General features: G+C 39.6%; 3 protein-coding genes across 4 annotated transcripts; 1 reads left to right on the top strand and 2 right to left on the bottom strand.

Annotated features, from left to right (window-relative positions):
* Positions 1-13104: 13104 nt before the first annotated feature.
* Positions 13105-24586, bottom strand: ajm1 (apical junction component 1 homolog). The gene is made up of 2 exons (XM_026297799.1): positions 24565-24586; positions 13105-16457 (listed from the first exon to the last, which is right to left on the bottom strand). The coding sequence occupies exon 2, from the start codon at positions 16406-16408 to the stop codon at positions 13148-13150; it is 3261 nt and encodes a 1086-aa protein (XP_026153584.1). The 5' UTR covers positions 16409-16457; positions 24565-24586; the 3' UTR covers positions 13105-13147.
* Positions 24587-30503: 5917 nt separating this feature from the next.
* minar2 (membrane integral NOTCH2 associated receptor 2) lies at positions 30504-40373 on the top strand. The gene is made up of 3 exons (XM_026298256.1): positions 30504-30650; positions 34996-35244; positions 40176-40373. The coding sequence occupies exons 1-3, from the start codon at positions 30504-30506 to the stop codon at positions 40371-40373; spliced, it is 594 nt and encodes a 197-aa protein (XP_026154041.1).
* A 3236-nt stretch (positions 40374-43609) lies between these two features.
* slc12a2 (solute carrier family 12 member 2) lies at positions 43610-114742 on the bottom strand. Of its 2 annotated transcripts, none has more exons than XM_026296683.1 (27): positions 113787-114742; positions 98163-98282; positions 94276-94351; positions 92836-92931; positions 82498-82637; positions 81358-81468; positions 81053-81161; positions 80792-80916; positions 78663-78747; positions 78411-78571; positions 78202-78309; positions 77897-78020; positions 77520-77621; positions 74523-74678; positions 72528-72627; positions 71807-71918; positions 69881-70021; positions 65092-65198; positions 62878-62957; positions 61570-61713; positions 58360-58407; positions 55854-55979; positions 54612-54723; positions 48328-48414; positions 45985-46120; positions 45724-45791; positions 43610-45480 (listed from the first exon to the last, which is right to left on the bottom strand). In XM_026296683.1, exons 1-27 carry the CDS (start codon positions 114366-114368, stop codon positions 45345-45347), a joined length of 3492 nt encoding a protein of 1163 aa, XP_026152468.1. In that variant the 5' UTR covers positions 114369-114742; the 3' UTR covers positions 43610-45344. The 2 variants fall into 2 exon arrangements, with proteins under 2 accessions (XP_026152468.1, XP_026152469.1); XM_026296684.1 differs by having other exon boundaries at positions 55854-55976.
* Between the last annotated feature and the right edge of the window lie 15251 nt (positions 114743-129993).

Genomic DNA, 129993 nt, shown 5'->3' with positions numbered 1-129993 from the left:
ACATCATGGTCCACAGAGATTCCTGTCTAACCTCATCTGTCAGCCTGTCCATCACCACAGCAAACAAGAAGGGGCTCAAAGCCGATCCTTGGTGCAGTCCCACCTCCACCTTGAACTCCTCTGTCACCCTTACAGCACACCTCACCACTGTCTTACAGCTCTCATACATGTCCTGCACCACTCGAACATACTTCTCTGCCACTCCAGACTTCCTCATACAAAACCACAGCTCCTCTCTTGGCACCCTGTCATACGCTTTTTCCAAATCTACAAGGACACAATGCAGCTCCTTCTGGCCTTCTCTGTACTTCTCCATCAGCATTCTCAAAGCAAATATCGCATCTGTGGTTCTCATTCTTGGCATGAAACCATACTGCTGCTCACAAATGCTCACTTCTGACCTCAGCCTAGCCTCCACCCTAACATGCTGCACATCCTTCCCATCTCTGTCTCTCTGCCTCACCAACCTGTACAAATCCACCTCTCCCTCCCTAGTGTCCAATCTATCATACAAATCCTCATACGCCCTTTGTTTGGCCTTTGCCACCTCTACCTTCACCTTACGCTGCATCTCCCTGTACTCCTGTCTGTTCTCTTCTGTCCTCACAGTGTCCGTTGTGCCGAAAAAAGCACCCTGCCGTGAAACGCACCCTCGTAGCGGGAACGTGCATTTCAAGATAGTCGCCTTATAACTAAACCAAACTAACTATAGCCATCTCTGTCATTAGCGTTATCATTCTACATCACATTTTGTTCTCATTAAAGTTCATATAAAACTATAATGTGTACTGTAATATATTGTTTAGTAGAAGAGTGCTGTCCTCAGCATGTTTTGATTACTTCAGCCTACAAAAGAAGTTTTTAAAGTGGCATGTTGATATACTGTCACAATGTAACAGCATTAATAATATAAAACATTAGTATTTTGTATTTGTCCTAGACAGGCATTGAACCACCCATGGAAAATGTTGAGAGTATGTGTTGTGTCCAGCTGTAGGGGCCACCAGAGCATGAGCATTTATTCTGCCTGAAATTTAGAGACCAAGCAGAAACACAAATGCCTTTCATATGCGCTGAAAGGTTGGTTTAAGACTGTCTCCTGCTCATAGGTGATGTTTGTAGAATTTTTTTTGTAACTGACACATTGTACCTTGCCTTTAATACAGAGCCTTCTATAGCAACATATTTTACAGTACATGGGACTTAAATGAGCATTTTATTGATTTAGAATATGTGTTAAGAATAAGACCACTATCTGTTCTGAGGATATTTCTTGGATTGTATATTTGTATCAGTTAACATCTTATCTGATATTTCATCAGGGCATTTCCCCAAGGACTGTCCTAAGTGCAGGCCAGATCAATAATCTCCCAGCCCACCCCCATAGTGGGCCAAAGCCATCCAAATATTCTGTGTAAACTAAAACTTGTCCATCTGTGCCATGGTTACTGGTTTTGTCCAGGAGCTGTGTAAAAAAAAAGTAGATTACAGATTCAGGACCTCATTATAACATATGCAAACCTGCAAAATCTTATGTCACTGTTCAAAATGTTTATTTAATTTGTTTCTTAAAATATCCACTTGAAAGACTAGAGAAAGATTCATATTTTTATGGTTGTGTTTAACAGCAACCACTTGTTATAGGTCCGGGAAATAGTCTTGTTTTCAGATATAAAGTCAACACTGAAGCCCCTGACAGAACTTGTTTGCCCACCGTTTTCTTAACCCTCACCTTGGTTATGTAGCACAGACCTAACCTCATATGAGACACAACTGGTGTCACAGTCTGTACTTTGTATGCTAACCATTTTTGAATTTACTATTCATCAACCAGCCCTCCTCTTCAAAGACGAAGGAGGTTGTGCGTAAAATGATAGTAAGTTAGGGAAAGAATAGAAATATTTAATTCATTATTGTACTGTTGATTTTTATTGATTTTTAATACTTTTACTGATTTAAACACATTTATTGTTTAGCTTTTGCTTCTGCTAAACTAAGTACAACATCTGCAGTTAAAGTAAAAGCTTCCTTGCTTTAATTGTAATTTTAATTTTCTTTAGCCTCTAGTCCATAGCCTCTCCTCGTTGATGTTAAAGAAATAGATTGCATGTGACTGGGTCAGGCCAGCAATAGACACTGTTTGGAACATTTGGGATAAGCCTTGACCAGGGTCAACACTGATTATCCTGGACCAGTGGAAGTTTATTCAAAACAACTTTTCATGCACACTTTTGTGTGTTCACTATTTTAAGGCATAAACCACAGATCACATATATGTGGCGACACCCTTCTGTGCTGTGGGCACAAGACACACACTGCTTTCTGGAAGGCCCTGGCTGTGGCTCCTCCTTCTCCTTGTCCTCCTCCTGACCATGGACCTGGCTGCAGTCGGTCTTCTGGGCAAATGATGAGAGCTCTGCCAATCTAAGATAAATAAATAGGCACTGTTCCAGCTGGGGTCCACAGAGGTGAACCGGACATAGGCATGATATGTCTATCATGTGATAGGGAAGGTACATGGGCCACCTGTGTGTCTGCTGACGGCAGGAGTAGGTGCCACAAACCTGTAAAAGGAAAAGGAATGATCAGATGACATGAACACATTTATACACATCCATCCATCCATCTTCTATTCCCGCTTTTCCTGGTTCAGGGTCACGGGGATCTGCTGGAGCCTATCCCAGCTCTCTCTCGGGTGGAAGGCAGGGGTACACCCTGGACAGGTCACCAGTCTGTCGCAGGGCCACATATAGACACACAAAGACAGACAACCTCACACACTCACACTCACTCCTACGGGCACATTTTTTTAGAGTCACCAATCAACCTAACATGCATGTTTTTTGGACTGTGGGAGGAAACCGGAGTACCCGGAGTAAACCCACGCAAGCACAGGGAGAACATGCAAACTCCATACAGAAAGGCCGGGATGCGAACCCACGCCCTTCTTGCTGTGAGGCAACAGTGCTAACCACTCAGCCACCATGCTGCCCATTTATACACATCCTTCTTATTAAATTGTAAGTTTATCAGACAATCATAAATAATGTGCAACAGTAAAAAAATTGGCAAATAATTGATGTGTAATTTTGATTATCTGGCCTACAGGCCACAGCCCCTTTGCAAGAACTTCCTCTGGTTTCAGGCTTCTCTTCATGGCTGTCCACTGGAGAAATGACCAGATAACTCTTTTGACTTTGACTTTAACACCCTCTAGCACAATATCGATGTTTCAGTCTTAGTATTGTACAGCACTGTACAGCAAGGTCCTGTGACACACTGTCATCAACAGCAACCTGAAACAACAGATATTGAGGGATCTTGACTTTAATTATTGTCTCCTACTGGGTAAGGCTTTTCCGGGTTTTTTTTTACACTTTTTGCAGACTTCTGCTCAGCAGATCTCTTGTTTCAGTGCACTGCACATCACCTCTGGTACACCAAAGCCTTTGAGTTTGGTGCAATAATTTGCCATCTTGTATTTGATGCTTTGTTGCCAGCCATAATAACCAGAGAAGGAACCAGGTTCTTTGAGACAAGGATATTTATTAAGTGTCTCAGCAACATCACTTATTTGTGCACTCGATGCAGAAGCTGTATATGCATATACTGTGCATATATGCATATAATGTGCATATATGCATATACAGCTTCTGCCAACTTCTCAAGTATATCTGCCTCTACCTTTGAGGTAGTTGGAAGCATTAGATACAGATTCAATGGTAATTAACAACTGGCCAGAGGAACTGCTAAAGCTTTCATCAGCTGGGAACAGGTTCAGAATGATTGGGCCAGTGTGAACAACTTTGATGGTGTGTTTGTAATTAATTTGTTCAGTTACGTCAAGAATAAAGTAGAGTCCATATACTGAAGACCAAAGTCAAACATTATTCCAAATATTTTCTTTACAACAGTTTGCAGCTCCTCCACATGGAAGGGATACCTGATAGAAGTATCAACCTCTCAATTCGGTCACATCAGTAACTACTCAAAGTTTTTCCTCCATCTCTGCCTGCAAGAACATGAAAAATGGAAATCAAAACATAAAAGTTTATTAGCATCACAAGCAGAACGCTTTAAGAGGAGATGCAGAAATGCAATGAACAATCTGAAGAACCTGCAAAGTGCCATCAGAACAATTAGACTACAGTGTAATAATTTTAAAGAGATTTGAGTAAGATGTAAATTTTACTATAATTTACCTCAATCACATCACTGAGTTTCTGCTGCTCCACAAGAGTCATTTTGCCAGTGTCCACTAGTTGAAAAGATCTTAGATGCTCTTCATACCATGCAGCCAGTAACTTCTCAATGAAATGTACACAGTTATCCAAAATTGGCTAAATTGGCAAAATTGTCCAAAACTGCATAATCTCAGCAAAGTCTGGCAGGCCACCTGTTGAGCCATAACATAAAGATAATCCCAACAGTATACTTTGTTCCATTGTAACAGTGTTGGCTAGATGCACACTAGACAGAAAAGCAAACATTTCTCTTAAAACCTTCTGTATGTTTGAATGCAACAATCTATAGGCATTACCACATCTTCATGTGTCTGGTGCAGGATAATGTTCCAAAAAATGGTGCTTGGGTGATAGTGTCTCTTCTGGAAAACCTTTCACGATGTTCAGATTAATGTTCGTTAACTGTGTTAACAGGGGCAAAGTCAAAGGAACCTGCCAGGCACAATGCCCCTCAGACACTCAGAGTGGCAACAACCTTATTAGGGCCCAATTTTCATGAGCATTTCCACCTATAGTTTTGCGACCAGTGTTCTGTGGGATTGCTAGAGGACTGTTGGCTTTGTCTGAACCCTTAAATGTGTGAACAAATCTGAAAACACAATACAAGTTCCCTTGGGACTATGCCCTCAAAGAGGTCATGTAGTACATCAGGTGGATAACCAGAGACAAAGTATGTTTTCCTTGAATGTCCTAATAGGTTACACACCTCAAAATCATTTGGACAAGCTTCTCTCCGTATTTTGATTTGGCGCTATACAAATAAAATTAGTAAATAAAATTGAAATCTGTATGTATATGTCATAATAAAGAAGGAGGTCAGTAAAATCACTTATAGATCACTTCATCACTGTTGACCAAGTTATAAATGTGGAAGAAGCCACCAACAAAACAGCTAGGATTAAGAATTTTTGTGCAAAGATGTTTTGCCCAGGGCTCAATTCATGAGATCAGGGCACAACTGAAGAGTAGATTCTTTGGTCATGTCCCAGATAACAGGCACTCTCACATTTGAGTGAAATCAAGTGTGAAGAGTTTCGCCCCTATCACCACAGGGACATTAAAAGACCTCATTAAGAACATGTAGAAAGACCTCTGCAAAAATTTTGGCTGCACAGGGAGTGCTCTCTGTTCTTTTTTTGGCTGGCTCAGCAGTTGCTTTATGAACAAACCAAAAAAAAAGCCAGGTTCTTCTCCAGTGTGGTAGGGTCATCCCCCCTGGAGATTCTGGCAGGCTAGGTTCGTTGCTTGGCAGTCTCCATGGTCTGTGGGGTGGGTTATATTAGCATAAACGAGGCCTGCATAAAGATTTCACAGCGCCTCTTTTTGGATTTCAAAAACAAGATTGTTCAAAAACGCCTCTCTCTGCAAAGACTATTAAAATTAAAATGAAAAAGACTATTAAATGATAGTAAATCAGTAAAGCAAACTGAGCTCCATCATTTCAGCTCCAGCATAGAGATGATGAAAATGATATGCAGAGAACATGGACGCTAAAGGAAGAAATGACTTGGCTGACATGTGATACCACATGCCAGACACAGGAAGGATATTTATGTGGCTTTTGAGAACTGTTTGAAAGCCAGAGAAATAAACAAAAGCCACATGATGCCAGTGGGTACCCATGGAGTATGAAGCACAACAGGAATTTTTGACATCACCGCTGGCTCAAAAGCTGCTGAAGTTCCAATTGCGTTTCCAGTCAGTCAGTATCTTTCATAGGAATTCTTAAAAAGATTTGCACATCTTCCAAACAGTGATTTGACATTCGGACACTCAAACCTCAGAGAGAATCAATGAAAACAACTCGGATAACGCCAATTGAATAGATGAAAAGTGTAGGACTGCAGCAATAGAGTGTGAAAGGCGAGCAGAGAGACTCTCCCAACAGAGAGACCAGGTACCAGCAATGTGAACCATCACAATGTGAATCGGGTAAATTGAACCAATTGAAACTAAACATCGAAAAATTTAGATAGAGGAGGGGGGGAGAAAAGATAGATGGGACAGGAGAGATACAATCACTCATATTGAGGGGTGAGTTGGTAGATGGACAGGAGACGCGGTGAAATGAACCTTTAACATGCAGAGTGGATACAAGGGCCAGGGAAGCCAGAGATGATAGTGGTAGAGGGAGATGAAGACTGAAAGACAAAAAGAAAACATGCATTAGAAATTTGCTACATATAAAGTTTTTTATACTATTATGTTTTTAGGCCCTGTTGTCCTGTTGTTGAACCCCAGATTTTTTCAATGGGAAAATTTTCCAGGCCCAATGAAAGTATATTAAAAAAACTTACAGAAACCTGCAAAAGGAAAAGAAATAATGCGATGAATAAATCTATACACATCCTTATTTTGATAAATACAAAATTAGAGAAGTAAATAGTATATGGCTAATCATACATAATGAGTAAAAGTAAATAAATTGGCAAATAATTGATGTCTAATTGGGCTTACCTGGTCTAGGTGGTTCACAGCATGTGTTTATTATCCAGGATGATCTAGAGTTTTTGTTTTCCAGATTCCAGATTTTCAAGATGTCCTCAGAGAAAAAAAGGTCAAATGGAGTCAAATGCTGCTGATCCTGGAAAGTTCGAAGTAAGTCGCTCAAGAAAAGAGGGGATTGAACCGCAGGGTCTCTTCATGTGTGGGAGACCACAGGATTTACCCATTTCTTGATCTCCACGGAGAAGTGTCATACTCCACTTTTCCTCTGTCTCCTCCTCCAAGCCGCAGGGCCTCTTTGTGCCTGGCAGAAATTCCTCCTAATATTCTCCTCAGTAACACACTGCTGACTTTCCTCAGGGGCACTGCAGGGGGATTTGAGGAGGCGTGTATGTGCATTTGGAAATTTGATGACAAAAATAAAAGCTTATAAACTCAAAATGTGAAAATCAAAATGTGCATCAGATACTGTGCCTGCTTAAAGTGCTGAGTTACTGTCACTGCCCTACAATAAAAGTCTACAGTTATTTGTGGGAAGTTAATGTACCTTTCTATCTAAACTTTAATAAATATTCAGAATTAAAGTTCAGATTTTAATTCAAGGTCATGTGACGCTCCTGCAAGATGCCCCTCTTTCAGAATTATTATTAATTATTAATTATAATTAATTATTACATTTCTTTCAAAATAAAAGCCAAGATACATGAATATGAGCAAATTTGTCTATTGAGACAGTTGGTTTATACACCAATTGAGGCCATTTAAATGTCAGCCCTGTTGTCTTTGCTGGACATGTCTGTATTTTCAGAACAGTGAAAAAAAAAGTTTCTCTGAAAATGTTCCCTCTAATTTGCCATCACGACAATAATTTTGCCTCTTGATACATAATTTTCTCAAAAGGAGGAGATAAATTTGTCTGGATTCAGAAAATATGACCACCAGACACCCTACAAATTTTTTGTCCTGATCCTTAATTGGACAGGAGTACCATCCAATTGTGCCCTTCACTCCCATGTTAAATGAGAGCAGTATTTTGAGCTGGAAAGCTGAGATGGGGATTTATAAATCGCTCAAGAGGCCACATTTCTGATTCCACAGAAACATTTTTCACACCATCGCGATCAGTAGAGTCTTGTCTCTCATTAAATCACAACATTTTTAAATAGGAATTACGGTCTAGTCGTGATCAGCCACAGTTCAAGGGGGTTATTTCAGTAAACAGGTTACATCTCCATGGTTGTAAACACAGCTGCAGATCTGAGGCCTGTTTCAGAAAGCAGGTTTAGTGAAAACCAAGCGTTTGTTAATCCTGAGATGAGGGATACTCAGGGTTTTCAGTTTCACAAAACAGGTTCAGACTGACTCTATAGTCAGTTACCACGTTAACTTACTACGAGAAACAAATCTGCTCGCTGAGTTGTTTCTGAGCCTTGGCATTCAGACTGAAGAAGAGGCAGGAGACATAGCATCCACGTTTGCTTCGCAGAATTATGCGTCTAGACATCTTTTCCTTTCCTGAAAACTGTCTTAATGAGCAGTACCGTTTTTCTGCCAGTTCGCTTCATCATAAAGATGATGTCCTCAGCCCTTATGATATGATTTCCCATATGATTTCTTGTCCATATCATTGGCACATTCAATTTGTATATTTTTGGGTTTCCAGGTGTGATTGGCTGCAAAGACTCATATCTCTGTCGTGGCTCCCTCTGTAAATTAAGGCGATTATGTCAATAGGAAATCCTTCCACAGCATTAAATAGTGGTCATTAGCATTCAGCATTCCACTTTGCTTCCCCTTCGTTATTACATGTGATGCATCACAAACTAAATTTTGATTGCTTCCCTCTTTACATTAACTGATTTTAGTTTATTTGATTTTATTGTACATAATGCGTTTGTATATAGATTAAAATAACTGTGATAATTGACAACAATATTTCGCCCCTATTTTTTAATGTGTTATCTAATAAGAATTATATCAGGGACAACAACAGACAGACAGCAGAACCTAGAGTTCCCATTCAATTTATTAGATATGATTTATAAATAGACACATTAAGACACATATGTTGAAAGTATAAAAAATACAAGATAGAGGAGTTTCTAGATATTTTAGTGAGGTCTTTTCTTCATTGCTTGTGACACATTATTTTAACTTTAATGACTTTTTTTTTTTTACACAACATAGGTTTCACTCATTCATAGGTTTCATTCATTGAACAAGTTACCAATCATCAGCAGCATGTTAATTGAGATCACAGCATAGAAAACAGTCATGCAACCAGCAACTTGACACTGAATCTGTACAGCATATCCTGTTAGCAAAACACACACACACACACAGCCACACACCTGATCCCGTCACATGTAGGAAGCTAAGCAGGCCTGGTTAGTACTTTGATGGAAGACCAGGTGCTGCTAGACTCTGAGACACTGAGGTTGCACATGCCAGGGTCGGTCCCAAGCCTAAGTAAATGGGTTGCACCAGGAAGGGCATCCAGAATAAAACTTGTGCCATGGGGATTAACTGATTCGCTGTGGTGACCCCTAACAAAAGCAGCCAAAAGAAAAAAAATGTGTGTGTGGCTGTGTGCTTCAACTTCATTATACTTTGTCTTACAAACTCTAGGGAAATCTGATATCACAAGAGAACTAGTTTAAATGGGGAAGAATGATTAATGACTGACAGCATACTTAGGCCTAAATGTTAACCGGGAACTAAAAACTACATCTTTCAGATATGCATCATTTGTCAGATGGGGCCAGTCAAACCAATGGCTATAGAAGGAGTGGACATAACAAGCCTGCTTCTAAGGTTGAATCCATATTGGAAGGAGCTGTTGGCTCCATCAAACCCTGGCTCCCAATGACTTCCATTGAAAAATCTGCGCCAGTGACTAGGTCACTATTGTTGCCACAATAATTGTGGCTTTGTCATTTTTATTTTAACAGGTTCTTATAGTCCTTTTTTTTTATGTCGATATCGGTTCCATATCACAGATATTAAGGTTAATAACAAATCCTTTCATCCATGTTGCTATGGGAACGTTGACACTGCCTCATTGTCCAAATATGGTACTTCTGGCACCACAAACACAACATGCCGACGTCCCTAATGCACAAAAATTGCGACTGATTTGGCATCATTCTCATGGTGCGTAACATTATGGGTGACGGCCACCGCCTGTACACCATCAATGTGTTTTCAATTATCATCATCAGTGTTTTGGCAGAAACAAAATCAAGAAACGTACTGTTCTTAACAAGTGATTGAGGCAACATTCCTAAATTGTACTGATAAATGTTGGTAAAATTAGCAAGCTAAAAATAACATAAATAACATAACAAACCTAATGCAACACAGATACACAACTAATATACTCCACAAGCATTTATGTACCACAAAGCTACTGTGCCTCAAATGTGGCTCACCTTCTTATAAGGACAACTCTTGTTGCTAATTCATATATTTTTATTTGTAAATATATCTAATAATACAACTCATCAACTTCGGTGTTACGCGAAATTGCATGATTTCGTGGTATTATACCAACTTCTGTTTTGTAGTAGCTAACTCACCCTATTCACAGTGTTTAAAACTCAACAGTATAGGCCAACAGCTACTGCGTGGCTGGTAACTGGCACCATTTCAGTGTCCAGTGTTGAGGTTGCATTCAAGTACAGCACTACTCCAGTTCTGCAGTGCAGAATCACACAACCACTGTATTTAGCTTTTCCCCCTAACTACGCCATTAGATTTAGTAAAGTGTAAAACATCAACTTTCTATATTGTAGTCTTATCCTAGAAAATGTGCAGATTTTGTAGATGTTTCACGTAGCACAACTGATTCTTTTTCAGTTTTCATTACTATTATTTATGTTGCCACCAAAAGATTAAACATTTTATCTCGAGTTTAACAAAAACATTATTTACAGATGTGTATGTAACAGAATATGATCTAATATAATATTGTACAACTCCAGCAACCCCTTGTACAGGAATATACTTCACTCATGAAGCAACTTTGCATAGAAAGTATTTATGTAGCTAGTAAAATAATATTTTCTGCATGATATACCATAAGGCCACATATGAAAAATAGTTATGTTGGGTTCACCTAAAAAAAAAAAAAAAAAATCAAACGACCAGTCATCTTATGTATCCCTACCACAGGGAATGTGCTGTAAAATGACCAAGATACAGCTCATATATGACCAAGATACAGACTGACTTGTAGTCAATAAAAAGTATGTACTTGTTAAAAAGATTAAAATAAATAATGTACTGTACTTATTCTGCAGGAAATATTCTGGTAAAGAATAATACTGACCAAGCAGACACGAATATATATAATTTTGTACCAAAATACTTATCTACAAATGTTTGTGATTACATATAAATAAATAGGTGTAACAATATATTTTTCTATACATACAGATACAACATAAGTGAGTACACCGCAATATCACTATAATGATTCAAATAAGTACAACTTCAGTATAACAAAAGTGAGTCCATCTGTGACCACCGCAGTAAAAGTCAGTTTACCTGTGACCACTGCAACAAATACCACAAAACATTATTTGGATTTAGGGCTAACTTATAAAAAAACCTGTGAACACAGCTTTCTCAGTTTTGACAAACCATATTTTAAACATTTTTCTGTGTAAGAAGGTAAGAAGAACAAGTAAGAAACCATACTGTGAGACTTGGCCAAGCTGCCAGTACAAAAGCATCAATAAGCTGTGCGAAGTTAAACTTTGCCAAAGAACATGAAAAATATCTGATTAATATTGGCAACTTATTTGTTAATCAAATTAAATTAAAACACATTTATTTGGATCAGATGGGTCCCAAGCATTTTTGGTGTGTGCCTGACCAGGATGACGACTGCGAAGTGCCAACCATGTAACATGGTAAGAGAAGTTTGCTGATATGGGGCTGCATGAGTGTATTGGACAGTAAATAATTTTTTACCCATTCGTATGATATGACATTCACAGACATTACTATAAGGGCAAGTTTGTATACCCCAGTAAAATGAAGGCTGTACTGACTTTTGTTGCGGTTGATAAAAATGGAGCTTTCTAGTTAAACTATTCAAACATTTTTGTTAGCTTTGGCTAAAAACAACTTTTATTATATAGACAGAAACTGTAATTGTATTCATTTTTATTACTATTGACATTAAGTTTGGCACTGAAAATATTTGGCATTGAAAAGAGAAACTTGAATTGAAAAAGTAAACACACTGAAATGTGTATTGAAAAAAAATGTATTTTTACTGAATAAAGTACTAATACTGAATCTCTTTATTTCATTTGTTTTGAATTCTGCGTATTTTAGTTACAGAATATTTTTTTCCATTTACACTGAGTTTTTTAAGTCAATGTCAGTGGTATTGAATTTTAGTTTTAGTTAATTTTTGTCACTGTTTTGGTGTGAAGAGGTGTGCTCTCAGGTGAGGCACTAGGGATATGGTTACTACATGTTTTGCATATAATTTAAACATATTAAGGGAGAGAGCAGCATGATTCATTATGTTTGGGAACTCCAGCTGAATTCATGCTGCTCTCTGGTCATGCTAAACAGCAAGAGTTGTCTATGGCAAGCTATTCTAACATTTAATGCAACCACTCTACTGTCTGTAATTATATTTTGGATATAAACAATGGCATTTCTCCTAGTGAAAATTGTATTCTCACAAGTCAGAATGGTAATTAAAGATGTTGAAAATATGAACATTATTCTTAGTTATATCTAGTATCTAGAATAAAGTAGTCAGAGTGATCAGCTAATCATAAACCATGCTTAGCCCGTCCCCTCAGAGCTTTCCCCTCCACACCAAAACCGACGAAATCTCAATTATTTACACTTATTTTATCGTGCCTTCCTCCTCAGCCTTGGTTGGCCTGGAAATCATTCCAGTCCACCATGATGAAGGATGCCCCAAATGTTTTATTTCTTCTGAGGAGCGAAGAGGTTTCCTGAAGGAGCTATAATCGAGCATACATAAGTGCATTCTTCACAGACGTCTGTTACAGATTGACTTGCCTCTTTATTGGACATCAGTTCGTTATTGGATGCTGCACATTAAAGAGCAGAGGAAAGGATGTCTTATCCTTGCATTTTTTTCTCTTGCATCCTATGCAAGTGGGATTTAACCATTGACAGAAACCACTGACATCTAGTTAAAAAAAATGTCAGCATAAGTAAAAAAAAAAGTCCCTGAAAACATCTAAAATGAATGAGTTTTTAGATCAGCTTTTTTCAGTATTATTTTTCTTCAGTACCAATGCAGTTTTTTTTTCCAATATAAGTGTTTCAATGTCAATGTTTTTTGTTATCATACCAAATACCAAATATTATTTTCAGTGACAAAACTTTAAGTCTTTGTTCTTACTCTGCTGTACTATGGCTTTGTTGTATGCTGTATATATTTACAACAAAAGATGTACTTAAATAATGTCATCAAGAAGATGTGGAGTGCCTAGCCAGTCCAGTGTCCTGGGTTCAGAGGCAGCCATAATCATGCACATAAACTGTTTACCAGTCCTCTTATCAATAGGATAAATAGTTGTGGGTGTGAACCTTCTGTTAGTTTCCACAAACTCACAGAGCTGCTGATACACCTCTGGGTATTCGTGGCGTAGGAAAACCCCTCGAATCCTTAACTCCCGTTGTATATTGATAAAACAGATTTCCCTAGCCTTTCTGCCTTCCTCTCCCTCTTTGTCAATATCTGCTGTTCCTGGGGGTGGAGTGAGGATCAGTGTTTCCATGTCACTCTCTTTCTTGTGAACCTTTCTTTCAGGGCTGAAGGAGGCCAGTGCTACCTTTGCATATTTTCTGACAGTTGGAACCTGGTTCCTTGGCGATGGCCCATCAGGTAATTGATCACCAACAGCAATGGACACATTCAAAATGAAACATTCATTTGGGTCATACTCTTTGCCAGCTTCCTGCAGTTCCTTACAGTACTCCCCTAGGTTGTCCTTGAAGCTTTCCAGCTCTCGAAGGGATAGGTATGTAGGTGACATAAGTAGACTATCCAAACCATACTGCAAGAAATTACTGGATGACACAGGGTTTGGAAAACCAAGGAAGAGAACCCCTCTACCTCGAGAAAGGTAGCCAACTTTGGCAATACGGGAGAAGGCTTTATGCACTTCAACAGTTTCTCTGCAGTGTTTGATGATGTGACGGCATGTGCTGCCAATTCTTCCATAGAGGCAGCTTTCTTTATGAATGTCCCAGTCCTCCCTGCGACAATTACGGGAGCAGTAGTAGGTGTAGCAGCTGTGGCAGGATTTAAAATATAGACAAGCATTGAACAAGGTCTCTGTTCTCCGGCATTTGTTGTTAGAGCACATCATTGTATCATCCTCATCTGGGCTCTGATCTGGGGAGCATTCATCTGCATTCTTCATTGCATCACTGGCTCCATCCATTCCTCGAAAAGCATCAGGATTCATTCTTATTGAGGTTGGCTGTTTGTCAAGAGGAGCTGGTTCCTCCATACCTGCCTTTGAACTCTTTCTGGACAGAGATACTGCTTCCTCCTCATCAATTAACTTCTTTAGTTGATCCAGAATGTCTTCACTTGCTCTTCTACTGGGTGGTTTGTAGTCAGTCACAAGATCTGCCAGAAGCTCATCAAGTTGTTCAAGGCTTTGTTGAAGTGAGGTGTTGTCATGTGTCTTCTCTTTGGTTGAGCTTTCAAAGTCACATTGAGAAAGTTCTGGATCTTCAGCGCTCCTGGAGTCAAGAATGTCCCAACTGGCGTACCGTCCTTCAGCCTTATTTAGGCTCCCTGGTCGAATGTCATTATCAGTGATTGTTATCTCAGGAGTAACAAACCAGAGTTTACTGGTATTGCTCTTTGATGTCTCTGTTGGGCTTTTATCAATTAGTGAGTTATCAGACACTGATAAAGCTGCATAACGTCTTGGTGAACTGGAGAGATTGACTACCACTGGTTGCGGTTTGTCTCCTGCTATAGGCTTCCTGGAGTCAAGAAGATCATCATAGCTCTGACCGCGCTGTACCGGTTGTTCCCTTTCTACACGAGAATTGAGAATATTGTCCCAAGATCTTGAGTAAGATTTGGAATCTGAGCCAATTTTTTGAGGTTCTACACATGGATTGGCATACCAAGGTGTTAACACAGGCTCTTGTTGTACTCTGGTTGGAGTGACTTGAGATACATAAGAGACAGGTTTGGTGGAACAACCAGATGCATCTGAGCCATACCAGTCATCTGTTTGTGCCTGAATGATTCTAGCATGTCTTCGACCCTCTGTGTAATATGCCCTTGCTGGGATAACATGTTCTGGTGGCACTGCATACATATCACTGGAATAATAAAACCTTGATGGAGCAGTCTGAATTTGATAAGACCTTGGATCATCCCCATAAAATATTCTAGTTGGTGGCGTTTGTATGATGTATGGCCTTGGTTCATTTGCTGCATATGGTTTGGGATATCCTGCCTGCACAGAGTATGGATAGTGCTCCATCTCAGGATAATAGGGTCTTGAAGCTACAGCATGCACCATATGAGTCCTTGGATCTTGCACATATTGCACTTCTGGACTGTAGGATTGTCCTGGTGTGTAACGTTCATCATGAAAGTAAGCACTTGGTTGAGGAGGAGCTGTAGTAACATATCTCCCTGTGTCATCTGCATAAAAAAACTTGGTTGGCACATTAGGACTGGAATGAGCTCTATGGTCCCTACCATAATAATCACCTGTAGAGGGCAGTCTTTGCAACGGAATTTCTGTGGATTGTATGTAACTATTTGGCATGCTGTGGGAATAAGCTTGTCTATTCTCTGTACCTAATGAGTCACTAGGAGTTGGTGTTCTTGAATAGGAGAAATGCCGTGGCATAGTCAGACTCCTACTCCCCCGACTGTGGTTCTTCTGCCAGGGTATGTCCAGTTGAGGTGCTTCCTGTTTCTGTCCTGAATTATGTAATGCTGCATTATCGGGTTTAATATCAACCCGGCACCTGACATGAGGGCTAGTTGCTGGTTTATTTAGTGCCCTGTCCTCAGAATTATCACCAGTATAAAGTGGTGAATATCTGCTGCCATCACTCATTTGAGGTTGTAACTTAATGGGATGTACTTCAGGCATATGAGCCCTAGATGCTGTATAGGATGACTCCCTATGCGGTGATACTACTGGTCTCCAGCGAGTGTCTTTTGGAGCCCTTTGGGACTCCCTGCCCTTCCTCCCCGAAGATGAGGACCCTTCAAAAGATACAGGAGTGAGATTGGTCTGGACCCGAGGGGCGCTTTTTGACCTAGTCCTTCTTTTTTGTTCTGGGACAACTACATCACCGGCCATATCTGCAGCCTTCATTTGAGGAGTTAATCGATGACTAAAAATGTCTGGAGCAGAAAAACGGTATCTCTGTTGGCGACCCAAGGTATTCCAAGCTGCTTCTGGGTTGGCGGCATGCTGATCAACCTTTCTATATGGAGATTCCATTGAGTATTTTTGTGATTTCGGGTACTTAAATAACTTAGAGTCAAAGGTACAGCAGTGCCTCTTGTTGACTTCGCTCTTACTGTCTGTCAGTGTGTTGTCATTTATTGAATCACATTGTTTGGAGGGTTGCAAGGACTTGTAGAGTGAAGAAATGGGGATCACTTTTATGTCTTGATTCACAGTTGATACCAGTATGTCAGGTGGGTCTGTACGTGTCATCTTAAAGGGACTTCTCTAGTTTTTTCCATCAAGTTGCTTTTATTGTTTCCTGTAGAGATAAAGAATTTCAGTCAGTGACATTTATGTGGGCAATAAAAAAGTTTTCAACCAGCTATGCATGGAGAAGAAATATAATTCAGTATGAGTTACTTGTTAGTAAGTCTCTAGACTAAAAATTGCAAGAAATATAAAACAAATGTTAGAATATGATTAGAATTTGAACACTTGCAATCTGGCAGGGTTGTTGGGCAAACAAAGGGCTATATCTTACCAAATACAGAGAGCCCAGGGGGCACTATAGTCAGATCAGAAATCCTTAAGGGCTACATTTTCCTTGAGTGAGATCTACAGATGTTGGTGTTTAATTATCAGTTTTAATATTTAACTGCATTATCAGGATTATGCAGAAATATTAATAATATTAATTTCCACATCCACATTAATTTCCACATCTTGTCTGTAGTGATTTTTCTGTGGCACAACCATGGGTCAGTTATGAAATATGAACAAACAAGAGGTCCACAAATATCTCACCTTTAATACTAATACTTCAATACTAAAGCCCAATCTCTTTCAAGGGGACATATTTTACTTACCAGAATATGTTTTTTTTTTTTTTTTTAATTTTTCAGGCATTTCTGCCTTTATTGGTAGAACAGTGGAAAGACAGAGGGAAGACATGCAGGTTGTTTGACAGCCAGCTACCGCTACGCCACCAGCAGCCCCCAGAACATATGTTTTTAGTTTTCTGGCTTGTGTTAATTTATGTGTTAATATGTGTTAATTTACTGCTATTTTGTCAAATAGTCTCCAGTGTTGGATAGAACTCTTAGTGCTCTGGACTCGATTAAAAGTAATACTGTACCATCAAAAAAGTAAAAACACTCATGTTCAGCTTAACTTTAACCCCTAGTGAACTACAGGTGAAAATGCCACCCAAAAGAAAAAGCAACACTGCAGACTTAAAACTGAACTTAATAAAGAATACAGCTAAATACTGAGGGTTTTAAAAAGAATGAAGTAAAAAAAATTAAATACTTTGATGTGACTTCTTAGATTATGATGGTTTCAGTGACCAAACACATATGTATAAAATCTACATTAATGAGTCCAGCACTAGATATTCTAATACAGTATCTGTATTATCAAGGAGGTTTTTGTGCACCATTTTGTCTGTCAATACTGGAATAATCATATAACCTTGCTAAACTAAAAATCATTGAGTGCAAACTTGAATGCAACCTATTTTTTTTTTTCACCACTATTAGCACTATGGGGTATCATGAGCAAGCAGAGCCATTGCGGAGGGAGTGCAAGTGATGTGGAGAGTTGTGTGTTGAGTGTTTGAAAATTCTAATGTTAGATTCTGACAGTGTGAAAGTGTATTTATTTTGTTTTATTCAATAAGAAGTTGCAGATTTGTATGAATTACAATTTTTAAAATAAATTCCACTGCAGTTTTGAAGCAAAAGACATGTACATCTGGGTCAGTGGGGGGCCATGAATATTCTCATTTCAAAAGGGCAGAAAAAGTTCATGAACAGTGACTCTGTACAGGCATCGCCACATAATATCAAACCTGAATTTGATATGTATTCACTTTCATTAATAAAAACACATTGAGATGCAAACTAAAGAGTCAGAATTCAAACCTTGTGGAGAAGATGAATTATACTTACCTCAACACACAAATGAAAATATTCAACCATATACTATAGATAGGATGAATATATGTGTGGAACCTTATATCCAAAGACAAACTTCCTGAGTGACGCCAATTACTGCAGCTGATGATGATGGGTTATTCCTTTGTGTGGGATGTCATGATTATTCTGTATCCATCTGATTAAATATTGTATTTGGTTTGCCAAGTTGTAATATACAAAGTTTGGAGCTTCAAGGCCACCTTGTTATTTTTTCATTTGAATTCCAAGCATCTTCAGATAATGGTAATATGGTTGATTCATTCCAATTTATTGGAAATCTTGAAATTATGGAGAATTTGTTAGTAATGTTGAATGTTTCTTTTAGCAAATTGTAGGAGTCCTGTAAATATAATAAAATGTTTGCATAAAAAATGTTTTTAATTGAGAGTGTTTTGTATTCCTTTTGATTTTATCATGTATCAGTATTGCTACTGATAGTGGTTCAATATTACTGGCAAAGAGAATGTGAGAGTGGGCATCTTTTTCTTTTTCCACTGAGTGACATTTTTTTGTTAACCAGGGGTGGGTTGGATCTTTATTGGGTTTCAGCAGGAGTGTCATGAAGGCTGTAATCATGTCTGTCGGAACTACGGAAGTGAATTTAATTTTTGTGGTTACGCTTGATAATGGTCTGCAAAAATGTTTCAAAAATTAATCTGGGAAGCCATCCGGTTGTTGTGGTGTCTTTTTGTGTATGATGCTTTTGAGGTGACTGAGTTTGTTTTGTTCTTGTTCAGTTGGGTTGTTAGTGTATAAATCTATCAGTTATTTTATTTTCTGTTTTCTAAATGAGTGCCATTTAAAATCCATATTTTGCATATATGGCATGATGTGGTGTTTGTTCTTTCAGTCATTCAAAGTCTTTCAGTCATGTTTATCTAATTACTCTTTGGATTTCTATTGGCCATGAGATGTGTCATGTTTCTCTTCTGATTTGAATATTTACAAATAATTTCTTATCTGAACTCTTAGTGCCATCAAGAAAAGGCATGTGGTATGCCTACACTGTTTGTGAGATATGTTTTGCTTTATTTAAGACATTAATGATTTCTGTAGGAAATATTTTTACTACAGTTGCTCCACTGTGCTTGCTAATTTCTTATCGATTCTTACTATAAAATGCTCATATGACATTTGCAGTAACTGAGCCCTGCACTCACTCACACCACACACGCAAACACTCCTCATGGCAGTTCATGGAGATTGCTTTATCCTATTCAGGCAAAAAAAGTCTGGAAGCTGTCCTAGAACCTGTCCTAGAACAGAGGAGAACAGGAAGGACCTGCAGTGGGTGGCGAAGGTGACAGAGCATGTCATCTGCACTGCATTACCCCCCCTCTCAAAGACATTTACACTGGCTGGTTCCAAAAACGAGCCAGTTGTATCATAAAGGACCCCACTCACCCTGGTCATCACTTGTTCTCCACCCTGCCCTCTGGGAAAAGGTACAGACAAATAAAAACAAAAATTACAAAACAGCTTTTTCCCACAAGCAGTCAAATACATAAACCCTTCGAAAGGTTGCAAAGGGGATGGTCAGTGAATTACAGGATGCCCTCTAACCTTTTCTATTCGCATCTCTCCACAGGGCTCGCAAAATTTCAAAATCCCTGGTAGCCCTTCGGGCAGACACTCTTCAGTTTTTGGTAGCCCAAAATAAATTTAAGTAGCCCGACTAAAAGAGAGATTATTTTTAATGTATAATAATGTAAAAGAAACAAAACATCACTCAAAAATGTGTTAAAACACAAATTACAACAACTGTATAAATTAGTAAAATTACAATAATCAACTTAAATATTTGTTTCTAAGTGAAAGTCCATGAAACCAAAATGCTGCGCTTTCTTTTTGCCTCATAGTCTGATTTTTCAGAAGTTTTCCTCTTTGTGGTAGTCAGCTTTTCTTTGGCTGTCACTTCTTCACCCTGACCTGTCTTATTTGGCTCAGCAGAACTAAAATACTTGCGCAAATCCATGTGCCGCTTATTTTTACACACGCACACACATAACGGTCAGCGATTTTTGAAATTCTCTCCACCTCTATCACATGTTTAAGCTTGCGGAGGAAGTTTTCACTTGTCACTTGAGGATACAGGCTAATAACTGACAGGACGATGTCAGAGGAATTGGTGCGCAACTATTCCGTCACTGACCAATCAGTACTGCAGTTTGCGCGATCGCAAAGTAAAAGTAAAAACAAAAAACAAGCACGAATTCAAACGTAATTTCAATACTTCACATATTGACAGTGGCTCCGCGATGCCCGAATATTATATAATTACCAAACTATATTTAAGAAAGAATGCAGAAGCATTGAAATATATTTTTCCTCCCCACATGATAGCCCGACAGGCAGGGCTGAGAAAGATTTTGGTAGCCCGACTGTAAGACACAATAGCCCCGGGACGTCGGGCTAGCGATTTTGTGAGCCCTGCTCCATCACAGCCTCCAGTGAGTCCTGCCTCATTCAAGTAGCATGTTCAAGTAGGATTTTTTTGTGAGGCTTTTATCAGGTCCCTGTATTCCTTTTCTTGTCCATTCCTTATCAGTGGAACAATAGCACAATTCACATCATTGGGCAGCACAGGCCTTAAGCATACATCACCTGGGCCTGCTGCTTCCATATCCTGCACAGATTGGGGCAGAATGTATATTTGCTAGTGTCAAATCTGTTGAACTGTTGAGTTCATTGGCTCTTTCCAGGTTCCCAGCTGTTCTTTTTTTGTAACCAGTGAATTTGTTTATACCCCTCCACAACTCTTTGATATTGTTGTATTGTAGTAATGCAGGGTTTGTTATTAACAAGTGAAACTGCACAGACTTTATAGGTACAACAGTGTCTATACAGAATGTCATGTAATCTGTGAAACAGTCAGCCTGTCTGTCAGTGTCCATGCTGTTCCCTTCTGCTCCTAACAATACGTTACATTCTGTGCAGTCAAAGCAGCCACTTAGAGACTCAATTGCCTCAGGTGTCCATTTCCTGACCGTTATGGTGGTTGCAGGTTGCGTCAGTACACAGGGTTTATAACAGGTGTGCAGTAGGACAAGGTTGTGTTCTGACCTGCTGGGTGGTGGTAAGCAGTAGAGGTATAGGCCTCCTTGACATTTGCATACAGCAGATCAAGTGTTTTACCTTTTCTGTTAGGACAGTTGACAAACAGAGGAAATCCAGTCAGGTGTGAGGTGAGAGTCACATGGTTAAAATCTCCAGTTATTATAATGAGGCCTCAGAAAGTTGAGTTTGTATCCTGGCAACAGTCTCATGGATGACTGAACTCCCTGGGAACATAATAAGGTCTGAGACCAACTGCCAAAACCTCAATGTCCTGACACCATATCTTTCCTTGACAATATGACCAGGGTTACACCATCTCTTGTTTACAAATAAAGCCAGTCCTCCACCTTTTGTCTGGCCACTTAGCATAGCATCTCTGTCTGTATCAGCTTGACGTCAGGCAGATCTACACTGGAGTTTTTAATGCTTTGATTAAACACATACATCAAGAATTCACTCACAATATGATCTCTGGTACTTAGCCAGTGCCTCCAGCTCATCACTTTTGTTTGGTAGAGAGTTTACATTCCCCATGATGACGGATGGTAGGGCAGGCTTGTATCACCATCTCCTAGCCTTAGTTTAGCACCGGCCCAGCATCCATAAAGAGACTTCTTTGGCAACTGCACTTGGGGATACATTCAAACCATCAAACGCTATGATGAAACTGGGTCTCATGAGGGCCATCCCAGGAAAGGAAGACCAAGACCTACTTCTGTGGCAGAGAATAACTTTACTAGAATTACCAGCCTCAGAAACTGTCAATTTACAGCATATCAGATTAGTACAAAGAGTCTACGAAGCTGTCATCAAAGCAAAAGGTGGCCACTTAGTACCTTTGTAGAAAACAGTGGTGTGGAAAAGTATTTTTCCCCCTTCTTGATTTTTTTTTTTTGGATATGTGTCACACTTAAATGATTCAGATCAGATCAACAAATTTAATGACCAAAGCGACTGCAGAACACACACTTAGCTACCACTTCCTTTGGCCATTATTTCAATTATCAAAGACATAGCTTCATACTACCACAGGCAGTATGAAGGTCTGTTTTCTGAATTTATGGTTTCATTCCAACAAAATTAGCCGTATGCGGAAAAAAACTGGGTCTGAAAACTGAAAAATGAGAACTGAAAGAAATGAAACTCAAAATTTTAAATTGCAACTGAATAATGGGAAATTTAAAATTAAAAATTAAATACTGAAACTGAAAAATTCAAAATCGAAACTGAAAAAATGAGACTTGAAACTGAAAAAACAATTATTTAATTTTAATGTCCTTGTTTCTGTTCATTGATTATTGGGTCAAACTGCAATTCATAAAATGACCACCAAATGATCCTTTGGCTTTGCTTTAGGATCCCAAATTGTTCTTGGATTGACAGTCTGAAAGATTTCCCATTTTCTGTTTTGGTACATCACTGAGTTCATCCACTCTCTGCCCATACTGTCTGCAATTCTTTCAGCCAAACATAATCCTCCCAAATCAGTTCCAACAGTAGTCGGAGTACCTTCAAATTCAAGACAAGCGTCAACATGTACGGTAGCTGTGCATCATGTAAATCAAACACTGACAGTTCCCCAAAGAACTTCAAGCACACTGTAACTTATCCAGTGAGATAAAGCTTACAAATAGAGCTGTGCCAAATATCAAATTTAATGTTGCATCGTGATAAGAGTAAGGTTGATCTCAATGAAAAGAGTCGGCCATTTTTTATTCAATATGGACAGGTCTTCCAGCCAGTTACACAGCAGTATAAGATTGAGCATCGAGGTTTAGCATGTCTTTACCGTTACCACCCACTTTTGATACAAATTTGCTTTAACAACTCATTCCGTCTATGTTTTGACAGAAAGCACGAACAGCCACTGATAAAGAAAATACTGCTGCGTTGAACATGTGGCTGGAGAGTTAGAGGTTGACGGGAAGTCCCAGTTGTTGGGGAGTATAGGTGTCCATAGCTTTTATAGAGATTTAGATTATGGAGCACGTCCATATTGAATTCAGCATAGCGAGTGGTTGTTGGTGGTCAGAACACATACTATACACAAATAGCCTACTATAATACCCTGAATTAATATGAATTGTGAAATAAATTTGGATTGTTGATAAATAACCCGCAGCATGGTGGATGAGTGGTTAGCACTGTTGCCTCACAGCAAAGAAGGTCGTGGGTTTGCAACCCGGCCTTTCTGTGTGGAGTCTGCATGTTCTCCCTGTGCTTGTGTGGGTTTTCTCCAGGTACTCTGGTTTCCTCCCACAGTCCAAAAACATGTATGTCAGGTTGATTGGTGACTCTAAATTGCCCATAGGAGTGAGTGTGAGTGTGTGAGGTTGTTTGTCTCTATGTGGCCCTGTGATGGACTGGGGACCTGTCCAGGATGGACCCCAAATCTAAGAAAATGAACTGACAAAGGTAAAATGTATCACTTGATTAAAGTAATTTACAAATTAATATGACTCTCAGGTTTGTGCTGGGTTTGGCTTTTTCTGCAGTTTCCTCACTCTGTCACCATCTGTTCAGAGACAAGTCCATATTTGCCCACCTGATTACTGCAGGCACTTAACTGAAATTTAACTGATGACTAATATTATAACCCCAGGATTAAAATCCCATGATACATCTTTTGTAATAACAATACCAAACATGAGGTTCCAATTCTTTGTTCACTGGTTTTGTTATAATATGTTGTTTATAGCTAAATAATTTTAGTCAATCATTAGACATTTATTGGAAAATCGTTAATAATTTAAACACAGGTATCTCCATTATCTCTTAAATGGCCTGCTTTGGCCTGGGCACAGCTTTGCGACATCTGGCTAGGCTATACTGCCGGTCATCTCACGACAAAACCAGAACAACCACGCAGCCTGTGTCACACTGCATCGGCTGAAGTCTTGTCTTAATGTGACATTAAATGTACTTGGGTCGCAAAGCAATGTATGAAGACGAAACGAACGTCGCACTGACGCGCTGAGCTAGCAAAGGCTGCGTAGTATATCCTGACTGCAGCTGCTGCATGAAGAGCTGCACACTAGAGCCAGAATCCTGATGACGATGATGTCAGTATTCGAGGATGGGACCACATTTGTTCAACAGCAGCCAACGAAGAAAACGACCGCAATGCACAGTGATTAGCAGGTTACATGACCAGCTGCATACTTGCGTTATCATAAACATAACGATGTGTTTTGCAAGACACATGGTTAAATTGAATTTGATAAGTGCATAAATCCAAAATATGCACAATCCCTGTCGAGCTATATGACCGTCGCAGTGACGTCAAAGTCAAACAGAAATGAAAAGGGAAGACAACAGAGGTAAAATGCATCAAATGCTCTGTGTCTGGGCATAGTAGCCGTGAACACAGCAAATCAAAGCTCCGTGTCTTACCGCATTAGCCCGGACTCCCAGCCTGTGCTTATCCATTCTTTTGCCCGGGATCCAATACGGTAGCAGTACACGATAGTGGTTTCCTAATGACAACATGTGCAAGAGGTAAAACTGCAATTTCCACTTTAGTGGTCAGAGTCCATGTTTTTTCTTACCTCCTCCCTAACATTACATCGTTGGTGGAAGGCTGCGCAACATGGTTCCACTAGCCACATCTCTGTGGCCGCAACAACCCACCCTCCCCCTCCCTCTCGCTCTCTCTCCCCTCTCTCTCGCTCTGTTTCACCATGGCTGTCTGATTTCTCTCTCTTTCTCTCTCCCTCGCTCGCCTGAATGCTTTAAACCTCCACCAAGGAGGCTGTAGCTGCCTCCGTCTTCCATCTGTTTCCCTGTGACGAGCATATTTCACAGAAGGAAAATCTGTCGTGCATATTCATGCTGCTATCAGGAGGGCTAAGTGTTACACTCCAGCATTCTGATGTAGGTAGTCAGTGCAGATTGGGGGCCAAATTAAGCTTCATAAACCACCTAATAAAATCAATATAACTGGAGCCTACAGATTGTCCCTCTACGATTACATTTTTATTCATTTAATTTTTTTGTCTCATAAAAAATATTTAAAACACACACACACACACACACATACACGCACACACGCACACAAAAAGACAAACATGAATCAAATGTGCCTGGAGAGGCCAAAAGACCATAGACCTCCCAAAATTAAATACAAAAAAATAAAAGAAAAAGCAAACTGTGTATTCAGAAAGAATTCTTTTTTTCTCATTATGACAAAGTGAAAATAGAATTTTAGGAATATTTGTAAATGTATTAAAAGAAAAACTGAAATATCACATTTACAAAAGTATTTATACCCTTTGCAACAACACATGAAAATGAGCTCAGACGCCTCCCATATAAAAACCCCAATTAAAACCTGTTCCCCAGAGCTCAGGACCTCAGACTGGGCTGAAGGTTCAGTTTTCAACATGACAATGACCCTAAGCACACAGCTAGACCACACAGAATTAGCTTAGGGACAACTCTGTCAGGATTCCAGGATTATGGACTTCCTCCGGAGGCTTTTACTTTTTGGACACTACTTCCTGCCGACTCAGTAGATTGACCTAATTGCTTGATTCGTTGCACCTGTCCACTGCATCATTTTTAGAAGGACACCTGCATATCTGGAGTTACACCCTCCCAGGGGCAGTCATCAACAGTTACCAGTTGAAAATTACTTTATCTGCCAAAGAACTTTGACTCCATTCTCGGGTAATCAGTAAATTAATATGTAGCTTTTCAGTGGCATTATCCCAGGTCCATTCTAATCTTTATTTGTTTCATTATAGATCCAGTTGGCTTGCAATCCGGACCTTCCACCAGATCCATCCTCGGTATCAATAAACATTGTTAAAATCTCCTTACCTCTCATCAGTTTTTGAGCTCTTGGGAAATTCTTGAACACTAACAAACTCTGTGAATGTCCTAGATTGGCCCAGCCAAAGCCCTGAATTGAACCCTGTCGAACATCTCTGGAGAGACCTGAAAATGGCTGTCCGCCAAAGGCCTCAGCTTTGGCCATCCCATGAATTAGTTACTTACCGTTCTGTGGATCCTGGAGTGTCAGCCATCTGGAGTAAAAGATTGGACTAAGCTATAGGGAAATTGAAATACATTGTCTCAATTGGACTATTCCAATGGCTGCCCCAGGAGGAGGACTAAAAGGGAGATGCTTAATTTGATTTATATACACTGACCAAAATTATAAACACAACACTTTTGTTTTTGCCCCCATTTTTCATGAGCTGATCTCAAAGATCTAAGACTTTCTATGTACACAAAAGGCCTATTTCTCACAAATCTGTGTTAATGAGCACTTCTCCTTTTCCAAGATAATCCATCCACCTCACAGGTGTGGCATATCAAAATGCCAGGTGTGCCAGACAGGACAGCTGCTGCAGCTCCAGCGCTGAGGTGACTCCAGACCATCTGCTGAGATGTATCGGGGAAGCGGAGACAAGGAAGTGTTTCCACACCCGTCCTGCTGGAGAGGGACCGGTCGCAGCCACCTGTGGCATGCTGTGCTGTTCTGACGAGAGACGCGGGCAAGCCAAGCCGCTCGTCTGATCATAGCTTGGACGCCAGCCCCGGAGCCTCTTTTCCTCGCCCTCTTTGGAATACCTGGAGCTCATAGTAGCAACAGGTGTTCTGGTGAAGTAGGTGAGCATATGAACAGGGAAAGTTTCTTTGTAGTTATCCCAGTCATTGCAAAGTCATTCCATGGACTCTTTTATGTAGAAAAGAGAGCCACGGTCATAGGTCCGAACAGCACAAGCATAATCACTGGGCAGGCTGATATGACAGCATAAATTGCCATGATAAATACAGACAGTCGGCAGAAAAGCAGTCGAGCTATGGCTAGGCCATTCACAGGTGCCGTTTTTCAGTGTGAACAGCTGATATACCTAACCAGTGGACAGAATTCAAAATGCTCCCTGTACTGCGATCCCCAGGAGTTTACCTGTGTAATGACACCAGATGTGAAGAAACCATGCCTGCTTTCATGCTGTGGAAATGCAACTACAGCTCAGCAATGAAAAAGACCCTTTCAGTAGAGGTGTTGTATGAGTTTTCTTATGAACAATGCCAATGCAGATTTTTAGAAATCAGGGTAGCAGATTTTTCCATCCCTCCATCCATTATCTATACCAGCTTATTTGTATTTTTAGGGTCACAAGGATCTACTGGAGCCTAACCCAGGTCTCTCCAATACACCCAGACAGGTGTACAGACATGCTATGGTTTGGAATCTTTTGTCTTCTTCCTCTGGATTGTCTAGCCTGATCCAGAACCATAGGTTAATTTTCCACTTCGTTATTGGGTTGAACTGTTACATTGCTTGGGAAGTGAAAAGTCCTTACTCTGGTGATTCTGGTAGTTCGGAACTGGATTGAATCTCTCTGAGCATCTTCTTTGCAGGCAGTTGTCAATTTTGATGGCGATTTCAATCAGAGTCAAAAGTCTTAGGCAGTTCATAGTGGGCTAATTCATTTTTCATGGTTTCTTTTAAATTTTTCAAAAATATAGCTCAGAGATTGCTATTGGGTTTGTCTGTGTCAACCGCCAGAATTCTAAAGTTGAACTTGAACTCCGACACAGATTGTCTGTATTGCAGGAGTTTCTGTTCAATTGAAGTGGTCAAAAACTCTCGAGGTGTCATAGCTTTTGAGATTTTGCAGCGAGCTACGAGCTTTATGAAGATGGACCTCAGGAACATTACCTGACCTTATTACCAGGTTTGCAATTTCTACTGCCATTTCATCAGTACAACTTAAAACTAGGTTCACTTCGGCCACAGCCCTGATCCATCATGATCCTATGAATCTGTTTGTGGTGGAGGTGGACACCTCTGATACTGGGGAAAGGGCTGTGTTGTTCCAGAGATCCAGTGACATGATTAAATTGCATCTTTGTGCCTTCTTTACTTGCAGATTTTCCTTGGCTGAACAGAATTATCATGTCGGCAACCGCAAACTCTTGACTGTAAAAATGGCCTTGGGAGAGTGGAGGCTAGGGGGAGGTGAACACCCATTCCTAGTGTTTATAGACCACAAGCACAGGAGGGGTTTCTTTTTTTCTAAAATTCTAAATTACTAAAATAAAAATAAAACATAAAACAAACATCTAAAAATTAAAACGCTACTAAATACTTGAAGTTGTTACAACTTCACTATTCTAAAAACCTTGGAAAGCTGTTGCTAAGCAGCTGACCTCTTAAAACAAGATAGAGTGAAAAACTTTGGAGTTATTTTTGACCAGGACATGTCCTTTAACTCACACATAAAACAAATCTCTAGAACTACTTTCTTTCACCTGCGCAACATTTCCAAAATTAGGAACATCCTGTCTCAAAATGATGCTGAAAAACTAGTCCATGCATTTGTTACCTCAAGGCTAGATTACTGTAACTTATTACTATCTGGATGTCCCAATATCTCCATAAAAAGCCTCCAGTGAATCTAGAATGCCGCAGCCAGAGTCCTGACAGGAACTAGCAAGAGAGATCATATTTCTCCTATATTGGCTTCTCTTCATTGGCTCCCTGTAAAATACAGAGTAGAATACCTTAAAGACCTCATAGTACCATATTATCCCAATAGAGCACTTCACTCTCAGAGTGCAGGTCTACTTGTGATTCCTAGAGCTTCCAGAAATTGAATGGAACGCAGAGACTTCAGCTGTCAAGCTCCTCTCCTGTGGAACCAACTCCCAATTTGGGTTCACGAGGCAGACACTTTGTACACTTTTAAGGTTAGACTTAAAACTTTCCTTAATGACAAAGCTTATAGTTAGGGCTGGCTCAGGTGACCCTGAACTATCTCTTGGCTGCTATGGGCCTAGACTGCCTGCGGACTCCTAATCGGTGCACTGACCTCCCCTCTCCTCATTCCACCCTCTCCGCTCCTGGAGCTGTATATTGCTGATGTGCAGTTACTGGTCCCATGAACCTGCACCTTATTTAAGTGTTGTTTATTGTTTTTTTGGTTTTTTTTTTTTTGCTCTTCTCTCTTCACGCACCCTAAATGGTTGAGACAGATGGCTGCCCAAAGTGAGCCAGTTTCTGCTGGAAGTTCTTCTCTTCTTCTTTCTCTGAAGGGAATTGTTCACTATACACTGTCAGGATTTGTTGGGTTTTGTTTTTGTTTTTTGTAAAGTGCCTTAAGACGATTGTATTGTGATTTCAAACAAAGTAAACTGAAATTAACTAAATTGAATTGAATTATGACTACATGCAACTTTCCTCCTTTCTCTCATTCACTCTCTCTTTCCCTTTATTATGTACTGAGTGCACTGCACATCGTTGTCTTGAGAATCCGGAGTGAGTAAAATTTGATAAAGTTATGTTATTTACCCTCATTAGTCCCACAATGGGGAAATTGCATTACCCACTCAAAGTGCACACACAGAACACACCATTGCTGTGGGGTTCGGTGCCTTGCTCAAGAGTCTCACCTCAGCCGTGGTGTTGAAGTTGGAGAGAGTGCTGGCTATTCACTCCACCCCACCGACAATTCCTGTAGGTCCTGAGACTCGTTACAAGTCTGACTCTCTATCCATTAGGCCACGACCACCCCACAACTTAAAACTGAGTAGATCGAAGTCTCAGAAACTTTGCTGAACCCAAAGACAGATTTAACCAAGTTTAAATTCGACATCAGAGATCCATTAACCACCTGAATTCAGGCTACTAGACTAATTCTCTTGCTCTCTCTTTATGTTTCTAAACACAAACACAAACATGATGCCTATCTAAGGCTGAATTTCCATATCCTAGTGCCATTTTTTGTCCTCCTTTACAGGTAACCACCCTTCATCATTCATTTAACCAGTGTTTTAGGTTTTACAAACATTAACCCTTCTGGGTGAGCACTTTATTGAGACTGCATTTTTAGTACAGTTTTAACAAAAGTTGTTAATGATTTTATTATCATTAATACAAGTTAGTGATTGTCAGTCAGTCAGTCAGTCACTGAGGTATTGTTTAGCTGCTGTCAGAGCTATCTTTAGCAGCTGCTGAAGTGTCTTGTCAACAACAGAAGCGCTAATAAAGTGACATCACCATAGTCAGTCTCCACCACAGCAGAAATTACATTTGACATCAGAGTTCATAGGCGTACCAGGCATCACACAGAAACAGGGAATTCTTAAGCGAGCAGCAGCACCAGGCCTTCACCTTTCTGTCACTGACTCTTTTGACTGTTAGCATCAGGCTCTTAATGGTCAGATTGGGTTACACACACCTGCAAGTGATACAGGCTCATAAATATCTTGCTCTTCATAAATTATTACAGAGTTTGGAAGATGTAGTAAGCATTTGTGTCCAGACAGGCAGCTGACAGATGACAGAGTGAGTGGAATGGTGCTATAGAACCAGGATGGACATTTCTGTTTTACCCAACAGCAACCACCCAGAGAAGTTTCTCCAGCTGGATGTTCGGATGCTTCCCACCACACGCGGCATGTTCCAGGTCGGGGCAGTCATGTGCAGTCAGAAACATTGGCAGAACAGGGTCTACTTCCAGGTATGGACCGTGTCACAGCCATGACAACTGTTGTATATAGTTCAGTATGTTCATCTCTTGTGTCTTGTTTCTGTCCTTTTCTGTTTATATATATTTGGTTCCTTAAATGCTGTTCCATATTAAGGTAAAACCATGAACATAATGTGTATGTATCTTCTAGCGGGAACTCACCGTCAAAGTTTGGAGCTGTGAGGAGATAGTAACTTGAAACAGAAGAGCAGGACACTACTGCATCCACTATTTATTAGTCATCATATCCAAGGAGCAACAACACAGACAGATAAAATGATGTGACGCCAATTAGAGCCGGGAGAGAGTTCAGCTTCCTGACAGCCTGGTGGATAAAGCTGTCCCTCAGTCTGCTGGTCCTGGCCCGGAGACCCCTAAGTCTCCTCCCTGATGGCAGCAGACTAAAGCCTGATACATACTCCACTAGAAGCGAGACATCTGTTCGATTTCTCAGGACATTTCATACCTCATGAGAAACTCAACTCCTGAACTCCTGGGAGGTTCCTCCTACTGCAGCTTACGTCAGTGCACTAAGTATTGTGGGAATCTGACAGAAACCATAATACAACGGATAAGATATCGGATATCGTTTTACAACAGACGCGCTCCACCGTACACAACGTATCCTCGATCCACAAATTATTAGCCATTTCTGTGTCTTCATATGCCTTACAAGATGTGTTATAAAGATTGTCATACTTCCTCACCACCCCTGGCAGCTGTTCCTCAAAACTATCCATTGCTATGGCAACCCCCAGCTGAAAAAGTGGGAAGACATTTCCGCTTCTCGTGGAGCATGCATCAGGCTTAAAGACGCTGAGTGACGGGTGGGTGGGATCACCTGCAATGCTGAGGGCTTTGCGGTGAGACGGGTGCTGTAGATGTTCTGGAGGGAGGGGAGAGAGACATCGACGATCTTCTCAACTGCTCTCACTATGCGTTGGAGGGTCATGCGGCAGGATGCTGTGCATGCGCCGTACCACACAGTGATCTAGTTGGTCAAGAGGCTCTCGATGGCCCGGACAGTGATGGTCTTGGTGTCTCATCAATGCAATTGATGTAGGCAGTGCACAAGGTCCAGTGTGTTGTTTCCTCATGTTGGAAAATCTATGTATTGATGTATTTTGGGAAACACACTCTTTAGGTCTGTGTGGTTGAAATCCCCAATCAAGATGAGAAAAACATATGGGTGGGCTGTCTGCTGCTCACTGATCTGCTGGTACAGTTTATTCACTGTGTCACTCCTGTTGTTGCTGGGGGGGCTGATGCCTTATGCTTTAGGGGTATACAACATACTGAGGGGGTGTAGACACCAACAAGCAATGTGGCTGTGTATTCCCATGGTAGATAGAACGGCACTTGATAACCATAAACTCCACCTGGGGTGAAGAGTGGTTGCAGACCACATCAGTGTGACAGCACCAGGCATCACTGATGAAAATACAGAGCCTGCCACCATGGATCTTACCTTACTTGATGAGAGCTCTGTTTGCTCAGTAGCATGTTAGCTGGTCGAGCTGAATGGCACAGTGTGTACATATGATGGGATAGCCGGCTTATGTGGGTTAGCTGCTAGCCCAGCCCAAGCATCTCTGCGCTTACCTCTCTTCTGCTTCCTCTCACGCCGCTTGAGGCGTCTCCACTGTGGTGGAGATGCAGGAGTGGGGGGTCGGTGATGGCGTGGACTTCCGGAGCAGATGTAGCTCTTTAATGAGCGCAGAGTTTAACTCTGTGAATGTGGTTCTGCCGACATCAAGCAGAAACTCAGGACAGTATGTGTGGTTCGAGATATCTAGACACGGTGAAGACGTACAAAAAGACTGTGGCTCACAAGACAAAAAACATGAAAACACCATTCTGTCAGGAGAGAGAAGATGCAATGTGTGTACGTGCCGACATCTTGAATTTCAATCAGTACAACATACCATCTATCGAGAAATGGTAACCAGTGGGAAATTTGATAATGGCAACAGCAGAGTAGAAATACTATAACATTTGGCATTTTCACCATGTTCTAGAGTAGTGTGAATATTTATTTTTTCTGATAAACTTAAAAAGTTAAAAAGATGTCACAGTATTCCTGCTGCCAAAATAGAAATGACAGAAACAAAAAGAAGTAGAATTCATTGCGTTGCTGTAAAGACTTTTCTTAAAGCAACACTATGTAGGTTTCCGACCACTCATTCTACCACTGCTGCAGCCTGAGTGGGCTTACAGCCCTCAGCCAGTGGAAGAGTGTGACCTGCTTTAGGGCATACACATGTGACATGTTTTACTCATAGCCTGGGTGGAGTTAGCCAACAGCTACAGTGGGTATGGAAAGTATTCAGACCCCTTTAAATTTTTCAGTCTTTGTGTCATTGCAGCCATTTGCCAAAATCAAAAAAGTTCATTTTATTTCTCATTAATGTACACTCAGCACCCCATCTTGACAGAAAAAAACAGAAATGTAGAAATTTTTGCAAATTTATTAAAAAAGAAAAACTGAAATATCACATGGTCATAAGTATTCAGACCCTGTGCTCAGTATTGAGTAGAAGCACCCTTTTGAGCTAGTACAGCCATGAGTCTTCTTGGGAATGATGCAACAAGTGTTTCACACCTGGATTTGGGGATCCTCTGCCATTCTTCCTTGCAGATCCTCTCCAGTTCTGTCAGGTTGGATGGTGAACGTTGGTGGACAGCCATTTTCAGGTCTCTCCAGAGATGCTCAATTGGGTTTAGGTCAGGGCTCTGGCTGGGCCAGTCAAGAACAGTCACAGAGTTGTTCCGAAGCCACTCCTTTGTTATTTTAGCTGTGTGCTTAGGGTCATTGTCCTGTTGAAAGGTGAACCTTCGGCCCAGTTGGAGGTCCTGAGCACTCTGGAAGAGGTTTTCTTCCAGGATATCTCTGTACTTGGTCGCATTCATCTTTCCTTCAATTGCAACCAGTCGTCCTGTCCCTGCAGCTGAAAAACACCCCCACAACACGATGCTCCCACCACCATGTTTCACTGTAGGGATTGTATTGGACAGGTGATGAGCAGTGCCTGGTTTTCCCCACACATACCGCTTAGAATTAACGCCAAAAAGTTCAATCTTGGTCTCATCAGACCAGAGAATCTTATTTCTCATGGTCTGGGAGTCCTTCATGTGTTTTTTGGCAAACTCTATGCAGGCTTTCATGTGTCTTGCACTGAGGAGAGGCTTCCGTCGGGCCACTCTGCCATAAAGCCCCGACTGGTGGAGGGCTGCAGTGATAGTTGACTTTGTGGAACTTTCTCCCATCTCCCTCCTGCATCTCTGGAGCTCAGCCACAGTGATCTTTGGGTTCTTCTTTACCTCTCTCACCAAGGCTCTTCTCCCACGATTGCTCAGTTTGGCTGGACGGCCAGGTCTAGGAAGAGTTCTGGTCGTCCCAAACTTTTTCCATTTGAGGATTATGGAGGCCACTGTGCTCTTAGGAACCTTGAGTGCTGCAGAAATTCTTTTGTAACCTTGGCCAGATCTGTGCCTTGCCACAATTCTGTCTCTTAGCTCCTTGGGCAGTTCCTTCGACCTCATGATTCTCATTTGCTCTGACATGCACTGTGAGCTGTAAGGTCTTATATAGACAGGTGTGTGCCTTTCCTAATCAAGTCCAATCAGTTTAATTAAACACAGCTGGACTCCAATGAAGGAGCAGAAGAAATGGACAGCATGTGAGTTAAATATGAGTGTCACTGCAAAGGGTCTGAATACTTATGACCATGTGATATTTCAGTTTTTCTTTTTTAATAAATTTGCAAAAATTTCTACATTTCTGTTTTTTTCTGTCAAGATGGGGTGCTGAGTGGACATTAATGAGAAATAACATGAACTTTTTGGATTTAGGCAAATGGCTGCAATGACACAAAGAGTGAAACATTTAAAGGGGTCTGAATACTTTCCGTACCCACTGTAACTGTAAGATGAAACAATCCAATATGGAATTCTCAAAGCAAAGGCCATGGCAGAGCCAGCGAAGAAACCAGAGGGTTTTGTCGGAGGAAGCGAAGAAAAGCAAGAGAGCGTGATCGGACAAGAGCCGAAACACGGATCAATATTGGACGGGTTACACTCTGGGTTCACCGGTTCTGTCTGCTTACTCAAATTCACATGTATTGCACCGCCACTGGAAACCTTATACAGTGAAAGTACTTACAACATTGGTAACAGACAATTGTGCTTCAAAACCAGATGGGGGAATCCATGAGCAAAAGTTACATAGTGTTGCTTTAAAACTAGGTAAAAATGCGCAATAATTTATTAATTTATGTAGAAAGGTGTTGAAAAGTCTATAGGTGTATGTGGTAACAAATCCCCATTGTCTCCACAGAGGGAACAGAGGGTAAAGACCGACAACAGGTCTCTTCCATCTCCAGCGGGCACTCCTGTGATGTTTGTGGACAGATACCTAGAGAAACACATTACTCCATTCACTCTGAAGTCCAACATTAAAAGGAACCCTCTATATGTTGACATAACACCAGTGGATTCAGTGGGAGATGAGAAGTCCAAGCCTTCCTGGACTGTCAAGGAGTATGATACACAACCAATCAATGACATCTTTGCAAACTATTTAAAGGTAATTCAGGGAGAGAAAGAGATTCTGTGGTTGATTGACAAGATGAGTGGATGTTTGGCAGACCTTCATCTAGCCATCATATGCAGCTGGATAGATGAAGAGATAACATGCAATCTCTGCAACTGTTCATAAAGCTAAAGGGAACATATTGTGCAAAACTGATTTTTTAAAATCATATTTAGACATGAATATGGGTCTCCAGGGTTTGTAGACACACACTAAGTGAGGAAAAGATGGCCCCTCCCTTATGCATTTTGAACAGGAGTGAAACAGTGATTTTTAGGCATGCCAGAAAGCATGATCTGAGTAGTATTATAACTGGAAAGTTACCAGAAGTTTTTGGGGGAAAGCTTTAACAGCTATGTTAAACATGATAAAATGGTGTATGATAGCTTTTAAGAAATATAAACACCCCAGATTTATTTCATTATACCCTGTAAATCAATCAATATAATGGTGCATTAATTGGCTTATTAAATTTCAGGAATTTGAGGCATGAGCAGAGCAGATGTGAGAATTAATAGTCTTCTATTATAACACGTGGAGGAAACTATGCATTGGACCTAGTGTACGCATACACAGAGCCTGCCATTCTCAGGTTGCACAGTGCTCTCTTCAGTTAGACTGATGTTTGGCACAAAGGTGTCCCTTGTCATTTAGGTAGAGCTAAAGCATTTAGCCAGACCTAAATGACCAAAAAAAGAAAAATGCCTAAAACAAGCATGGCAAAAGTTGTCAGAAATAGACAGCAGGTATGATGATTACATGGTATTTTCTCTTCTGGTGGGTGGGGTTTTGAGAGTATGACATGTCACCCTCTATCTCAGTATGCAAATGTACATAACTCTCCTATGAGCTTATCCACGGCTTCCCTACACAACACACAAAAAACAACAGTGTTACAGCAGTTGTGATTTACAAAAACTGTCAGAGATGAACACAGTATATCTTTTAATTTGTAATCTAACTACAGTTAAATATATGGACGCAATGAGTGCTATGCTACTGATTATTTTTACTGTTTCCATTCATATTCACTAGATAGGCTGTAGCAGCAGAAGCCCACAGCAAGTGCCACTCACAGCTAGGAAGAGGAAAATCAGGCTAAAATTCACACAGGCTCACTAAAACTGGGCAATAAACACCACCTGGTCTAATCAATTTGGAGACTGGATTGGGATAAACCACATGAAAGCATAAATCCATCCTACCTTGTAAGTGGTTCAGGCTACTGCTGAGAGATGCTTTTTCTTAGCACAATTTTTGACCATGTCCATTCCTTTATGAGCACAGTGAAACATCGTCTGATAGCAACTTTAGCTATTAGCATAGAGATTTAGACACTGACTTAGGGTGTTTTTAATGTCAGCCATGGCGTATTCTCCCAGGAGGCCATATCTGACCTTTCACAACAAAAGTCTACAGTTATTTGTAGGAGGTTATTACACCTTTGTAAAGTATAATGAATATTGAATATAAAGTTAAGATTGTAATCTAAGATTTATAGCATTCTTTCAAAATAAAAGCCCTGAAACAGCAACATAACCTTAAAATGGACTTTTGTAATTGGCATATAGCTTCAGGCACCAACTGAGGCCATTTTAAATGTCAGGCATGGTGTCTTCATAGGGAGGACATGGTAAGACTTTCGCAATAAAAGTCTACAGTAACTTGCAGGAAGTTAATGCATCTTTCTAAACTATGATAAACATTCATAATTAACATTAAGATTTTAATTCAAGGTCATATGACTGTCCTGCAACATGCCTTTCTTTCAAAATAAATGCATTTTTATTATATGATTTCAAAATAAAAGCCAAGAAAGACAAATCTGAGCTTAAAATCAACTTTGTGTATTGAGATACAGCTTTAGCCACCAACTGAAGCCATTTTAAAGTCAGCACTGTTGTCTTCTCACAGCCGGACATATTTGTCTTTTCAGAATAAAAGTCTACAGTTATTTACTATTATTGCAACAGTCCAAAGTATAATGAATATTCAAAATTAAAGTTCAGATTATAACACAAGATCATATGAGTCTCCTGCAGCATGCTGCCTATTCATAATAAAAGCCTTTTAATTACATGGTCTCAAAATAAAAGCAAAGAAATGCTGATATATGCTCTTTTCCAGCACATATTTTTCACTTCCAGGCTTTTGAGCTATGCACAACACTTTATTGTTCATTCATACTGCTTTCATTCTTCCATTTTTTCCCTTTTTTCAGTTATTCATTCTTTCTACTCTTCTTTCTCTAAGAAAACCTTTCAAATATTCCTGCTTTGGTTACACATCATTTACCTTCTGTATTTTTCAGCAATGTTCATCTGTTTTTAAACTACACTATAGTCGTTCTACAATTTTGCATTTTTGTTGTTTCATTCTTCCGTTTTTCTTTCTATAACTCATTTAATTCCTTCAGTTCTTCCTTCCTTTTCCTCTATCCTACTACGCTCCTTCACTACACTCTTCTTTTATATTAGTTTAATGATTCTTTCTTTAGCAACTGAAAGCCAATTTATTTTTACTTCATCATATCATTCTCTTTTCACCCTTTTCAGCAATGTGTAATAGTTTTTTAGCTAAACAAGTTAAGCTTCCAACTCCAGTTTTACATTTCAGCTTCCACGATTATTTGGCATTGAATTTCAGGCTTCAGCTTATTCAGCAATGCATTTCAGCAGTTTTCAGCAACTCTTTTCAGCTTTCAGCATTTCCTCATTTCATTTTGTCCCATTGAAATGAATGGAGAGAATATTTGTCCTATTTCAGCTTTAACTGTGTCAGCATACTTTCAGCTAGAAATGCCATTCGACTTTTAAACGGGTCTGAAGGCATTAAGTTATTAGTCCTGTATTCAGCTTTTTGATATCTGTTCCGGTTTTTCTTTAATCGCAGTTTACTTTTTATGGTGTTTTTAGGCCTTTTTTGAATTTCACATGGGTTTCTATGGAATCAGGATTGTTCAGAGCTAGAGTGGTGACATCATCACCTAGAGTGGGAGAAGCTGTTTCTCTCTAACTCGCTGTCACGGCTGCAATTTTACCTCTTGATAGACCATTTTCTCAAAAGTAATAGAAATTTTTGTCTTCTTTCAGGTAATGCTGTTCTCATTTTGATAGGACCTACGGTTTTTCCACCAGGTGGCCAAACCCACAGAGAGTGACTGTTCAATCTTAATTATAAAAGAGCTCCAGGAGTTCTGGTGAAAAACACAAATGAAGGCTGTTTCTAACTCGCCAGCAATCCTTCATTTTTTGGAATATCTTCACAAAAAATTGATTGGTCTATTTATTGAAGCCTCCTGGCACTCTTGGTGAAAGAATTATTTTGATAGGTCTTATAGTTTTTCTGTAGTCCTCCATTTTGTGAGGTGAAGTTTTCTCAGCCTCTCTATTCTGTGTGTGTAAAGTGCTGTGTTACTGTCACCCCCCCTCCCACTCTGGGCATAGGTCACCATAGCAACAGCTCACAAAGCAATAGCAGAGATCACAGCTGTCAGTGCTTGGTAATTATACTGACTAGCTGCCTAATGTCCACTGCTGTTACACATGGGGACCATTCTCAGTGTGGGCCATGTTGTCTTATCCAAGCAGGACGTGACAACACTTTCACAATAAGTCTGCAGTTATTTAGAGGAAGTGACTGCACCTTTCTGAAGTATAGTGAGTATTCAAAATTAAACTTCAGCTTTTAATTGAAGGTCATGTGAGTGCACCACAGCATGCTGCACTTTCAAAATAAAAGCCTTTGTTCTGGATTCTTTTAAAATAAAAGCCAAGAAACAATAAAATGAGCTTAAAATGGACTTTGGCTATTAGCATACAGCTTTAGACACTGACTTAGGAGGTTTTCAACGTCATGGTGTCTTCTCCCAGGAGGCCATGTCTGGCCTTTCACAATAAAAGTCTACAGTTATTTGTAAGAAGTTATTACACTTTTGTAAAGTATAATGAATATTGAAAATAAAGTTAAGATTGTAATCTACGATCATGTGAGTCTCCTGTAGCACTTTGTCCTTTCAAAATAAAAGCCAATAAACACTAATATGAGCTTAAAATGGACTTTTGCTATTAGCATACAGGTTTAGACACTGACTTAGGTTTATAAAACCTGCCAGTGAACAGGTTTGGTTCACGGTATAAGTTACTGCGGTAACTGACTCAGAGTCAATCTAAACCTGCTTTGTGAAACCAAAAACCCTGAGTATCCCTCATCTCAGGGTTAACAAACTCTGGGTTTTCACTAAACCTGCTTTCTGAAATAGGCCGCAGACCTACTTGCTTAATATTTCTCCTGTTGAATGAGCTGTCCAAGTTAGCAGCAATCTCTAAGTTAGGCTTGAGCCCTACTATAGGCTAGTTTGTCTGGTGATGTTGGGGAGTGGATGCAGCCAAAGAGAGGGCATGGTTCTAGGATGCTGGAACACATTGTTGAGCCTTCTCTGTGTCCCAACTCAACAAAATACCATTATTGAGAATGTCCCCACCTGATAACCCTGTAGATTTGCCTGCACTCTCACACCCACACTGAAACTCCATAAGGCTTGTGTATTTAGTCGGAGGGAATTCCTGTGAGTATTCCTCTGAAGATTAATATTTTTTAAAGCATTAGTAGGATAGTGAGGAGATAACAGAAAGCAACAGTATATAATATGCATCCAAGATTATGATAGGTAAGTGTTGTAGAGTGGGCTTGTAATGGGGCCCTGAAAATTTATGATGGCCAGATAATGCATATTCCATTGTGTATTCTGATAACTGCAACTGTGCTTTTTTGCCTGGCCTAATGTACTTTTGTGAACAACTGAGAGTGTTCTTTGACCACATTTTTGTCATGGGTTCATGCATATCAGTATGCATAACTATTAAGACAGAACGTTCTGCACATGGTGATATTCCTAATTAAGCATATTTTCATTTTCCTTTCAGAAGGAAGAGAGGACGGCTAAAGATCTGGACTTTTGGCTTGAGGATCTCTACACACCAGGTTTTGACTCTTTACTAAAGAAGAAAGAAGCAGAACATAAAAGAAAACAAAATTGTAAAATTCTTTTTGCAATTAGTTTGTCTGTTTTTGCGATACTTATTATCATAGTGCCAGTTGTGGTTCTACAGCAGAAAAACTGAGAAGGTTCTCATTATATTGTACAAGTCTTACAAGAGAGCTACAACTGGAAAAATGGATGGAGTAATAAGGGCTAATGTTGTGGCTATACACACTTTCACTTTCTGAGGACGATGAATATCCACAATAAATTGTAAATCTTAGCTTTACTGCCTGCTCAGTAAGGCAAACTGAATTTGGACACAGAGAAATAAGCATTGCTAGAAGCAGAAACCATTGCTGGGACTGACAATGAAGCAGACATTCCTGAAATGCTTTGAAAGATGATATAATCACACACATTCTAGGCTTTGTGCTACACCAATTGAAAAGCATTTTTTGCTGACTTCCAGTGGTTTGAGACAGTATAAATAGTCAGTGCACTACGACCACTGTGCACCAAAGCACACATCTGCCTATACACAACCACAACCAGTAGGGCCCAATGAAACTGATTTCAATCATTTAAACAATGAGGACACAGATCCTCTGCGTTCTGTGTTAAAAAAGCTTTACGCCAACTTTCTCAGTCTAAGAAAATGACATATATTTTAAGTGATCCTGGAAGAAAAATATTACTCAACACAGCTACTTTGAGCACCACAGCCACACAAAGTAGCTGTGTTGAGTAATATTTGAGTAATAGTCAAATGAAAAGCTAAACAAAATCTGTTATTTTCAACATCGAATAAGCTTCTTTTTGCTGTTTCTTTTTGGTATATTGATCATTGCACTTTCCATTAGGTAAATATTTAGAAAATATACCATGTTACCATTTTTTAAATAATCTCAACTGTAGCAGATTGTTGTGCACATTTGAACACTGTGAAATGTTACTCTTTTACTTAGCATTAAACATATAACCATTATCTCTCCTGCCTATTCAGTACCATTTTAAATATATTTTAAGAATAATACAGAGCACACTTTAAAAGTAACTTTAATTTTATTGATTTATTGCAACAAAGATATACAAAGTATTGGTATAATAATAATAAATGTTAAAATGTTAGAAAAAAGCATATCTGTGAGAGAACAGTGTATCAAAATAGTACTGCGTCAAACCGGCTCAATTGATTCAATCCATGTTTGTGTGAATGCAGGAAAAAAACAGGTTTGATCTGCTTTCGTCATTAGGCCTTTTCTTTAAAATATACTCAATAGATACAGACTCAAACTGAGAAAAAGAAACAATTTGTTGAAATCAAAATGTAACAAAAAAAACAACAACAAAAAAAAAAACAAGCAAATTAACATACAACTAAAATCAAAATAAAGATGAGACCAAAAAATCTGAACTAAAATAAAGCTCTCGATACTAAAATTGAACACAATTATTCCACTGCCAGATTTTATGCCATTAGACTATGAAATGTATTTACAGATTAGTTTATAGTTGCAGTGGGACAAGACGTCCACTACTTTGAGATATTACAAGTCATGAGTTATTTGTTTTACACTCTTATCCATCATCATGACTAAACACGTGACAGATTGTGACTGATGAAGAAGGGGGGCTTTGGCAAAAACACATATATGATTAAACGATGCCAAATTATGTGGTGGATGACATAGGAGTACAGATGACATTTGGTTTCTTCAGTAAAACACATTGGGCTTTAAAATCTAACAGGACATACGTGAAAAAAACAGCACACAAACACTATTATTTGGTTATAAAATGTTAATAGGAGGTCATTAGTTTTATCATGATACAGATCCCCTCCAGGTTGGACTGATACATTCAGTGTATGTGTATATATATTTTTCTTTTATAATGCAAATATAGAGTAACCCGTTTTGTTGTGTCTTGGTACTCTGTAACAGTAAGAGCAAAGAATGAAGTGCACAGAAACATCCCTTGATAGTATACAATAGTGCTTGTCTGTTCCAAATGCATATCAAGAACCTCTGATAAAAATACATGTGCTTTGGTGAATGGGTTTAGCAATTGGTATACAATTTCAAAGTATTTGATTATTTTGTAATATTTAAATGGCTAAAATAAAAGCAGGAATAGAGAAATCCGACTTTTCATACCTTGTTTGGGTCAAGAATTTAGCCACTGTTGAAGTTTTCCCAAAACACAGTACATTTACATGTCCACTTGATTCCTGGAAACCGAGTGTACGTCAATCCCATTTTGCTTTTGCCTTCAAAGTTTTGAAAATGTTTACACCTTTACCTGAAACACGCTTTTCACATAGTTGAAAAGTACTCAGGGTAATTTAATACACTGGTGAGAATGAGTGTGTATATAGTTAATATGTGTGTATTGAACATACATAACAGCCTTTCATCACATCATACATGTACGTATGTAGCTTGCACACTTTGCAGATGAAGAATGAGTGATGGGCTGCAGCCGTATAAATGTTAACTGCACTGTCTTAACTACAGCCTATAGAAGAAACCATTCATATACAAGAGAATGAAAAACAAAGGGTGACTACTGTATGTATACTAACTCCTAGCAGTAGTGTTGATTATTTTACAGTACATTCAACTAACCTAACAATCACATCACATTGGTTTTTTGAAACTGCATACAGTAAAACACAGAATAAATGGAAGTAACAGCCTTGTTTTTCAAACTGTGGGTTTCTGGTGGAAAGGTAGAAAATATATATTACAAATAAAGAGAACCCTGTTATATTTCATTAGTTTTGTGGCAGTTTGTGATCTATAACCGTAATCCCTAGTAACCATATACTTTTAGTTCTAAATTGTGTTACAGTTCAAGATAACTTTCTAGTTAAATGTGGACACTTAACAGTGAAAATGCAGAATAACCCACACTGATAAGCTTCACAGGTAGCAAAACATTATCCTGCTTACACAATGACCATTTATGTTACCCACTACTGAAATAGTGTCATTCTTTTTTAGGGAAATAAACATTTTGGAGGGAGCACTTACATGGACTTTAAGGTGTACTGGGACTGAAAACAACATATTTTTCAACACATATTTGCCCTTTGTGATTGTACAGATGTTCCCCATACAGTAACTTCCAGTCCATTCTCAATGTTGTAAAAAAAAAAAAAAAAAAAAAAAAAAACCATCTGGGTTTAAACCTACTGCTGTGCATTTATTGTCTTCCTATGTTCATGTTGGAACATAACAAATGCAGCTGCACTTTTGCCTCAATTTTTGCAGGATGGATTCGTATCCACTTGTGTCTGTTTGCACCAACTCACTTTGGAATCCGACGGACTACACCTGTAATTTTACCGCTCTAAATAACTAAAAAGGTAAATAACAGCAGAAACCAGGTTTAATTTAGGGCAGTTACAGCAGAGCAAAATAATCTGAAAAATAATAAATATGCTGTAGCCAAGTCAATATTTTCAATAACCATGATGGAACAGGAAATACATTTGACCTTTTTAGAACATTAGTGTTTTATAAATACTATATGGCTTTTATTTGAGCCATGGTCCCCACAAAGGGCTACATGCCAGTGTTCTTGAAAGGGTTAATTGGAGTAAAAGAAATAAACTTGCCTAATGTGCTCCTTGAACAAAATGGTGCAAGTCGGTAATCGCATAAAGGATACAAGTACTCACACAAACCAAGCCCATTTGCATAGAGGTAACTTTGTCTTTACACATTCTAATGTCACATTCTTCTTGTTAGCAAACCTTCCAAGTTAAACCTTGGATGTCATTATGTCATTCGCTTCACCCAAAAAGATTTGTGGGAATGGGATACCAATCAAGTAGCCAGGAAGGCATGCATGGGTGCAAAACTCACATTTGCTGTGGCTCTACCGATGAAAAAATGGAATATGTTACACCTCACCAGCAACTCGCAAGCCTACAGCAAGTAATGTAACAGAGTAAAGCAGGTGGACTGTGGAAATAATATTACAATGCATATGAAATACAGAAGAAAACTCTGCTGAAACACGTTTCCTGACATGTTACTTATCTCCATTTCCTCACAAACTATCCAGCCAGTATGGCTTATAAGACAAAAGGAATTCATGACAATTGTTAGTTCTAGGATTAAGGCAATGTTTTAACAAGCTTCATGGGTAGAGTTTTTTAAGGAAAAATAAAAACATACATGAAGACAACGAAACAGAAAAACAAACAGTTTAAGTCAGCTACATGGAAGAGATGGTATTTCCATCTGACGAGGCTAAAAAAAAAATAGCCTCATATCTTTTCTGACGATATCCTAAATGTAAGAGCCATACACAATTTTTTTTATGCACTGTGCTTAAAAGAATAAATGTGTTTTGTGTCAAGTAACTGAGGGTATTGTAACTATTCAACAGCTTTTAAAAGGAAGACTCAAAAGTGAATATAAAATGAAACTGGTACAATTCAAAATAAATACGATGAATAAGGTAAAATAGAAAGAAAAAATAATGACAAAGTTTCCATGCAATCAAGGACACCCTTCATTAAAGTCACGCAATTCGCTCACATAAATGCAATGCTCCAGCTTTCAGGGAATTACATGAAAAATAAAATGTAACCGTTATCCACCATAATTTGACAATCTGGGTAGAGATCTGATTCAACTGGAAGGCACATCCATAAGGCTTTAGAAGATGCTGCAAAGCATTCTGCATGGTTCTCTCCCAGGAATTAATGAAAACAACAGGGTGATTATTGCTGCATTGCTAACACAACAATTGGTATATTCCATATCATGAGACCAATGCGAACGTTGTGCATGACTGCTTCAGAGCCTGAGATAAATCATTAACAAAAATGAAACGTTCATAAAGAAATTAGAATAAACTAGAGCTACAGGAGGAAAATCCCAGACATCTTTACTTGTACAGCATTTGCACACCTTGACCACTATCACTTCCTTCACCTCTATTCATTTGCCAGAACTGTTTCTATCTGTGGATGTGTTTTCAGCTGTCTCTGGAGTATAATGTGGTGCACCTTTAGGTTTGAAGTACTGTGTATGTGTGTCTGCTCCCAGTCTTAAGAGAGGATGTCGGACTTCAACGTTTCTTCTTTATGTGTTTAAGAGTAGAAGGTAAGGACGCTCTGGTGGTTGCCGCGCACAAGGAGAATGGGTGGTAGGTCCTTGGACAATGCCTCCAGCCAGGCCATATACAGAGCGCTGGACACTGCACCCTTCCTGGCCAATGGCAGACTCCTACGAAGAAGAACAGGAAACAAACAAAAAAAAGTGCTGTTTCTATAAAACTCCACGATCATCTAGGAGAGACTCTCTCAGATGCTACATAAGAACACATACACCCCTAAAGGTCAGCAGAGCACAACTACTGTTACTGAAACTGTTACACTGTTAAGCCCACTTCTATTATGTAAGAACACACACACACACACACGCACACGCGCACACACACACACACACACACACGCAGCAGCAGCTTACATGACAATGAGGTTAGCTGTGCCTGAGTGCTCTTTCAGTAGCTCGTTGAGTCTGATCTGACGATTAGTCTGAAGAGCAAAACAGAAAGAAACATGGGTTCAAACATTCAGTATCAGATTACTAGACATTGGTCACAACAACACTGCTGCAACACTGACTGACATAGAACATTGTTAAAAACTGATTTCTGGTTTCTAAAATTAAAATACAAAACAAACAGTACATTATAGAGAGAACTATAGTGAGCAACAGTGTGCTAACCTTGGTGCGGTACAGCTCCAGCTCGTTGTCAGTGATCCTCCAGGGTTCACTATTCTTCAGCCTCTCAGCTGTCTCTTGTTCCATATCATCTTCTTTCAACCGATATGGCTCGATCATCTCCTCAAAGGCTGTCACGCTACACAACAATAGCTTTAATGTTAATAGTGAGTGTGACACGCAGAAAAATTTTTCCTTAATGCTTCAAAGCATAAAATCCTACAACAGTGCCTTTTTATCTAAAGGGGTATTCAGACATCTAAGACTTAAGAGACTGGTCCTGAAGAAGCTTCAATTTGGGGTTTTGAGGTCATTGTTGCACTGAAAGGTGAACTGACACCACAGTCTTAAGCTGCGTGCACTCTGGACCTGGCTTTCTTCACTTTGATTGTATTTATCCTTCACTGAGTCTTTGCCAATCTTTCTTTCCCTGCTGCTGGAAGCCCCCCCATAGCATGATGCTGCCTCCACCATGCTCATGTAGTAATGACATGGTGATAAGCACAGCTTGGTATTCACCATTGCCTAGTTTTTGGACATAGTGCGTAGAGATAGCAGCTGGAGTTAATTCTTTGTCTCATTGTACAGAGAATCTTTTTTCTCCATGAGTGGCTCCCAGAACTCCATGTTGTGCTTCTTTATCTTGTGAAATGATCAGCTTTATCCCAAAAATAAATAAATGAGTAATAATTGCACACTGTAGTTTCACTGTGGCAATTTCAGTTCTGCTTACATCAATTTGCACCTGCCCCACACCATGCACCAGATGTTGCAGGTTGCCAGAGTGAGACATATAGTATAGACATATAGTATCTCCCATCATTTCCATGGTCAAATTAAGCAGTTAAGCATAACTAGAGTTCAACTTCCATTTTGACAACTGCCCCTATCAATCACAGCACTACTGATAAAAGTAGACACCTATTAAGTCAAGGGACACCAGCAGTCACCTAATCAGACAGGTTGAAAAGAAAACAGCAGTTTATCCAGATTATCTTAAAAACTTCATTTGGAAGTTGTGATATTAAATGAATGAGTCAAATTCTGAACTGTAATGATGTGAGCTGCAATGATGAACACGTTGTTTGTTTAAGTGTCAGGTTCTGCTGCCAATAGTCAATTGATGTCATGTCTTTACAAAAACAGGCCACATGATGGTGGCAGTGATTTATTCTTCCACTGGCTCTCTGGCAATTGACTCATTTTTCACTTATGCAGGATCATGACTAAGGTGAAACACTGCACTTTAGATGCTCAAATCTTAAATTCAAATTTAAAAAGGAAATCAACAGTTTTATTTAGCAATTATCTTTAAACACAAACATCCTATTTAAAAGAACTCTGTACATATTGGTGATGGTGAATTTTCCATTGTTTTTACAGTTGCTGCAGAGTGTTCTATTGACTAATCGCACATACACTTTGGTCATTTATTAGGTAAACATAGCCAAAACAAATGCAATATGTTCAGAGGTGTTGACTCAAATGCATGATGATTTTTGAGTAGCTAGTTTGTAGTACTGTTGAGCTGCACCACCTTGTGCAGAGTTTTTTTTTTTTTTTCCCTTCAGAACTGAATACAAAAAACTGTTATGGATAGATCTCCACCATATATTACAGAGCCATTTCTGGATTCAGCTTTGACCTATCATACCTAACAGATTTACATACACGATGCTGTTACTTCACTCTTTGCAATTTCCCCATAATTTTAGACACTGCCTTATTGTCATAAAGACAAACTCCTGGATGACCAGTAACATTCTACTTCTAAATTCAGAGAAAACTTAAAATATTGTATTTTAACTTAGAACCTCAGAAATATGTTATTGAAGCATATACAGTATTTATATGCCTTGAGTAGCTTTGGCCTCCAATACTACTGTGAGAAATCTTTGAATTATTTTTGGCCAGGATATATCCTTCAATTAATACAGTTCATCCAAAATGCAGTCAGTGTTCTGACAGGAACTAGGAAGGGAGAACATATTTCTCCTATATTAGCTTATCTTAATAAAAATAATAAATAAAGTAAAATTTAGAATAGAACATAAAAAGCCCTTAATGATCAAGCTCCTTGATATCTTAAAGACCTCATAGTACAATATTATCCAAGTAGAGCATTTCACATTCAGAGTGCAGTTTGTACCTGAGTGACTGGCTTTTATTTGACTGGCTTTTTGTTTGAGAGTTTACAGAGTACCAAGAGCACTGCATGTAGAGCATACACAGTGAGAAGAACATTACTTTAATGAAAAAAAAAAAAAGATTGCTACTGCGAGAGCTGTAAAAATATGACAGCTGGTAACAAAGCTTGCTCTTTGAAGTTTATTGAAGAAGACTTACTGCTCCTTCTTGGGCTTGGTGTTCATGTCTCCCAGCACGGTGATGTCCGAAAAGTCTATCCTGAATTTGCTCAGAAGAGTTGCCATCCTACATGAAACAAGTAAAAACAACCAGATTTGGAATTGAACCTGGAAACCAGCTGTAACACATTTTCAAGAGTTGTAGACACTTAACAGCACAGAAACCAGTGGCATCTGTTTTAAATAACTTTCTTTGATTCACTTCTTTTAGCTTTAAACTTCACCAAAGCTGAGTGGCTAAAAGCATCATCTTAACCCAGACAGCAGGCAGACACAGGCAGAGACATATTGATAGCTAAATTTATACATGCAATCTACTTGTCTAAAAAATACTACATTATGAATCTATGCAAACATTGGAGTGTCAGCTATCTGTTGAAATGATTTGAAATTCTGTAGGTAACAAATGTAAGGGAATGTAAAAGTGCACATACTACAAACTTTGTGCTCACACAGCAAGCAAGCAAATTTTATCCAACAAAAGGAGGTAGGAGATGGCTGTAGAGGACAATGAGAGACAAATGGAAAGTGCGGGAGAGGGTGCATGTGTTTATGCGTATACTTGTATAATTATACATTGTGAGGACCTTGAGTTTAATATAAATGGGAATGAAGATGTATTGAGAGGAGCTTCAACTGTAGCCACAGCCACCGACCATGATGCCAATAGGGATGCAGCGATTAACCAATTTCAGGATTAACCGCGCTTTAACACGTCACAATTAACCGTAAAGGCTCCACTAGTAAACAATCTTTTTTCTCAATTACATAGTTTTTATGATCATTGAGACCCGTAATCGATTAATTGCACAGCCCTACCAGCGGTGCACCAACTTCAAGTGCTGTGATTATATCAGAGACACGGAGAAGCGCTGCTGCTAAAGGAGCCAATACATCAAATTTGATGCAGCACCTGTGGGATCACCAGCCAGCTTTGCAAGGCTAAGTCAAGGTAATACTTAACAACTAAGTTAAATTACATGCTAAGTTACTGAAACATTGAGTTAGGGAATTAAATATAAACGTGTCACAATCAATGCCTTAGCCGTGAGAGTTGGGCTGTTAGTGCACTGTAAACAAAGTGGCATGTAGTGTTAGTCTATGGGAAGACAGGATGTAGTCATTTCAAGACCTTCAGTCAGTGAACATTTAACATTATATCTTGTTGGTTCCTCCCATCTGTGTTGGGTAAATGGCTTTGTAATTTAATATACCAGGAGAAAACACTAAAATAACATCAGGAGCTTGTAGACTTCTAGGCAGTAGAGGCTCTACCTCAGGTTCGAGAAACATAGAAAAAAAATAAACAAACTGAAAACACAAAATAATTTTGTGGTCTATTTCTATTTGTTATTTACAAAAGGGAAATAATGCAACCAACAAGGGGGCACAATCCAGTGTCTTCATGTGCCGGTCCCAAGTCCGGGTAAATGCAGAGGGCTGTGTCAGGAAGGGTTTCCGACGTAAAATTTAAGCCAAATCAAACATGCGAATCACAAATATGACTTCCATACTGGATCGGTCGCGGCCCGGGTTAACAACGACCACCACTGTTGCTGTTGACCTACAGGGTGCCAGTGGAAATTGGACTACTGTTGGTCGAAGAAGGAGAGAAGGAAGGCGTGTTCATAGGCAAAGAGAGAAGAGGAAGGGCAGGAGTGTAGGACTTAGAGTAGGGAATTTGAATGTAGGGACTTCATCAGGGAAAACTAGAGGAAAGGTAGCAAGGCCTATAGATTAGGAACAGGGTTCAAGCTGTTTTATCATGGTGCTAGGAATGTTCTGGAGGTGAAGAGAGTGTCAGATAGGGTGATGAGTCTGAAGCTGGAAGTTGAAGGTGTGATGTTGAATGCTGTCAGTGGTTATACCCCACAGGTAGGATGTGAGTTAGAAGAGAAGGAGAAATTCTGGAGGGAGATGGATGAGGTGATCCAGGGTATCCCTAGTGGTGAGAGAGCGGTGATTGGGGCAGACTTCAACGGACATGTTGGTGAGGGAAACAGAGGTGACGAGGAAGTGATGGGTAAGTTTGGTATGCAGGACAGGAATGCAGAAGGACACATGGTGGTAGACTTCGCAAAAAGGATGGAAATGACTGTAGTGAACACATTTTTCCAGAAAAGGGAGGAGCATAGGGTGACATATAAGAGTGGAGGCAGGAGTAAACAAGTTGATTATATCTTGTGCAGACGTTTCCACCTGAAAGAGATCAGTGACTGCAAAGTAGTGGTTGGGGAGAGTGTAGCCAGACAGCATAGGATGGTGGTGTGTAGGATGACTCTGGTGGTGAGGAAGATGAAGAGGACAAGGGCAGAGCAGAGGACCAAGTGGTGGAAGTTGAAAAAGAAAGAGTGTTGTGTGGCTTTCAGGGAGGAGCTGAAACAGGCTCTGGGAGGTCAGGAGGTTCTTCCAGATGACTGGACAGCTACAGCTAAAGTGATCAGGGAGACAGGTAGGAGGGTACAGGGTGTGTCCTCTGGAAAGAGGAAAGCAGATAAGGAGACTTGGTGGTGGAATGAGGAAGTTCAGGAGTGTGTTAAGAGGAAAAGGTTAGCTAAGAAGAAGTGGGACACAGGACAGAAGAGAACAGACAGGAGTACAGGGAGATGCAGCGTAAAGTGAAGGTAGAGGTGGCAACGGCCAAACAAAGGGCGTATGAGGATTTGTATGATAGTTTGGACACTAAGGAGGGAGAGGTGGATTTGTACAGGTTGGCAAGGCAGAGAGACAGAGATGGGAAGGGTGTGCAACAGGTTAGGGTGATTAAGGACAGGGATGGAAATGTGTTGACAGGTGCCACAAGTGTGATTGAAAGATGGAAGGAATACTTTGAAGAGTTGATGAATGAGCTAAATGTCAGATAGCACAGAGTAGAAGAGGTGACTGTTGTGGAGCAGGAAGTAGCAAAGATCAGTAAGGATAAAATGAGGAAGGTGTTGAAGAGGATGAAGGCCAATGAAGGCCTCCACTAGGTCCCTGTTCTCCACCTACGATCCACTGTGCATACATGCCACAACAGCTGTATCATCAGAAGTTATACCTAAAGTCCAATGTGTAGACCATGAACAGAAAAGGAGCAAGAACAGTCCCCTGTGGAGCCCCAGTGCTGCATTCCAGTGTCCCGGAAACACATCTTTCCAGCCTGACATACTGCAGTCTGGATGTCAAATAGTCCATAATCCATGACGTCATAGAAGCTTGTCTCTCAGTATGGGAGGCCATATAGTGTTGAAAGAACTAATCCTTTCCTCATCCTCACATATGAACTAGGCACATTGAGATAGACATATAGAATGTACAGCACCACATCTTCCACTCCCATGTGTTTCTGATAGGCAAAGTGAAGGGGATCAAGATCGTCGTCAACCTGCACCTCATGCCCTCCAAGGTCTTCATGATGTGGGATATCCAAGCCTATAGCCATTCAGCTCCACCAGTTGCCCTGTTTTGGGCACTGGAATTAGAAAAGAGGTCTTCCACAGTGCTGGGACTTTTTCCAACCAAAGGCTCATATTAAAGAGCCTCTGAAGAGGGACAGCTAGTGGTCCTGCACAGTCCTTCAGAAGCCTTGGACACACTCAATCTGGTCCTGCTGCCTTTCCTGGCTGAAGTTTCCTTGAGCTCAGCTGCAACCTCTTCCATTGTTAGAGACAGGAGAGCTGTTTAGATTGTAATGGAGGGATGATGGAGGTGGAGGAAGCAGCCTCAGAGGTGGAGATTAAAGGAGCAGCCTCATAGGTGGAGGTGGTAGGAGTAGCTGCAGAGGTGTAGGTAGAGGGAATATCTGCCACATTGGAAATGGAGGGAGCTCCCACATAGGTAGAGGAGACAGCTGGATAAGTGGAAGGAGCAGCCTCAGAGGTTATAATGATGGAGGGAACAGCCGTAGAGGTAATAATGGAGGGAGCAGCCATAGAGGTGGAGGAACGGGGAGCAGAAGCAGAGGTGGAGGGAACAGTCGTAGAGAATGAACTGTATTGTGGCGCTGCAGAGGTGGAGGGAGCAACCACTGGGGTGGTGGTGGAGAGAGTAGCTGCAGAGATATAGGTGGAAGTAGTCACACTGTCAAACCTGATATAATACTGGTTGAAAGTATTGGCTCTATCCACATCACCTTCCAAAGACTGAAAGTTCTTCAGTTTGTAGCCAGTGATGGTCCTTACTCTCCTCCACACCTCCTTGGTATTATTGTTCTCCAGCTGTTTTTCCAACTTTTTCTTGTACGCCACCTTAGCTTTAACCCTCAGGGGTCGACGAAAGCGCTGGCGCGTTTTGTGGCACCTTCTCCTGGTAACGTCGAAGCAAACTTAAATTAACTCCGCCAGTTTTGATCGTACTAATAAGAACATTACATCAGTCGAATCTGTAAAGGGTCTAGTTTTATTTGTATACATTCATAACAAAACGCTGTGCTTTTGTAAAATAAAGAAAGCAGACGGTGCGCTCTATGTCTTCTCTGTTTCTGTCATCTCTCTTCACAGACACGCAAATAAAACAACCTGAATATCAGCGAACACTTGCCTCATAAAACAAGAAATATACGGCTAGAAAGCTTGAAATGTCTTCTATTAAATGAAACAATTCAAGTCTAAAACAAGTTATCTCTTTTTATTTAATCCGTATGAACGTAAGGAGTGGTACGTTTTCTTCTGTCTCACCTCATTATAGCTAATGTGATCTCACCTCACACTGAGCGCACTGTTCATATGGAAATATGGAAATAATCTGAGGTGAGCCAGGTAGTACTATACACACCCCTGAGAAATGACATAAAACGTTAAGCTTCATCATAGAATTTACTCACTTTTTCTGCGTGTTTGGATGATGCTTGATGAAGCGCTTCGTATGTTCCAGACAGTGACAAAGAGTTTACTTTGTCCTCAGAGGAAAAACACGAGTGAGATGACGAACGTTTGCATCCGCATTGTATTGCACTAATTCCTTCTCAGCCACATTCCTGACTGAAAGGCTCATTATGCAGGTCTTTGTCTTCTCAGGTAAATCACGATTATGCATGATCAGACACCTTCCTGTCTTTTCTAAACAAAAAGTGTCTTAGAAAATTTAAATCTGTGTAGTGTTTTCTGTGAATGAGCGAACAAGATGACTTTCACATCATTGTGAAGTAAACACTTTACACTACAAGACGCATTTCTTAAAAGTCTAGTGAACCAATGTTCTGTTTGTGTTTTATGGCCTTATTTCAGTGACTTAAAAATTGTAGTTTTTCACTAACATGCATAAACACTGTTTTCTCAAAAACACAATCATGTATAAACATACTGCTCACATAGTATTGTAGCCCAGTTTGTGCTGATTACAGTGTTATTAGACTTTATACACTGTCTTGTATAGCGCTGTTCTAAACTCAAGTGAACTCAAAGAGCTTTACACTATTTGTGTGTATGAATGGGTCCAATCCACAATCATTCACACAGACTAGAGAAGCCAGGGATCAAAACACCAACCCTTCAGTTCATTGCCAATCTGCTCTACCTTCTGAGCTGCAGCCGCCAGTGTGCCCGGGACACCAACCAAACTGTTAAATTGAAACAGCTACTTACAAATTTCACAGCCTTACAAATGCCAAGTAACATATTTCTTTTACTGCCTTTTTTTGTGTGTGGTCTGTGTTATACATTAGCTATTCACAAATTTCAGTAATCTTAGCCTTAACTTCCTGGACTCAGTAAGAGTGTATATGTGGCACTGGAACACACAGTATTTGTGGTTGCAACCAAACAGCCACAATCAGTGTGTCATGTTGTCAGCAGCAGCTGAGCAGGAGAGTGTCATGCTAAAAGGAAGGCTGATAGCTACGCTGTGTTCACTGCAAACAAGCTGCATACTGCATACTACTGTTATATGACAAGATTCTCTTGGTCTGGCTCACCACCATTTATACACATGGTGTGCAGAGTAATCATAGTAACAGCAGTAGAAATTTAATGATGTGAACCAAAAGATTTGAATTTTTAATAACAATTATCATCAATTATCTGAATTTTCCTTTGGGGACTAATAAAGTTTATATTATCTTATCAGCAATAGTAGCAATTCTAATTTTACAACAATGAGCAACTGCATATGAGTGATTTTATTAATAATGGTTAATGATTTCAAAAGACTTCATGAACAATTCATATCTGCTAGCAGGCATGGTACAGGCCACGCCTGTTGGTAAATATATTATAATCTTACATGATCTACTTGTATTAACCTTTGAACCTGACAGAGTAGATGAGGAAAATGTACAGTACTCACGCTCTGCGGTCATGATCAATTCTGTTGATCTTGCCGCCAATGAATACGCGGATCTTGCACTCCTTCCACCTCTTTTTGTTGGTCAGCAAGTAGGGGATCAGCAGGGTCAGACCTGGACAGGAAATGAGAGTTTTCTATAATATAAAAACGATATGGCTGTGATGGTAGGATTTAAAAATCAAAACAACCAGAGATTCAGAATCTCAGACTCTTTACATGAGTTTCTACCCCCATTTTCTTATATTTCCAAATAGGGCCAACTTGCTGGGATGATGAGATAATAAGGGGATCCCATAAATTTTAGACATTAGGTGGTCCATTAGAAGTCTGACAGATTGACAGATCAGCTCTTTCTAACATTTCTTTATAATTTTCAGTGGTATAATTCAGAGAACCATGCCTCTGTGGTGACAGCTTCATATTACCCATGTTTTTCTGTGCATGTATGGCTTAATCTCTGATTTTAAGATGTTTATATGCACAATGTTTGCATGCAATTTCAATGTACATTCTAGAGAGTACTATTCATATTATTCTATTTATATTTTTAACCAATATCAAGTTTTAACTTCTAACTTTAGTTTGCATTTATGTACATACATTTCTTAACATGCCCAGTCATAATTATGTGACATCCATCCATCCATCCATCATCTATACCTGCTTATTCCTAACCAGGGTCAGGGGTATCTGCTGCAGCCTATCACAGCACGGGATAGGCAGGGGTACATCCTGGACAGGTCACCAGTCCATCACAGGGCCACATAGAGACAAACAACCACACACACTCACATTCACTTCTATGAGCAATTTAGAGTCACCAATCAACCTGACATACATGTTTTTGGACTGTGGGAGGAAACCAGAGTACCTGGAGAAAACCCACACAAGCACAGGAAGAACATGCAAACTCCACACAGAAAGGCCCCTGCCTGGTTACGAACTTGGGACCTTCTTGCTGTGAGGCAACAGTGCTAACCACTAAGTCTCCGTGCTGCCCAATTATGTGTCATACAGAAATCAATTTTTTTTTTTATTCTTTCATGCTTTCATACTTTTAGGGGCATTAACTACCAACAGCATTATTGTACTTTGGTGACCAAAGTAATTATTTGTTGTTATCCAAACAAACATTCATAAAACATAGAAGCTGTGTGTGCACAGTAATACAAAAAATTTTGGTGGCATTCACCACTGGACTACCCTCCTAAAAACTGCCATATTTAATTCTTTCAGACTCACCTCCATCATCAAATAGCCACCACACATCCACTGTGCCTTTCCCTTGTTTCTTCTGGAACATCTGGCTAGCTTCGAGCAGCTTCTGGTCAGAAACATTCAGCGATACAGTTGGGCTCTTCTTGTCTGCTGAAATTGTTGCCAGAACACGTACACCACAGCAAACACAAACAAAGGAAAGCTCATTTAGATGGCAGGATAGAACTATTATCATCTGCCTGTTAGGAGCCCTGTAAAGTGTTCAGCTTTGGTTGGGCATTAATCAAACATCCAAATGAACAAACAGTGCACAACTTGTTTACATTTGTCAGTTATGGCCATACATATGTGGTGAACTGTTGTGTGGCTGAGGATGTTACCTTGTTTGAATGACAGTATGAGTGTTGGTTTTAAAAAAAGTGTTATAATGCACTTAAAATCTAATAAAACTAAAAAGCCAAGCTATCAAATATGAGCTGTACTATACAGCTACAGTCCATGTTTCCCCTGTAGATTTTTTGTGTAATTTTTATATTTTAATATTGTATTTTATATTAGCATATTTTAGTAAAATGCTGCATTACTTAAAACTGTCAAGCCAGACATAAAGGTAGTATTTATTTTTCATTTTATGTATTAGTGTTTCAGAATAAACTTTTTTTTTTAATTGGGTTTTAAATGGTTTTCTGTCTTCTGTGCATCTAGAAGCAATCTGCAGCACTGTCAAAAATCTGCAAGTTTGAAATGAATGAATGAATGACACAAGCAATCTTAGTACCGAACACCGTCAGCTATGTCAATACTTTGAACTGTTTTACTTTAACGTTTTTGTTCAATTTGAATGTATACTGTGTTCTACTTTGTAATGAATTGAATTAGGGTATTTATGTTTCATCTCAAATTTCCCCTAGAGAACAGTATTTCTCAGGTGAATTAGACTTAATCAGTGGAAAGATCCATTTTTCTAGAACTTAAGACAACATGCTCAGATTGCTTGTTTCTTTTGAGCAATCCAGAATATATCATACATATACAATATACATAGAGTTAAAGTTACATAGAAAATCCTCACATTTGAGAGGATGCAATCAATATATTTTTGACTAATAATTTCAGTTTTAGAATAGTCTGCTATTCCACGTTGAAGATGTAGAAAAAAGGAAGAGATATTTGTCAAAATCATTCTCTGGGGAACATGACTCTCGGCTTTGATTGTGTGAACTTCCTACAGATCACACATTTTTTTTTTTTTTTTTAATCAAGGAGCTCATTGGAATGCAGCTGGCACTTGATTGTCTGCAGTGGGTACAGAAGGTGGCAGCCTGCTTCTTGACCAACTCTACTAAATATAAGCACCTAACTGCACTGACTCCCTGTTTGTTACAGGATCAAGTTGTTAGTTGTTTTTAAGGCTTTACATGGCCTTGCACCTTCTTATTTATCTTAACTTTAACTATATATAGACCCATTACAGATCTTGGATCCTCTTTCTCTGATCCATTTAGATGGTGGGTGATGGTGCCTTCTCTATGGCTGCTACCAAGCCTGTCTAATACTCTTCCAAGGACATTCTTTCAGAGTAAGAGTTGGTCGTTTTTATATCAAAACTTAACACATATTGCTTCAGAATATTTATGTTTAATTCGACAGTGCTATGAGTGTTGTTTTAGTGCTGTATTAACAAATTTTGATTGATTGAAATGGTGTCAAAAAATGAGATTTTTAAATATTAGGCTATAGCTTTGGTTACACAAAACAATTGTGTATTTTTTGGGCCACAAAGCAATTTGTGTTGTTGCTGTGCTGAGTAAAAAAACCAGCAAGCTAGTTAGTAAACTAAAACAACTTAGAAGAGATTTGACAAGGAACTTTAAAGGATGTCGGTTCACAGCTAGATCCAGTTTGATATAATGCTAATGAACCTCAGCCCTAATGAACACAGTTTTAATACTAAACAAGCAAAAACACAGGAAGAGAAGCTGTGAGAGGCTCAGGCGTTAACTAAACAGTGCTGGAAACATAAAAACATGAGAGCAGTTTTCATCCTGGAAGAGAAAGCTGAGGACAATCTATCACCTCCAGAGAGAGAAGAAGCAGCAGGTGACAGCAGACTGACAGCTTGGAGGAAATTGAAATGTTGGCACATACTCAAAACATTAAATACGCAAGACCTGGGCTGAGTTAAAGGCACTATCACAAAGTATAACTTCAGAGATGGCTTGTGCTACAAGCAGGAGACTTAACAAGAGAGCAGGACCAAAAGAGGAAAAGGCAGAATGTTATTCTTAAAACCAAGTAGCTGGCGGGCTGGAAACCCAAGACAGATGAGAAAAGACGAGAGAGGCAGCAGAGTGCAAGATGGTATGCTGAATTAAAAATATGAAAAACTATATGACATAAAATAAGGAGCATGGGGAATGGAAAATATGATGTGAGGAAAGGTAAACAAAAGAACAAAAAGATGGAGAAAGATTAATACAAAGGAGAAAAAGTAAGATCTTAAGGCAACCCAATAAAGTGGATCTCCTGCCTTTTTTCAACAGGGGCTGAGTTGTAGCTTTGCCATCATCATCGTCATCTGGGAAATGTAAGAAAAAAAGAGAGAAAAAAAAAATCATAAGTAAGGGTAAATGCTGATTTGATGTGTCATCAATGTACAACCATGTTTTTTTGACTATGAATCTAGATGAATTTCAGCACAACAGAAAACATACAGCAATAAACTGAGACAATGCTACAGCAAGAATAAAATGGAAAAAAATCTGACTGTGAAAAGGGTTAGATAGAACAGAAAGTGGAGGGGAAATGGGCACAGGGAAATGATGGCTCAGATGGCTCAACTTTTGGCTGAGAGGATTATCCAAATCCAAGATCAAATCCAAATCATTTTGCAACTTCTTATACTATCAACTGACCAACATGTTTACAATGTGTATAGCCCCATCCATTTGGGTATATATTAATTAGCATTATAATATCATGAGTGGATACACCTATAGTACAACGTGGTAACATCATAAGAAAAGTATTCAGCTGGCAAGAACAAAAATCCAAATAAACATAAGTTATAAACTTCAGTGAGACTGGTAATAAAATAATACAAAGTTGTATAGCACTTTTCAGGACACTCAAAGACGCTTAACAATGCAACAAAAGAAAGAACAACAATGAAATAAGATACGTATAAAATGACTTTTAAAGGTTATGAGAATACCAGTTTAAACAGGTGGGTTTTAAGCAGTGCTTTAAAAGGTAGTAGCAAGTCGGAGTGGGAGATGGGAATGTTGACGTCCATGATGATAGCCAGGTGGTCAGAAATCATGAGGTTGGTCAGTGAGAAGTTTTGAATGGTGAGGGAGGCTGTTGGGCTGTTGAGCTGTTGAGGTCCAGAATATGTCCACAGCTATAGGTAGGGGAATTCACATGCTGGGTGAGTAGAAACAGTTTAAAATGTCCAGAAAGTCAGCTATTAATTTGGATTTTGTGTGGATGTTGAAATCACTGAGGAGGAGACTAGATGGCGAAATGAAGAACAACTGAGTGAAAAAGTCAGTGAAGTCGGAGAGGAAGGATAAGCTGGTTTTGAGGGGGACGGTAGATGATGGCAAATGTGACTGACTGTGGAACAGGGAGTCTGAAGGTCAGCTGTTCGAAAGATGACACAGCAGAGAGGGGGCGAAGGGTGAAGTCATCACGGTGGATGACAGCATTTTCAGAAGTTTCTGAGCGGGGATTGCCGATGTAGCAATATCCAGTTGTGGTCTGATTCAGTGCAATATAGGGTTTGTGCCAGGTTTTTGTGAATCCAGCTTATTGTCAGTTATGAATTCATTTAGCATGAGGCTTTTGCTGTTGAGAAACCTGGTGTTGAATAGTGCTGTCTTGAGAGGCTTTTATTTTGAATTCCTTGAGGTAGAAGTTGGCCCTGGGAGGATGTTGAGTGAAGTCATGTGATAGGTGCTATGATGACGTGAGCAGATGTTGTGATGATGCAACGCAGAAGAGCGGGAGCTGCGAACTGACCAGTGATAGAATACTGTTTTCAGCTGTGAAACTGTAGAAAAACTTAACAGTAGCCATTATGGAAGTAGGGGTGATGTTGAAGAAGGCCAAACTGTCTTAATATTGCAGTGATGCCCGTTGAGGGAAGTGTATGGTGGTTAAGCTGGAAGGGCTCCAAGGACACGTACAGAAGATTCATGGTCTGTTGGAAATGAGCAACTGATGGAAGTGACCGCAAAGAGACTAGAAGAGACTAGTAAGGAAGCCACAACAGCCACTACATCACAGCTGGTAAGCTGGAAGTGTTCCCCCAAGGAGTTCAGACGGGCAGGTAGAGGTGATCGGCTGCAAAAGCTGATCACACCAAGGCAGGCGATAGTCTACTTGGGAGCAGGAAAACCATGTCATGACAGGTGGTGACCAGGCTAGGGTACAGTCCTGAACTGAACCACCAGAGTCAGGTAGGGAAATCAGCAAAACAATAGAGTTCACCAGAGGGAGCCAAAACGTGCCAGCGTCCTCTCCCTGGACTTCTGGGGAAAATCTTAAAGCATGTTTAGCCTGTAATGTCTTATAATGGCTCACATGGTAAACAGCATTTCATTCATTTTCATAGCACTAACAACACATCATATATATCATCAACACAGCTGTTATTCATTAATCCATTATATTTTGCCTTTTTCAATCACACTTAATCCACTTCAACACTTACAGAAAGTGTTAAGGATAAGGTGTACCAAGAAAGTGAGAGACTGTGCCTTGTGAATCTCTTGGGTTTTTAAAGTCAAATAATTGAAGCGAATTTCATAGTAGTAATCAAAAATAGAAGCAATTAGAATTAAAAAGCGGTTTAGAAATGTATCTCTAGTTAAATGGCATGACCATTTTTCATATTAATGGAATAAGTTTGTGAATTCATCAAGACAACAGTTAATGTAAAAGAATCCTTGTGTTTAGAGAACTTCCCCAAGGCAGCAGGCATTCAAATGGGGAAGAGTGTTAAAAACTGTGTGAATGGGTGACTCACACACTTGCCAGTCCTCTCTTGGAAAAAATAAAAATATTTCACCAGAGCACTTTAGAAATAATTTTAGCATGATTTAAAGCATGTCCAAGAGGGGACCCAAAAATTGTCCACTGTTGCCACTGGGTGTAATGACGCTATTGTCCACTCTTTGATAGGTACTTGAGTGTACACACGCGCACACGCACACGCGCGCGCGCACACACACACACACACACACACACACACACACACACACACACACACACACACACACACACACACACACACACACACACACACACACACACACACACACACACACACGGGGGATTTGTGGTCTAACAAACTGGCCAGAGTGGCATAAATGGAGTAATGAATCCCTGATGTGACTTCCTGTGTCAGATATTACTGACATTGCGAGGACCACACCTCTTTACAGACACACAAACACATATATAACAATGGGGACTTGGCCTTCCTCATGCTGATAATGGCCTGATGCTGTTAATGGTATGTGATGCTGATGCTGTTAATGGTTGCTGTGAATAGTGCTAAACTAATTTCTTGGATGATAACCCTTCCTTTGTCATAACTGAACTATCATGCCACTGCCGTGGGTTTCCTGGGCATCAAAGTAAACAACAACTGTCTTTTAAGGTTTGCTTATTAGGTAAAGTGGAAATATAAAAAGGTAAATGTGTTGAACAGTGCATTCTGCAGTGGGCTGACCTTTCTGTATTGCCGGACTGTTCTGGAGGCTGGTGGCTTTGGAGGACAGCTTGGATGAATCAGCGTCAGAGTCTTTGCTGGTGTCTATGGACACAATTATATCTTTCATCCCTGAGGACTTCTCCTGGGAGGAGAGCAACTCATCTGGGAGGACAGGAGATAAGAATACATATGGGAAGAAAAGTGAAGGGAAAAGAGAAAATAAGACACAGAGATTAGAAGTTAGAAGAAGAAGAATATAAAAAAACAAAAACAAATGGAGAGAGCAAATCAAACTTTAGAGTTAAGCAGTGTTCAGTGAACACAGAGAGTGCACACTACACTCCAAGGTTATAACTGCAATTTATGAGATAAGATAAACTAAGCATAGCTAAGCTAAGCTTTTTTGTTAATAACTGGTACCCTTAAAACTGGGATAATACTGGTAAGACTGGACTGTTAATTTGTTTGCTTTATTATAATATTTTAGTACAAGTCTACTTAAATTTCACTTTGGGGATTAATAAAGAGTCTGTCCATTGGGTTTACACAATCTTTACACTTATGTGGTCAGATAATCAGTGATCCAGTAAAATGTTTACAATTCTCAGGTCAATTGACATAGTAACTTGTGCATCTCACTGAGCAGACAGACTTCTGTTTTATCTAATGTCAATCCACACTGACTCTAAGACATGGACATGAGGCCCATGTCACCCTTAACCTCTGCGTTTTTTGGCTTCGTGTCTAGATCTCTACTGGTGAATTTAGTGAATTTCTAAAGACAGCTATAGCCTATACTGAACATCCATCATTTTTGGCACTGCAGCAAGAGTGAAAGTCGTGCTTGATGTGAGGAATCTGAGAGTCCATCAGCTTTTAGGAGATCAGTCCAGCTAATATCTGGCCCATGTCCCTCAGATAATTGTGTTTTTATATGCAGCTCACCATGTTATTGTTTAGCAATATTCAAGTGCATGTCTAAAAGCATGTTGCTTCATTGGGGTTAATTCGTTAATCACTTTTGCTTTCAGTTTGAAATTCTAGTAAACAAGTACCTTTTTGATGTAATAATTTTTAAGATGTTTAAATGTCATCACACACAAAAAGAGAAAAGTTTTTTTAGTATATGTGTAGCAGACTCAAATTCATATTTTGACAATAAAACATAAAAATCTGATTAACTGATTAATTGGAAACATAATCAGCCAATTAAAATATTTGTTTGTTGCAGCCTTAATGTCATATCCGTTTCAGATAGACATCACAATATATGTACATACTTGGATACGTTGGAACCCATGATGTGTGTGTATGTATGTTTAATACCTTGTCCTTGTATATGGGACACATCCAGTCCCTCTTTCAGTCGCAAAATAACAGCACCAAACTGGAAGTCAAAGGCATCGCTAAAAGGTAAAAACACATAAGTAAAAAACTCACATTAGCAGTGGACAGAGCATGCTCATTAGACTAAACGGCTACAAAAACATGCAAGGAAGAGAAACAAGCAATGATGAGCAAACTACAGACAACAAATGCCATGTTCAAACATGCCTGCAGTTTGAACCTTGTAGAATGTATGCCATAGCTACTTATGAATACAAGGTAATGGGCACATTGCTGAGAGTATTAGCTGTGATTTAAACCATCACTGACCTTCAGCTGTAATGCCATAATCCGCAGTTTACAATGAGTCACGGTCTCGTGACTGATACAGGATTCGGCAGGACAAATGCTGTATTCCTGCATTTACCCAAATACATAAAGTGGGTGTTGTAGTAACACCTTGCATTGGACAGTATATTTTTGAGGAATACTTTCTAGACTTTCATAATTAATACATTTTAGCATTTAGCTATAGCAGTTACTGTGCCCTGGAGCGCTGACCCTCATGGGAACTGAGGGCCGCATGCATTTGGGGTTTAAAACTGGGTGTAGGCTACACCTAGATTACCACATAACCCAGTGACCCACGTTAATATCTAACTTTAAAGCCTTTAATGCCCTTGCTTTAATTATGTATTGTGTATATATTCCTAAATAAATGTTTGCTCAATTAAGATACCACAAACTAGTTTTTGTACTAGGGCCCCCTAAAAGGGTAATCTGGCATTGGTTCTATGTCTTTGCACACTATGACAAGAGATGCTTCATATTTAAGAATATAGCTTCTTCTAACAATCTTAATAACACAACTGGTTATGTTTACAGTAATTATAGTCCAATTACACTTGACATTAATAGAAATTACCAAAATGAACTAAAATTAAGCCAAGGACATTCTGCTGTGTTTGGTTATAGAGCTGTATTACAGTTGCAATAGCTGTAACAGCAACACAGTGAAAATAATACCTATTCTACTTGATTTTACCATGAATATCAAATAGATTGGTTATGCTTTATATACACAGTGGACTTAGGGGATATTTACTAAGGTTTTCCAGCTCATTTTGGTGCTTAATTGGGTGTGTTCTTATTTACTAAGGAACTGCAATAATGTTTTGCAAAAAGAAAAAACACTACTGGAGGTTTTGCAATTACTCTCAAATATTATGTTTTTAAAGTTGTTTTTCATTCAAGAATATTTAAAGCAGGAGAAAGCAGGTTTAAAATTTGAGGCTCTGCTCCAAGCACAGTAGCTGTTACTCATTTGAGACCTGGCATCAAGAACACATGTGAAAGACAATTACAGGCTTTGAAGTTATACCACTTTCTTCTATGCTCCATCACAGTCCACGCATGCACAATAGAGGCAGCAGTATACAGTATTAAATTAACACTGCTGCAGCTGCTTCTTCTCCTTCTTGAGTTATCAAACAACAACAGTTCTAAGTTTAGGTAAATATCTAAAAGGATGTATCATTCCTCCTTTTTCGCGTGTATCTTCCTAAAAAAATGGCAATTTACAGTTGTTTAATGGACTTAATGGTTAAGGCCAGGCCACCAGATTTGCTTACAACAGTTTTTTGGAGAAGGTAATATATACATACATTAGTTTACAATAACACCACTGAATCATTACAAATGTGTATATTCTTTTTCTTTGTCGATGTCTGTAGTGTTACAGAGAGCCAGAGTGTATATTGTGTTAATGACAGGTTCAGTACTTAACTTGAACATGAAATTTAACAGATTTTACCAACTTGAAAACCAGATTCAAATTAGGAGCAGCTATCAGAACCCACACTAATGTTGCCTACGGCCTAGTTGTGTGTGGTCTTCTTTGTGCATGTCTGACTATAATGCCTCATATTATTTTACTACCATTCATGGCCAGAGGTGAATAAAATCAGGGGTCTAGGGAGAAAAAACTAATTTATACAATATCTCTCAGTAAATATGCTTCTCTGTACTTTATGCTGCTTCCCCGAAACTTAAGTGTTATGAAATTAGCTTGCCATATGAATGCACTAGAAAATATTAACATGATAGCATGTGAAAAAAGTTAACAGTTTATGTTATTACGTAAGTTGCAACATCCGACTAACTGTTTCCATTTAGGCTTTAAAATCTGTGTTCTCTCAGAGGAACTCTACTTACTGGATCATGCTGATGTAAGTCTCCACATTCATCATGTCTCCATCCCTCCAATCATTCTTGAAGCCCAGCACCAGGGTGTTTGGCTTGAGGCGACCTAGGCCAGCAGCCTTGAAATGCAGTGATGGAATTAACAATCAAATAAATTCACACCGGCCAGCCTAAATTTCTTATTAGGCTGGCTATTTTCCTAGAAGATGAAAAAAATGAAGATATAATCGATGTACTAGTATCACTGTTAGCAGATTAGCTTTATTCACTTCCAGTTTTAACACTTGAGAGAGAAAATTTGGCAACTCTGATTAAAAACATCCCTGGTTAAGGAATAAGCGGGTATAGAAAATGGATGAATGGATGATTATAAAGACAAGAACAAGAACGATAATAATAATAATAGCAATAATAATAATAATAATTTATTAAGGCACTGAAACACACTTTACATAAACACCACCAATAAGACAATGAAAACAGCTATGCTTAAATCGATAAGGACAAAACAATTGTAAGTAATATGTATAAAAGAATAAGGGGGGATTGGACAAATTACAAGTTAAATGAAATTTAACTTAGATCTGATTGCTCTTTTGGGTGTTAATTATGGGAGGGCTTCCTTATGATGGTGTACAGTGAGTTTAATAGTGTGGGGTCAACAAGCACTGTTGCCCCAGGTTCAACACTTGGTCATCTGGGGCACCATTAAGAGGTTTGAGGAGGCAGAGCGGAGTGGGTGCAGGGGTGGGGTGACAAAAGTCAGAAAAATAGGTGGGCAGCAGGGTGTGAAAGTCTTTGTAGATAGGAAGCAGGTTTTTGAAGTGACTTTGCTGAGTAATAAGGAACCAGCTGTGTAGCCTGGGGTGTGTTTGTGGGATGATGAATGAGTGAATATGCAGGGAACAGTTCATTAAATAAAAAACTGCTGACAACGTACAGATTTCTGATGATGCTTCCGAGGGGGAAAAATTAGAGGATGAAAAGGAGGAAGCCAAGCACTGAACCTTAGGAGACTCTTTCACAGAGGAGGTGCATCCTTCCACAGATCATGGCCTGTTGGATTTCTATTTTTAAGGTCGAAACGTTTTCTCTACTCATCCGAGTAGCTTCTTCAGTGAGAAGACTGAAGAAGCTACTCGGGTGAGTAGAAAAACATTTTGACGTAAAAAAAAGAAGTCCAGTTGCCTTAATTCAACCTCTAGATAACTTCACCTGGACGACTGAGAATCTCTACAGACATTCTACAACAGAGGAGGTGCAGCTGTTGACGGTGATAAAATGTTACCTATCAGAGAAATCTTTACCATAAAAGAGCAGTGTCTGTGATGTTAAGAGTTAGTTGCAGATGGGACAGGGGAATGGAGTGACTGATGGTGTCAAATGCTGCAAGCAAGATGAAGGTGTTGAGGTAGCCACAGACAGAAAAATGCAGGAAGTCATTGGTCAAAGGGGTTTCAGTGCTATGTATTAGGCGGAATAGTTCAAAAAGATTATTAATCAGCAAGTGGGCCTTGAGCTGAATTGCCACCAATTCCAGCAGTTTATATAGAAAGGGAAGGTAAAAGATGGTTCTGAAGTTAGAGAGGGAATCCATTACCCTTTTAACTTAATGTTTCTTTTGAATTGGGGTTACCGAAGACAGTGCAAGGGGGGCATATAACCAGAGTTCAGAGAGGGGGTGATAGCAGCAGATGGTGAGAAGGCAGGCTTTAGAGTGTGGAAGGATGAGATCCAGAGGCCAGGGGATGTTTTAATTCTCACTTTTGTGAGTACTATTTCACAGGTGCCTGCCCATTTAATTTCTCACTACAAGAACAGCACACCAAGAGACAAACTTTTTAAAGTTCTTAAACACGAGAGCAGACCCACCAAGGCTGGAGACTGAACAATACTGGAAAAACATATGGGAGAGGGAGGCATCACATAACACCAATGCCCAGTGGCTGGCAGACCTGAGAGCAGACCACAGCAACCTCCCTGAACAGGAACCAGTAACCATCGCAACTGCAGATATCCGAGAAAGGGTCTCAAACATGAAGAACTGGACAGCACCGGGGCCTGACATGATCCACACCTACTGGCTAAAGAAGCTAACTGCCCTCCATGAGTGCCTGGTAGCTCAAATGAACCAGCTGCTAATGGATGGGACTCACCCAGAGTGGCTAACTGAAGGCAGGACATTCCTGATCCTGAAGGACCCCCAAAAGGGAGCAGTCCCATCCAACTACCGTCCGATAACCTGCCTCTGCACAACATGGAAGCTCCTGTCGGGTATCATAGCGGCTAAGATGAGTAAGCACATGGCTCAATACATGAGCGGGGCCCAGAAAGGAATGGGTAAGGACACCAGGGGAGCAAAACATCAACTACTGGTGGATAAAGCGGTCGCTCGAGACTGTAAGACCAGGCAGACCAACCTGTGCACCGCCTGGATTGACTACAAGAAAGCCTACGACTCAATGCCTCACACATGGATCCTGGAATGCCTGGAGCTGTACAACATCAATAGGACCCTAAGAACCTTCATAAGGAACTCAATGGGACTGTGGAATACAACCCTAGTAGCCAACCTCAAGCCGATAGCACAAGTCTCCATCAAGTGCGGCATCTACCAAGGAGATGCTCTGTCCCTGCTACTGTTCTGCATAGGCCTGAACCCCCTCAGCCAGATCATCACTAAGACTGGCTTCGGATACCGACTGCGAAATGGGGCAACCATCAGCCACCTCCTGTACATGGATGACATCAAGCTGTATGCCAGGACTGAGCGAGACATCGACTCACTGATCCACACCATCAGGATATACAGCAACGACATTGGAATGTCATTCGGACTGGACAAGTGTGGTCGAATGATAACAAAGAGAGGGAAGGTTGTCAGGACTGAAGGAGTTGAACTCCCCAGAAAGCAGCATAGAGGATGTTGAGGGGAGCTACAAGTACCTTGGAATCCCACAGGCAAATGGGAACCAAGAAGAAGCCGCAAGGAAAGCAGCCACAGCCAAATACCTACAGAGAGTAAGGCAAGTCCTAAGAAGTCAGCTAAATGGGAAGAACAAGGTCCAAGCCATCAACACCTACGCCCTGCCGGTCATCAGATACCCCGCTGGCATAATAAGCTGGCCAAAAGAGGACATAGAAGCCACCGATGTCAAGACAAGGAAGCTCTTCACAATGCATGGAGAACTTCACCCCAAATCCAGCATCCTGAGACTGTACGCTAAGAGGAAGGAAGGAGGCCGGGGACTGGTGAGCGTCAGAGCCACCATCCAAGAAGAAACGGCCAAGATCCATGAGTACATCAGGAAGATGGCCCCAAGCGATGGAATACTTAGTGAATATCTCAGGCAACAGAAGCCCGATGAAGAGGAAGAAGAGCAAGAACCATCATGGCAGGACAAACCCCTGCATGGCATGTACCACCGACAGATACAAGAAGTGGCTGATATCGAAAAGTCCTACCGGTGGCTGGAAAAAGCTGGACTGAAAGACAGCACAGAGGCACTAATCGTAGCGGCACAAGAACAGGTCCTGAGCACAAGATCGATAGAGGCCGGGGTCTACCACACCAGGCAGGACCCCAGGTGCAGGCTGTGCAAAGATGCCCCTGAGACAATCCAGCACATAACAGCAGGTTGTAAGATGCTAGCAGGCAGAGCGTACATGGAACACCACAACCAAGTGGCCGGCATAGTGTACAGGAACATCTGTGCCGAGTATGGGCTAGAGGTCCCAAGGTCAAAATGGGACACACCTCCAAAAGTGAGGGAGAATGACCAAGCTAAGATCCTGTGGGACTTCCAGATACAGACCGACAAACAGGTGATGGCTAACCAACCGGACATAGTAGTGGTGGACAAACAGCAGAAGAAAGCCGTAGTGGTAGATGTAGCGATCCCAAGTGACAGCAACATCAGAAAGAAGGAACACGAGAAGCTGGAGAAATACCAAGGGCTTAAAGAAGAGCTAGAAAGGATGTGGAAGGTGAAGGCAACAGTGGTCCCCATGGTAATCGGCACCCTCGGGGCTGTGACCCCCAAACTGGGAGAGTGGCTCCAACAGATTCCAGGAACAACAGAGATCTCAGTCCAGAAGTGCTAGGAACAGCTAAGATACTGCGAAGAACCCTGAAACTCCCAGGCCTCTGGTAGAGGACCCGAGATTGAGGAAGACACACACCACCCATAGGGGTGAGATGGGAAATTTTTTTTTTTAATATCCATATATATATATATATATATATATATATATATATTCATCCATTATCTATACCCACTTATTCCTTAACCAGGGTCCCAGGGATCTACTGGAGCCTATCCCAGCTCTCTTTGGGTGAAATGCAGGGGTACACCCTGGACAGGTCTCCAGTCCATCACAGGGCCACATAGAGACAAACAACCACTCACTCCTCACAGAGAGAACATGCAAACTCCACACAGAAAGGCCCCTGACAGGTTTCAAACCAGGAACCTTCTTGCTGTAAGGCAACATTGTTAACCACTAATCCACCGTGCTGCCCTAGTTTTCCTATTTCTTTTTTCTTCTGTTGACTGGAAACAATGACAAATGTGCTATTAGAAACTCATGCCCATTAACACCAAACAAATCACAGCAGAGTGAGTCAAGATTGCTGGCTGTTGCCACTTACTGTGCAAGATGCCTGCATAATGCTTCTTGGGAGTTAATCTCTGCACGTAGATGGCAGTCTCAGTGTAGTTCTTGTAAATAGCAGCTGCTGTTTACTCAGTACTATTATCTAGAGCAACACACCACCATTATAGAAGTTGCATTTCCTTACCTGGAGTAGGTACTGTGTGCCCTGCCTCATGTCCTCAGCAAACACTGAAGCGTAGAAGGCTTTGGTCTCATTCTTCAGCAGCCAGCGCTGGTACCGGGACTGTTCTGTGGCCAGATCTTTGAAGTTTGGCCTTCTGGAGCCCTGGGGAGGCACACACACATTTACACAGCAAATATAACAAATTCCACAACCTTGCATTTAGCATGCTAGAATTTCACATTTCCAAGGTCAGATGTCGCAACATTCTCAATTTAATATGATTTTGATGACAGATAGAAGAATTCAACCTGTAGAACAAAATCCTACTTTTTTCAGGGCATCTGTTTATTTCTGGAAAAAGAGAGAGTTCTCAGAGCTGTTCTTTAGACAGGAAACTAATGCCATTAGCTGTGAATGTTTACACCATTTAATTTGTGCTGAGCTCTTTCGTAATAGTAATGGAAGAAATAGAAGCAGGCAGGTGGGCAAACCAGGGGCCACTTGTGTAAGGCGGAGTGTTCCACAGTGCTAGTTATTGGACTACACAAAGGTTGCATTCACAGAATCAAAATGGCCTTTTATTGTGAAGAGGTTATGCCTGGCAGGGGACTTGTTGAAGGCTTTTTACACTGTGTATACAGGAATGGAAAAAACACATCAACTATATCCCCACTGTGGCCTACTGATGTCCTCATGTATGAGGGTTAAGGTTAAGAGAATTACACTATACCAGAGGAATGACAGCTAAAGAGATGATGAGCTTCAGATTGATAAAAATGTATTTATAAATTATTAGATTTAAAAAAAAATGCAACTTACAATGGAGTTGAAAAAAGTGTATACCTCTTTTCCACTAAAGCAGTTCTTTGTGTCCAAAAAACTAAGCTCTAACTAGACCAACTCTGCTGGTCTAGAAGTAAGAACTGTTTACGTCAGGAGCTGGGAGTGGGAGTGGAATTACTGCAACCAGCAAGATCAAGCAAGACCATGGTTGGATGCCAATATTAGTGTGCCAGATCCAAATAGAATTTTTATTTTTTTCTAAATGTTTAATTTGAAAAAAATATTAAAACTGTAACAAATGTTAAAATTATTTGCAGAGGAAATTAAATACTGTCCTATGGTAGTGTAGGTATTATTTACACTAGCTTCTTCACCTACGCACCAACCTCACGGTTCAGTTAGCCTCTGTGTTACATGGTTACGGGTATCACACTGGAGAAACGCATTTATAATCACTCTTAGAAAATTGCTGTGCCACCATTACAATTTAGATGCCAGATGCAGCAGAGCTTGTTCGACTGGGACATATACAGTGATTTATTTACTTGGAGCTGTGGTGGCTCTGTAGCCTTTTGAAGACCAAACTAGTTGTTAGGCGGTTAGGAAAACCAGTTCTGAACTGGCTCAGACAGCTCCAAACTACCAGTTTGTTTGTGTTGGTTGAAAAAGGTTAAAAGAGGAATTCCAATTATAGTTTGATTAGTTCCAATTCAGACAGACATCCCTAATGACTAGATTAATTACTGCTAACTATATGACACTGAGACAACATCTTAATCTAGAGTCCACCTGAAAGCTTCTTTTCTAAAACATCTGTAGTATTTAATTAAATGCTTTCCTAAATGATATCTTAAAATGAGCATTTATTTGTCCCACAATGGGGAAATTTGCAATGTTACAGCAGCAAAGGGTACAACACAACATAAAAATAGCAGCAATGAAAGATGAAAGAGACAATAAAACTATAAAGACAGGAAGTATTGCACTCTGGTCTAGTTAATATTTACAGTTTATACAGTCTTTGGGTAAATCATTTTCTTTTTTCTTTTTATTGGGTGAATATTTGTCTGACCTGGGAAGATCATGAGTCTTCAGGGCCATGTTTTTAGAACATCCTTAATATCTACAAAGGACAAAAGATCAAACAACAAAGTATCTGCTCACCGTGCGAATATGACCACAGATCATTAGGCCTACATTCTTGGTGAAGCTGTGGACTAGGTCCAGAAGAGCTGGCCTAGAGTTGGGGAAACCCGTCATCACCAAACACTGAGGTCTACAGTCAACACAGATTCAAAAGAAAAAGCTGTCAGAATCAGTGTCAGTTTTGTTGCTGAGACATTTAGAGCATTGCTAGCATTTAAATCTACAACAACATTTCTTTTGACCTTCACAATGGCCTCTAGTCATCTTAGCACAGACCAATACAACAGCAGAGTAGCGCACATCAAAGCAAATATGTTAAGCACCAGGGACTTAATAAGGGCAGTGAGAAGAGACAAGCTGGAGCTAAGACTAGTACAGAAGTCATTCTGAAGACACCTTTTAATCTCTTGCTTTGCTTGCTGCCATAGAAACAATCCAAGGGCAAATTACCAGTAATACATTCTCAAAAAAGTTCAGGTTTAGGTTAAGTTTATGGTCATACCTGTAAGCTATCACATGACAGTCATTTTTACATAAAAGTCCATTAGCGTGCGTCACTTACCACCAAACAAATATTATAAACAGGCTACTCCATGCCAATATGGTGTGATAGTAACTACAGTGTGTGTCAGTATTACTGTAGAGGCAAAAGATGACTCAATCTTCTTTAGACACAATGCCTACTTCAGTTTTAATGACAGGCGTGTTTAGTTAGATATGGTGCTTCTTTGTTTGGTACCTGAAGTTCTTGATGTGGTCCTCCACTCCACTGAGGTGCAGAGTGTGGGTAAGGGCCTGGTGGTAGGTCAGAGCCTGGGTCGATGAGCCCCAGTTAACATCTGGAGGGGAGGACACATGCAGGCAAAAACACAATGTAATTAGAAGAGTATTTATGGGTCATCCTGCCGGGCCAAAGCCTGTCTGACCCATGTGGTGTTACAGGCATCGGGAAGGCCTGCTATGTGTGTGTAGCTGCATGTCAAACTGAGTGTACACACAGGTGTGTGTTGAGAGTTGCACAGCCAACTTTGTGTTTGTTGACTCCTCTCCAAACATAGTGTTTATGGTTAGAACCATAAAGTTCAATTTTGGCATCAGCACTCCAGCATTTCAAAAAATTCTGAGGCTTGTTTAGGTGCTATTTGTCATATTTGAAGTGGGTTGTTTTGTGCCTTTTGTCCCACAATGGCTTTTTATTGGCAAATCAACCATGCAGTTCATTTTGGTTCAAGTACCTGCTTATTGTGCATCTTGAAACAGTCATACGGATTATTTGCAGAGCAGCCTTTCAGCTGATGTTGCTTGGAGGGTTTTCTTTGCATTTCTACAAATTTTCCTGGCAATGATGTCAGATTTTCTTCTTCCTGACTGGCTTGTTATCAACAAGCACCTTCATTTTTCATTTAAAAAAAAAATTAGAGTACTACAATATGGTACTGCATCAACTCTTCAATGCTTTTCTTGCAGGTCATTTGACAGTTCTTTTGTGTTCCCCATGCCAGTGTAGCGAAAAAAAAAACAACTGACTATACATGGCCACTGTTTACAATTAGACAAGTCACAGGTGTGGAAACATATTCTTAATAGCCATTTAAACTTGTGCATGTATATTATCAGCCCAAACATACGAAGGTATGCAAACCTTTGAACAGGGCCACCTGTAAGATTTCAGTTATCTTACAGGTGGCCCCAGTTATATTATGTTTAAAAAAGTAAATGTGAAGATAAATGGATTCATTTGACCACCATGCTTAAATAAAATAAAGGCTTTCTGCACAATCGGTCACCAAAAATGGACAATATTTTGCCTGGGGTATATAACCTCATGAAATAAACTCACTACTTTTGCTTGATGTTTTTGTTCTAAAATCTAAAATTAGTTTGTATCATGTATCACGTGTATATTGTATATGCATCTTTATTTTAAATTTATTTTCATTTTATGCAGCACATTAGAGTGACACAAAATAACACATGGAATATTAAATGTTAGTCAATAATCTATGTTTTTGTTGTTTTCTACAAATCCCAGATAACGTGTAATAAGAAATGAGGGTATGAATCCAGAAACCAGTTTAGCTTATTAGCCAGTGCCCTAGACTGCAATTATTGTCAAAAAAACTATTTAACTCAGATCACAAAAGTGGTTGCACTGTTTTACATATTTCTTTCTCACAAATACATAGCCTACACCTTTTTTCAAAAAAGACTTTAGAATGCTAAAACTGGCCATTAGGTTGTAAAGTGTCTTAAGTAAGGAACAGATCTTGGTTCCGTTTGGACTACTCCACCATCTAAACCTAAAACATAACAGCGTCCGTACCCTGCGTATTCCCTAAGAAAGAATCATTTCACCCAGTGCAGCGTTGATGCTCGCTGGTGTGTTTTTTAGTAGTTTTTGGACAACAATAGAGGTCTACGACATAAATCAATGGGCTATCCTAGGTTCTGGATTTACACGTACTATGGTGAGTACACCACCACTGTTTGTTGTAATCCCTGCATGGAATGTATGGGTGAAAAATAACAAAACCATACAAAGTCTATCTTAATAATTAATTAATATGATTTTTGTCAATTTCACACACATATGGTTTCTAATTTTACTATTTAAAAAAAAAAAAAAATTCTGATGGTATAAATGTTTGCACCCAAGTGGCTATAAACAGGAAATTGGCTATTTAAATACTAATAACTAGCAGTAACACTAGTAATACTTTATAAAATAACTCACCTGGCTTCTTGTAGCTGACGTATATATAGAGACCCAGAACAATGACATTGGTGAGGAGAGCAGCCCACCAGTTGATGACAAACATCACCACACAGCACAGTATGGCTCCAGCAAGGGAAACCCACATGTTGTAGTATTTGAAGCTGGGCCGCCACCCTACAGCACGAAAGAATGCAAGTCACAAAAAGCTAGGGTATTTTGAAAACAAACTCAGAGTGCTAGTCACATACTTAATGAGAATTGCAATGTTTCCAACAGAATTATCATGACAAACAAAGACAACAATCTTCATGTTAAGGTTGAAGAGAAGGCCAATCTTTCAAAGATATAACTGCACAAAATTATTTCAAACCTGAAATTCAAATGACTAAAAATCTGGAGGAGCCATGGCCATCCTTTATCAAAGAAAACACTTTCATCAACATTGTTTTAACATATTAAATGTTGCTGTTAAAGAACATAGACAAAGTTGAAGCTGCGTACAGTGTTTTTGTTAAAGAATGGGAGTTAGCAGCCTGTTAGACTGAAGAGCAGCTATTATGTACAATATCTACTTATTGATACCAAGAAAACTACTATAGCTGGATTTTAGTGATGGGATACAGTTGGACTGTGGGTAATTACACATTACTCTAAAGCAAGCCAGAGGACATAAAGGGTACATTGATGGTGCAATTTCCCTCAGCCCCATGCACATCTGTTCCCAAGAGTGAGGGAGAGATTGGTCCTTAAGAGGCCACAATATTGGATTTATACTTCAGTGTTACTCCTACCATTCATGCACCCCATGTACCATTTAAGTCCATGTATTTGTATGACCTGCCTGAAGGAATTAGAAGGAGATGAACAATTTGTACCTTGAGTTCTGCTAGAGCTTGGGTATTGAAGGGGGAAAAAGCACAGAGCTTTATAAAATTAAAATGTAAAAAGTCAACTGTGTGCATTTCAGTGTTTCAGCAACAGCATTCATTAGACAGTCTAAAGGGTCAGTTCACATAAATTGCAAAAAAAAAAAAAAAAGGTTCAAATTGTTTTGTCACCTATTAGTGATATCCGACTGGGTTTTTTGCCCAGGTTTAGATGTATCTATGTCTAACACTTCCACCTCCACCTCAGTATAACAGGTGTTAATGAAATCTCATTTCCATGTTTCCAATACTCTGGCTGATACAACACTCAACAGGAATTTACTGAATGTAACTCTAGCATTGAATGTCCTTAATAAATTCAAATGCTTCCAGAAAACTTATCGACTCTAGATTCAATATCTGCAGGTAAATTAGTTAATAAATAAATAAACCTCAACGTTTGACTTTTGGGCTTTTTTGTTAGGAGAAGCCTGCTAATGTTACCTTGTGTATTTTGCATTTTTCATTTTTTTTTTCAATTCACTTCATAATATCTTACTAATAGGTAAAACAATAAGAATATATCAGACTATGTCATACAGGAATAAGGATGTGACGAATAACTAAACTTTACTTTTGACACGTCACAATCCACTTGTATCGATCCATCCATCTATGTATTTCTGTCTGTTTTTATAAATTAATTCTCACATTACTGTATTTAATGCTTGTACTATCAAAGTGAAAGTCACAGAATTTGATTTAATTTGAGGTTTATAAATAGATTTTTGGAAATGTCAACATTTTTCTCCCCAAAGAGTTCACAAAATAATCAACATATTAAAACAGTTCCATGACAACAGAGCAAAATCCATCTGCAAATGAAACCCATGTGACAGTGTTAAAGATTGCTTTATCATTTATCTGAAAACCAGTCTGATTTTTAATATATAAAACTTGTATTCATGTGTGAGTATGGTATTTTAGCAAGTTTAATGACTAGGCATAGGTATTTTGGATATTTGCTGTATAGATGTATGGTTCAATAATTTAATTTAATTGAACCACTATTTTTACAAGGTATCTATGAAATATCACCATAACTCTCAGGCTTATGGCCCCCAAAAATCAGTTGACCAGCTACCTGAGTAAATCTCCACAAATCTCAGATTAAGTTTGGTGAACTTTAACACACAAATTTACTTTAACTATTTTTACCAAGCGAAGAACCAGAGACTGTAAGGCAGGAAACGTCATCATAGACCATAGCAAATACATTTCTTCAAATAAACAAATTATCTGGATAGTGAGAGAGATAACTAGCTAGCTAACTGTTAGCCAGCAACTGTGACTGACAAGTGCAACTATGATCCCACCTGACTAGTGTGCGAGCAGCTACTGCAGCTTGCTGTAAGGGGTCACTACATCACCAAGCTTTCAGCACCACTTACGAAAAAGAACGAAATGTTCTGTACAACTACGGCATGAGCAGGGCATTACAGCCCACACCTTGCTTTGCCCTTAATAAAAATGTTATTAATATTTATGGCTAATTCCCAGAATATCATTTTTTTGTATTGTATTATGCTTACACATATTTCTTTTTATAGATACTTACCTATTTAAGCTATACACAAACCTACAATTAAAGCAGACTACATATTACCTTTTCTTGTTCTGGTGTTGTTTTGCTTTTGTTATTTTGATTAGTTCTATAACTGGCCACAGAACAACAGCTGAAAATTAACTATTGTCACTGTTACATTTATAGACGTTGTTAAATGTCTGTTTAAAAAAAAAAAAAAAAAAAAAAAAGCAAGTCATGTAAATGGTCATCAGTCTACTGCTTGTAGTAGACCTAGAACATACATATGAATTATACATTAGATGTTCTGTGGGCAGTATAATATGGCCTGTCAAACACCGGCACTAAGTCTATTTGTACAGCTCAGGCCATCCCTATGTGCTTCAATAACTCCTTTTGAAAGCCCACCATTTTCTAGAACAATTGCTGTTAAAGACCACATTTCTTGAGACTGAAAAACTTCTACTACTCCTATTATTTAGAACAATACATTTCTCTTGTGTTTTAGCTTCAGGCTATAACACCTTTTACTTATTGTATCCTGTCTCTGGGTTTTGAGCTTACCTGGAGAGTTAGCAAGTGAGGCATGGAACACAGAGAAGTTGATCAAGGCATAGGATGCCAAAAAAAAGTTGGAGATGATGGGAGCAATTGTGTTCAACTCAGCTGCAATAAGAATATAAATACAGTCAAACCATACAATTTCATGTTATCTGGACCATTCAACACAAGCCAAAATCAAGCAACTAAGCTCTAAAAATACCAAATGTCAACTGAGTCATGCTAGGAAGACACTGGGTCACCCAGTCCATTCATTGGATCATCAAACACTGCAATGTTCAACACTGTTCTGTAATGTCATACAACATTAAGCTTAACATTTTAGTCCATTATTTAAAGAACTACTCCACTTAGAGCAAATGACCAGTGTGCAGCCTTACCGATGAGGATGAACGCCAGAGCAATAACAAAGGTCAGAATGTAGCCACGGAGAGGCTCATTGTTCTTGCCATAGCCTTTGGCAAACAAGCCCAGGCCAGGGTAGATGTTGTCTTTACATAAAGCCTATGTATAAAAAAGTTGGAGATGATGAGGGCAATTGTGTTCAATTCAGCTGCAATAAAAACTAATAATATATAAAACATCATGACTTGTTAGAACTGCAACATGAACTACACTCCAAATCTAAAAATGAATTGCTCTTTGGTTATCAGTGTAACATGTTATAGCTTAGGAAGGATCTTACCTGAAAAACCTTAGGTGCACTGACTAAAGAGGCCAGAGCTGAAGACAGAGTGGCAGAAAAAATTCCAGCAGTGATGATAGGCCCAAAACCAGAAACCAGGCTCATGACCTGAACAGAAGATTAGATGAAATTTTATTGTTTGACTTTTGGACTCAATGATCTGAAATGTTCCTAATACTTTTCAGACTAGAGCTTGAGCTGCTTCATACCTGGAAGTCATTATGGAGTCCAAAGCGACAACCATCTTTTTCACTCTTACAGGTAGAGAAGTCATAGCCAAATTTGCAGGCAGCATCAGTACAATTCGTCAAGAACTGCGAATTGACTGTGTGATTCATATCTCCAGTTGCATCCCTCACAATACAGGCACCTATAAAAGAATTGTCTTAAGAAATCAGATCAACAGAAAAGCCAATTCTTAAAGGTAGAGAGAATATAATAAATAGCATATACTACTAAACCTGTTGAAACAGCAACACCCAGGTAGACTACTCCTGTGATCAATATGGCGAGCAGGGTTCCTCTGGGAATGGCAAGCTGTGGATCCTGCAACAAACAGCCAACACTGGCAATAACTACACAAACCTTTTAATTCTTCAAACCCCCTTAGTAATGATAATGATGATCCCCGTTATTTAAGATAATTTTATCAATCATCTGACTGCCACAGTTAAGCTCATCAGCTCAATCACTTGTTACTTTTTGCTATTGAAGTGTTAACAGGTCAAAACAGTAAATCAATTGAAGTACTTGAGCCCGGCCGATAAATCAGCATGCCGATATAATGGGCCAATATGAGCTATTTGCAGATAAATTGGTGTTTACAATGGCCAATAAATAATTTAAAAGAAATGGAGAATTGGTAGATGAACCTGAACTAAAGAAAGAGACCTGTGTTCAAAGTTTGCTGTGAACTGTGATTATTGTGTGTAGATCTTATGTTACGTTACTGTAATAATTTGGAAACTTTCTCTTGACTTCATGAGGAGAACCAGCTCTTTCACTTTTCACTGTTAAACTCTGCACAGAATAAATCATTAAATAAAAAAAATATATAAGCTACAGTCAGAAAACTGACTTTTGTGCCAGAAGTTCAGACATTTTGGCTGGAAACATTTTCTTGACATGTATCAAAGTATTGGCAGTTGTAGTTTGTACATATATAGGCTACACAGCAAAATCACCAGTGTTAACACTAAAATGTGTTTATTATATGTGTGAGAGAGTAGAAATATATAAACTGTCTTTTCTCACCTGAGTTAATTTAATACTGCATACTAATACAAATTTTGCTGTGTAGGGATGGAATTTTTAAGAGACTGTGTCAGTAATAATAGTCTCCATTGGAAACAAAACAGGAATGGAGGATTTCATTCATATTTAAATGCAGTGATCAAAAGGTTTTCACACCTTTCAGGTGGAAAATCATCTCCATGGCAATGCACCCTCCCCCTGTACATTTCTCTTGAATTGTTTGTTTTGGGGAATTTACTACAATTTATCATGAGTGAGACAAGACAGGAACATACAGACTGACAGAACATCTGCAGCTTGATTAAGTATTAGTATTATAAAATATCTCTGCATTACTTTTATTTTTGATAGCCAAAGGACATACACAAAGGATGAAATGTAAGCCATAAACATACACACAGCACAATATGTCCAATATGTAGAGCGGAGTAGTTCACGTCTATATGTGAACCACTTAAAATTAACACAAGAGCTGTGAGTGTGGCTCTAGAGTTTACAGTTAGGCTATTTTATTACAGAGGAGGCTATTTTGCTATTGTATGGGCCTAACGCATAATGTGCACATAATCTAGCACTTCTATCAGTAGAAATAGATTGTCTTAGTAGTACTGATTCTGAATTGATCAGTTTATTTTTAAGGAAGCGCAGATTAGCTTACAGCTTAGCTCACAGTAAAATCTTTTTGCAGATTCACCACTAAACATCCACTTAACATGCATGGCTAAGGATTTACTTTGTGAAAAAAAAAATAATACAAAATTTTTCTTCTCCAGGGTTTTTCCTGCCTGTCCTGCAACTGCTACCATGGAAATACTTTATGTGTCTTCATGTGAGGCACCAGATTACTCCATCTCTTTCAAACGATGCAAGCAAAGTTCTGCTCTCAAGGTGTACAAGCTAATAGGCTTTGAGACAATTGGTGGCAGGAAAGAGAACTGCACGTTGGATATGTTTAGCCTAGTGAAGGATTAAAACCACTACGTTCTGCAGATGGAACGCCCCTGCCAGGACACCGCAAACATACCACAGTATCACCATATTCACAGTATATGAATCGCTACAACTATGTGTGTCTCACAGAAAAAACATATTCCAGTATATGGGCATATTGGATGTTAAAATAATCAAATATCGGAATTGTTATGGGTCTTAAAAATGCTGTATTGGTTGGACTCTAGGAAACACTACTCATATCCCCCTGTAGAGAAGAATCTGCAAAGCCCACAAGTCTGCTTGCTTTGACAGCTTTGGTGAAATGTATTACATCAGAATAAACCCCTTAAGAAGCATTGTTTTGTTTTTAATGAGATTTTGTTAATAATTACAGATGACTTACAGCGAGATCTCCTGAAATGTTAGCACCAGCCAGAATACCAGTGGCTGCAGGGAAGAAGATGGCAAAAACGGAGAAAAATGTCTCCCTTCGGAAATCTGGACCCATGTTCTCCCACATGATTGACACTGACATGAAAATAAGAGTTTGATCACAGTTTGAACAAGCTTCCTGAGCACTGATAAAGCCACCAAGGCTACTGGGTTGTACAGATGTTAATTCTATCTTAATAGAAGTTTCACTTGAGAAATCAGGGTGTCATACCGTCATAGCCAAAGAAGCCCACAGGTTCCTTTAACTTAACAGGAATGAAGGTTCCAATGAAGAAATTGACAATGGCTGTAATGAGGACAACAAGCAAGAAGATCTGGGCCTGTGTAGAAGCAAATTAACCAATGAATTAGTCATCACTGATCTACTGAACAAACCAATTGGTATGAACCAATCACAGTGTCATGTGCCCTCAGTCTAAAAGGACTTTGGAGTCTGTTGTGGGATTATACACACTTCTAGGTTTTATGTAATTTATGTTAACTTTGTCACTTTATCATATCAAGTCCTGTTCATACCTTGGCCTCCCATTCCATTCCTGCCACAGAGATGCCTAGGAGGAGGATTACTGTGATGGTACCGATGATTCTGATATCGTTGGTTTGATCTGTCATGATTGCATCTACGCCCTGAGACACAATACAAGGAGTCATTAAATGGAATAATGAAATGCCAATGCCTATACTACAAACACTGCAGTTTTCTTCACAAAGTTACTTGGTATTACAAAACAGACAAAATTGTTGGTACCCTTCCACTAAAGAAAGAAAAACCCACAATGGTCACTGAAATAACTTGAAACTGATAAAAGTTATAATAAATCAAAACTTACTGGAAATTACCTAATGAAAATCAGACATTGCTTTTGAATTGTGGTTCAACAGAAGCATTTAAAAAACAAAGTAATGAAATTGGCCTGGACAAAAATGATGGTACCCCTAGAAAAGATGGTGAAACTAAAGTGGGTCCTATAATTAGCATCACAGCGGTCTTCAAATTTGTAATCAGTCAGTCAGCCTATTTAAAGGGTGAAAAATAGTCACTGTGCTGTTTTGGTACACCAAAATAATGACACCAATTAGCATTTAAAAAATATGTCTGTATAGACATTACTTTCTAAAATAAATGATCCAGTATGGACTCCAGCTTCCTCCCACTGTCCAAACAAATGCAGGTTTGGTTGACAGTTGATCCTAAATTGTCCACAGGTGGGGATGTCAATGTAACTGCTTGTCTTCTATTTAGCATCTCAGAGAGACTGGGGACCTGTCCTGGGTGTACCCTGTCTCTAGCACAGTTGGCTGGAATTGACTCAAATCTCCCCAACCCAGATACTGTATGGAGTTTGCATGCTGTATAAAAGACGGTCTATGCGTTGGCCTAGTGATTGGCGCTTTGTCATGTCAGCTAGGATTGATCCAGCCTTCCCCCAAACCTCTGAAGAATAAGTACAGTTAGCAAATTGATATAAGGAACAATGTTTATATTACTAAATTATTTTTCTACAGCTTCTCTTGGTTTACAGCACTAAGCTGCCTGTAGGTCATGGAAAACATGCTCAGATGTAGCCTGAAGAGCTGAAATGATTGAATTACACAATACAAGACATAGCAGTAATCACAGACTCTGTAAAAGCAGCACAAAGCATTGAGACTTACAGCAAGAAGTTCCACAACAGTTTCAGCAAAGCCCACCACATACATGGCTACAGCCACTGCATTGGCAAAGGCAAAGATCAGACCAATAGAGCCTCCAAACTCAGGCCCCAAACTCCTTGAAATTAAGTAATATGCTCCACCTGGAAATAAAAGCAAATGGACAAGATGTTAGTAACAGTTTACTGTTGCAAAAACATGGCACAAATCTGAAACTGTTATCGTTGATTTTGTATTCTTTTAGTGGTAATGATTAGACAGGAAAGAGAGACTGTCTATTGGCCAGTCATGACAGTGGGTGTAAATGTTGAAACACTGGTTGTGGAGAGTTACAGAAATGTTGAGAGATCCCCTTTAACTTCATGTCTTAAAGTTCTGGGGAAGTGATTTTCAAGGTCATCCAGCCATGCAACAAATGGCGTGGACTTTTCAATAGAGATGATTTATATATGGTCCCAAACAGTCCCCTATGCCCTCTACCAGTTCCCCAGCCTGACAAACTGTGGCTTCTCTGACAGGTAAACTGTGATCCGAGAAACAAAGCATGGGTCCATCCCCATCCCTGTGAGTTAGTCTCTGAGGATGATTAGTTGGATGGTATTGCAAAAATGTAAAAAACATAAACATGTGTTTGACCTTGAGTCTCAATAGGTCCACTGAAGAGGTTTTCACTGCTGGGTAGCACAGTCTTTCTGTAGCTTTGGACCTACATCAACGGGGCCAGCTGCCTTCTCACAGCACAATTTCTTTAACTCCAACATCACCCCTGTTACTGTGACAGATGTTGAAGCAAGCCCAGATGAGGGATGGGGCGTACCAGTGGTGGAGATGCACACGTGGAGGACAAAGACGAGGATGAGATGGAGGAGACTGAGGTAGAATGAGTGAGTATTGCTGTACAGACTGCGGCAGAAAGTACATTTGATGCAGTGTCAAATCTGTTTAAGATCTTTTTGAGCTCACTGGCTCTGTCCACAACACCCACTGGTGCCCCTAGTACCTAGCTGTTCGTTTTTGTAGCCAGTGAAGCTGTGTTTATGTTACTTCTAGCACCAAAAACCAGACTCAAGAGACAAGGGGACAGAGCCTTCTCTGCTGCAGCCCACAGACTGTTGAATAAACTGCCTCTTCAGGTCAGGCTAGCTCCTAGTCTACCCGTTTTTAAATCTCGGTTGAAAACATATTTATACTCAGCCTTCAAATCAGCATGCGTTTTTTTGCACTTTGGTGTTCTCTTATTTTTATAGTTTTGTTTTACTATTTTGTATTTATTTTATCTTATTATATGTACATTATATTGTATTATGTTGTTTTAAAGGTGCTATATGAATAAAGTTACAGTTACAGATGTGTTGAAGATTTTTCTTGGTTAGTTTTTTAGTCCTCCTAGACCTTCTTTAATCTCTTCAACTCATTTTGCATTTGAGCTTTTCTTTTGTCTCTCTTCAAATGTCTCCCTTTTCTGGTTAGGGATTACCTTGATGTCACTAGTTATCCATGGTTTGTTATTAGGTAAACAGTGCACAAACTTTTTAGATATAACAGTCTTTACAGAAGTTTATGTAATCTTCAATCTTTTATGTGTTTTCAGCCATACCAACAGTTAGCAGTGTCCAAGTTGGCCTACACTACGCATCATAGTTATTTTAGTTCCATATATCACTCTGCTCATCAGCTGTTCAAAACAGCAGGTCTGCATGACTATGCCACTTCTAGCATTTGGCTCTAGTCAGTAATGGTACATTCGCCTACGATAAAGCAGCTTACAATTACCAAGACAACTGGCCTAAGACTTCTGTACCACATAAAAAGATGCACTGTATTGTGGACCTATCTTGTTTATAGTACTGCAGCCGCATAAAGCACTTGATACTGTTGCCCCTCAGAAAAAGGAGGTATCGAATCAGAGGAGATTAGCTCCATGCTACATTTCATAAATCCACACCTTAAAGCAGACCTCACAAAAGCTGGAAAGGAAGTGGCAGTCCACAGGTTTAGAAAAATGTACCTAACCTGGAAAAGCAGCTTAATAACATACAAAAAAGTCTTGCGTCAAGCCAGAACTGCATACTATTCAACATTAGGAGATGAAAACAAAACCAACCCAGGGTTCTTTCCAGTACTATAGCCAGGTTGACAAAAAGCCACAGCTCCGTTGAGCCTAGCTATCTGTAACTTTATGACTATGAACAAATAAAATACCTATTGAAGATTACGTTTATCAGATTCTTTCTGCTGCTGCTAAAGAATGATCACCAACTATAGTAGCAACTAAAACATCTCTAAGAATCCATTTAGCTATCACTGAACTAAGCTGCTTTATCATAAACATGTCTCTTAGACCCCATCCTATCTAGACTGCTCAAAGAGCACATCACAGTACAGTACAGAGTACAGACCCAGCACTATTAAGAGTAACTCAAAAACTGTGGTGCCTGCAGTGTTTGCCATGGTTTTTATGGCCCCTCACAGCATATGACGTACCCAACTCAAAGTTAGAAAAACTAGAGAACATTTAGCACATACATGAGAAAGTGCTTGGGAGCTCTACGTTACCTAAGTAGTGTATGCCTGTATAGTAAGGGGATTTTAGAGTTCCAATAACAAATTTAACAGAGGAGTTTAAATGCACTGACACTAGACTGGAGATCATGTCTAGAGATGTGGCAGTGTGGAGCAAAGGACCAACAGTCAAAACAGGGAAGGAGTGGAATACAAAGGAGGCAGTTTTGCTGGCTTAGGCAGCTCCTAGACACAGGGATATTGTAGGGTCTGTACATTATGGTCACAGTGGCTTTGGTGTAAGTAATTACAGGTTACTTTGACTAAAGCATCAGTAGCTGACTGGTATAAAATGGTTGCTAAGGATATTAGTAGGCAGGAAGATGCTGCTTGATGTGCAAAGGCAGTCTCTCAGGCATAGCATGGTGAGTGGATGAACTGGTGTTATGACCCTGGGCCATTAATATCATTATTATTATTGTCAATGGTATTTTTATTTGTTTATTTTTTTTGTGGTTAACAGTTTCTCTCCTCCCCTAGCCTTAGTGTGTGTGTTTATATGCATGGATGGAGCAAATGAGTAGTGACTGGACCATTCGAATTTCCATTTTAACCTCCAGTTGAACGCGGCTGTCTTTCTCCACTTTTGTCACTCCCAACTAAACCAGCATTCTGTGTTGTCATGATTATACTTTGTGTTGTGCTTTTACTACTGTATTTTCTAGACTAGGTCACACTGGAATATTAGTTGCTTTTAGCAAAAACAGAAAAACAAAAATCAAACAAGAAGGTGCAGGAGGTCAAGCTGGGTGTGTCTGCCTTCTCTCTTGGGTTGGCTGAATGCCAACACTCACTCCAAACTTTATTTCAGCTGCATATTTTATTACCTGCACATTGAAGTCTGCTCTATCGTGCTTTCTTTTGGACTTGTGTTACACCAGTTACAGCTTAGCATGAACATAAACATTTTCACTTTTTTGGCTGTACAGTATTATATTAAGTTGTGCCAAACGTACCATCTAACTCTAATGACTATTCAATAGAATGACAGTAAATTAACATGTATGAGTCACTTTGCTATATAAGTCACACAACAAGCCAGAGTACTAAAAACAGTGTGACTTATATTGTAGAAAATACGGTAGTTTAAAACTGAATTGAAATTAAAACTGAAAATTATAGGAAACTAGAAACATTTAGATCCTGTGTGAGAACTCTGACTTGTGGAGATTACACTTTGTAAGCTCTTTTATTTTCTGACACATTTTATCCTTTTGGTGGTAGACCACCGGCTTTTTGCGGATATTTAAACGATCCCTATCAAGGGATCACCCAGTTATTTGTTAACATATATAGTTTTCAACAAACAAAAATAAAATTGAACACTAGTACTTCTTGCACATTTTTTTTTTAATCTGTATATTTGTCTAATGAAATTTCTCTGGAAAACAGAGCAGGCAGCTATGTCTAGGATCCGACGTGCATGACGTCATTCTCATTATCACCCAATAGTGTGCTTGAAAAAGTAAAGGTGTTCGCACCAAACCCCTCCAGCTCCATTCCCAAACAGTGCAAAGAAAATTACATACAGTAAATTAACACAAGTTAGTGGTCCCTATACTTCATTTTTCAGCAAGATATAACACACGTTATATCACAGTGAAACAGTATTTTATAGGTAACATAGTAACACACTACTTTATAGGTAATGTTAATCATTATTATTTTATGAGATAACTTACATTCTCTGTCATTAACATGACTGATGCCCTATTTTGTGAGATGTACCCAATAAATATGTTTTCACAAATTTAACATCTGTTGTATTGCCAGACACTCATCAATTTTTGAAGATTTGACCCCATAAAAACAAGCTACCCACTAGATAACACTTGTTTGCTAGCAAACATCATTTAACAATGGAGTGCTGTATGCATATAATTGATAGAGTTGGCCCATCACTCTATTTACACACACAGGATGGCCAAGGTTTATTGCAAGTGTTTTCATATGGAAAGACCTTATAACACAGTAAAGAGTCTTGTAGCTGATAAGGCAGTGCAGAGATTCTGCTTGGTTCCTGGGGAATCTTCTGGTAATGCCCCACAGAGTGCTGGCTACCACAGAGACTGCTACAAAACTTTATTAATATGACAAAGATAAAACAAGCCCAGGAGGGAAGAGAAAAGGCATTTTTGATTCAAAACCTAACTGTCAAAGAAGGTTGGTATCAAACATGCAATGAAAACTGTGGATGTAGATCTTGACTTCAAACTTCAACAAATCTTACACTTTGAATCTGTAAACAAAGAATGGAAATTAGAAATGGAAGTTGGTCTGATATTTTACACAACATTTTTGAGAAGAGTTTTGTTGTATCACACAAGCTTTCTATATCATTCTCAGATTAGCAACATAAAGTCTCAGCTGAAGCTCGAAGGACTGAAGGTTATCCATTTAATAAATCACATCACTGCATTCTTACTCACCTTGTTCTGCCACAGGAAAGAGGCATGTGTACACATTTGTACACATTTATGCAGTCAACAAAAAAAGCTACCTGTGAGCCATACTGCAAAAATTGGGGATTAACGTTAGCAAATGAGAAAAATACCTAGGTCATTTCTACTTCAGCCATGCACAATGCTGAACTAGTGAGCACTAGTTTGTAAGTGCTAACACTACCTTTTACAGAACGTCGTTATATGTCTGAACAAAATGTACATAAGTAACAAGTTGCAAACATTTCCCAAAGACATTAATACTTACCTGTACATGCCGGACTCAGCCGGTACGAGGTTGTTTGTGTCGCTCAGCTGATTTCCTCAGTTGAGCAGCCAACCTCATTATCACTAGCCAATTAACTAACAATCAAAATTTAAGCGTGCTATTGGTTCGCATGATAAAGTTGGCCGCAGCGTTTGATTATAAATTTAACAAAGTTAAATGTATGACTTTCGATAAATGTGCAAGAAATTTGAGTGGTGAAAGCATCTGATCAGGAATGAAATTATCTTAAATTCAGAAAGCAGTGTTATCGTTTGATGGGGATCTTTACTTTGAAAAACTAAAGCAGATATGTGGCCTCGGCCCACCACCAACTATTTATGATTAGGAGTTAGAAACCTGTCTTTTATTTTGGATTTTATTTTTGGTTAGGTAATTTCAGGGTTTGTGTAGCACCTTTTGTTTATTGTTTTGGACCAGGCTCATCTCCAAAGCGAAATAAAACCGCTACCTTGATTTCATCTGTTACTACTTGGGAGTGAGAGAAAGGGGTGAAGGGTGGACGCATGGTCTGTCTAGTATGACATAACACTGGGAAAGTGTAGAAAGAAAGAAACTAAGTTTGGGAGACGTGTGGGACATAATGGCAAGCAGGATTAGGGAGATACACCTAAACACCTAAGGAAGTGTTGAGTGTATGGCAGCAAGTATTAAAACTAAATGCAAAGTGGTAAACTCTATGGATGAGAAGAATAATCAGGGAGGTATTTGTTCAGCATGGTGAAAAGAGCAGAAAGAAACCAACATTGAACAGTCATAAATTAGTGCACCTAAATGCAGGAAAAACTGTTAACTGAGGGTAGATTTAAGAAGTCGGCTCATAATGCCTGAGATACTACCAATCTAAGACCAGATCTTGTGCTGACGTAAGAAATATAGCAGATTGTGTATTTTGTGGAATTTATAGGAAAATGCTGTAGAAATGGCATTAGAGAGGAAGAAGCTTAGATAAACAGAACCAATTTTCACATGTTGTTGCAAAGGGTCTGAGTACTAATGTACTGTATTTTGTGGACTATAGTTGCACTTTTTTTTACTCCTTTGACTTGTCCTGCGACTTATACAGCAAAGCGACTGATATGTGTGTATTTACAGTATTTTTGTTGAGTAGTCACTAGTGTTAGATGGAACTCTTGACTCAATTGAAGATACAGTGGGTACGGAAAGTATTCAGACCCCTTTAAATTTTTCACTCTTTGTGTCATTGCTGCCATTTGCCAAAATCAAAAAAGTTCATTTTATTTCTCACTAATGTACACTCAGCACCCCATCTTGACAGAAAAAAACAGAAATGTAGAAATTTTTGCAAGTTTATTAAAAAAGAAAAACTGAAATATCACATGGTCATAAGTATTCAGACCCTGTGCTCAGTATTGAGTAGAAGCACCCTTTTGAGGTAGTATAGCCATGAGTCTTCTTAGGAATGATGCAACAAGTTTTTCACACCTGGATTTGGGGATCCTCTGCCATTCTTCCTTGCAGATCCTCTCCAGTTCTGTCAGGTTGGATGGTGAACGTTGGTGGACAGCCATTTTCAGGTCTCTCCAGAGATGTTCAACTGGGTTTAGGTCAGGGCTCTGGCTGGGCCAGTCAAGAACGGTCACAGAGTTGTTCCGAAGCCACTGCTTTGTTATTTTAGCTGTGTGCTTAGGGTCATTGTCCTGTTGAAAGGTGAACCTTCGGCCCAGTCTGAGGTCCTGAGCACTCTGGAAGAGGTTTTCTTCCAGGATATCTCTGTACTTGGCCGCATTCATCTTTCCTTCAATTGCAACCAGTCGTCCTGTCCCTGCAGCTGAAAAACACCCCCACAACACGATGCTCTCACCACCATGTTTCACTGTAGGGATTGTATTGGGCAGGTGATGAGCAGTGCCTGGTTTTCTCCACACATACCGCTTAGAATTAACACTAAAAAGTTCAATCTTGGTCGCATCAGACCAGAGAATCTTATTTCTCATAGTCTGGGAGTCCTTCATGTGTTTTTTGGCAAACTCTATGTGGGCTTTCATGTGTCTTGCACTGAGGAGAGGCTTCCGTCGGGCCCCTCTGCCATAAAGCCCCGACTGGTGGAGGGCTGCAGTGATAGTTGACTTTGTGGAACTTTCTCCCATCTCCCTACGGCATCTCTGGAGCTCAGCCACAGTGATCTTTGGGTTCTTCTTTACCTCTCTCACCAAGGCTCTTCTCCCACGACTGCTCAGTTTGGCTGGATGACCAGGTCTAGGAAGAGTTCTGGTCGTCCCAAACTTTTTCCATTTGAGGATTATGGAGGCCACTGTGCTCTTAGGAACCTTGAGTGCTGCAGAAATTCTTTTGTAACCTTGGCCAGATCTGTGCCTTGCCACAATTCTGTCTCTGAGATCCTTGGGCAGTTCCTTCGACCTCATGATTCTCATTTGCTCTGACATGCACTGTGAGCTGTAAGGTCTTATATAGACAGGTGTGTGCCTTTCCTAATCAAGTCCAATCAGTTTAATTAAACACAGCTGGACTCCAATGAGGGAGGAGCACCATCTCAAGGAGGATCAGAAGAAATGGACAGCATGTGAGTTAAATATGAGTGTCACTGCAAAGGGTCTGAATACTTATGACCATGTGATATTTCAGTTTTTCTTTTTTAATAAACTTGCAAAAATTTCTACATATCTGTTTTTTTCTGTCAATATGGGGTACTGAGTGTACATTAATGAGAAATAAAATGAACTTTTTTGATTTTGGCAAATGGCAGCAATGACACAAAGAGTGAAAAATTTAAAGGGGTCTGAATACTTTCCGTACCCACTGTAACTGTATCGCTAAAAAAAAAAAAAAAAAAAAGCCTATTTTTATAGTTTAAACCCTAAATATGCCCCCAAATATACTCCCAAAACACCTTTTAATTTCAAACTCAGCTTAATATATTATTAGTAAATAAATTAGTGACCTAAATTAGTAGATTATATTGTTCTTAAGAATTTAATTGAAAAATTATATATTGTTAAAAAAAAAACAAAAAAAAAACAAAAACATAAAAAAATGTGGAGGATATTTCCATGAAACTGAGTGGGTTTCCACAAACAATTAGGTTCTAAGGAAAAAAAAAAAATCTGTGAATGACTGAGGCCACAAACTCTGAACCGGGACTGTTGGGGTACACTGTCCTTCAAAGACTTTAAAGTGCAGATAATAAAGTAGTAAAAGCAAAAGTTGAAATTTCACTGCCTTACACTATGAGGCTATAGCAGTAATGCCAGTAACACATTGAAATTTGGCAACCGAGCAAGCCTTCTTTTCAATGTTATGCTCAATGCTAGGAAAGAGAATTGAAAGCTGGTGCTAAAAGGGTTAGTAATAATGTAGTGGTGAGGGGTTGGCGAATACGCTGGCGTGTTTTGTGGCATCGCCTCCTCATATCGCCGAAACAAACTTATATTACTCTGTCAGTTGTGATCATACAGATAAGAGCAATATATCATTTGAATCTGTAAAGAGTCTAGTTTTATTTGTACACACTCATAATAACAACAAAATGGTGTGCTTTTGGAAAATAAAGAAAGCAGACAGCGTGCGCTCTCTGTCTTCTCTGTCACCTGTCTTCAGATACATAAATAAAACAACCTGAATCTCAGCAAATACTTGCCTCAAAGACATGAGAAATATATATGTAGAAAGTTTGCAATGTCTTCATTTAAATTAAACAATTCAAAATTCGAAACAAGTTTAGAACAAATCATCTCTTTTTTTTGTAATCCGTATGAAAGTAATGAGCAGCACGGTTTCTCCTGTCTCACCTCATTATAGCTAATGTGATTCTGCCTTGCACTGAGAGCGCCGTTCATATGAAACAAAGCACCCCAAGAAATGGCATAAAACATCAAGCTTCATCATAGAATTTGCTCACCTTTTCTGCACATTTGGATGATGGCAAGCTACGTGGGCGAAGAAGAATTTTGGATGGTTCCGGACAGCGACAAAGTGTTTACTCAGAGGAATAACGCGACTCAGATGACGAACGTTTGCATCTGCATTGCATTGCAGTAATTCTCTCTCAGCCACATTCTTGACTGAAAGGCTCAGTATGCAGCTCATTATGTGGGTCTTTGTCTTCTCAGGTGAATCACATAATTATTATTCACATATGCCTTTTCTACTAAAAAAGTGTCTTAGAAAATTTAAATCAGTGCATTGTTTTCTGTGAATGAGTGAACAAGATGATTTTCACATCATTGTGAAGCAAACACTTTTGGCTACACGATGCATTTCTCAAAAGAACCAATGTTCTTTGTGTGTTTTATGGCCTTATTTCAGTGACTTAAAAATTGTAGTTTTTCACTAACCATGCATAAACACTGTTTTCTCAAAAACACCATCATATATAAACCATGTATAAACATGCTGCTCACATATTATTGTAGCCCAGTTTGTGGTGATTACAGTGTTATCAGACTTTAGCCATTAATATGTTTAAAAGCAACTGAAAAAAGCACAAATGTCAGGGCATGTCAAAACTTGTCCAGGGCCCCAAAACACCGTTAGACCCCAGAGGGTTAAAAGCTCCTGGTACAGGAAATATCTAGCTGGACACTAAGGCCACATTTACACTGACATTAAAAAAAGCACATCTCTCTTATTTATTTCAATGTTGGTTCCCCTTCTGCTGCATAGTCGTATAGTGTCACCCAGGAAGGTGCTACGCTGACCAATCAAATCATACTAACTGTCCATCACTTCTCCCAATTACCTCAACATAAAGTACCGCAAGCCTAAAATTCTCCTCTCACTGAGACGATAGAGAAATGAGTGTTTAACCCTTCTTTCATCTAATTCCAAATAAAGCTTCATACTATGCTATACAGAGATGCATGACTGAGAGCTGGTCATGCTGGTAAAAATCACACAGATGGATAACCTTGTTTTACACAAAGCACCAGGAAGAGATCAAATGTTACACAAGAACTCTGCTGCTTCACAGGAGGACTAAAGTCAGTCACTAGTTTCTTTGGTTTTTGAGAAATATTCTCTTGTGACAACAGAATTTCATTCAATCATTCTAGAGAGGAAAGTGATATATACCTCCACGTACAAATCCATTGGTGGCGATGGCAGAGGTGGAGAGGCCAGTGATTGTTGTCACTATGGTAGCCATGACAACAATCAAACAGGAGAGAGCTGCAGAAATAAAACAAAGTACAAGCTTTACAAATCTCTTAAATGAAAAGAATGTGCAAAACACTTAACAGTTTCCCAGTAGCACTTCCAAACACTCAGAGTTCTGTGAAAAGTAACACCATAGCCACGAAGAGATGAGATGAGCTACTGCAGCAAAGTCTGCCACATATGCCACTTTGTGGTGATATTTCACATCAAAGTGGAGAATTATCAACAAGTGCTGGGGCGGTCAGGGCATTATGGAGTTGTGTTGTGTGTGTGAGAAGTGAAAAGCAAACTGATATGGAGTGTTGAACACAGGGTCTGAAATTACCACCCTGTGAGTGCCAAAATGTCAGTAAATAAGGACTGTGTGCCACACATGCAGTCTTTGTCACATCAAAGTACAACACTGGCTGTGTGTGTCAAACTCCTGACCAAAGCAGTCAGACTCCTGACAGCCTGACTGTTTTGTTTCTCTGTAGCCTGGTTTACCAAACATTATTTAAAAGGTAAGTACCAAAATTACCAACTAAAGGAAAAAAGGAACATCAAGATCAGTTTTCACAAATAAAAACATATTTATCACTTGAAACCTTTGACTTTTTTTATGTGGCTAGATTTGGAGCTGTGTCTTAATGGTTATCTGCATAGGTATTGCTTTTATAATCTCTTCTACTTGTCTTTTTTAAAACTTGGGTTCATTTAAAATTTTTTAAAAATCTTTTTTATTGGAATTATTTCAGGTTCAGTTCAGTTCAATTTTGTTATATACAAGTTTACATTTGATTGAATCTTTTTTTTTTTTTACTGCTGAGTTTTAACCTTGATTGTGAAAAGGTTGTTGTTCTGATTTCTCTATACCCAGCCCAGAATCACTGTCTACTAGCTGGCTGTTTTGGATGTTATTAACATAAACTAACATTCATTCATAAATTAACATTCATGACCTCCAACTCTGCTGTGATAATGAGGTGAACATAAGTCATCACCTCCATCCAACTAGAATTGGACCTAATGAATAAATAACTCTCCAGCCCATCTACACTGAATGTTGGCCACTACTGGAAATAAAAGACAGTATGCAGAACTATATAAACCAGAGTATGACCCTCAATGGGATGGAAAGGAACCTAATATTCCAAAGTTTAGACATCAACTAGATATTTCAAAATTGTAGGATAGTGTTTATGTAACAGTCATTTTATTAAACATAGCTAGTGGCAGATTGCTTAGATTTAGCACAGTTGTTTTCATTCAGGTGACTAACAAAAAGAGGCCATGTCTATGGCTGCTTTTGCTTTAACATTTCTTTCAACTTTACCAGATGTGAATATGTAATTGTTTTGAAAATGCTCTACTTACCGATTCCAGCCTGACCCACAATCCACGACATGCGGATGAAAAGCATCACACCCCAAATATTCAACATGCAGCGTACCTAAAGGGAGGAGGAGCTGTTACTGATGGTAATTGAGATTGGACAGGTTCAATGTTATTAATTTTCTAGTGAGGGACTACTGCAGTGCTGATATATTGATGATATGATTATTTGATACAACATATAGAAAGATTTTCACTGTACATGTTTTGGGGAAGACAGAGAAGTGTGCACAAATTAGCATGTGGGTACATGTGGCTCATGCCACCTAAACTACAAGAATGTCATTACATAGAGAAGGAGCCTTTAGTTATACACAGTTCATTGTCTGTTTTTAGAAATGTTTTCAAACAAATGACAGAAAAAGCTTTTTTCAGTCACTGTTTGATATATTAGTTCAGGGCCAAGTTGGTGGTGTTAAGTTGTCCAGAGTTGGTGTTATCACAAAAAAAGACAGCATGACCACCATGAAGGCTTAAACACCACACTACTGGTTTATGTCCTTGCACTCCTTTTGCATTGGTTTTGAATAGCCCAGGAGATTTAATTAACTAAGGATAGCTCTTTCCTACACAGAAAATGCATGCATAAACAAACTGAATGAATTGTGATGAATTTCTTCATTATTTTGTTGACAAAGTGGACTCTGTTTGGCAGAACATTAGCATCAACATCTAATGGTCTTGACGTAGTATGCTCCTCTCCTGTGCCCTGCTCTGTGTTTGAGCCAGTGTCCCTATCTCTCCTCTCTCATCGAGCGGCTGTCCCCAACCAACTGCCCTCTGGACCTTATTCCATCCAGGGGGCTTAAACAGGTTTTTAACACAGTGGGGCCATGTCTCCTCTTGTTCATTAACAACTGCCTCTGCTCAGGGTCTATCGAAGATGTGTTCAAGCATGCTTCTTCTCAAGAAATCTAATCTTGATCCTGCACTTTTTACAAGCAATTTTTAGACCAGTGTCCCATTTACCTTTCCTATCTAAAGTTTTGGAAAAATATGTTTTCATCATTCTTTTCATTCATTCTTTTTTGGAAAAAAATGCATGTCTTTGAAAAATTCCAATCTGGCTTTAGAACACGTCACAGCACTGAATCCGCTCTCCTGAAGGTTCAGAATGATATTCTCCTGTCCCTTGATTCTAAGAAACCTGTGCTGCTAGTGATGCTGGACAGGTCAGCCTTCAGGGACCTGTGCTATAGTGGTTTAGGACCTATTTAACAAATATGTTACTTTCTCACTTATGATTGGTGCTCATTCCTCCTCTCCAGCTCTGACCTCTGGTGTGCCACAGGGTTCCATTTTGGGCCCTGTTCTATTTTCTCTGTACACGTTACCTTTAAGGTCGATTATTGCGAAATTCAATGTTTCCTTTCATCTGTATGCAGATGATTTACAAATCTATCTGCCAGTTGTTTCAAATTCTTCTCATGCACTCATATCCAGCCACAACTTAAATTTCCATAAACAAATTAACTCAAGGCAAACTTTTTTCAGCGACGCCTCCTTGCAAAGGTTAAGCCCTTTCTGAACTGCAGTGACCTGGAGAAGGCCATTCACGCTTTTATTAGTTTCCAGCTTGATTATTGCAACACTCTTCATGTAGGCATTAACCAAGTTTGTCTGTATCACTTGCAACTTGTTCAGAATGCTGCAGCCCGCTTGCTGACTAACACTGAAAAGCATGATCATATCACCCCTGTCCTGTACTCCCTCCACAGGTCAGAAATCAGTTTAAGCTTCTGTTGTTTGTTTTTAGTGCAATTAATGGCCTGGCACCTTCATATTCATGTGAGATTTTAAACTCTCACTAACCCAGCTGAGTTCTGCATTCTGCTGGCCAACATCTGCTAGAGGTCCCACGATCGAGGGGCCGTTTCCTCTTGTCCATCAGTTGGGTGATTGTTTCTTTGCAGTGGCAGGTCTCAAACTCTGGAATTCTCTGCCCATTGAGTTATGTACCCTCACTTATTCAGAATGGCTTTTGGTGGCTCATAGCATCACGCTGCCATTTGTCTGTGTTTTTGGTGTATTTACTTTTTTTTTTTTGTTTTTTTTTTTTTTTTAAATTGTATATATGATTTTTTTTAGTCAACTTTTAATGTTAGAAGCACTTTGGTCAGCTTAGTTTTTTGTAAGGTGCTATATAAATAGAGGTTGACTGATTGATTGACTGAATTTCAGATTTAAAAAACCTGTTTAATTTACTTTGAATGCTATATTTAAATATAGTGTTACTCTTCAAAGCACAGTGTGTGCCCACAAACATGCTGAATGCATTTCCTTCTTCTTCAAGGGTATTAATATGGAATATATAAAGTCTATATTAAAAATGATTCATTGAGTCAAACTACTCAAACATTTGCCCAGTCTGCAAAAAAATAAACCCAGTTATGAATTAAAAGGCATACTATTTAAACAGTTACTTTTTCAATTAAAGTTTTCCAGTAGAGACTTTATTCTCATGTCTATCTGGATTATATAACATTACAGCTTTTTTTTTTGCTTTTTGCTGTAACTGAACTCATCTAAATGTTAAAACAGAGATTGTGCTGGGAACTTTAAACAACAATGGAGGAAATTCAGTGGTAACAGAAAAGGTAGCAACCCTACCTCTTTTCTATTTTATTATTTTTACTTACTATGTTTATTGATTTCTATATATTTTATTTAATATGTAATCTATTGTAAGTTTATTTCAAATTGAAATTATTGTTAGGCAACTGAGATCACACTTTGGTAACAGTTCCAAAATTTAGAAAATGTGTAAATAAAAACCAAAAAAACAACAACAAAAAAAAAACAATTTGTTCCTAATCAGTATTTATTGCCTACCTGCTACTTACATGTATTTAACCATACTACAATGTTTGCATTTGTTGGTTAAATTGCTTAAACCTGGTAACAAAATCTAAAATTATTTTTTGGTTGCTTTGCTACTAACACTTACAAACTCAAAAAACTTTCTTTTCTCATTCTGTTGAAGAGTACAGAACTTAAAAAAAAAAAAAAAATCACCAGCAGTGTCAGGAGTATAGTTTTAGGGGGTTTATCTGGCCCTGATCAAAGACCCAGCTGGGTATTACACTTCGAGGTTATATAAACATCCTCCAACAGTTGATAAAAGCAATTATGAACCAGAGGACACAAGAATTAGTGCAAGGTTTATATTAGAGAGGAAGTAAGGACTAGTCATGCCAAAAATAAAAGTGAGATGATAATATCCAGACAAATCTAACATTGAAAAATTAATCCTGACTGTACTTTCAAAAAAAAAAATATAGAAATAAAATAAAAAAATAAATAAATGTGTAGGGCACTGAACACATTTTTCAGTTGTTATGAGTGACTTCTTCCTCAGTGGTTTAACCACTAATAAACCACCACTACTACTAGTAATTCATACTCATCTAAAATCCTTAACGCTGTGCTATGTTACTGCACACAGTTTGAATTATACTAACAAGAGCAGGTGTCTTTAACTCCAGTCCTCAAGGGCCACTGTTGTGCTTGTTTTCCAGCTGTCCCTGCCCTACCCACTGCTGATTACCTGGATCAGGTGTGTTCAGTCAATCACAAGCTGCAAGGGCAGGGATAGTTGGAAAAGAAGCAGGACAGTGGCCCTCAAGGACTAGAGTTAGAGACCTCTGATATAGAGGCACATTTAACAGCTGTGACCCACTTAGTTTAAGTGAATATTAGGACATATATACATGAGCAAAAGCATAAAAACAACACATTAAGATTAACATAGCCATTGAATTTGTTGGTCACCATTACGGTAAGTTAGAGTATAGAGTAAATCACTATAGAAGAAAGCTTTTTTTTTTTTTTTTTCCCCCCAAATCCACAGCATTTCAAAAGTAGCTTACCAACACCCCCTTAATCCAGCCAAACTTAACCACTCCTTTGGACTCAGCTATTTCTTTAGCAGTAGCTTCCTCAGCTGGAGTCAACTCATCACCATTGGCAAATCCATCCTCAAATGGCTCCTAAAAAGTAAAAACAAAAACAAAAACAAGATTACATATGAGACACTGATGTTGTCCCCCATGGCCCACTGAACAGAGGGAAACCTGGATTTCAAAATCACTTAACATCATATCCTTAGGGCAAAACATCTAAATTTGGTCAAAAAGGTAGAATCATGGGTGTAGCTGAGGTGAGACAAGGAGGCATTCTCCTTGAATAAGTCTGATAGGATGATACAATGTAAAGCAAACATACTTTTTGTACCCTAATTTCTCTTTAACATAAAAAAAAACATTCTCACAATCTAGTAGTAGTAAATGTAAATTAAAAATAAATACTGGTAGAAGTGGTAGAAAAAAAATTGTCATTGCCATACTTAACTGTCCTAACAAGAGAAGGTAAAACCCCTTATCAGCTGTATGCAAACGTTAAAGAGGCCTACACTTCTACTGCCTTACTACAAGGTAGGTCTGACTACAACATAGTCTAAAGCCTGATACATACTCTACGAGAAGCAAGAAATTTCTTTTTCAAGGTGGCATGAACAAAATTTGTTCTTGTTCTTGCCAAGACATTTCATACTCCACGAGAAACTCAACTGCCGAACTCCTGGGAGGTTCCGCCCACTGCAGCTTACGTCACGCGCGCTCAGCATTGTGGGAATCTGACAGAAACTGTAATACAGTGATAAGATATTGGCTATCGTCGTGTTTTACGAAAGACGCGCTCCTCCGTACACAACGTATCCTCCATCCACAAATTATTTGCCATTTGTGTGTCTTCATATGCCTTACAAGATGTGTTATAAACATTTTCATAATTCCTCACTGCCTCGGGGAGCGGCTCCTCAAAACTATCCATTGCTATGACAACCGCCAGCTGAAAAAGCGAGAAGACAACATTTCCGCTTTCCGCATTAACTACGACCACTTCAAATTTCTGACCAATCACACAATAGTTGTCGGACACCACCCAAGAAAAAAAGTTCTGCCCAGATGACGTGTTGAGAACAAGCTGCGAGACCTCCCAAACAAGGGCAGCAAGAAAAAAAAAGACATTTTTTTCCTCACAGCCCTGGGAGAGAGCACAAATTTCTCACTTCTTGTGAAGTATGTAAAGGCCTTTATAAACACTGTGTACTGAAGCAGGAGAAAAGCAAGTTAAGGAGAATTACAAAAACAAAATACAACACATCAGAAAAAAAAAAGAACAATCAAGCACAAAATGTACTTTCTGCCTGCCTAGCCACGCCCATTCATTCTTCCTCAGTGTCTCCTCTTTCATTTCCTCCTCCTCATCTTACACCAGTGTGCATCTGAGCAGCGTGCAGCCTGATACTAAAATTCTTTAAAATAATTTTTTCCCCTCAATCTACACTCAGTGCCAAATGAAAACAGAATTTTAGGAATGTTTGTACATTTATTAAAAAGAAAAGACTGAAATATCACATTTACATAAGTATTCAAACCCTTTGCAACAATTAGCTCAGATACTTCCAATTTCTCTTGATCAATACTGAGATGTTTCTACACCTTGATGGGAGTCCACCTGTGATAAATTAAACTGATTGGACATGATTTCGAAAAGTACACACCTCTCTATAGAAGGCCTCACAGCTGCGTATAAGAACAAAAACCAAGCCATGAGGTCAAAGGAACTGCTTCCAAAGCTCAGAGACAGGATTATTGATAGGCACAGAGCAGGGGAAGGTTATAAAAACATTTTGCTGCACTGAAGGTTCACAGGAGCACGGTCTCATGCTGTGGACCCCCAGCAGGCACTGGGATACTGGTCAGGTTTGAGGGAAAGCTGAATGGAGCAAAGTACAGAGAGAATACAATTCAAGTACTGAGTAAAGGGTCTGAGTACTTATGTAAATGATATTTCATTTTTTTTCTTTTTAATAAATTTACAGACATATCTAAAATTCTGTTTTCACTTTATCATTATGTGGTACTCAGTGAAGCTTAATGAGAAATGTTGTAGTATCAGGCTGCAACATAACAAATTTGAAAGAAGTGAAGGGGGTCTGAATACTTTCTGAATGCACTATAAATTGTGTTGTGGGAAAGCAGCTGGCCCAGATGGTGTTTGTATAAGGCTGCTTAATGGCTGTGCTGTGTGAACCTCTACAGATGACCTTCAACTTGAGTCTACTGCCTGTTAGCTACAATGTGCATGCACCACGTGGGAATGCACACAGCTAAAACTTAAACCCAATTGCTTTTAAATAGGCAGCAGACAGAGGACAGGCAGAACTCAGCATAACAAGCCTGGGCTTTCATCAACACTATAAGGGCACAGAATTTGGGAGATTAAAAAAAAAAAAAAAAAAACACACCATCTATAATCTTTTGTTCACAAGCTGAGGCTTAAGGCACATCAAAGTAGTCACATCAAAGTGTATTGAGATGTGCCTGCCTATTAGATTACCTAAGTGGTACACAGCAAGTTATATTTTAATCGAGGTACGTATCGTATCACTGCCCATGTAACAAGATACGTATTGTATTGTGACTTCCTTAACAATACTCAGCCCTAATGCTTAGTTAATACCTGTATGGCTGAAGCAACACAAAATCTGGCTATGCACAATGGCAAACCATTGAGAGGTTTATCACAGAAGTGTAAACCATAGTATGACAAATCGTTACACAAAAGAAAAACTAATCATGTGATGTGAGGTCATGAAAAATAACTGGGTTTGAAATTCAAGTTTATAAACAACATTTTAAGACAACAGGAAACCCTGTGCAAATTCACAATAAAAAAGTCAAGGAGGACAGAGCTTCATTTCCAGGAAACATTGGTATATTCTGCTGACTACTTAATGAACAATTTATCCTCTATAAATGATCATGTCTATAGCAACACACCTAATCAAAAAAAACAAAAGGCTCCTGTTCGTGTCAGTGAAGCTGGAACTGCCAGTCTCCCTCTACACACCAGTTCATGGAAAAATGGACATCACTTTTTCTGAGGGTTGTAAGAGTACAGCACTTCTTAAACTAAAAGCCACATGCTGATGGTAACTTACTTGAGAACATTGTTTCCAGTAAGAATTTGAAACTGTTTATTTTTATTATTTATTTGTATATGACAGCAATTTTTATTCACTTATCATTTCAGTACAACACAAAACATGTTCTGATATGAAAACTGGAAGAGCAGGCACATAAAACAAAACTCTTCAAAAACAGCATAGCTTTCAGGTCCATGACAGTGTGTGAGGAAGCCAAGTTGAACTGCAGCAAGACAACGAATTGTGCTCATGTGTACACTTAGTCTATTAACTGATAGACAATATGTTGACAGGCGTGATTGTCAAACAAGGCCCCCAAACTGATTGGGTGTACCTTCTCTAGCATGAGGATTAAGAGTTGCAGCCTCTACATGCTGTTCACATTGAACAGCCTATTTACTACTGTTGCAGACTTGTGGTACGTGGGATTTGTAGAATTTGTTAAAGAGTAAGGTTTGGTGATTTTGTATGCTTTTGTTATATACAATAAATCCCATATAGAGAGTAAATATTACTCTGCAGATACTACTGGAGCTTGTTTTTGAAAAAGACAGACCACCTGTTTTCTGTTTGTTTCTTTTCTTTGAGGAAGAAACATGTAACCCCATGCAGTTGTCTACAGCACAGACCAGTATGTTAACCCAAGTTCTGGATTCAAAAACATTACTGTGAAAACATTAAATTAATTGTTGGGTATTTAACAGGATTTGTGGTCCTCATCCAATAATATCTCTATAGCACAGTGTCCTTTGGTACATTGTGTCCAATATACATATTACTTTACATTGCAGTAGTAAGCATATTTTGAACCACTGGTACAGACTGGATTCTCAGATACCTATTTCATGCTGACAGTTCCCTCACTCTCCTTGCATGACTCTATCAGTGCCTGAGAGAATGATCAAATGTCCACTGTCTCAGACATCTAACCATTGTTTGGAAAAACCTCCCACTACTCACTCCATTATTCTTTTACTCAACTGAAACTCTCCCAGAGTTGGATTCCCTGCTACCCACTAAGGCCTGTTGATGGAACCAAAATGGCCTATCCTTACACTGCAGAGTTTTGTTTTAGAATTGTGTCAAATTACTATTTGATTCTGGCATCAGTGTGAAAGACCTGGTGAGTGAGGCACCTACAAACAGTGAGGAGCTTTGTTGCTCAGCAAAGTTAACATCAGGGAATGGACTTGGAATGAGTTTTAGATTCAGGTGGAAGAGAGTATGTCCATATTTATCTACAGCATTAAACTTTAGCTAAATAATCTAAAGTGGAAACTTACCCTGTAATGACTACAGGGATTTGATGGTATCACATTTTCATAACACAGAGCATATCTGTGTTATTTCAAATTACACATCTGTTCATGCTCTTATACATACTCTGATCACATGCTTGTTAAAAGAAAGAGTGATGGACTGTGGTACAATTATACTGGACAAATAACTAGCTGCGCTCTTTGCTGTGCATAGTATACACCACTTCTGTATTCACTCTCCTACTCTCCTCAGAAATGTGGTAATGTTATCAGTGTGTCCCAAAGCTTAAATTTGTGAGACCTGCAATACAGGCTATGCTAAACCTGTCCTATCAATGTAATGTGTACAGTGCTAAGACAGCAGGTTTTCTCTTCGTCACTGAACTTGAAAATCAAAATCAAAAGAAAACCATGTTCTTGTTACACTCTAAAAGCAACAGTTGTTACAAATATAGTGGTAAGAAAAATGGCTGGCTGTACTGTAACCATGAAAATGTTTTATCACTTGAACTGCATAATTGGCATCAATGTTGGATTGATTAAACATAAGTGTTTAACAGTTACGTGAGACACACATGAAACAAGCAGCTCAATAAGGCAGCTGAAATGCTTTTGATGTAGAAATGGCATTTAGAGCTGTGGTTGGGACAGTGAGCTGAGGACCTGTTCTTAGTGAGCACCAACCAGTGGTCATGGCTTTTGTTACTGCACTGACAGGCTCTGTTGAAAATCATAGCAGTGACTAGTACATACAGTGGGTAAGGAAAGTATTCAGACCCCTTTAAATTTTTCACTCTTTGTGTCATTGCAGCCATTTGCCAAAATCAAAAAAGTTCATTTTATTTCTCATTAATGTACACTCAGCACCCCATCTTGACAGAAAAAAACAGAAATGTAGAAATTTTTGCAAATTTATTAAAAAAGAAAAACTGAAATATCACATGGTCATAAGTATTCAGACCCTTTGCAGTGACACTCATATTTAACTCACATGCTGTCCATTTCAGTTTTTCTTTTTTAATAAATTTGCAAAAATTTCTACATTTCTGTTTTTTCCACTTACACAGGAATGAACTATTTGAAGATTTCCAATCAGGATTTAGAGCACATCATAGTACAGAAACAGCACTGTTGAAAGTTACCAACGATCTTCTCTTAGCCTCAGATAATGGACTTGTTTCTATACTTGTCCTCCTAGACCATAGTGATGCATTCGACATTACTGATCACAACATCTTATTACAGTGACTGGAGCATGTGACTGCTATCACAGGAACAGCATTAAAATTATTCCAATCCTATTTATTGGACAGATTCCAGTTCATTCATGTCCATGATGAACCTTCCACACGCACAAAAGTTAGTTATGGAGTTCCACAAGGTTCAGTGCTAGGACCAATTTTCGTCACCTTATACATGCTTCCCTTTGCCAATTTTATTAGGAAGCACTCTTAAGCAGATGAAACTCAACTGTATCTACCTATAAAACCTGATAATACAAACCAGTTAGCCAGACTTCCAAGTATGTCTAAAGGACATAAAGGTCTGAATAAATAATAACTTCCTACTAAACAGAATTTATTATATCTGGGCCTAAAAACCTCCGAAATAGCTTTTCTATTGATTACATACATTTTTGTATCAGCACATGCATCCCAGTAAAAAATAATACAGATATTTCCCAACTCTCCAAACATAGATTATCCCCCAAATAAAACAATGCCTTAAAGAAAAACACAAAGCCTACAGAGAGAAGAACTGGATTAAAATGAAACTGCCAAACAGCAATATCAAGAATGAAATACAAGGACAGACTGGAAAATGAATTCTCAAACATAAACACAAAACACAGAAAGTACGGATATTAACAGGATGTAAATCCAAAGCCACCACATATTCATGGCTGGGTGTGACCAGGGGGAGTCTGTTTGTTACAAAGAGGTTCACTGTGTGGACCTAGCTAGTATGGTAGCTAGCAATTCTGTTACTTGGCTTTGTGGCTATGGAGTGTAGCTAACGAGGTGAACCCTCAAATTGGTTGTGCTGCCTTAATGTCATATTGAAACATGGCAATGCTTGCAAACGACTTTGGTTTTGTCCATGTCATTGCTCCCATCTTTAACACCACAGTACAACCGAAGACCTGCTTTTAAAGACAAATTTACTGCTAACATCTCAAACAATCCATTAATTCACTGGCTTCGCTACTGGTCTAAAAAGACTGCCCAAAATATTAGAATACCTGGGTCATTTGTGGTTTTCAAGAAAGCTCCTCAGTTCCTCCTTAATTTGAAGGAAAAATAGGTATGCACTCATTAATTATTTTGAGATCTTATCATATGGAGTAATGACTGAAAAGGCAGTGGTAGTGACTGCTGCAGGGGTTTGAGCGCATGTTACCACAGGATGCTTGCTTGCAAGCTTGGCAGCTAGTCTTACTGCTACGAGTTTGGGAGAACAAACGTCTACATGCTTGGTGAGACTGGAACAGTCTTTTTAAAATCGTACAAAAGGATGACCTCTGGTACCAATTTTTGTCAGCACAGCTGCTTGCATATCTCGCAGTGGATACCACAAATTAAGAAAGCCTAACAGGTCATACATCAGGACCAGACCTGTTTTGCAATCATTTCTTTATTTTCAGCAGTTTGTGATAGGTGTCCCACTCCTCATGATCACCAATTATAAGTCTATACCAGTTATACTGGGTTGTGTATACGAGGGAAGACTCAAAACTAGAAATTGAGTCTATCACCCCTATTGTAGTATTGGTGTGTGGGTGTATACACGTCTTTCTATGGACACGGGTGGACATATTTTACTCCGATACCATTTTTGTGTGGACATTTTGGCCGGTCCTCAAAACTTCAAATGCTTTTTGAGGTTTAAGACTTGGTTTTAGGGTTAGGGTTAGAATTAGGTTTACGTTAGGTTAAGGGTTAGGCATTTAGTTGTGATGGTTAGGATTAGAGGTCTAGGGAATGCATACCCAAGCAAGATCAAACTGTTCCTCGAACCTCATGCAACCTGCCCTGAGTGCATGTCTAGACAAGCCTGAGTATACAAATCATGATATAACATGTAAGTAAATAAATAAAACTTAAATATCAAAGAAACTATTAAAATCCCGCAAAATCCTTTTTATATCATGTATTGATATCAGTATTCAGTAAGTACATTGCATTACATTTAATTTGACTGTAATTACAAAAGTACAGCCGCTAAAACTGGCACAAGAATAATACCAATAATAGCATAATAAAGGTCTGTTAATATTATGCTCATCTAAACAGCATTTTATTTTATTTAAATTTTTGTATATTGCATAGTAAAGCTATGCATGATGTCCCAGCCTTTTCAGACACTTTAGAACTGCTGCACTGGAACAACATCGAAGGCAGCATCAATATTTAAGCACAACATATTTATGCTTGGCTGCTGAAGACTGAACAAATCTGCCCTGTCACCATTTCCCTTCTAGCTCATCAATATAGATCTACAGCACACCACTGTTATGTCTGCTGCCACTCTCTTAATGGCCCAACATACCAGGATAGTAAAACTTCCTGCCTTTCCCTACTGGTGATGTCCCAGCCTACCAAGTACACAAGCGCACAATCATTGCCCTAAACAGTTTACCTAAATAATGTGAAGTGTTCAGGCATCATCAAGGAAATGCAGTTTGGTTTCCTCAAATGTTCTAACACTACACGGGATGACTCATTGACTGCAGACAAAAAGTCCATAGGCAACAGTCAATTGGTACAGTGGAATTTCCATTCCATATTTTGATCTGGGCATGCTGTACACAGCAGGGAAAACTGATGTTGTACATGATCTAGTGGATATACCAGGGCCACAGTGACCTTCAAATCAGCACAAACCCCATGAAAGTCCACAAGCTATTTCCCAGGGCCAAGCTGTTTTTATGAATGTGTGCCAACCAGAGCAGCTAATTAAATCATACTCTCTATCAGTTGACAGATATCTGCAGCAGTCATTGTGTGGCACAACTCTCCTTCTAATAATATACTAGATACTTGCCATTAAGACCTGATATATTCGGACCAGAGAACAGAAAAGGACATGAGACCAGCTTTTCATCACCAACTACTTTACAGCTGGATATGAGACCTCTCACCAGCTGCTTTACAGATTAAGGAATTAGAACAAGACATTGCTTGTTTTTTTTTTATATACAGTACAATTGACTGGGGGCTTGATATTGGACAAAGGCACCCTGCACATGTGGAGGGGCATGCCAGACAACCTAATGTATAATTCAGAACCCAGTACATAACTATGTCTTTATGACCTGACTCAACTGAACTGACCTTGACCTCACTCAAAGTAACCTGTTTGGGTCAAGCTGTTTTTCAGCCCAGGGTCGGTCAGGTTTGTTTGGGTTCAGGGCGTAATGTTGCTTAAAGCATGAAAGCTCAGGATGGGTTTATTTAAAATTACATTTATTTAAATGTTGCATTCCTTTTTGGCATGGACCAATGAAACAGTGGAAAAAGAGTTGGGATGGCAAAATGTAACATTACCACCATCCCAGGATACAAAGCCAAAGTGAGTGCACCTAGACTGCTTTTTAAGTACCAGCAAAGCTCACAACGCCTCTTGTGGTACTTTAAACACCAGCAGCAGTTACTGTCAAAAGTGCTCAAAAATTAGCAGGGATATAACCAGTGCAATTTCAAAATTCATTGAAAAAGACAGACGACTGTGGGGAAAACAAAATAAGGTTCCAAAGGTAGCTAGAAAATTTCTGCAGAAATTGTGACAGTGCCTGCTGCTTGGAGCCCATCCTGAAAAATCTAGTTGCCATCTCTGGCTTTTTGAAAAGTTGTCATGAAAGAGCAGTGCATGACAGCTTGTTTCCTAAAATTAACAGTCATGAAGGAGTTGTCAAAGTATAAATATGTTGTGGTGAATGACTGTAGACTTTCATTGTGGAAATCTTCATGACATCAAAAATTGCCTGTTATGGTGGCTTGAAATGCAGGGTAGACATCACCTTGTCCTACAACATGACATAATTGTGAATACTGATTATACTCTGGAGGTGAAGTAACCTCCTCTAAATAATTGCAGACTTTTAGACAAAAATTTGAAATTTTTTGCATAAAATCTAAGAACGCATATGGTTTAGGAACAGTATTTCAGTATTCAGGATCGGGTCATTCTCTGACAGAGATGCCTTTGTTCATTATTTTTGTGGACAGAATTTCTAGGTGCAGCCAGTGGCCAGAGGGAATCTAGTTCGGGGACCACGGGATTACATTTCTGCTTTTTGCAGATGATGTTGTCCTGTTGGCTTCATCGAGTCAGGACCTTCAGCATGCACTGGGGTGGTTTGCAGAATCAAATTTGAGGCCATGGTTCTCAACCGGAAAAATGTGGCTTGCACTCTCCGGGTCGGAGGAGAGATCCATAAGACAACTATCAAGCAGTCTTCCCCATGACTGTGTAGCCTACTGAACTACACAGAGGGCATTTAAAGGCTGAGGAAATCTTTGGAGGAGTTTTGAGTTAATTAGCTGATTGGAGTGTGACACCACGAGTCTCCAACATGGAACATTTTCACAATATTCTAATGTTCTGAGATACTGAATTTTGGGTTGATCACGTGTGACTAAAATGGTCACATTTTGAGGTCTGCTCTAAACAGTGTGCAAGAAGCCAAAACCTTTAGAAAGCTCATTATGTCTTACCTGCTTTTATTTTGAAAGAATGGAACACAAACACTTTTATTTTGAAAGTCTTCGATGCAGCAGGACATTTATGTGTAACATCAGTGGACATTAGGCAGCCAGTCAGTCTAATTACCCAACCACAGGCAGCAGTGGTCCCTGCAACTGCTGTGTGAGCAGTTGCTATGGTGACCTGGGACCAGAGTGGGAGAGGGAATGACAGTGACACAGCACTTTAAAAGAGCATATGACAGGTTTTCATTTATTCATGTTTCCAAAACAGTTTAATTTCATTTTAAACTCAGCTTAATACATTATTTGTAGGTTAAATAAATTAGTGACCTAAATTAGGTAAATTATATAATTATATTGTTCTTTTATGATGGCAGAATTATGAATTCCTGGTTGAGATGCCCTCATCATTTTATTTTTGGTTAAGATGCCCTCAGGGCTTGAGAGAAAAATTTATAACTGTAGTGAATAGGACTTCATACTGTTTCTGAAAAAACGTTATTTTGCAATGGGATTACAGAGAGGTGATTGAAAACAGAAATTGTCCATGTCAGTTCAAAATTGTGGAGTCAATTTGTTTTTTTTTGGAAAATTTGAAACAAACTCAAAACGCTACTAAAATTCATGGCATACCATTTCTGATCAAGCCACACATTTTGATGTATCTTTTGCTGGGAATTTTTTCAAAACTTTGAGACAGGTTACAAGTCCAGAATTTTATACCGAAGAATAAGTATGGCAAATAATATACAGTGTGGTCCTGTGAATTGCACAGCAGAAGCACTAAATTAAAATGGATGATTAGGGGTATAAAGTCCAACCGTTTTCAAGGCAGCACAGCTTTATCCATAGTGCAGGGGGCAAGGCAGCTTTACATACTTTAATCACCACTAGTGACATGTAGTCTAGCTGCACAGCTAGACTAACCCCACAACTGTTTTTCCAAGTTTTCACATTTATCTGCCTAAGTGGACCAAACAAAATAAGCAGAACTCTGCTTCCTGCACTCTACAATCTGAGAAATCATAGTTATCTTTACCATACAAATGAAAACTACATCCCAGATTGACCTTGTCAAAGCTAACTTGTGCTATACTAGGGACGCATAATCCCTTTGGTGATGCATCATATCCTGTGTACAAATACTCTAAATGCCCAAATCACTTCCAGCCCCAACAGTGTTACCCATGGCAGTAAATACCTTTCTATATTTGTACACAAGTAAGCATGCATGTACAGTATGTACAAAATACATAAAAACATTTCAGAGTCATGCTGCTAATCCAAAAAGCCATCCAACAGAAGAAGCAAATGGAAAAAGAAAAATGCAGCAAAAGGGTCATTGGGTACATCAGAAGCCCTCCAGGATAGTAAAGTGAGTGATTAGCTTGATTAGGAAAGGATGAATGTCTGAATGTCCAATAGAAGTTATTGTATTTGGGCCTAACAACCTCGTAAATAGCTTATCTAATAGCTATATAGAGATCACTTATGGTATAGCTACGGCCTTCAATACTACTGTGTACTGTCACCTGCATATTGCCAAAATTAGGAACATCCTGTCTCAAAATGATGCTGAAAAACTAGTCCACGCATTTGTTACTTCAAGGCTAGATTACTGTAACTCATTATCAGGATGTCGCAATAATTCCATAAGAAGTCTCCAGTTATCTTCATTGACTACCTGCAAAATCCAGAACCGAATTTAAAATCCTTCTCCTTACATACAAAGCCCTTAATAATCAAGCTCCTTCATACCTTAAAGACCTCATACTACCATATAATCCCAATACACCTCCTACTGAACACCTCTAAAACCAAGGAAATGCTAATACATTTTTAAAATTCTAAATCCTCTATGTATCCAGTCAACATTTGTGGTGCAGACTTTGAAGTGGTACCAACCTAAAAATAAATATCTGGAGTGGACACTGGGACAATAAGTTGGACTGGTCACTGAACACAGGCATTCTGCATTTATAAAAAAAAAAAGGTAGAGACGACTTTTCCTCTTAAGGTGGCTTAGGTCATATGAAGTCTGCAAGAAGATGCCACACGTTTTACCAGTATATGGTAGCAGCAAATGTGCTCTTTTATGCTGCAGCCTGCTGAGAAAGCAGCATAAAGCACAAGGATGCAGCTTTGTTTGTTGCTATTTTCTGCAGTGGCTTCCACAGGTCACTAGTCCCTTGACTATCAGTTTCAGAATAATAAATACCTTAATAGTAGCTAGGTCTCATATGGCTCTTTGGTTCTATCAGTCTTGGAATGGAATATACCTAAGGAGATCATTTGATATTAATCCCACCTTGTGTGCACTACAAAGAGTAACCACAGTACTAAACTGTCTCCATGTATAGACAGTTTGTCTGTCGACTGATGGATGCAATAACAGTTTGAGTGTTTGAGTCTTCCCAGTCTTATGCAGTACATCTACTCATGAGCATATGTCTACAAATATCTCCTTTTTGCAAGGCATGGTTCATGCCTTATAAACAACAACCTTAAAACCTTTTGAGTGCCTTTTAAAAATCAATCAAGCTACAAACCACACCTCCACAATCATTTCATGTATTGCACTCCAGGTGTGCAAACTACTGACTGCAAATAGCTTTTGTTTAAGTAATAAGAATATTCTTTTAGCACTTTGAATGTTGAATGGTGAATGGGTGTGTTCAATAAAAAAAAAAAAAAAAAAGATTAAAATTGTTTGTTATCAGCTTAAGCACAATGTGTTTGTTTATTGTGACAAAGATCAGATCATATTTTATGGCAAGTTAATGAATAAAATCAGGAAATTCCAAGGGTTCACAAACTTTTTCTTTCAACTGTAGTTCTAATGCTTAGGCAAATTTTTAAGCCATGGTATCTACACATTTAGATACACCCATACATCACCTGATTTTAGACATGGATTTTTTTTTTTTTTTTTGAAATACTAGGGGCAATATGATGCCCAAGTTCTTTTTTGATACCTTAACCTTAGGAAATAAAATTATTTACATATTTTTGACAAATGTAAAAAAAAAAAAAGCAAGGTATGCTCTGAAATGTTGTAAAAAGTGAATCAAATTCATATCCAAACTATGACTCTCTGACTCTGCAAGCACATGGTCAAATCAGAAATAATAATTAATGTGGGGTTTTTTTGTTTGTTTTTTGTGTATGTATGTGTGTGTGTGTGTGTGTGTGTGTGTGTGCGTGTGTGCGTGTGTGCGTGTGTGTGGGAGGGAGGGGAGGGGGTTAATGTGCTTCTCTCTGTGTCATCATCGATCAGTCTCAGCCCCTCACAGACTGGAAAAAGTTAACATGGGGTCAGTGGAAAGACGAGGACATTCCACATTTGTTCGTGACGCAGCTGGGGGAGGAACATATTTTAAAGCAGTTTTTAAGGACCGTCTGAGAAATTCTATTAATTATTAGTCTTTTACTTAGTCTTAGTTCTATTATTCTATTTTACTCATTTAGACACTAAAATCAAAAGTATTCCATGGTTAGCAAAACCTTATGCTCAAGGAACAAAACATCAGCCCAACCCATCAGCCTTACACTTTGCAAAACATTACACTACAGTAAATAAATATTTCCATCAGTCTGTAATATTGGTCTTGTTTAGTGTTTGATGAATTTATTTTTTTTGCGTACTTTGATCACTAGGAAACCGGAAAACTACTAAAACTGTAACTCAAACATAATTAGATCATGACTCTTGTGTGCAATATGACAACAAAATATTCCATCCATCCATTTTCTATACCCACTTATTCCTTAACCAGTGTCACAGGGATCTGCTGGAGCCTATCCAAGCTTTCTTTCGGGTGAAAGGCAGGGGTACACCCTGGACAGGTCACCAGTCCATCACAGGGCCACATAGAGACAAACAACCTCACACACTCACACTCACTCCTATGGGCAATTTAGAGTCACCAATCAACCTGACATACATGTTTTTGGACTGTGGGAGGAAACCGGAGTACCCGGAGTAAACCCATGCAAGCACGGGGAGAAACCATGCTGCCCACAACTATGAAATATTATTTTTAGAATTAATTGTAACGTTTTGACTAAAGTGTTTTATTTTGCAACCGAACTGCATTCGTGTTTGGTGTTTTGACTAAATGCCCCTAGTGCTTAGAAACTAGGGGCATTAGGAGAAAAAAAAAAAAAAAAAAAAAATCTATGAATGGACTATGTTGTAGTGCCCATATGAAATCAATTTTCCATAGTTATTATCTGACATATACAACAGAACTGATGGGTGATGCCAAAAATATGTTCAAGGTCAGTTAGAAACAGTGTTTCCTTTATACATTTACAGAGTGTAAAATGGCCTGCCCACTAGATATCTTTTCAACTCTTTAACAAGGCACCATTATCAAATATGTTTATTTAGGAAAAAGCACATATTAACTGATAAATACTAATAATTTTTTAACTCTGAAACACACACAGATTATATACTGCATTTTATAAATGTCCTGTATTCACAGCCTTGATGTTTACAATACAGGCTTTGTTACATATGTATTCCTGAATAAATGACCATTGAAATTTCACCAGGGCTAGGATGTATTAGCCTAGCTACTGCTACCAAAAGTGACTTTGAAGCTTATCAAAGTCTAATCTTGACAATTAATAGTTCCTCAGGCTCTGATAAATGCTCTCCAATTACAGTACTTGAGCAGAAATAGCTGTTTAAAAAAAAAAAAAAATCGGAGATCAAGGCACTGGTTACTTCAGCAAAATCATCTTCAAGCACAGTCACATGCTGCTGTGACCGAAGTGTCCTCCCCACCAAACAGAGCAGCACATTTTACTGAAAATAAAACGGTAAACTAATCAATTAAATCAGCTATTGTAGTTTTCCTGGAGGGAAAACATGCAATGATAGGACATGACTGAAGCTCATCAGTGTGAACAGACAGAGGCACTGTGTGAGTCTAAGGCACTGGCCATCCAATAGATAGGATTTAAAAAAAAAAAGAAAGAAAGAAATTTACAGTGCAAAATTATTAATTCTCTCAATGTCTGAGTGATATGACAAAGTGTTCAGACATCACCGTCTACCGCCCTGTCTTCATTCTAGCAAAGTAAAAAACTTCATGCTACAATGTTCTTCAAACTTTTTGTCAGCGGTTAGTTTGTTCCTTCCTTATTTCGTCTGTACACCTGCTGACAGGCATCAGTCATTTTGTTAAGACATTAACCTCCTGTCAGCCATGGGTTATGTCTTAGGACTTAAATGCTACAAAACAGACCTAAACGCAGCCTTGCCTGTTTGCTATGACCAAGAGGAAGCTTCCAGGTGCTGATTCTGTTTGTGTACAGATTGTTTGTAGTAATTAACACTGTGTACTCAGTAATGAGTTGTAGATTTGAGCGCCTGGCGAGTGTCATCTTAGAACCGGATGGTTTTCACCGTTATTACCCAGCGTTTTCAGATTTGTTTTCTACTGAACACTATGTAAAAGCAGTAAACCCACCTGGGTCATGCCTGTCTCAGTCTGTGCTCTCTCAGATTACGTGGCGGCTTACCTTGTCCAGCTCGTCGTGCAACTCAGAAAGGGTGGGTCTGATTAGTTTCTCCCCCAGCGGCGCCGCAGTCTGCCGGTAGAAATCGATGTTGGGTACCGCGTCGATGGTGTTGTGACCAAATGTCCTCAGGTAATAGGTGTTGGTATGGGTATCATAGTGATAGTGATGCTGGCCCCCTGTAGATGAATGCAGACTGGTCTCGCTCATCACTGTGTCGCCGTTCTGCAGTCCCTCGTTCGGTGCTGCCTCCGGAGAGGCCGCGCTTCCTGCTCCACTCGAATCGGCGAAATTCACTACCCGAAACCGGCCTTTGGCTTCCTCTCCAACGGCCCCATGATCACTCGGAAAGTCTTGCAGGGTACTGGAGGTGGCCTTATCGCTGGACGGGATCGTGGTGGAGGTGTCGGAGTTCGGGGACTTGTCTTCGATAGGGCCCGCTACCTCAGTCACAAGGTCCACCTGGAACCGGCTCTGGCTAGGCGTCGGACCGGGCGGCCTCTGTAAAGCATCGGGAGCTAGAAAATCATTGTCTGTTGTGGTGTTCTCTGGTGGGGCGGAAGGCGCAGAGGATGGTGCTGACATGGCGCAAATAACACCAGTAACCACAAAAAACACTCGTGAAAAAAAACCACGCTGTTTCCCGCAAAACTAATCGGAGAAAGTGTGAAGACCCGAGAATTACCTTTGACGCTGACTTCCTATTTACAGGGAACGACGCGGTGCTCTGCCTGGTAAAAAAAGAAGCAAAGCAGACGTGCGGAAAGTCGTTATACTAAAGAATAGCTTGTTAGCTAAATCGGAACATGAAGCTATGGGTTTCGCAATAGAAAACCTCTCCCGGTTGCGTTCGGTCGTCCACCTCCGAGCTCTCTGTTGTTCAGAGCAGGATGCTGTTAGCAAGCTTACCACAGCTGCCCCTGAGCTCCCACAGCTTCTGTCACTGCTATTAATACACACTGCAGTCGACAGCACTGAAGGATGTATTCCCGCTGAAGAGGATCTCGCGAGATGCCATCAATCGCGTCTCCTTTATCAGATGAAGATCAAATATCGCGAGAACACATTACGACTACACGGTTTGTGCTGTTGTCAGGCTCCTATAGCAGGAAGCCGGGAGGGGTTAAATTACATCAATGGGCTAACCAATATAAAGTTTTTGTGCGCTGTTGTGTCATTCGGTTGCAGGTATCATGCTGGAGAAACGGAGCGCTGTTTATAACACCCAAATTGCTTCACCGCTATTTTAACTTAGTCGCAGTTGTGACTGATGTATGCAATGATGTAATTACAGTGGTCCTTTGGCTCTGCCGTGTTGAGAAAACACAATGACATTTCAAAACCTAACTGAAAACCCACCCAGTAGTTTTAAGACCACCATTTATGAGGCCAGATCTTGTCAGGCAGCATCAGTGGTAGAATGGGAGTAAACACCCTGTGGATTGCCTGAACCCAAATCAGTCTACCTTGTTTTCTGTTATCTACTTACATACTGACACTTAAATAGGCTGCTTAGGTCTGCATACTATAGTATAGTTTGCTGATGCTTTAGGATTGCCAGTGCAACCAGTACCTTGTTGTAATTACCCCAAATCTGTTTTGAAACCTAAGTGCTTTTATACCTGACTTCCAGGACTTCCATGCTTGTTGTATCTGCTGATAAAGTTTGAGTGTAAAACCCCTCGTTGTTCATTTCTTTTTCTGTGTTGCCCCCTATAAATTTTGGGTGCTAATTTCCCCTCTCCCCTTTTGTACCATTCTCCTGTGGGACAGGTGGATGTCAGTTTTTCTGTTTGCATTGTGATGCATCCTTTTATTCATTATTGTCTTGTGTTTATTTTACACTATCATTATTATCATTATTAACATGTCAGTACCTGTAAATGTGAATATGTTATAAGCATTCGAGGTGAAGTACACATGAGTGTCGCTAGGTTTAAAAGTTTTGGTGAATGAAACTAACTTTGGTCCTGTCTGTTTATTTTCCTTTGTGTCGGGGCCGGAACAAGCTAATTATTTACATGGCTCTGTTTTTAGTTCTTGATTGTCAGATATTTCTAAATATAAATTGTTAAATATTTAAATGCCACTTTTGTACAGTTCTCCTGTGGGAGAGGGACTGGAGCAGGAAAATCATGATTTTTTTTTTTTTCTTGTTTGTTCTTGATTGTCAGTGAGCAAATGGAGGTTACCTCCAAACGAGATTCCAGTGTCTCCACCATTCCATACCAACATAACACACCAGACTCTCACCAGTTAAACTTGCCTATTACAGTACGCTATAACTAAATTCTCAATCATGAGCTTGCTACTACAAGATGTGTCACTCCTCAAGTATAAATTAGATTTTATTTTTCTCTCATAATATCACAAAAGCACGACCACACCAACGTGCGATTGCCCGATCTCGAACGCAAAGCAGGGACGGACCTGGTCAGTACTGGAATGGGAGACCACCTTGGAAGACCAGCGGGTTGCGTGAGGAAGGGCATAGAACATGCGCCAAATTAATCATGCGGATCAGTTGATCCGCTGTGGCAACCCCGAACGGGAGCAGCTGAAAGAAAAGGGGGAAAAAAACGTGTGTGTAAAAATACATTTATAGTTTTTTAGCGCAATAAGCAAGCAGAAATAACTAGAGGCCAGATACAAGCAGAACAATTAAAGGAGCTTAAAGGACCAGTGTTTCCCCTAAGCTGACTACTGACTAAACTGACTACACCAAACTTATATTACAGTATTTGCAATTGTGGTGACACAAAAGTGGTAGTATACTTGTAGAATAATTAGTCAAACTACTAGAACATGTAGCCCATCTATTGACCTAGTATGCTAAACTAACTAATTAAGCACATTTTCTGCTTTACACTCATTTTACATTTTTAAAGCCCCCTTTTAGCAAAACACTAAACACTGTTCTCTACATCAGAAACAGATTTCAGAGCATCCTTTTATGTGTTTTGGAAGATACTGCCATTCAAATGCCACACCCATTTAATTACCCAAAACCCAGTGAGTACAGGTGAACACAATTATGACTAATATTGATATAGAATATTGAGAAAACAGAGCTTGAGCACTATATAATAGGCCACATGTTAGAAGTCCTGATTTGGACAACAGTAGAAGTGAATGTTGCAGACAGGAAGACGATGAAGATGAAGATGAAGAAGAGGATGAGTACGAGGTGCCATGACAGATGTGAGTGTTTTTTTGATCATGTGGTCAGCCATGCCTTGTCTTTTAGACAACAGGCAGTCAGGTTATCCCTGTGAATATCTGTAGTTCACAAGTGTTGTGTCAACATATTAGTTATGATGTCATATATATTCATAGTTATAGCCAACACCAACAAAGAACAGAAGGAGTGCATAATACCAAGTATTTCCAAATCAGAATGAGCTATATGGGTATACACAACAGATACACATTGAAAGGGAAAAGGGAACAAGATGGACTGCATCCTGTGTGGTACCATTACCAAAGACACAGTACCCAAAGGAACTCAGATTAGATTTATTACCACAGAGGTCAGCAGAAGACCAAAAGGTCTATCCCTGTGCCTATTTGCCTCAGATACTGTCTCTGGCTGAGTGCAATTACAACATCGGAAACTGTGAGCTGCTAGCAATAGGATAAGATAATTTTATTCAAATTTTATTAAGGTGGCTCTATTAGAATGGAGACACTGGCTGGAGGGGGTACTAACTGACCACCATAACCTTGAATATCTAAATGCTCGACAGGCCAGGTCGTCTTTGTTTTTCAGTTGCTTTCACTTCATGCTCTGGAACATAGACTACTAAGCCTGATGTTTGTTCCAGATGAAGTAGGATGAACATACCAAGAAGACAATCCTTCCTGAGACCTGTTTTGTGGGAGTGCAAATATGTAACTAAATGTAAAAAAAAATGCCTCTGAAATATCATAAAGTCAAAGTATAAACTAGCAGGAAAAAAAAATACTGAAGAGTAACGAAGTAAAGAGCAAATACCTCAAACTTGCACTTAAGTACAATACTTGAATAATTTATTTTTTATAAATGTACAACTTGAATAAATGCATTAAGTAACTTACATTATTTAACATTAAACATCAGATCAGAGAGAATCCAGTAACATTTGTGCTGGGCAGCTTGTAAATGTTCCTGCAGATATCTTAAACAACTATTACTATCTACAATCCATTTCCACTTTCTTCAAATCAACCACCATCATCCCAGTACACAAGAAGTTTCCTGTCTTCATGATTTCAACCTGCCACATAGTGCTCTCACTTTAAGTGCTGATCCTGCAGCAGTATTTGGTTAAATTGGCATCTAAAATAAACATTTGTAGAGAAAGTTAATGGCAACTGTTTTAATATTACTGGCTCACAGCTTCTGACCCTCACTAAGCTATCTTATGTCATCATTTAGGAAAAGCTGTTTGCCTGCTTCATACTGAAACATCAAGTAGCCATTAACAGAGTTATGTGCCTTGGAGGAAAACCAGTTTGAGTCTGTTTAGACAATTGAAACAAGTGACAGGGTAATTAATGTATGTGAGAAACCCAGAAGCATTATGACATGTAGGCCCCCCTCAGAGCAAAGTTGCATACATACATCAGACATCACCATCATATATAGTAGTTTGACAACAAGGAATTGTGGTATGCAGGGCTGCAAAGAAAACATTTTCAATTGCTCATATAACGCACAAGCAAGACACAAGAATGCAGAGCTTGGCTGACTGCCTGAAATGCAGCAGGGTGTCATGCTGATAATTACATGGTGACAGGCTCTGCTGTAGCTTTACACAGAAGTGTGAAAGGTCAGAACCCCCAGATAGGTTCTCCTGCTCATTAACCAGAAAAACTGTTAATCCAGTTAATACTGCTTTCTTCAACACAAGATCATTGACAGTCTTCTACTGCACCCACTGCCTCTTAACATATAATAGCAAATTTCAACACATCAGACTGTCAACCCCACTTGCCTATGGATTTACATGTCATATCCACCCTCAGCTATGATGGAAAGCTTCCATGTTGTGGTCTGAACTTTACCATGTCCCATGAGTTTGAGTTTGAGTTTCTTGTTGCCAGGTTCAGGAGTCATTCAGTTTACCACGTCCCCAGGTTTTTGGTCTTGCCTGTTCCCGTCTCTGCCTGCCTGAGTTAAGTTTTTCCTTTGTTTGGCATTTTCAATAAAATCCCTTGTTGTCTGCACTTGGGTCTTCTACCAATTACTAAAATGCAACAGAATATTCTGGCCAGCAGACAACGAGACGAAGACGCCCAAAGAGGAATTTATCTCAGGGTTACTCCAGGTCTTCCGAGACCTCCTCCGAGTCCCCATAGGTACTTGAGTCGTGCTCTCCCTGTTGCCGACTCCCCAGTCTCCATCGCCGGCTCTCCAGTCTCCAATGCCGGCTCCCCAGTCTCCGCTGCCGTCTACCCAGTCTTCATTGCTGAATCCTCTGTCTCCGATACCGGTTCCCGCAGCCCAACGACGATGACGCAGTCACAGTCTTCAGTACCTCTACCAGTCTCTCCCAAGTCCCTTCTCCCCGGACCTCAGTGTGCCAACAAAGGCTTTCTCACTGAGGGTCCGCTCCAGCTTCCCAAGCCTTAGTGTGCTGACGAAGACATCCCCGTTGAGGTTCCCCCCCAGCTTCCCAAGCCTCAGTGCACTGATGGCTGCGTCCGTGCTGAGGTTCCTTTTCATTCCCACAAGCCTCAGTGCACCAATGGCTGCGTCCCCGCTGAGGCTCCTGAGGCTCCTCTCCAGTCCCCTGGGCCTCAGTTTGCCGAAGAATGCATCCCCACTGAGGTTTCACTCCTAACTCCCAGACCTCAGTGTGCCAACGAGAGCATCCCCGCTGAGGCTTCATCCTTACTCCCTGGGCCCCAGTGTGCCGATGCTGGCATTCCTGCAGGGATACCTACTCCCGAGTCAGGTCCCTCTGAGAGACAGGATAAAGAGACTGGCATTCACACCCATGTTTCCCCGGGTTACCCTGAACTTCGTCCCAGTGGATCGGCTGGTCCTGCCGACACCACCACCTCTCCTGAAACTGAGCTTCGTCCCAGTGGGTTGGCTAACTCTGCTGACGCCACCACTTCTTCAAATCCAGAGTCTTGTCCTGGACCCCCACGCTTCCTCTAGACCCAAGCTTCTTCTCAGTGGGTCAGCCAGTCATGCTAATGCCCTCTGCCTGTCTTACACCTGTGCCTCATCCCGGTTGGTTGGTCAGCTCCAAACCTGACCTTTATCCTGGTGGGTTGGCCGGTGCTGCTGATGCCACTGCATGTCCAGAGCCAGATGCTTGTTCTGGTAGGTCAGTTGGTCTTTCCGATGCCACTGCCTCTCCTAGTCCTGAGCTTCATCCCAGTGGGTTGGCCAGTCCTGCTGATGCCACTGCCTCTACTAGTCCTGTGCTTCATCCTTTTGGGTTGGACGGGCCTGCCGACGCCACCGCCTCTCCTGAACCTGAGCTTCATCCCAGTAGGTCGGCAGTTTACCACACCCCCAGGTTTTTGGTTTTGTTCCCATCCCTGCTTGCCTGAGTTAGGTTTTCCTTTGTTTGGCATTTTCCATAAAATTTTCCTCCTCCCTATGTTTAAGGACATACCTTCTCAAGTGGCCTCATTAGCTTCTGGGGTCCATTCTCAGCTGCTGGACTAGTCAAGTGCCTCGAGACAGTCCAACACCTCTTTCCTCCCTTACTCTTCATTGAGCCCCCTTCTTCCATTCTTGAGCCACAAGTCATGACTTCCCAGCAGCCAGCTCACTTGCAGTCAGCAGTTCAGCAATTGCCACCACCTGCACTTCAACCACAGCCACTCCCAAGCAGTCATCCATCAAGCCTCTTTGCAATCTTTGTTTTGTGACACTGCTGGTGATTTGCTTACTTCGATAGATTTTACTGCTCTTGCGGATGATCTGTGTAGTACAGGACAAGTGTTGGAGAAGCTGATAGTGTGGCTGTGCAGAGCCCCGGTATTGTTACACAAACCTCTGCTGTAGATTACATAGAAGACGTGTCTGATTTTGATGATGACGTATTTATGGATGCATTTGTGGATGCTCTCACCGACTTGTCTTCTATTGACCTGTGTGTGATAGAACAAGTGCTGGCAGGGCTATCGGATTCAGGCACTACTGATGCAGCTAGTGTAGTGGTGCAGAGCTGTAGTATCGGCATACAAACTATGTGAAGATAATTTAGGAGTGATTCTAGTGCTACTGCATTTGTGAATGCTGACCTGAACAAAATAGGACACGTGTTAGCAGGGGTGTCTGGTTCTAGTGCTGCAGAGGTAGCTAGTGGAGCTGTCAGTATTCTTGCACAGATTGCTATTTTTTTTTTTTTGCGGGTGTTAATTGACAAGTATGACTGCTTGAATGGCAGATTAGAGCAGGTAGATGGCAAGGTTAGCCAGCAGATTCTTTCTACACATATACAGCATCAATCACGCTTCACACAAATGACTGTAGAGTATTCAAGACACATAGCTGACACACATCAACTGATTAATGACCTTTTATACAAAAACAGTAGTGTTCTATTGCGCTTAAAAGAAAATAGTAATAAATGGTTACTCCTCACAAACAGTGTGATGCCTCTTGTCCATCTGATGATAATATCCTTTCTACTTTCAATTTTTTCAATTCAATTTTATTTATATAGCGCCAAATCACAATATGATCATCTCAAGGCACTTTACAAAAAACCCAACAAATTCCTTATGAGCAAGCACTTGGCGACAGTGGAGAGGAAAAACTCCCTTTAACGGAAGAAACCTCCAGCAGAACCAGGCTCAGTTCAACCATCTGCCTCGACCGGTTGGGGTGAGTGGATAGAAAAGAGATAAAAGAACAGCAACAAATAGACACTGCAGATTGGTGGGGCCAGTAACTGCACATCAGCAATATACAGCTCCAGGACCAGGGACACCTGCAGAAGGTACAGAGAGAACAGAGAGAGAGAGAGAGAGCACAAACTGGTCATCCAGGCCTTTATATCAGTTAGACACACTTGAAGTCTGGTTAACTGGTCTGTGTTATCAGGTTTCATAGATAGATACAGCTGAGTGTCATCTGTATAGCAGTGGTAATTCATAGAGTGCTTCCAAATAACATTGCCTAAAGGAAGCATGTACCAGGTGAAAAGAATCTGTCCTAGCACAGAACCTTGTGGAACTCCATAACTAACTTTTGTGCGCGTGGAAGGTTCATCATGGACATGAACAAACTGGAATCTGTCTAATAGGATCCATGGAACCATTTTAATGCTGTTCCTCTGATACCAGTAACATGCTCCAGTCTCTGTCTTCAGACAGAAATGAGCCATGATGATTTTCTACATTGGTCTGCAAACATGCATCAGAAAAATGCACAATTAATTAAAAAGTTGCTCCTCCAGACAGTGATTACCTTCATGCAGAAATGAGCTATGACGATTTTCTACATTGGTCTGCAAACATGCTTCAGAAAAATAAATTAAGCAACACCTCACAGGAGCTAGTTGTAAACATAGAGTCTTAGCAATTGATGATTGTCTCTTTCTCATGCAGCCATTGCTTCTTGGTCCAGTTTTGTGCTGACGCAAACTCTGTGATGTAATCTTCCTCCTCCTCCTCCTCCCATCACCATTTAACTCATCAATCAAATCCCCTAAATACAACCTGAGAGGAGGGTTCCATTTTCCAGGTCTGGATGTAAAGATCACAGAGTGGGTGTCACAATACAAAACACATTCCTGCAGCTTGTCCAACAGATCAGATACAGCATAAGCCTAGCATGAGCAGTGGTCATGGCACCAATAAACAAATTTACATCACTCACCTTGGTGGCGTCAGCATGAGGCCACTGAACCACAGCTACCTCGTCAGAGATGAAAGAGAACTAATTCACATCATAATGATCACTAAACATCAATTCAGTGACTCTCTGGTTCTGTGATCAGCTCACATGAGCCCATGTTGGTCCTCATGCTAAATTGGCCCCACAGGAAGTTCAGAAGTAGTTTGTTACAACTTCTAACAGCCTTGTTGACCCTAATCTTGGTTGGATCTAGCTTGATGCCCTTGTGCTTGTAATAGTCATCTATGTATTTTTGCTGAGCCTCTGGAGTTTTGGCATGTTTTAGATAACTGCAGAAATGTCTTGACATATTCCTTAAATAAGGCATTAGTCAGGAAAATACCACAATTCATCAATGCAAACAATCTGGTATCCCTTTTTAATCGCTTTTTCAAACAACACTCATGTACCCAACAACTGTCTGTCACGGTCGCAATGATTGCACTCACTGACCTGGTTCAACTGTTCACCACACATACGACACAGTGAACATGAGCTTGGAGTGGCAACTGTAGGGTAAGACGGGGTTGTACAGACCTCTAGGTGGTAACATTTTGCATTTGACAGGGCCGAAATAATTTTCAACACTGTCAGAATCATCAACTATGACCTGTGGTTGGCCCATTGGGTAGTCTTTCTTGGTCTGAACTGTCGAAATAAAGACTGGTGAAAGCACAGTAGTGGACTTTTTCACCACCTTCACAGGATGTTACATGGTACAGTTTCACAGCATTTGTCCGACCACCAAAGAGAGCGTCTCTAGGGTTCTGATGTTCTGGCTTCGACAAGAAATGCTTTGAGAGTGGGATCAGACTTTTTAAGGATGACCACTTGCATTCCCACATCACCACAACACTGACACCATAATATGTTCTCAAGGTATCCACTTTGTTGTTAAACTGATTAGCACCCTGTAATTTCCACTGGCTTCTGGATGACACTTCAAATTCAAATTCATAGCACGTTTGTGGCCGGATTGTAACCATCCACAAAGTACGGTCCCACACTATGTTCAACCCCTCTAAGTGCGTGCCTTATGATGCATTTTTCAGACAGTGCCACAAATTCCAACCACTATATGGAGACACAAGAAAATGCTTTACTTGTGCACCGCAGAAATGCAGAGCGATATATCATTCATGCCCTGTGCAACACCTTCACATAATTTCTGCAGTAGTAGGCCAGTTGATTCTGAAAATCAAATGTGTCATCTTTGTCATTGCAAAAATCAACTAGGAGGCAGAACTTAGATTATAGGATGGCAAGTTTAATAGGCAAAGCAGCAGAGTCACAAACAGAGCATTTGTTCTGAAGAAAAGGCCAAAACTCCTGACACCTGACAAAGGAAATGAGTCTTTTATACCTACTCAGCAGTTTCAATTTACACATGAGTCAGTCACGTGTAAATCACACCTGCATGACATATACACAAGTGAATACACAGTGGTCAGTAATGTAATTAGCAAGCAATAGCAGAAAAGTCCCCTGGAAGATGCAAGTTTTAACATTTGAAAAGAGTTTCTAGTGCAAAGCGTCTGGAAGGAGATTGTGACCAAAGAAAAGGGCGAAATAATAATATTACAAATTATTAAAAAACTTGAAAAGGTAATTTCTGATTAAATTACATAGGAGAGCTGACAGGTTTGAAAAAGTAGAGAGAAAGAATGTGAATAAAACCAAAAAAAGCAGCAAGGGAGGAACTAAGTTTACAAAGTTGAATACCTGAAAGTAAAAGAACCAAAAAAGATAAGGACAAAGGCAAGAAGCAAGTGTGAGGACAGAAACATGGAACAGAACAAGGAAGAAGGAAGCATAGGAGGAAAACAGAGAAGGATGAAAGGACAGAAAGGTGACAACAGAGAGAAGAAAGGAATTCAAGAAACAAGAAAAATAATGGATGGATGGTAGAAGAAGAAAAAAAGGGAGCGAGTGAAGATGTCTTTCTTACTGAAAATAACAAGGCTGAAATGAAAAATGGCCTCCATTGGTGCCTAAAACAGATTACCAGGAGCCAAGATCCTTGGTCATCTCATAATACAGTTGATTCAATTTATTTTGAAGCAATTTAATAGGAAATACTTAAATTTTGTGTGGCATAATGTGGGGCAGTCACAGATCCTTGAAATAAAAGAAGTTTTATTTTGAACAGTTACACTTCAGAAAATTGCAGTAGCTTCCTTTGAATAACTGTAGACTTTTATTGTGAAATGCCATAATTAGCATGCCTACAATGAGCCCACTGTGGGGTCCACGCTGGTTAATGGGTGGGCAGCCCACTGTGGGGCCCATTCTGCTTACTGTGGGCAGCCCACACCTAGCCCATGCTTCAGGCTATGTGGGTCCTATAGTGTGCACATGTGCAGCAGGTGGAGTAGTCATTCTTCCTCATACGTCCACCTTGATACTGGTATGTAAGTAATATTTTTTTATATAGCACCTTTCACAGTCAAAGAGTCACAAAGTGCTTTACAATAATATCAGTAAAACAGGTGCAATCAAATATACAACACATAAAATCAAAAGCAATAAGAGACGAAAATCTGAAAAATGTGAAAACAAACTAACTATACTGTTAATTAAAAGCTTGTCCAAATAGGTGCATCTTTAGATGTCTTTTAAAACAATCTACAGAGCCCATAGATCTCAGTGTTAGAGGGAGAGAATTCCAAAGTCTCAGAGCCACAGCACAGAAAGCACGATCACCTTTTGTTTTAAGATGTGTTCTAGGAACAGTTAAAAGGTCCAGGTCAGAAGACCACAGAGACAGACCAGGAGAATGAGCATATCCTGGATATAGGAACGTGCCTGACCATGCAAGGCTCTATAAGTAACAAAAATTTTAAACTGCACTTTCAAAACAATAGGAAGCCAGTGAAAGTCCTTAAGTACCGGGGTAATGTGGGACCACTTGCTGGAACTAGTCAAAAGCTTTGCAGCTGCATTCTGTACAACTTGTAGACACTCCAAAGATTTGTTCAAACAAGTATACAGAACATTGCAATAATCCAGTCGTGATGAGACAAAGGTATGAACAAGCATCTCCATCTCTTTTTTTGACACCAAAAGAAACATGAACAAACTACAGACTTAACATGACTGTTAAACATAAACCTCTGTCAAAGATGATCAGGTTTCTTATGTCACTACGGTCAGAGAATGCTAAACCCCCCCATAACCTGCTTAATCTTAAGTGTGATATTGTCAGGGGCAAAGATCATTATCTCAGTTTTATCATTATTAAATTGTAAAATTATTAAGTTGTAAAAAGTTGTCAGCCATCCATTTGGAGACTAGTCTGGAGGCTGACTTGGTCATTTTGCTGCTACCATCATGTTCAAGTTGAAGCCATGACATTACCTCCACTGTGCTTCACAGATAAGCTTGTATGTTTGGGGTCCTAAGCAGATCCTTTCTTTCTCCAAAGTGTAGCCTTTCTATCACTTTGGTAAAGGTTAATCATTCAGTCTCAGTATAAATGCATAAATGACACATCCAACATCATAGCCACATGTAAATAACAATCCAAGGTCATATTAGCAAAAGATGAACAGTGCATGTGAAATAACATGCCAAATGCTTAATGTTAATATGTTTCATGTTAAGAGGCAAAACAAAGAGCTAAAAGCTAAGTTACACTAATTAAGTAACAAAGTGACTGTGTAGACATATAAGAAGGGAACCATATTGTTGAATAAGGCACTAATGTGCTTCAACAATCAGTTCTTTCGCACCAAGCTTACATATTGTAAAATATCAAGGGCACCAGAAGCAGGAATTGGTAGAGACACGGCACAAACGACCTTTCACTCTGAATGCTTGGACAAAATAGTGGCGCTCGTCTCCAATACAAACATACTTGCTGCTCCCGCAATACGAACACTAGATGGCAGTGTTTGCCAAAAAACAGACTATGAATCAACGTGTTCCTTTTAAATGCACATTTACTAGATTAATTAGAGAAGGAATGACTATTAACTGTCATATAACAAACTTATAGTGCAAAATATATTGTCAGAACTAATATGACGGACAGAATAAGGACATTCCAAATGGCTGTACTGGCTATGGCCAATGTTTGTACAATGGCTCTGATCGATTTTCCATCTTCTCTCAGCTTAACAGTTGCTTGTTTTTCACCCATAGATAGCTCTGTAGTTTTTGTTTTTCACCCATAGACAGCCCTGTAGTTTTTGTTTTTCACCCATAGACAGCTCTGTAGTTTTCATGTTGGTTACACCTCTGACTATAAATGCAGTCTGCACAGATAAAACCCAAATTTGAAACTGAGCACAGACATTCAGCACTATTTATTGTTTGAATAATCACTGAAATAGGACACACCCGGGCAACAAAACACACCTGTCAGTCACATGTTCCAACACTTTTGCTCACATGAAAAATAGTTGGGTTCAAACAAAAGGTGCAATTTTCTAAGTTGTGTATCGGATCCAGATGTAAATACCTGGAAATAAAAGCTTGTCTCTTATTCATCTTTTGATGTCAAACCCAAATATTTTCAGTCTTCAGCAAAAATAAAGGAATTGGCCTCACTGTTCCAATACCTTTGGAGAGGAGTGTAAGCATGAGACTTAATTCAATTCAATTCAATTCAATTTTATTTGTATAGGGCCAAATCACAATACAAATCATCTCAAGGCACTTTACAAAAACTAAAACTAAAAATCCAACAATTCCCTTATGAGCAAGCACTTGGCGACAGTGGAGAGGAAAAACTCCCTTTAACGGAAGAAAAAACCTCCAGCAGAACCAGGCTCAGTTTGGGCGGCCATCTGCCTCGACCGGTTGGGGTGAGTGGATAGCGGAGAGAGAAAAGAACAGCAACAATAAACAACAAATAGACACTGCAGGTTGGTGGGGCCAGTAACTGCACATCAGCGATATACAGCCCCAGGACCAGGGACACCTGCAGAAGGTACAGAGAGAGAGGGAGAGAGAAGGAGAGAGCACTAACTGGGGGTCAGGATAGGGGAGCTCAGTGCACCGATGGTCCTCGGGCAGCCTAGGCCTATAGCAGCATAACTAAGGGATGGTTCAGGGTTGCCTGAAGCCAGCCCTAACTATATGCTTTGTCAAAGAAGAAGGTTTTAAGTCTAGCCTTAAAAGTACAGAGAGTGTCTGCCTCCTGAACCCAGGCTGGGAGCTGGTTCCACAGGAGAGGAGCTTGATAGCTAAAGGCTCTGCCTCCCAGTCTGCTTTTGGAAACTCTGGGAACCACAAGTAGACCTGCACTCTGAGAGCGAGGTGCTCTATTGGGGTAATATGGTACTATGAGGTCTTTAAGATATGAAGGAGCTTGATCATGAAGGGATTTGTATGTGAGGAGAAGGATTTTAAATTCTATTCTGTATTTTACAGGGAGCCAATGAAGAGAAGCTAATATAGGAGAAATATGATCTCTCTTGCTAGTTCCTGTCAGGACTCTGGCTGTCTGGCTGTGGCATTCTGGATTAACTGGAGGTTTTATATGGAGATACTGGGACATCCAGATATTAATGAGTTACAGTAATCTAGCCTTGAGGTAACAAATGCATGGACTAGTTTTTCTGTGTCATGTTGTGTTCCTAATTTCCTAATTGTTGTGTTCCTAATTTTGGCAATGTTGCACAGGTGAAAGAATGCAGTTCTAGAGATTTGTTTTATGTGTGAATTAAAGGACATGTCCTGGTCAAAAATAACTCCAACGTTTTTACAGTAGTGCTTGAAGTCTGGTTAACTGGTTTGTGTTAACAGGTTTAATAGACAGATACAGCTGAGTGTCATCTGCATAGCTGTGGTAATTAATAGAGTGCTTCCTAATGACATAGCCTAAAGGAAGCATGTACAGGGTGAACAGAATCGGTCCTAGCACAGAGCCTTGTGGAACTCCATAACTAACTTTTGTGTGTGTGGAAGGCTCATCATGAACAAACTGGAATCTGTCCGATAAATAGGACTGGAACCATTTCAACGCTGTTTCTCTGATACCAGTCTGATACCAGTGATTGAGCCATCAAGTTGCAGTTGTCTCACTTGAGATCGGTCAGAAAGAGGTAAGGTTGTCGATGAGCGAAGTTCAAGTCAAGCATACTGAGGTAGTATGTCCATTGGAGACTCATTACTCTGCAGAGGACAGTGACAGTGCCTCAGGTACGCATACCAGGACAAAGTCAAAGTCTTGAAGACGAATCCGTCAGCATGAAGAAAGAAAGGTAAGGTAAAGTCAGGAAAACTCAATGCAGGTGCTGTTGTCCATTTTTGCTTCAGAAGCTCAAATGACTCCTGACATGCATTGTCCCAGACGAAAGGGTTATCTTTTTCATGAGTGTGAACAAAGGCACAGCATGATGTGCATAATCCTGTATGAATATTTTGTAATACTCCGAAAGGCCTAAAAATTGTCTCACATTTACAGGAGTTTCAAAGTTCAGGACAGTGATCAGGAAGAATACCATCTGGACAAACTCTGTATCCCAAGAATTTCAATTCTTTACGGCAAAACTGGCACTTGGCTAGTTTAATAGTCAAGCCTGCTGATCTTAACTGAAGAAAAACATCTTTTAGATCCTCAAGGTGCTGTTCAAAGTTGGGTGAAGCCACGACAATGTCATCAAGATAAACAGCACAAGATTTGTAGATAAGGCCAGCCAAAACACAGTTCATTAGCCTTTGGAACGTTGCAGGGGCATTACATAATCCAAAAGGAAGAACACAGAATTGGAAAAGACCACAATGTGACACAATAGCAGTTTTAGGTCTAGAGCCATTGGAACTTGCCAATATCCCCGAGAAAGATGTCAGGAATTTCCCTTTAGAAAAGAAATCCAGGGACGCATCAACTCTTGTTAATGGATACGAGTCTTTAACGGTAAACTGATTTAATCCACGGTAATCAACACAAAATCGTGGTTTGCCACATGGTTTTTGGACAATGATGACAGGGGCAGCCCACAGTCCCACTGCAAGTTCAATGAGTCCTTCCTTTAACATCTTCCTTATTTGTTCTTCAATCAACTGCTTTTTAGCAGTAGAAGTTCTGTAAGGAGGTAAGTGAACTGGTTTTTCATTACTAGTATCAATGTGATGTTCAACTAATGAAGGACGTCCTAAGTGCCCATCAAAAAGTCAGAAAAGTTTTCAAGCACTTCTGTCATTTGTTCTCTTTCTGTAGAACTTAAGCAAGCCTCATCCATTTTTTGAGAAAGCACAGAAGATGAGACATCCATGAGGAACAGACTACTTCCCCAATCATTTATGTCACTGCCCTCCATTTCATCAGCAATCAAGGGATCATTCCCAACAACAACCGTTCTTGAAGGAATATGAATAGTGACTGAAGCACGATGCATGAAATCCATACCAAGG

Source organism: Mastacembelus armatus, chromosome 12, assembly GCF_900324485.2.
Source record: "Mastacembelus armatus chromosome 12, fMasArm1.2, whole genome shotgun sequence".
Classification (NCBI taxonomy): Eukaryota; Metazoa; Chordata; class Actinopteri; order Synbranchiformes; family Mastacembelidae; genus Mastacembelus; species Mastacembelus armatus.
Note: the sequence above shows the minus strand (reverse complement) of the source record. Positions and strands in the feature narration are given on the sequence as shown.

Coding starts and splice junctions, on each gene's coding strand:
- minar2 (XM_026298256.1), top strand. CDS start 30,504: ATGGACATTTCTGTTTTACCCAACAGCAACCACCCAGAGAAGTTTCTC. Junction 30,651..34,995: donor AGAACAGGGTCTACTTCCAG/GTATGGACCGTG, acceptor TTGTCTCCACAG/AGGGAACAGAGGGTAAAGAC. Junction 35,245..40,175: donor TCTTTGCAAACTATTTAAAG/GTAATTCAGGGA, acceptor TTTTCCTTTCAG/AAGGAAGAGAGGACGGCTAA.
- ajm1 (XM_026297799.1), bottom strand. CDS start 16,408: ATGACACGTACAGACCCACCTGACATACTGGTATCAACTGTGAATCAA.
- slc12a2 (XM_026296683.1), bottom strand. CDS start 114,368: ATGTCAGCACCATCCTCTGCGCCTTCCGCCCCACCAGAGAACACCACA. Junction 65,199..69,880: donor GCACACAGTACCTACTCCAG/GTAAGGAAATGC, acceptor CTGCATTTCAAG/GCTGCTGGCCTAGGTCGCCT. Junction 62,958..65,091: donor ACTTACATCAGCATGATCCA/GTAAGTAGAGTT, acceptor TTTACCTTTTAG/CGATGCCTTTGACTTCCAGT.